Source organism: Podarcis vaucheri (assembly GCF_965113315.1).
Source record: "Podarcis vaucheri genome assembly, chromosome: 13".
NCBI classification, from domain to species: domain Eukaryota; kingdom Metazoa; phylum Chordata; class Lepidosauria; order Squamata; family Lacertidae; genus Podarcis; species Podarcis vaucheri.
This window is the reverse complement of record NC_138751.1, coordinates 7,746,491-7,868,386: the sequence shown is the minus strand read 5'-3', so window position 1 is coordinate 7,868,386 and position 121,896 is coordinate 7,746,491. Positions and strand designations below refer to the sequence as shown.

The 121,896-nt window shown below is 44.7% G+C and overlaps 1 protein-coding gene, 2 long non-coding RNA genes and 1 gene segment (V, D, J or C); 1 reads left to right on the top strand and 3 right to left on the bottom strand.

Annotated features, from left to right (window-relative positions):
* Positions 1-1,692: 1,692 nt before the first annotated feature.
* Positions 1,693-32,532, top strand: LOC309516122. Its single transcript, XR_014212780.1, has 3 exons — positions 1,693-1,792; positions 14,350-14,500; positions 32,428-32,532. It is a non-coding gene; the product is annotated as an uncharacterized lncRNA (long non-coding RNA).
* LOC309516117 (vomeronasal type-2 receptor 26-like) lies at positions 3,120-28,842 on the bottom strand. Of its 4 annotated transcripts, XM_082194596.1 has the most exons (6): positions 27,937-28,842; positions 25,880-26,114; positions 24,517-24,765; positions 5,875-7,295; positions 3,839-4,784; positions 3,120-3,479 (listed from the first exon to the last, which is right to left on the bottom strand). In XM_082194596.1, the coding sequence occupies exons 4-5, from the start codon at positions 5,996-5,998 to the stop codon at positions 3,886-3,888; spliced, it is 1,023 nt and encodes a 340-aa protein (XP_082050722.1). In that variant the 5' UTR covers positions 5,999-7,295; positions 24,517-24,765; positions 25,880-26,114; positions 27,937-28,842; the 3' UTR covers positions 3,120-3,479; positions 3,839-3,885. The 4 variants fall into 4 exon arrangements, with proteins under 4 accessions (XP_082050722.1, XP_082050721.1, XP_082050723.1 ...); XM_082194595.1 differs by having other exon boundaries at positions 3,120-4,784; XM_082194597.1 differs by lacking the exon at positions 27,937-28,842 and having other exon boundaries at positions 3,120-4,784; positions 25,880-26,159.
* LOC309516119 lies at positions 14,394-56,957 on the bottom strand. Of its 4 annotated transcripts, none has more exons than one of them (4): positions 56,818-56,957; positions 44,919-45,137; positions 15,861-16,076; positions 14,394-14,792 (listed from the first exon to the last, which is right to left on the bottom strand). The 4 variants fall into 4 exon arrangements; another variant differs by lacking the exon at positions 56,818-56,957 and adding an exon at positions 47,713-47,880; another variant differs by lacking the exons at positions 14,394-14,792; positions 15,861-16,076; positions 56,818-56,957 and adding exons at positions 40,896-41,340; positions 47,713-47,877.
* Positions 32,327-33,799, bottom strand: LOC309516123. The gene is made up of 2 exons (XR_014212781.1): positions 33,307-33,799; positions 32,327-32,723 (listed from the first exon to the last, which is right to left on the bottom strand). It is a non-coding gene; the product is annotated as an uncharacterized lncRNA (long non-coding RNA).
* Positions 56,958-121,896: the final 64,939 nt, after the last annotated feature.

Below are 121,896 nucleotides of genomic sequence, written 5' to 3'. Positions count from 1 at the left end.
ATACTTTTGTATTACTTCATTTTTCTAATAAATACAGCAGGTGAAAATTAAGTTCCCACTAGGAACTTAACCTGTACGCCCGAACCCTGCACAAAGCAGGACTGAAACACACACATCAGTTCAAGTCCAGGGAATTCAGTCCTGATTTTGTAGGATTTGGCTCACTCCAGATATCCCTAACTTTCCATTTATAAAAGATTTTCAGTAAACAAAGCCATTCCTTAACCTGACCTGTTGTGGTGCTGTTTATTAACATAACCTCTGGCTATGTAATGATTTTTCTGCCTCCTGTAGCCATTGTAATATACTGTGCTAGCTGTTCTGTGATTTGTAAACGAAACTTCATCGCTCCTTTTATTTCTCGTATTGTATTTTATATTATTTTATTTTATTGTGTTAAAATTGTATTTTGTTAATTATCATTGTGCTTTATACGGTATCCTATGGAATTCAAATTGTAATATAATAAAATACAATATAAGAAATAAAAGAAGCCACACACAGAAAAACCACAGTTTAAATTAATAACAATAATAATAATATCCCATGGTCTGTTCATAAACAGTTGCTCCCTTTGGTCTTCAGTTTCCAAGGCAACAAATCGTCTCCCAAACCATTCGTCCCATAAAATAAGGTCTTTGGGGTTGACTTTTTTTAAAAAAAAGAAGAAAAGTAATGGGGGATCATTTGTTCTTCAAATGTTCCGTCATTTTTGTGTGCGTCACGACATCCCCTGTCCCTTCTACATTAAATCTATGGCTCTTTATTTCAGCTGCTCTCTACATTAAATGTATTTTAATGCTGCTTGTGAAGTATTGTTTTGCTCTGCTCTCCTCTCCTCTTGTTGCGACTTCATCGTAATATAATAAAATACTTCCTTTTTGCTTGTTGGGTTGGGACTATGCCTTGCAGCCTCTCTTCCTATTATTTATTATATACCAATTTCCAGGTATTAAAAGCGCTGAGTAAACACTGAGGCCTGCTGTCAGTTGAGTCCTGGAGCTGAGGAACTGCCGCCTGGTGAGGCAGTTGAGGCCTAGGGTGGAACTACGGAGGGAGAGTGGCAGTTGGCCGAAGGTGACAGTTGATGGACATTGCGGAAGCTGAGGGAGACTAGCAGCATAAACTCTGTGGGGGAGACTTAAAGATCAATATCCCTCATTACAGTGGTGCCTCGCAAGACGAAAAGAATCCGTTCTGTGATTCTCTTCGTCTAGCGGTTTTTTTCGTCTTGCGAAGCAAGCCCATTGACGGATTAGCGGATTAGCGCTATTAGCGGCTTTTAGTGGCTTATCTGCTGATAAGCGGCTTAGCGCCTTAGAAAAAGGGGGGGAGGAAAAAAACCTAGCAGGAGCTCGCAAGACATTGTCGTCTTGAAGGATTAGCGGATTAGTGCTATTAGCACTATTAGAGGCTTTTAGAGGCTTTTAGCGGCTTATCTGCTGATCGGATCAGCTGATAAGCAGCTTAGCGCTATTAGCAGCTTATCTGCTGATCGGATCAGCTGATAAGGGGCTTAGCAGCTTAGAAAAGGGGGGGAGGGGAAAAAACCAGCAGGAACTCGCAAGACATTGTCGTCTTGCGAAGCAATCCCATAGGAGATTCGTTTTGCGAAGCACCTCCAAAACGGAAAACTCTTTCGTCTAGCGAGTTTTCCGTCTTGCGAGGCATTCGTCTTGCGGGGCACCACTGTAGTTTGATAGCAGCACCTTCTCAGCACCCAGTATGAAAAGGAGAGCACCCTCTCGAGCAGGGCCGGATTGAGGTTTGATGAGGCCCTCAGCTACTGAAGGTAATAATAATAATAATAATAATAATAATAATAATAATAATAATAATAATAATTTATTATTTGTACCCCGCCCATCTGGCTGGGTTTCCCCAGCCACTCTGGGCGGCTTCCACAGAAACCAAAAAACACTAAAATATCATACATTAAAAGCTTCCCTGAATAGGGCCGCCTTAAGATGTCTTCTGAATGTCAGGTAGTTGTCCATCACCTTGACATCCAATGGGAGGGCGTTCCACAGGGCGGGCGCCACCACCGAAAAGGCCCTCTGCCTGGTTCCCTGTAGCTTCGCTTCTCGCAATGAGGGAACCGCCAGAAGGCCCTCGGCGCTGGACCTCAGGGACCCTTTATACCCTGTTTCCCTGAAAGTAAGACATCCTCCCGAAAATAATGCCTACTTCCAGTTTTGCTTCTCACTGTAATATAAGGCCTCCCCCGAATATAAGGCCTCCCCGATAATAAGGCTACCCCTGAATACAAGGCCCTCGAAGCTACCGTAAGGCATTGTACCGTATACAGGTAATTTCCTTTAATGTGTACCGTATTCTTCTTCATGGAAAAATAAGACATCCCCTGAAAATAAGACCTAGCACATCTTTGGGAGCAAAAATTAATATACGGCACTGTCTTATTTGGGGGGGGAGGGTATGTCCAGCTGTCCTTTGTCAGCAACAAATTGTCACTGGTTTTTGTGTTGAATATATGCTATATGGTAATTTATGGACCTAATAGGTATCTAAAGTCATTTGCACATAACAAATAGGAGCCTACACAACACAAAACAGTATTGCTGTATGTAAGTTTTATTTTGTTTTTTATCTTATATTTTGGAAATGTACATCCAGGGTTGTTGTTTTTTCCTTTAATTTTTTGGGGCGCCTCCAAGAGAGTGGGGCCCTAAGCTATAACTTGTTTAGCTTATACGTAAATCCGGCACTGGCCACACGCATACAGACCTCGGATGCCCCCCAATGGGACAGATAGGATATTTTGATTAATATTTTTATTTATTATGATGATATCTGGGTGTCATAACCTGGGACCCAGGTGAATGTCATGGCCTAGGGCAGATGTCAAACCCTCAGGTCAGCACAGCACAGTACAGCATGCACCTATGCTCACATTATTATTATTATTATTATTATTATTATTATTATTATTATTATTTATACCCCGCCCATCTGGCTGGGTTTCCCCAGCTACTCTGGGCAGCTTGCAGCATATATAAAAACATAGTAAAACATCAAGCATTAAAGCCTCCCTGAAACAGGGCTGTCTTCAGATGTCTTCTAAAAGTTGTGTATTTCGTTATCTCCTTGACATGTGAAGGGAAGGTGTTCCACACGGAGGGCGCCACTACTAAGAAGGTCCTCTGCCTGGTTCCCTGTAACTTCGCTTCTCATGGTACAAACACAATGTATCTCTGTCACTGTCCTATTGGAAATCTTTTGGAAATCTAACCACCTCTCTTGGTTTTAGCTCTTCGTTTAAGAGCTTGCTTTGCATTTAACTGTTAAGCACTAGAGTTGCAATTATTGTTTTATTTGATTTACATACTACCCTTTATCCAAAGATCTCAACCATTGTGCAATAGTCAGCTGCTGAAAATACATAATGTACCTTTTCTGGGATGTTTTTCGAGGCAGGCTCCTCACCTACTCATCAAATCATAGCTAATGCTCTAGTAATCCTTACCAATGTATTAATACAGTGGTGCCTCGCAAGACGAAATTGATCCATTCCTTGAGTCTCTTCGTCTAGCGGTTTTTTCGTCTTGCGAAGCAACCCTATTAGCAGCTTAGCGGATTAGCGCTATTAGCGGTTTAGCGGCTATTAAAGGCTTAGTGGATTAGCGGCTAAAAGGCTATTAGCGGCTTAGCTGCTTAGAAAAAGGGGGGGAAAGCGGGGGGAAATCGGAACACTCGCAAGACGTTTTCGTCTTGCAAAGCAAGCCCATAGGGAAAATCGTCTTGCGAAGCAGCTCAAAAACGGAAAACCCTTTCGTCTAGCGGGTTTTCCGTCTTGCGAGGCATTCGTCATGCGGGGCACCACTGTAGTACATTAATAGTGTAGTAGAAGAAAACAAGGCAGAATCTTTAAAACTTTATCCTAATTAGCTCTCTGCTGTTCTGCTGGGGCCTAAACACAATGATGTAGCATTTAGGGGCAAAGATGCAACCCAGTAACCCAGCACTGGAGGCTAAGATGGAGAAAATCTCCACAGCCACCATGTATTTCCCTCTTGTGCTCAGGTAGGTTGGAACAAAGGATAACCACACGCTGCAAAAGACCAACATGCTGAAGGTAATGAACTTGGCTTCATTAAAACTATCAGGTAACTTGCGGGCTAGGAATGCCACAGTGAAGCTGGAAATGGCCAAGAAGCCCATGAAACCCAAGACACAGTAAAACATGGTGACTGACCCTTCATTACATTGCACAAGAATTTCTCCAGTTACTGTGTGCATGTCTAAATCAGGGAATGGCGGAGAGGTTGCCAACCACAAGGTACAAATACTTGCTTGAATGAGGGAACAGGAAAAAACAACAGAATGTCCCTGTCTTTTCCCCATCCACTTCCTCATGCTGGATCCTGGCTTTGTAGCCATGAAAGCTATCACTACAGTGATGGTTTTGGCCAATACACAAGAAACAGCCATTGAGAAGATGATGCCAAACACTGTTTGTCGGAGAAGACAGGTCACTTTTCCAGGTTTGCCAAGGAAAAACAATGAAGAAAGGAAGCAGAGCAGGAGGGAGATGAGGAGGATATAGGTGAGGCCTCGGTTGTTGGCTTTGACAATGGGTGTATCCCTGTGCTTAATGAAAATTGTTAACACCAAGACTGCATGAATGGAAAGAAAAACAGCAGTGAAGGCTAAAGTGATTCCTAATGGTTCTTTATAAGAAAGAAAGGTTATAACTTTAGGCACACATTCATCTTTGTCCTTACTTGGAAATTGCTCTTCTGGGCACATGAAACAGTCAGCCATATCTAAAAAAGAGTAAATTTATCATTTCAGCATTAATTACCTGTTACCTATGGATTGTTCTCCACTCTACCTCTCATCATAGCTGTCAACGTTTCCCTTTTTTTAAGGGAAATTCACTTATTCCGAATAGGATTCCTCGCAAGAAAAGGGAAAAGTTGGCAGCTATGCCTCTCATATATCAGTTAAGAATGTAGAGATCTCTCTCTACCGTTGGTGGATCTTTCCATAGGATTCCCCCCGATAGGCTGGAAGAAGATTGGAGCAAGATTATCACCCAGCTGTCAGAGCTCTTGTATAGTTCTTGTATAGTTCTTGTTTCAAAAAGTGAATTGACATATATGAAACACTCAAGATTTAGGGATAAAAATTAAGGTACGTCTAAAGGTGAGCTTATATAATTTGCACTTTTCAAAACAATGTACAAGCTGAAATACAGCTTACTCCTTTTCCTTTTTGTCAAGGACTAAAACCAATCCAGTCACCTGTGGATGAGTACAGAAATAACTGGTCGCCTGTTTAGGGACTGAGTAGGAATATTTGGGGTGTTTCGCTGAGGAATCGCCTATTTTAGACTACTCCAAGCACCTCTTGTTTGCTAGGCTTTTGTTTCTTTGGCTTCATTTTTTGTCACAGCTAGATGGCTGTGGGAGTGGGTGCAAGGCAGACTATGCCAAAATAATGAGCACCCCGAAGTACCAGCTTGGTAAAGGGATTCTTCCATATCCACAATTCATCACTGACTGGCATCAAGGTGTTTACAGGAGTGCTCCTTAGGCTTCACCCTTTGAAACACGGGGCAGCAGAGGAGGGGTGTAGTAATCGACTGAGCACACCTCCGAATGAGCTTGCAATGTAAAGCATGGATAGAGTCATATTCGGCTGTGAAGCTTGGAACCAGGATGGTGTCACCCTTAGAAGATATTTGGATATACATTCCCTTCTCTCTTCTGCAAATGCTATGCTCACATTGATTTAGCTAATCACATGATAGTATGCACATTGGAGTAAGTTTTCACTTGTAAATAGCCATCTGGCACAACTCTTTTAAATTACTCTGTGTGGACCAAAACATTGGGGTACTACATGACCTACCCTTCTTGTTGGAAATCTTCCCTTCTGGACATGGAGTACAATCATAGCAGCAGAATTTCTTCCCTTCTTTCCTTTTCTTTTCATTGCCAGGGTGGCAGTAGTCGTTACACAAAGAAATAGGCATTGCCTATCCAGACATTAAAGGAGTTACAAAAGGGAAATGGAGATAGATAGAAAGATAGACAGACAGATACTTCTGATGTTGGTCTTGGCATATGCGCCAGACCTTTTAAGGACCTAAAAGCATCCCTCTTGGGCAAGCAGGGGAATAGCTCTGGTAATACCCATAGTTTAGCCAGCAGATAACTCATAAAGACTGAGTCAAACGAGTATTTGAAGAGAGTGAGTCACCATTAGTAAAGATTCCACATCTACAAACACAAAGAGAATCTTCAGAGAAGATGGCAAAGATGATGGATCAGTGAAAAATCTGGACTGGTAATCAGTAATGGGGATCTATCTCTTGTCAAGAAAGGGAGTACGGGAATCATCATTCTGAAAGGCCAGAGAATACTTTTCAGGTTGCTCAGTTAAAATGAAGCAGCTAGACTGAGCTCAGTCAAAATATAGGAGTGCAATCCAGTTTATCTTGGCTCATAATTAAGTTCCTTTGATTTCAGTACAGCATAATCCCAATTAAATGGTTAAAAGATTGGAACCAAAGCACCAACTCCTCAATGTAGCTACATTATTATGGTTGACTTTATTGCGTTCATAGAATAATTTTTAAAATGTTTACACACTCAGAAATAAGTGTGTCTGTATGTATGTCAAGAACCAGAAAGTATCTTAACACATCTGATAGTTGCTGCGTTGGATTTGAATCTATACATACTACTACCAATCACAGCTATACTAAAATTCTAGCTTTCGTTTCCCACTCTCCAACCTCTTGATACTAATCATTAAGGGAAGCCAAGAGAAAAATAAACAAAGAAGAATTTAAAATGAACCAAGGAATCCCTAATCCAGATAATGGATGTATTATCTCTATAGTTATCTCTGTGACCAGTCATTGTTGTTATGTCAGTCTTTGTCTAAAAACATTAAAGGTGGTATGAGCATTATCTTCCTCATGATTATACTGGCCACAATACTGCCTGGACCTGTCAGCAAGGCAACCCTAGGCTATAATGCCATTGACTGCAGCTCCTTCAGCCCATGTCTTCATCCAGCCACGCCAGAATCCATACCTGGTTGAAACCGCTGTGCCAGACAATTATATCTTCATGAATTATGAATTCTTCACCTTTGGGAACATCTATGTCAATCCTACCAATTTTCACTCTCTGGAAAGAGTTATTTGGAAATATGATCGTGTTCATTATGTCAAAGCCGCCTCGCATTTCCCATTTGTCATTGAAGGAAATGGTTTCCCCAGCTGAGTTGTTAAATGAACTCCCATGAAGAAAGTGATGGAGCTAAGGTATAATAAAGAGGGATATCAATAAATCAGAGAATTCATCTTTTCTGACTACTACCATTTATGTCAGGTAGTGATTTCCACTGCTGTTGGATGACAGTTACCAAGCACTCAACATGGCTAATGGGGATTATGGGAATTCTTCCTGCACTGGATATTCTGACTCCAGTTGGAGGACCCAGGAGAGACTCTCTGGGAAGCAGGAAATGGAAAGGCAACCAACAGGAAGACCTTCCACCACCCTAGGCTGAAGAGTCTGCTGACTTCTCTCTTTTATGGCTGGGTCTGTGTGTGGGTTTTTAGCACCACTGGGCTTGAGAGCTTGAGAGTAGCCCGGAAAGCTGAAGTGGAGTCGCTGTGCAGGAGCAGAAAGATGCCCCATCAGAGCACAGTGCACTTCAACACCTTGCAGTCAGACTACTGGTTGGAGTGTTGAATCATCCTGAGCATTTCTGGAGGAATCCTTTCAACCTTGATGTCACCATTGCCCTGGGAAAAGCTGGGTGGGTCATGGAGGAGTGCCCATCACCACTGGGAGGGCTCAAGAACGGGAGGAAGGATGAGAAGTCCCCGTCGCAAGAAACAGGCAAGCTTTCCAGAGGTGCCTCAACTGGAATGCTTCCCAGCCCTCTGACGCCTTTCAGCAGCCAGATCAGATTTTCAGGATCAAAGCTGTTGGTGGAACAAGGATTGTGATGCTCAAGAGTTTTATCTATCTGCTCTACTTTGAAATCCTGAACGACAAATCCTAAGTAGTTTATAGTGCAATAGGAAAATTCGGAAAGGGGGGGGGACTTCCAGTGGCAGACAATTTTTAAATTTAAAACATGCAAAGACAGTAGCAGTGAGAACAGTAGCAGGACGGGAAATGATGCAGGAGACAATTCCCTTGAGGAATGTGACACAATAAAGCAGGACTGTCATGGCCTTTCTAATAGAGCTGTTCGACACTGAGACTCCCACAGAAGGTGGTGGACTCTCCTTCCTGAAGGTTTTTAAGCAGAGGTTGGATGGCCTCTTTCTCAGTTGAGATTTCTGCATTGCAGGGGGTTGGACTAGATGACCCTTGGGGTTCCTCTCAACTCTATCAGCCTATGAAAGAAATATAAACCTATAAAATGCTCTCAACCAATAAGATGGCCAATTCCATTTCCTCGGTGATTCATGCAGGAGAAAGCTGAATATAGTCTCAGCTCCGAGGTTTCCACAACCTGAGGAATACTTCTGGGTTTGCCGCATGCGCATCCCAAAGTTTACATAACCAGAGGGTTACGTAAAAGGAGGTTTGACAGTACTTTGTTTATTGAAATGAAATAATATTTTGTTGTAGGGACATTACCTGCCAGGGTTGAAGATCTTGAAGTTCAGCGCTGAAACCCTTCTCATTAGTTCTCAGCTTGGATCGAGAAGAGCCCATTATATGCAAAGCATGAGCCACAGCGTAAACACCATTATAAACACTATAGCTGTGACCAGTCATGAGCACTTCAAACTGTGGTGCAGGGAGGCTCTCTAGTCTCTCCTCTCCAGTACATGTTTGGTCAGCATCCATTGCCACATTGGGGTTAGGAAGTACACAGTCAAAGGCTTGCTCCCAAAAGTCCTTCAGAAAACTGTCCTTCTGGGCCCCGTGAAGCCTTATGGTCCCAATAAATTCCCTAAACCCCAAAATCTCTTTGGAGTGAACTGTAAAGGAAATTGCACCTTGGAACATTTGAAGACCCCAGCTCCTTTGAATGCCAGTTAATATGAAATCTATCTGGGTTGTTGTAATCCACACCTTTCTCATTGAGGGAGTCTCCTTGTTTCCAGAGTCTCGTATAAACATAATAGCCCTAAGCCATGCAATAGTCAAAGATTCTCCATATATAATGAATGTAATCACTGTATAATCTGTGTAATGTGCATAAAAAATTGTGGCTATATCAATAAGTTTCTCCAAGTTATCCCAATGGCTTATGCGTGGGATTCTTTGGGTGAATGCTGAACAGATCCCATACTGAGAAAACAATGGATCCAGTGTCTGCAAGAAATGTTCTCCACTGTTATCATCATCTATAAGAATTCCAACCCATGTCCATTTGAAATACTGGAGTAACAGGATAAGCCCCATATACTGCTGGGTTTCATTTGGGACCAGACAATAAAAGGATGGCCCTTGAGTGATACGATTCGCCTGTGGGGTAAATGAGCCATATGTGAGCTGGAAAAAATAATAATGTGCAGATATTGCAGGGCAAAGTTAGGAATGCCTTTATGTTCCTGATTATACAACAATTATATATATAAACAGTTGTTAGGAGCCTAGAGCTAAATTTAGCACATCTGATTGAATGTCCCAAGTATATAAAGCATACAATTTCATCATCATAAAATCATAGAATTGTAGAGTTAGAAGAGACCCACAAGGGTCATCTAGTCCAACCCTTGCAATGCAGGAATCACAACTAAAGCATGCATAACATTTGTGCAGTGGTGCCTCACAAGACGAAAAGAATCCGTTCTGTGATTCTCTTCGTCTAGAGGTTTTTTCATCTTGCGAAGCAAGCCCATTGAAGGATTAGCGCTATTAGCGGCTTTTAGCGGCTTATCTGCTGATCGGATCAGCTGATAAGCGGCTTAGCGGCTTAGAAAAAGGGGGGAGGGGAAAAAACCAGCAGGAACTCGCAAGACATTGTTGTCTTGCGAAGCAAGCCCATAGGAAATTCATTTTGCGAAGCACCTCCAAAACGGAAAACTATTTCGTCTAGCGAGTTTTCAGTCTTGCGAGGCATTCGTCTTGCGGGGCACCACTGTACCAAATGTTCATTAGCAAAATGTTGGCAGGAGAGAAGAGAATTGATTGATTGCATCTCTATCTCCAATGAGATATTTTTTTCTCCAAGCTGCTCAAGGTGGCATTTATGGTTCTCCCTGCATTTAATCCCCACAACCACCCTGTGAGGTAGGCCAATAATAATAATAATAATAATAATAATAATAATTTATTTTTTATACCCCCCCCAATCTGGCTGGGCTTCCCCAGCCACTCTGGGCGGCGTCCAACAGAATATTATAATACAATAGTCTATTAAACATTAAAAGCTTCCCTAAACAGGGCTGCCTTCAGATGTCTTCTAAAAGTCTGATAGTTGTTTTTCTTTTTGACATCTGGTGGGAGGGCATTCCACAGGGCAGGTGCCACTACCAAGAAGGCCCTGTGCCTGGTTCCCTGTAACTTGGCTTCTCGCAGCGAGGGAACCGCCAGAAGGCCCTCAGCACTGGACCTCAGCGTCTGGGCAGAACAATGGGGGTGGAGACACTCCTTCATGTATACTGGCTGAGAGGCAGTGACTGGCCCCCAAGGTCACCCAATGAGATTTTTATGGCCAAGTACAGATTTGAACTTGGGTTTCCTAGGCCCTGTTAGTCTGACACCCCAAACTCTACACAGCACAGTCTCTCACACCATCCTGGGTACAATTTGGATTGTTTCACTGGGGCAACACTCTGTTTAAAATCTTGATTGTCCCATTACCCTTGCCCTCACCACACTCTGAGCCCCCTCCTGTTCCAAGCTCCCCAACACTGCCCTCATCTCTGTTGTTGTTGTTGTTGTTGTTTTATCGGTCGCTTCATTACCAACATAACTCAAATGACTTACATTTTACTGTATAAACAAAAACCAGCACACACAAAAAACCAAAAAAGAAATCTAAAAGACAACTCTATTTTTAAAAGGCAGGCTTAAAACACCACCAGCACTCAAGGAGGCCACAGTTAACTAAGAGCCAAAAAATAAATGTTAAGTAATAAGGGAAGAATAAATAAAATATCATGAAACTGCAAAATCAAGTTCTGCATAAGAAAGAAGCGCCTACATCACTCTCACACACAATCTCATGTGTACAGGGAGAATTCCTACCTGTGGAACCTTATAGGAACCTATAATATCTGCTATAAGATTAGAGGTATCAGAGCCAAGTCCGCCAATGATAGCCATGAGCTTTTTGTGTCGGTCACACTGGTAGTTGGGAACAAATTTATCTGTTTTGAAGAGCACATCCAAAGTGGTACGATAAGTCATCCTTGCATCGTAGTAGCTATCATAGATATGGAATCCAAGTGTGACATTGGGTAGGAACTTCGGATTCTCATTGATTTCGTTCACAGCAAATGCCAAAGCAAGGATGTGCTGGTAGAATTTTGTCACCATTCTGCATATAGAGGTAGAATTTGTTCATCCCTTTGTATAATGAGTATGTTTCCTGCTATCATATCACAATATTGGTAATTTCTAATAGATTCTAAGGGGGGGGGGTTGGCCAAACCTACACACACACACACACACACACACACACACACAAACACAAACACAAAAACACACTTAACATTCTGCCATTTACAGAAAAAATATGTTTGTGATCTGAGCAGCTACAAAAGATGCAGAGCAAACGAAGCAATTTCTTACTCTGGAACATCAAACTGGTTCTGAGAAGGATGCTCACTGAATGAAACTTCATGAGAATGGTAAACTAACTGAGAAGCAATTCCACCAATGAAGAGAGTTCCTGGCTGGAACCACTCATGTGGAACAGGGTGGGGATCATTTCTGGGACACTCCAGAGTATCTACTTTGTACCCCATAGGAAGCAACAAAGGTAGAGCTATCAGAAGCCACAACATCTAATCAGCAAAGCATCCCTCTAGATTGAGAATCTCCTCTGTACAGAAACAGAAAGTACCAGACTTAACAGTCTACATAGGTTGGTGGCTAATTCTGCTAACCCATCTCTTAAGAGAAATACATCAGCTATGTCTTTGACTGAGACACCAATGCATGCCTTAAGTGCTAGCAAGGTTAGCTGATGTAAGGTGGAATAAATGGGGAAATGTATGAAAGGAAAGTGACAGAGCCCTGCCCGCCTTTTCACCTACTCTCAGGTGTACATTGCTTGGAGGCGTATTTATATCAATTTTCAGGTTTACTGGTTGATCATTTTCTGGTAACCTCTGGCAAGTCTTTGGAGCTTTGGGCAGTTGGAACAAATAATAGGGGCTTCCATGATCCTAGGAGGCCAGTGTTTAGTCCTTTACCATTTGAGGGCTGTTCCTCAACCCCACCACAAATGCAAATCTGTTATTTCCTTTTTTGAGATTTGATAATGACTCTCCACTGTTCCTTGCAGCATTATAATAATAAGTGGCAGGTGGCTAAGAGATCCCCATAGGAACTACACTCCAGGAAGGAACAGAAATCAACATGTTCAATGGGGGCATTTTGCAACTACCCTTTTAATATGAATGGCATAAGTTTTCTATCATACTATGTCAGAATAAGAAGAATACAGGACATTCCATTTGCTAATCTAAAAAGTGACAGGTGGCCCATGCCCCATTCACCAGAAATTTGCCCCCAGATGGGATAGATACAGCAGGATATGCTTCATCTAGTGTTATCATTACATATTATCATTACAGAACCCCTGTGATGTACATTAAGCTGAGAGATATTGAGATGTTATTTATCTGTAGATGAAGCATGGAAATCATTGAATCCGGGATAGGCTGAAGAGAAAGATGTAGTATAGGCTGGAGAGCTTTTGATGCTGAGGAAGGGGTGTGCATCATTTTTCACTCTGGGATTTCTCCTCAGGCCTCTGGATGAGCTTCATGGTGTCATTGATTCAGTCAGAGTAGGAAACTATCACCTGGATGAAGGGAAAGAGGGAAACCTTGCTGCTGTCCTTCAATACTTGGGTGTTCACATGCTGGCCCTCAGTGAGGGAATTAGACAGTGGGCCTTCTCTGTAGTGGCGCCCGCCCTGTGGAGCGCCCTCCCATCGGATGTCAAGGAAATAAACAAATATCTGACTTTTCGAAGACATTTGAAGGCATCCCTGTTTAGGGAGGTTTTTAATGTTTGATGTTTTATTGTACTTTTAATTCTGTTGGGAGCTGCCCAGAATGGCTGAGGAAGCCCAGCCTGATGGGTGGGGTATAAATTATTCTTATTCTTATTATTCTTATTAATCCACTGAACAGAAAGTGCACTTTTATTGAGCCCTGTGACCAAGCTGGTGAGCATTGTCTGTGCTTGCTGAAGGCTGGTTTCTTGGCAGTGCAATAGAAATTGGCATGGGGACCATTCGCCTTGTCTTTTTAAGTTTCCGGTGGGGGTTAGTATGAGACAAAAGGAGAGGCAACAGTTATTAGAGTTAGACATACCTGCATTTAGGAAATGGTAGTTTTGGAAGGAAGGACAAGCAGGAGTATCTAGAAAGGGCTTTGATGACATTCTGATGAACACAGGAATTCTTGACAGGGTTATTCTGAAGGCTTTGCCTACCTTCTGTATTTTTCATACATGCTTCACAGCAGCAGCACATTGTCTTTTTGCACTCCTGAAGTGTGTTATTTTTAAATATAAAGCAGCTTAGAAATTATTTTAAAATCATTGAATGAAGAAATGCCTTGGATTAAAACCTCTGCTTTCCATCTCAGTCCTTCAATTCTTGCTTTTGTCTGCCATCCGTTCGTCTCTACAGCCCTGTGATTTGCCTTCTCTCTGACCCTCTTTGCCATGGATATTTTCTTTTCCTTGAATCATGGAATTATTGAGTTGGAAGGGCCCCAAGGGTCATCTAGTCCAACCCCCTGCAAAGCAGGAATCTCAGATAGCTATGTGGCTCCTTAATGTGTGGACTGAACCACCAGGGCAAGGATATGAAAATCTGCCTCCAACAGAACTACACCACCTGTTCATCTAGATCAACTGATGCTGGGTCAACATGATCAACAGCCAGAAGGCACTGGTCAGCAAAAGGAATTGTTGTCACTCCACTCACCTTTCTTTTTATAGGACATGCTCTGCTGAGGGGGGGAAGACACAAAAATCTGTGCTCCGTTAGAGTCTAAACCTTGGTGAGGAAGGATAGGCTAAGAGACCGTGACTAGCCAAAACCTCCCCCAGTGAACCTCATGGTTTTGCGGTAAACACACTTTGCTTCTACAATAATCAAACTTCAACACGATTTTGCAGGGAGTGTAATCCATTCCCCGCTTCTTTCCAGAACCCACCCACCACCTCAATCAAGTGATCACATCAAGAGATATCTGCGGGTTTGCTCACTTTTATTCAGCCTTAGGCTACCTAATTACATGGATATTATTGAATCTGGGATAGGCTGAGGAGGGAAAACTGGGATAGGTTGAGAAAGGGGTGTGCATCACTTTTCACCCTGGGATTTTTCCTCAAGCCTCTGGGTGGGCTCCATGGTGCCTGCTGTGCAGGTAAACATACAGGAGTATGAAGTGCCGTAGTTCCAGTCAGAGTAGGGGACTACCACCTGGCTGAAGGCCAAGAGGGAATCCTTGATGCTGCCCTTCAAGACTCGGGGATTCACATGGCGACCTTCAAGGAGGGCATTCTTCACCCACTGGACAGAAACTTCACTTGCATTGAGCCCAATGACCATGCCGGTGAGGATTGTCTGTGCTCGCTGAAGGCTGCTTTCTTTATGGTTGGCGGGGGAAAGTATGAGAGAAAGGGAGAGGCAACAGCTATTAAGTTTAGACATAATTGATGGACAACATTTATGACACCATTTAGTGCTGATTATTTTCTGCTGGATTCTCTGGCAAACATTTTTAATCTGTAGATAGAGGGTGTAGATCCTTAATGAAAGGTTTAAGGAGCAAAGGGGATTTAACTGAATTTCTTGCGTGTGTGGACCTGAGAAGGAAGATCTGTGGCACATACATGGGGCTTCCTTGAGCTGGATGAGGACACGGTGGGATAGTGGAGATTCCAGGAATATTTACACAGCTCCTTTCCCCAACATATATAAAGAAAGCGCCCAGCACAAAAAGCACCCCAGCCTTCCCAGAGAAGGTATTGGTGTATAGGCTGGGCTTGAAAACCAAGGGTACCTAAAAACTTCCCATATCCAATGATACCGTCTCTGCACAGTTGCTCCTGGAGCAGCTAACTAGGTACGGAGCTCCTTAAATGTGTGGACTTGGCCACCAGGGCAAGGATATATAAATATTCCTCCAATAGAAGGGCACCATCTGTTCATCTAGGTCACCCTATGCTGTGTAAACATTATCAACAGGCAGATGAAGGTTAGAAGGATCCTTGGCTGGAGGTGGGAATGGTTTTTAATGGGGGTGGAAATTATTGTGGGAGACACCTTGACCCCTGCAGGGTACACATTCTTTCCTTTCCTTCTCCCATTGTTACCTTGTGATAAAAACATGCATTTAGTATTGTTCAAGAACGGTGAAAACCTTTCTGCAGAGATAAGAGGAGAATTACTGTTCAGACCTCCACCAGACTGATTGCAGTTTCAACTTGTGTCTTTAGTCAATACTAGCACCGATATCATGGCAACTGGTGGGGAAAGTCTTATCTCAACAGGCCATAATGGAAAGCAGAAATAAATTTCTGAATTAAGGAGGAAGCAGTCTTGAAATGGTCAGTCCCTGAGAGGATCTTAAGCAATCTGGAAACAATCATTCTGCTCCGAAAACCATGATTTCCAAAGGAAAATTAAGTCCCAAATATGTCGAGAGTTTTTACCTTCAGGTTCATTGACTTTTGTTTGGGACCCAGGGATGGATATTCGACAGACGAACTTTACCTGCTCAACGTCTTGTACTGAAAGGCTGAGGTATGCTGTGCTACCAATGCGTGCACTTATGATGCCGGAGGTGTTACCTGATTGGCCACCTGCCTGCCACATCATCATCATGCCTTCGGGGACAGAGCCAGAGGCAGTGCACACCAATATTGCACCTAAGGGAACAAAATAGACAGACAGACAGATGAAATTCCTGGTTTTTTAATGACTTTATATTACTGTTTTTATGGTTTTTCTGATATTGCTTTAAAGTTTTTATGTTCCTTAGTGCACTGTTTAAGATTTCAGCAGCTTAGAAATGATTTTAAAATCTGCAAATGAATAAATGCCATAGGTTAAAACCTCTGCTTTTATCTCAGTCCTTTCAATCTTGCTTTTGTCTGCCATCTGTTCTTCTCTACACCCCTGTGATTTTCCTTCTCTCTGACCCTCTTTCCCATGCATATTCTCTTTCGTGGAATCATAGAATTCTTGAATTGGAAGGGAGCACAATGCTCATCTAGTCCAACCCCCTGTAATGCTTACTTACTTACTTCATCAAAACCTTTCTAGGCATTACATATATAGGGCATCCTAAAACATTTAAAATATATACAAATAAACAGCCACATGAAACATATAATGATGAGGAATTTCATTGAGATTTCTTCCCGCTAAATAGTGCCATTTAGCTCTCCAAGAGATACTATTAACAAAACCTCAGCCCCCCTTGCAGTTAATTCCGGGTTAATGTCAGACAGATAGAATCGGATATTTTCATTGTGCCGTGATGGTAGACTACCCAAAAAGGGGGGGGTAGCATGCGTTTGCGTAGCAGGTTGTAAAATGGACAGTAGAAAAGGATATGTTCTACAGTGTCTGGCACATTCAAAGAACATGCACAATGTCTATCATTTCTGGGGATGTTTAAAAATCTGCCCTTGACAAAAGCTGAAGGAAAAACATTCAGAGGGGCTAAGATAAAGGTCCTGAGTTGGACAGAAATTATTAATTTTGAGATATGTGACTCTGTTATCTTGGGGGAGCAAATTTTATTTACACATGACTTGATGTTGTTCCCCCCCCCCAATGTACCTTAATCTGGTTTGACTATTGCAATAAATATATTGCTCACTCGAATTATACGAGGGTTTCAAGATCTGATTTGAATACCAATAGATCTGATTTTCCTATGTAAGAGTTGGAACTTCTGGATTTATCAGAGTCCGTAAGTAGGTCAGAGAGTAGACTCAAAGGTTGGCAACAAAATGGAAATGCAACCCGTATTTTATAGTACTAGCCCACACCCAATATTCCAGCCTGTGTATACCTTGTTCTGCACACATTGTCTCATACATGATTGAACTTGGGAGCCCCAGGAGACGTCTCAAGACGGATGTGAGGGTGATCCGACTGAGACATCTGTCACCCCATTGATCGCCAGGGAATGTCTCTTCTGTCCCCTGAACCTACAAAGGTCTCAGCACACAGAAACAGCAACTTACAAATCTTAATAATTGGGTATTTTTGGAAAGACTTTGAAATGACTATTCCCCTGTAATGCAGGAATCTCAGCTAAATAATTTCAGCTGCATAGTTTGTGAGAGCCCTGCCTTCTTTGCCCGTACCAGAAGACTGTCTCTGCTGTCCCCTAAACCTACAATGATCTCAGCACACAGAAACAGGCACTTACAAATCTTAATAAAAAGGTATTTGTTTTGGAACCATGGGATCTGTCCCTTTGGAATGACTATCCCGTTTACTGCTGGCAAATAAGCAGAAAAGTTGGAGGAAGAGAATCCAAGGGTTGTTATTGCTCTGTTTCTAAGGGTGGTTCCAGATGCCCAGATTTCAGGTACATGCATGAGAAGGCTGCAAAGAGGAAGGAAAGAGAAGCAGACTCACCTGGAGCAGCCTGGGAGGAAGTCAGTGGCAGGCTGGCCCCGCAAAGGAGTCCCACAAATGGTAAGAAGATCTTGGCCCACATTTTAGGATTCAGTGTGAATGGCATGTGGGCCACCAGGCCTGCTTATATAGCATCCTGGGAGACTTTGGTGAGATATGTTTCCCATCAGTAGCTCCACCCAGAAAATCCAAGAAGAGGCTATTCTGTGAGGTTCTCAGAAAGTCCTTCCAGAAGCTTGAGTGTAATTGAGATAATTTAATTGTTATTATTAAATTTGTATACCACCCTTCATTAGCAGATCACAGGCAGCTCAGAACATTAAAGTACAACATGATATCACAAAAGCCCTTTATTCATGTACAACATCCCTATATGTGCAACTGGCACTATTACCAGTGCTACGTAAGGTACGTTCTGGGCCATATCCGCACCATGCTTTAAGCAACGGATGTATTCAGCATGGCAGGGTTATTCCGAAGGACGTGCCTCCTTTCTTTATTTTTCACACCAGCTTCCCAGCAGCAAGACGTCCCCAAACTTTATCCCAACTCGTTGATCATAATATCTGAAACTACATGAGGATTTCCCAGAATCTACCTGCATTCTGCTTTCTGGTCAGGAAATATTGCTCCTCTCAATGACACATGTTCCCCAAGGAGTAGAGCAGCCCCTGTCTTGTAACATTCACATTCATCAGCAGTGGTAGAAAAACTGCTTTAAAAATGAATCTGTAAGCCTCCTCAGTAACTCTAACGCCTCTGACTTTTATATCCTGGTTACAATCCCTGGAAAGGTTTAAATGTCATGGTTTCTGTTAGTATCTTGGCTCACAGGCAGAGGTACCTGGCCTCCCCCGAGGCAATTGAGCGAGATACTGTGTTTACCTTACGTCTGCAACTACCGGCAGGCTAGGTAAACAAACCCAGCGATTCTTCTCATTAGACGTGAGAAGGAACACTTCTCTGCTTTTCTCTTCTCTCTCCCTCCCTGCATTCTCCCAGGGAGGGGAAATGAGACAGACAGGAGTCCTTTTACATGTTTTATTCCTGTCACTCAGCAGTACATAGAAATGCAACTGCTCCCTTCAGACTCCATCAGAAGAGACTCAACTCCCCTGTACTTCCAGCACAGGTCACATGACACTCTAAGCTAACATCCGGTGCTCAGTACAGAGAATAGGCTCCACCTTTTCCCCAACAGTACATCTGCAAAACACAACATCCTGTTTTGCATTCCAGCCGTCTGGAGCCAGGGACGCGGACTTATAAAAAATATTGGGGGGGCCGGGAAAGCTCGTGAAATGTAAATAAGCTCATGAATATGCAAATAAGCTCATGAATATGCAAATAAAGTGGCGCCGCCCCCTTGTGAGCGAATAGGGGAGAGCGTGCTGCTGCCTATTAATCAGCTCCGGAACAGCTGATATGCGGGAAACCTGGGGCTAGAGGCAGAAGCCCCCGCCCCCGGGGATTCCCCTGTTCTCGCGGGGGACGGCTGGGGCTCTCCAGCTGGCTGGCTGGCTGGGGAGGGAGCAGGTGGGGAGGAGGCGGGGGACGGCGCCCGAGATTATTGGGGGGGCTGAGCCCCCCCAAAAAATTTTTTGAGGGGGCTCAAGCCCCCTCAAGCCCCATGGAGTCGGCGCCTATGTCTGGAGCTGGCTTTTGCCTTGGTGCTTTTTCCTGACAGTTTCTCCCCAGAGAATCATGGAGGCTTGCAGTTTGGCAGGAGTGCTGATTATTATCTGTTAGATTAACTGACATTTTGAATCTCTACAGAAGACCATGGGTCATTGTGCGTGTGGCCCCAAGTAGGAAAATCTGTGGCCCGTTAGGCTTACTTGAGTTGGATGAGGACACAGTCAGATAGCGGAGGTTCTAGAAAAAATTATTGAGGGCAGAAGGTGTTGCTGGCTTTTATGTCTCAGTGGCTGCCCTGGCAGATGGACTGCTGGTGCCCTTTCAGCAGCAAAGCATCCCCTCTCACCCAAGCAGGCCTCTTATCCTGCCAGCTCCTCAGGTGTCAAGGGGAACTCTTGGAAGGCTACCTGACCATGTGCATTCTGACTGCTTGGGGACAGCGACCAAGCGCAAGGATCTGCAACAGCCACCCACTCGGAGGAAGGGGCAAGCGTCCATTTCCCAACATTATATGGAAGAGACCCAGCATCCCAGCCTTTCCAGAGAAGGTATTGGCATGTTCAGGTTGCTGCACAGGCTGGGTTTGAAAACCTAGAATAGGCCAATAAAATGGGGCAAATTGTGTAAATAATATATATAAAGCAGACGTTTGGGGGGGACTTCCTTTCCTCGCTACTATGAGCTGAATAGTCCCTCTTAAATCTCCCTCTGAAAATACAATAAAGACTCACAAGTCTGTCTTTAAAAGTATAACAATAAGTTTACTCACAAGTTGGTCACAGTACACATCCTAGAAGGCAGGCTTTAAGCTTCAGGTTGCAAACATAGAACGTGGCTTACATCCTTTGTGAGGATGGGCCCAAGTGGTTGCGAGAATGAACTGAGAGTTAACTGAGACAAGATGACTGCGTGACTTGCCCTTTTATAGAACCATTCCCATCTGCTGAGTCACTTACAGGGGGAACAGGAAGTTAAACACCCGCCTGACAGTGTCCACTCTAGGAAGCAAAGCATGTTTTAACTGACTGTACTGATGTATTACATCCCACACCATATCCCATAACCTCTGCACAGTTACCTAGGTAGCTCCTTAAATGTGTGGACTTGGCCACCAAGGCAAGGATATAAAAATCTGCCTCCAATAGAAGGGCACCACCTGTTCATCTAAGTCTCCCTAGGCTGGGTAAACATTGCGTGACCAGGTGGCGACCTTCCCAGGGACAACCAGAAAGGAATAATGACTCATGACAAGGTGTTATGGAATGGAAATTTGGCCACAACTTTATTAACCTTTCAAATATAGGAAGACCTTGGCTTAGGCATTGGGCGTGTATCCCTCCCAGCCCCCCAGCCAGGGGAACTAGGGCTCCTCAGTGTAAATGGGATATGGGGGTGCCCCGCAAGACACATGTGGACGCAGGCAGCCCACCCCATATCCCCTCATGCAGGGTAGGTCACTGACAGTCTTTCAGTGTATGGCCAGTGACACCCTCCTGGTGTCAAGCCTCTTCCCAATCTCAGTGTCAAGTTAGCGCCCAGGGAAGATGGTGAGCCAAGGGACTCTTCAAAGGGACGTGGGCTAAATTGCAGCTACGCTACAAAGTGAAAGGTAGCTGCAAGCCCATTGCCTCTTAAAGACCAGCTTAAGGAAGAATCTGTGATGAGTTAATTGCTTCCATAAAGAAAAGGGGGGAAAGTGCATAAAAGGTCTGACTTGAAAATTCATTTTATGCACACCGCCCCCTTTCGCTCTGCAAGCTTCCAAGGTAGCTGCCTGAAGCCTCCAGAGTGCAGCGGGGACTCCCACCACGCTCCGGAGGCTTCAGGTTGCCTTCACTGAAGGCGACTGAAGGCACCTTGTTTTAGAGGGGGAGAACAAGGGAAAAAACTTTATCCCCTGCTCTTTTTGTCCCATCCCCAAATATGGTAGTCATGACCCAACCGGGCACTGTGTTGATACGGAGCTGCCACACATTCTTATCCTCCTAATTTTTTTCAATAAATTCTGCTGGCCTTATTTGCTTCAGTGATTTCCTCCTCCACTTTACCGTTTGCCTGTGGTGGTCTAGTGAGGATATTGTGACTGAATTCTGTGGCATTATGCTTCCCCTATCACTAGCTAATACCAGAGAGGTTTGGAGCACTATGATGTGGAACACTATGACCACATCACGTCATTAAATTATTGGTTGGGCTCAGACCCAGAACACCCTTAAAGAAAGGATAAGAACATAAGAATCATGTTTTGGATCAGCCAGCAGCCCATCTGTTCCTCCATGCTTTTCTTACAGTGGCTAATTAGGTGCCTATGGGGCAGCTTGCAAACACCACCCCTGCCGTTCCCAACACCTAGTACAGCCATACCTTGGATCTCAAACACTAATTTGAGAAAAACTTCTTACATTTCCCAGGGGCAGGATTTTTTTTTAAGTCATCAGCAAGGGTTTTTCAAATTTAATCATGTTACCCTCCCCAACAAAAAACAACAACCACCCTTATTTCACCACCTGTGACCCTTGGGGTGTTGCACACTCATTTTCAACGTAGCCCTGCCAGCATAACCAATGGCCCATCAATGAAAATGGAATATATAGTTCAATAGCACCTGAAAGGCCACCCCTGCCGCTCCTGGTCTCAGAGCTGCCCCCTTCCTGCCCTAAAGAGAGGCGCCTCCTCACACAGCCCCACGGGGGCCTGGGAAGAAGATGTCCCCAGACTTGGAGGCCCAACGGAGACTGGCCAAGGGTGAAAGTGAGGCCAGCATCTTACCCAGGGAGCAGCAATGGCAGCAGTGGGCCCTGCCAGGCCTGCATGGAAGAAAGGCTCTCCTTCAGGACTGGGCACTCAGCTTCCAGGCAGGCATTGCATACAGCAAGCACAATAAATGCCAGCATGGTGCCTTCCTCCTTGTCCACCTTCCCACCTGTCTGTCCATTCCCAACAGCAATGGCTGGCAGACTGGCCGGCTTGGCTCCTCGCCCGCTTGCTTGCTTACTTCAAGGCCGCCTCACCTCCTGGCAACCAGCACCCAATGGCCAGCCCCAGGGGCAGCTTTCGCTTTTATTAGGTTTGCAACAAACAGCTGTGCAAGCCTTTGAGAGTCAGAAATGTGAGAGGACATCATAGGGGGGAGGGAAGGAAAGAGGGGCAGAGGCCAGTGCTGCCCGCGGCACCCCTGACCACAATCCAAGGCACCTCAGGGTGCCACGGCACACTGGTTGAGAACCACTGCCTTAAGCAATGGGTGCCTGTCACCCTCATTAGACCACGAGGGTGTGTGTGTCCTCCCCCATCCACCAAATTGCCCACGTAGAGCAAGCGGAGGCCACCGGTTAAGGAGACCCAGCCAAGGTTGCTTGCCGAGAGCCAGAGAACAAGGAAGCTCTCCACCCTTTTTCTTTTTAACCCAACTTCAGGATTTGCCTGTGTGGCTTAACTTTGTCCTCTCTCTCTTTGCCCCCTCCCACCTGTGGAACGATGAGTTGTGCAACAGTGAGGTATGCTGTGCTACCAGTGCGTGAACTTACCTGATTGGCCACCTGCCAGTCACATCATCATCATGCCTTTGGGGACAGAGTCAGAGAGATGCTGGGGAAGGGGTGTGCATCATTTTTCACTCTGGGATTTCTCCTCAGGCCTCTGGGTGAGCTTCATGGTGTCATTGATTCAGTCGGAGTAGGAAACTATCACCTGGCTGAAGGCCAAGAGGGAAACCCTGCTGCTGTCAATACTCAGGTGTTCAATGAGGGAACTCAACAGAGGGCCTTCTCTGTAGTGGCGCCCGCCCTGTGGAACGCCCTCCCATCAGATGTCAAGGAAATAAACAACTATCTTTGACTTTTTGAAGGCATTTGAAGGCATCCCTGTTTAGGGAGGTTTGTAATGTTTGATGTTTTATTGTACTTTTAATTCTGTTGGGAGCTGCCCAGAATGGCTGAGGAAGGCCAGCCTGATGGGTGGGGTATAAATTATTATTATTATTATTATTATTATTATTATTATTAATCCACTGAACAGAAACGTCACTTGTATTGAGCCCTGTGACCAAGCCGGTGAGCATTGTCTGTGCTTCCTGAAGGCTGGTTTCTTCGCAGTGCAATAGAAATTGGCATGGGGACCATTCGCCTTGTCTTTTTCAGTTTCCGGTGGGGGTTAGTATGAGACAAAGGGAGAGGCAACAGTTATTAAAGTTAGACATACCTGCATTTAGGAAATGGTAGTTTTGGAAGGAAGGACAAGCAGGAGTATCTAGAAAGGGCAATGATGACATTCTGATGAACCCAGGAATTCTTGACAGGGTTATTCTGAAGGGTTTGCCTACCTTCTGTATTTTTCATACATGCTTCACAGCAGCAGCACATTGTCTTTTTGCACTCCTTAAGTGTGTTATTTTTAAATATAAAGCAGTTTAGAAATAATTTTAAAATCATTGAATGAATAAAAGCCTTGGATTAAAACTTCTCCTTTCCATCTCAGTCCTTCACTTCTTGCTTTTGTCTGCCATCCGTTCCGTCTCTACAGCCCTGTGATTTGCCTTCTCTCTGACCCTCTTTGCCATGGATATTTTCTTTTCCTTGAATCGTGGAATTATTGAGTTGGAAGGGCCCCAAGGGTCATCTAGTCCTGCCCCCTTAATGAAAGAATGTAGATCCTTAATGAAAGGTTTAAGGAGCAAAGGAGATTTAACTGAAGTTCTTGTGTGTGTGGACCTGAGTAGGAAGATCTGTGGCACATACATGGGGCTTCCTTGAGCTGGATGAGGACACGGGTGGGATAGTGGATATTCCAGGAATATTTACACAGCTCCTTTCCCCAACATATATAAACAAAGCGCCCAGCACAAAAAGCATCCCAGCCTTCCCAGAGAAGGTATTGGTGTACAGGCTGGGTATGAAAAAGAAGGATAGCGTTTTTTTCATTGCCAGATCTCACTGCCCACATTGGTATACTGAGTTTGTTCTAAGTGGTGCTATGTTGATATTTATTTTCAGTAATCTCTTTCCTGCTCAGGAGGTTGCTGGGAAATTAGGGACACCAGTTGCAGGGTGGAGAGCAGGCCTGCTTCCCGCTTACCTTTCTTCTTGCTGGTCTCTCTTGTTTTCTGTTGAGGCAGGGATGGGAGTTGCACTGTGCAGATAATATTCTCCCCTGCCTCCCAGTCGCTTGCGGAAATGATCACAGAACTGGATGCGTTGAAGGGGTTAATTTCCTCCTCTCTCCATGCAAGAGGCTCAAGGCTTAGATTTCCTGCTGTCTGCCGTGACCAGGTCACTTCCAGTTGTTCCTCTGTGCTCTCTACCACGCAGCTGATGAGAACTGGGGCTTGGGGGGTAGGATGAAAACTATGAGGGAGTCTGGGAATGCAAAAACCCATGTCAAGTCCCAAGTCTCCTCCCACCATTTACCTCCCAGCCTGCTCACAGAATCTTATCCTGCTCTGCTTGCTTCTCTTTCAGCTCTACAGCTAAGTCAGTCCAGGCTCCTCATTTAGCTCACCTGAGAGTTCCTGTCAGTCCCTTTTCTTCCCTTGAACAACTCCAGCACCTTCTACCATTGCTGAATAATCCCAGCACCCCTTTAACTAGTGTGTTTGCCCATTCCCCAGATTCCCCGATGGATCGCTTTCAACACCAGTGTGCCACAGAGAGATTTACAGCTGGTAGCACAAGTAATCAAGCCAAACTGCCTCCAGCAGAAGAAGAGAAATGGGCTAAGATAAAGGTCGTGAGTTGGACAGAAATTATTATTTTTGAGAAATGTGTCCCTGTTATCTTGGGGGAGCAAATTTTATTTACACCTGACTTGATGTTGTTTCCCCCCCCCCCCCAATGTACCTTAATCTGTTTTGACTATTGCAATAAATATATTGCTCACTCGAATTATACAAGGGTTTCAAAATCTGATTTGAATACCAATAGATTTTCCTATGTTTGAGTTGGAACTTCTGGATTTATCAGAGTCCGTAAGTAGGTCAGAGAGTACACTCAAAGGCTGGCAACAAAATGGAAATGCAAGCCGTATTTTATAGTGCTAGCCCACACGCAATATTCCATTGTGTGTATAACTAGTTCTGCACACATTGTCTCATACATGATTAAACTTGGGAACCCCAGGAGACGTCTCAAGACGGATGTGAGGGTAATCCGACTGAGACATCTGTCACCTCATTGATCACCAGGGAATGTCTCTTCTGTTCCCTGAACCTACAAAGGTCTCAGCACACAGAAACAGGCACTTACAAATGTTAATAAAAGGGTATTTTTGGAAAGACTTTGAAATGACTATCCCATTTACTGCTGGCAAATAAGCAGAAACGTTGGAGGAAGAGAATCCAAGGGTTGTTATTGCTCTGTTTCTAAGGGTGGTTCCAGATGCCCAGATTTCAGGTACATGCATGAGAAGTCTGCAAAGAGGAAGGAAAGAGAAGCAAACTCACCTGGAGCAGCCTGGGAGGAAGTCAGTGGCAGGCTGGCCCCGCAAAGGAGTCCCACAAATGGTAAGAAGATCTTGGCCCACATTTTAGGATTCAGTGTGAATGGCATGTGGGCCACCAGGCCTGCTTATATAGCATCCTGGGAGACTTTGGTGAGATATGTTTCCCATCAGTAGCTCCACCCAGACAATCCAAGAAGAGGCTATTCTGTGAGGTTCTCAGAAAGTCCTTCCAGAAGCTTGAGTGTAACTGAGATAATTTAATTGTTATTATTACATTTGTATACCACCCTTCATTAGCAGATATCAGGCAGTTCAGAACATTAAAGTACAACATGACATCACAAAAGCCCTTTATTCATGTACAACATCCCTATATGTGGAACTGGCACTATTACCAGTGCTACGTAAGGTACGTTCTGGGCCATATCCGCACCATGCTTTAAGCAACGGATGTATTCAGCATGGCAGGGTAATTCCAAAGGATGTGCCTCCTTTCTTTATTTTACACACCAGCTTCACAGCAGCAAGACGTCCCCAAACTTTATCCCAACTCGTTGATCATAATATCTGAAACTACACGAGGCTTTCCCAGAATCTACCTGCATTCTGCTTTCAGGTCAGGAAATATTGCTCCTCTCAATGACACATGTTCCCCAAGGAGTAGAGCAGCCCCTGTCTTGTAACATTCGCATTCATCAGCAGTGGTAGAAAAACTGCTTTAAAAATGAATCTGTAAGCCTTCTCAATAACTCCAACTCCTCTCTCTTTTATATCCAGGTTACAATCCCTGGAAAGGTTTAAATGTCATGGTTTCTCCCCAGAGAATCATGGAGGCTTGCAGTTTGGCAGGAGTGCTGATTATTATCTGTTAGATTCACTGACATTTCAAATCTCTACAGAAGACGGGGGGTCATTGTGCGTGTGGCCCCAAGTAGGAAAATCTGTGGCCCGTTAGGCTTACTTGAGCTGGATGAGGACACAGTCAGATAGCGGAGGTTCTAGAAAAAAATTATTGAGGGGAGAAGGTGTTGCGGGCTTTAATGTCTCAGTGGCTGCCCTGGCAGGTGGGCTACCAGTGCCCTTCCAGCAGCAAAGCATCCCCTCTCACCCAAGCAGGCCTCTTAACCTGCCAGCTCCCCAGGTGTCAGGGGGAACTCTTAGATGGCTACCGGACAATCTGCGTTCTGGCTCCTTGGGGACAGTGACCAAGCACGAGGATCTGCAACAACCACCCACTCGGAGGAAGGTGCAAGTGTCCATTTCCCAACATTATATGGAAGACAACCAGCATCCCAGTCTTTCCAGAGAAGGTATTGGCATGTTTAGGCTGCTGCACAGGCTAGGTTTGAAAACCAAGGAGAGCTAAAAACATCTCCCTTGTGGGGATGTTTAGAATACAGTGGTACCTCGGGTTACATACGCTTCAGGTTACAGACTCTGCTAACCCAGAAATATTACCTCAGGTTAAGAACTTTGCTTCAGGATGAGAACAGAAATCGTGCAGCCGCAGCGCAGCAGCAGCAGGATGAGGCCCCATTAGCTAAAGTGGTGCTAATAGTTTCAGGTTAAGTACGGACCTCCAGAACAAATTAAGCACTTAACCCGAGGTACCACTGTAATAGGCAAGGAAATATTTGTTAAGTAGTATCCTTCCTGCACTTATGCTAGTGAGTGATGTAGCAGAGCTAATCCCTTCTATATTCACGGAAGCTAGTTGGTAGATGTTCTGTACTTAGTTGATTAGGATCCAAAATGCGGCAGTCTGATTGGTCCTAGAACAATAGGATCCAGAATGCAGTAGTCTGATTGGTCCACAGGAGCCACCCAACCCAACTCCAGGTGGAAGTGAATCCGCAATCTGATTGGCCTACAGGAGAATCCTAGAATTAGCCAATAACATGGGGCCCATTGTGTAAATAATATATATAAAGCAGACGTTTGGGGGGAACTTCCTTTCCTTGCTACTATGAGCTGAATAGTCCCTCTTAAATCTCCCTCTTAAAATACAATAAAGACTCACAAGTCTGTCTTTAAAAGTATAACAATAAGTTTACTCACAAGTTGTTCACAGTACACATCCTAGAAGGCAGGCTTTAAGCTTCAGGTTGCAAACATAGAACGTGGCTTACATCCTTTGTGAGGCTGGGCCCATGTGCTGCTGGCTGAGAGCCAGCAGACAACAAAATGGTTGCGAGAATGAACTGAGAGTTAACTGAGACAAGATGACTGCGTGACTTGCCCTTTTATAAAATCATGCCCATCTGCTGAGTCACTTACAGGGGGAACAGGAAGTTAAACACCTGCCTGACAGTGTCCACTCTAGGAAGCAAAGCATGTTGTAATTGACTGTACTGATGTATTACATCCCACACCATATCCCATAACCTCTGCACAGTTACCTAGGTAGCTCCTTAAATGTGTGGAATGGGCCACCAAGGCAAGGATATAAAGATCTGCCTCCAATAGACGTGCTCCACCTGTTCATCTAAGTCACCCTAGGCTGGGTAAACATTGCGTGACCAGGTGGCGACCTTCCCAGCCCCCAGGGACAACCAGAAAGGAATAATGACTCATGACAAGGTGTTATGGAATGGAAATTTGGCCACAACTTTATTAACCTTTCAAATATAGGAAGACCTTGGCTTAGGCATTGGGCGTGTTTCCCTCCCAGCCCCCCAGCCAGGGGAACTAGGGCTCCTCAGTGTAAATGGGATATGGGGGTGCCCCGCAAGACACATGTGGACGCAGGCAGCCCACCCCATATCCCCTCATGCAGGGTAGGTCACTGACAGTCTTTCAGTGTATGGCCAGTGACACCCTCCTGATGTCAAGCCTCTTCCCAATCTCAATGTCAAGTTAGCGCCCAGGGAAGATGGTGAGCCAAGGGACTCTTCAAAGGGACGTGGGCTAAATTGCAGCTACGCTACAAAGTGAAAGGTAGCTGCAAGCCCATTGCCTCTTAAAGACCAGCTAAAGGAAGAATCCGTGATGAGTTCATTGCTTCCATAAAGAAAAGGGGGAAAAGTGCATAAAAGGTCTGACTTGAAAATTCATTTTATGCACACCGCCCCCGTCGCTCTGCAAGCTTCCAAGGTAGCTGCTTGAAGCCTCCAGAGCGCAGCGGGGACTCCCGCCACGTTCCGGAGGCTTCGGGTTGCCTTCACTGAAGGCAACTGAACGCACCTTGTTTTAGAGGGGGAGAACAAGAAAAAAAACTTTATCCCCTGCTCTTTCTGTCCCATCCCCAAATATGGTAGTCATGACCCAACCAGGCACTGTGTTGATACGGAACTGCCACACATTCTTATCCTCCTAATTTTTCTCAATAAATTCTGCTGGCCTTATTTGCTTCAGTGATTTTCTCCTCCACTTTACCGTTTGCCTGTGGTGGTCTACTGAGGACATTGTGACTGAACTCTGTCACATTATGCTTCCTCTATCACTAGCTAATACCAGAGAGGTTTGGAGCACTATGATGTGGAGCACTATGACCACATCACGTGAGTAAATTATTGGTTGGGCTCAGACCCAGAACACCCTTAAAGAAAGGATAAGAACATAAGAATGATGTTTTGGATCAGCCAGCAGCCCATCTGTTCCTCCATGCTTTTCTTACAGTGGCTAATTAGGTGCCTATGGGGCAGCTTGCAAACACCACCCCTGCCGTTCCCAACACCTAGTACAGCCATACCTTGGATCTCAAACACTAATTTCAGACAAACTTCTTAAATTTCCCAGGGGCAGGAGTATTTTTTTTTAAGTCATCAACAAGGGTTTTTCAAATTTAATCATGTTACCCTCCCCAACAAAAAACAACAACCACCCTTATTTCACCACCTGTGACCCTTGGGGTGTTGCACACTCATTTCCAACGTAGCCCTGCCAGCATAACCAATGGCCCATCAATGAAAATGGAATATATAGTTCAATAGCACCTGAAAGGCCACCCCTGCCGCTCCTGTTCTCAGAGCTGCCCCCTTCCTGCCCTAAAGAGAGGCACCTCCTCACACAGCCCCACGGGACCTGGGAAGAAGATGTCCCCAGACTTGGAGGCCCAACGGAGACTGGCCAAGGGTGAAAGTGAGGCCAGCATCTTACCCAGGGAGGCAGCAATGGCAGCAGTGGGCCCTGCCAGGCCTGCATGGAAGAAAGGCTCCCCTTCAGGACTGGGCACTCAGCTTCCAGGCAGGCATTGCATACAGCAAGCACAATAAAAGCCAGCATGGTGCCTGATTCCTTGTCCAGCTGCCCACTTGTCGGTCCATTCCGAACAGCAATGGCTGGCAGACTGGCCGGCTTGGCTCCTCGCCCGCTTGCTTGCTTACTTCAAGGCCGCCTCAACTCCTGGCAACCAGCACCCAATGGCCAGTCCCAGAGCCAGCTTTCGCTTGTATTAGGGTTGCAACAAACAGCTGTGCAAGCCTTTGAAAGTCAGAAATGTGAGAGGACATCATAGGGGAGAGGGAAGGAAAGAGGGACAGAGGCCAGTGTTGCCCGTGGCACCCCTGACCACAATCCAAGGCACCTCAGGGTGCCACGGCACACTGGTTGAGAACCACTGCCTTAAGCAATGGGTGCCTGTCACCCTCATTAGACCACGAGGGTGTGTGTGTCCTCCCCCATCCACCAAATAGCCCACATAGAGCAAGCGGAGGCCACCGGTTAGGGAGACCCAGCCAAGGTTGCTTGCCGAGAGCCAGAGAACAAGGAAGCTCTCCACCCTTTTTCTTTTTAACCCAAGTTCAGGATTTGCCTGCATAGCTTAAGTTTGTCCTCTCTCTCTGAGAAACGTCTAGTAGTGCAAGACTGAGGTATGCTGTGCTACCAGTGTGTGAACTTATGATGCCGGAGGTGTTACCTGATTGGCCACCTGCCAGTCACATAATCATCATGCCTTCGGGGACAGAGTTAGAGAGATGCTGGGGAAGGGGTGTGCTTCATTTTTCACTCTGGGATTTCTCCTCAGGCCTCTGGGTGAGCTTCATGGTGTCATTGATTCAGTCGGAGTAGGAAACTATCACCTGGCTGAAGGCCAAGAGGGAAACCCTGCTGCTGTCAATACTCGGGTGTTCACATGCTGACCCTCAATGAGGGAACTCGACGGAGGGCCTTCTCTGTAGTGGCGCCCGCCCTGTGGAACGCCCTCCCATCAGATGTCAAGGAAATAAACAACTATATTTGACTTTTTGAAGGCATTTGAAGGCATCCCTGTTTAGGGAGGTTTTTAATGTTTGATCTTTCATTGTACTTTTAATTCTGTTGGGAGCTGCCCAGAATGGCTGAGGAAGCCCAGCCTGATGGGTGGGGTATAAATTATTATTATTATTATTATTATTATTATTATTATTATTATTATTAATCCACTGAACAGAAACGTCACTTGTATTGAGCCCTGTGACCAAGCCGGTGAGCATTGTCTGTGCTTCCTGAAGGCTGGTTTCTTCGCAGTGCAATAGAAATTGGCATGGGGACCATTCGCCTTGTCTTTTTCAGTTTCCGGTGGGGGTTAGTATGAGACAAAGGGAGAGGCAACAGTTATTAAAGTTAGACATACCTGCATTTAGGAAATGGTAGTTTTGGAAGGAAGGACAAGCAGGAGTATCTAGAAAGGGCAATGATGACATTCTGATGAACCCAGGAATTCTTGACAGGGTTATTCTGAAGGGTTTGCCTACCTTCTGTATTTTTCATACATGCTTCACAGCAGCAGCACATTGTCTTTTTGCACTCCTTAAGTGTGTTATTTTTAAATATAAAGCAGTTTAGAAATAATTTTAAAATCATTGAATGAATAAAAGCCTTGGATTAAAACTTCTCCTTTCCATCTCAGTCCTTCACTTCTTGCTTTTGTCTGCCATCCGTTCCGTCTCTACAGCCCTGTGATTTGCCTTCTCTCTGACCCTCTTTCCCATGGATATTTTCTTTTCCTTGAATCGTGGAATTATTGAGTTGGAAGGGCCCCAAGGGTCATCTAGTCCAACCCCATGCAAAGTAGGAATCTCAGCTAGCTACGTAGCTCCTTAATGTGTGGACTGGACCACCAGTGCAAGGATATGAAAATCTGCCTCCAACAGAACTGCACCACCTGTTCATCTAGGTCAACTGATGCTGGGTCAACATGATCAACAGGCAGAAGACCCTGGTCAGCAAAATGAATTGTTGTCACTCCACTCACCTTTCCTTTTATAGGACATGCTCTGCTGGGGGGGGGGGGAGACACAAAAGTCTGTGCTCGGTTAGAGTCTAAACCCTGGTGAGGAAGGATAGGCTAAGAGAGCGTGACTAGCCAAAAGCTCCCCCAGTGAACTTCATGGTTATGTGCTAAACACACTTTGCTTCTACAATAATCAAACTTCAACACGATTTTGCAGGGAGATTAATACATTCCCCTCTTCTTTCCAGAACCCACCCACCACCTCAATCAAGTGATCACATCATGAAATATCTATGAGTTTGCTCACTTTTATTCAGCCTTAGGCTACATAATTACATGGATATTATTGAATCAGGGATAGGCTGAGGAGGGAAAACTGGGATAGGTTGAGAAAGGGGTGTGCATCACTTTTCACCCTGGGATTTCTCCTCAGGCCTCTGGGTGGGCTCCACGGTGCCTGCTGTGCGGGTAAACATACAGGAGTATGAAGTGCCGTTGTTCCAGTAAGAGTAGGGGACTACCACCTGGCTGAAGGCCAAGAGGGAATCCTTGATGCTGCCCTTCAAGACTCGGGGATTCACATGGTGCCCTTCAAGGAGGGCATTCTTCACCCACTGGACAGAAACTTCACTTGCGTTGAGCCCTATGACCATGCCGGTGAGGATTGTCTGTGCTCGCTGAAGGCTGCTTTCTTTATGGTTGGCAGGGGAAAGTATGAGAGAAAGAGAGAGGCAACAGCTATTAAGTTTAGACATAACTGATGGACAACATGTATGACACCATTTAGTGTTGATTATTTTCTACTGGATTCTCTGACAAACATTTTTAATCTGTAGATAGAGGGTGTAAATCCTTAATGAAAGCTTTAAGGAGCAAAGGGGATTTAACTGAAGTTCTTGTGTGTGTGGACCTGAATACGAAGATCTGTGGCACATACATGGGGCTTCCTTGAGCTGGATGAGGACACGGGTAGGATAGTGGAGATTCCCGGAATATTTACACAGCTCCTTTCCCCAACATATATAAACAAAGCACCCAGCACAAAAAGTATCTCAGCCTTTCCAGAGAAGGTATTGGTGTACAGGCTGGGTATGAAAAAGAAGGATAGCGTTTTTTTCATTGCCAGATCTCACTGCCCACATTGGTATACTGAGTTTGTTCTAAGTGGTGCTATGTTGATATTTATTTTCAGTAATCTCTTTCCTGCTCAGGAGGTTGCTGGGAAATTAGGGACATCAGTTGCAGGGTGGAGAGCAGGCCTGCTTCCCGCTTACCTTTCTTCTTGCTGGTCTCTCTTGTTTTCTGTTGAGGCAGGGATGGGAGTTGCACTGTGCAGATAATATTCTCCCCTGCCTCCCAGTCGCTTGCGGAAATGATCACAGAACTGGATGCGTTGAAGGGGTTAATTTCCTCCTCTCTCCATGCAAGAGGCTCAAGGCTTAGATTTCCTGCTGTCTGCCGTGACCAGGTCACTTCCAGTTGTTCCTCTGTGCTCTCTACCACGCAGCGGATGAGAACTGGGGCTTGGGGGGTAGGATGAAAACTATGAGGGAGTCTGGGAATGCAAAAACCCATGTCAAGTCCCAAGTCTCCTCCCACCATTTACCTCCCAGCCTGCTCACAGAATCTTATCCTGCTCTGCTTGCTTCTCTTTCAGAGTAGCTCTACAACTAAGTCAGTCCAGGCTCCTCATTTAGCTCACCTGAGAGTTCCTGTCAGTCCCTTTTCTTCCCTTGAACAACTCCAGCACCTTCTACCATTGCTGAATAATCCCAGCACCCCTTTAACTAGTGTGTTTGCCCATTCCCCAGATTCCCCGATGGATCGCTTTCAACACCAGTGTGCCACAGAGAGATTTACAGCTGGTAGCACAAGTAATCAAGCCAAACTGCCTCCAGCAGAAGAAGAGAAATGGGCTAAGATAAAGGTCGTGAGTTGGACAGAAATTATTATTTTTGAGAAATGTGTCCCTGTTATCTTGGGGGAGCAAATTTTATTTACACCTGACTTGATGTTGTTTCCCCCCCCCCCCAATGTACCTTAATCTGTTTTGACTATTGCAATAAATATATTGCTCACTCGAATTATACAAGGGTTTCAAAATCTGATTTGAATACCAATAGATTTTCCTATGTTTGAGTTGGAACTTCTGGATTTATCAGAGTCCGTAAGTAGGTCAGAGAGTACACTCAAAGGCTGGCAACAAAATGGAAATGCAAGCCGTATTTTATAGTGCTAGCCCACACGCAATATTCCATTGTGTGTATAACTAGTTCTGCACACATTGTCTCATACATGATTAAACTTGGGAACCCCAGGAGACGTCTCAAGACGGATGTGAGGGTAATCCGACTGAGACATCTGTCACCTCATTGATCACCAGGGAATGTCTCTTCTGTTCCCTGAACCTACAAAGGTCTCAGCACACAGAAACAGGCACTTACAAATGTTAATAAAAGGGTATTTTTGGAAAGACTTTGAAATGACTATCCCATTTACTGCTGGCAAATAAGCAGAAAAGTTGGAGTAAGAGAATCCAAGGGTTGTTATTGTTCTGTTTCTAAGGGTGGTTCCAGATGCCCAGATTTCAGGTACATGCATGAGAAGTCTGCAAAGAGGAAGGAAAGAGAAGCAAACTCACCTGGAGCAGCCTGGGAAGAAGTCAGTGGCAGGCTGGCCCCGCAAAGGAGTCCCACAAATGGTAAGAAGATCTTGGCCCACATTTTAGGATTCAGTGTGAATGGCATGTGGGCCACCAGGCCTGCTTATATAGCATCCTGGGAGACTTTGGTGAGATATGTTTCCCATCAGTAGCTCCACCCAGACAATCCAAGAAGAGGCTATTCTGTGAGGTTCTCAGAAAGTCCTTCCAGAAGCTTGAGTGTAACTGAGATAATTTAATTGTTATTATTACATTTGTATACCACCCTTCATTAGCAGATATCAGGCAGTTCAGAACATTAAAGTACAACATGACATCACAAAAGCCCTTTATTCATGTACAACATCCCTATATGTGGAACTGGCACTATTACCAGTGCTACGTAAGGTACGTTCTGGGCCATATCTGCACCATGCTTTAAGCAACGGATGTATTCAGCATGGCAGGGTAATTCCAAAGGATGTGCCTCCTTTCTTTATTTTACACACCAGCTTCACAGCAGCAAGACGTCCCCAAACTTTATCCCAACTCGTTGATCATAATATCTGAAACTACACGAGGCTTTCCCAGAATCTACCTGCATTCTGCTTTCAGGTCAGGAAATATTGCTCCTCTCAATGACACATGTTCCCCAAGGAGTAGAGCAGCCCCTGTCTTGTAACATTCGCATTCATCAGCAGTGGTAGAAAAACTGCTTTAAAAATGAATCTGTAAGCCTTCTCAATAACTCCAACTCCTCTCTCTTTTATATCCAGGTTACAATCCCTGGAAAGGTTTAAATGTCATGGTTTCTCCCCAGAGAATCATGGAGGCTTGCAGTTTGGCAGGAGTGCTGATTATTATCTGTTAGATTCACTGACATTTCAAATCTCTACAGAAGACGGGGGGTCATTGTGCGTGTGGCCCCAAGTAGGAAAATCTGTGGCCCGTTAGGCTTACTTGAGCTGGATGAGGACACAGTCAGATAGCGGAGGTTCTAGAAAAAAATTATTGAGGGGAGAAGGTGTTGCGGGCTTTAATGTCTCAGTGGCTGCCCTGGCAGGTGGGCTACCAGTGCCCTTTCAGCAGCAAAGCATCCCCTCTCACCCAAGCAGGCCTCTTAACCTGCCAGCTCCCCAGGTGTCAGGGGGAACTCTTAGATGGCTACCTGACCATCTGCGTTCTGGCTGCTTGGGGACAGTGACCAAGCACGAGGATCTGCAACAACCACCCACTCGGAGGAAGGTGCAAGTGTCCATTTCCCAACATTATATGGAAGACAACCAGCATCCCAGTCTTTCCAGAGAAGGTATTGGCATGTTCAGGTTGGTGCACAGGCTGGGTTTGAAAACCAAGGAGAGCTAAAAACATCCCCCTTGTGGGGATGTTTAGAAGACAGTGGTACCTCGGGTTACATACGCTTCAGGTTACAGACTCTGCTAACCCAGAAATATTACCTCAGGTTAAGAACTTTGCTTCAGGATGAGAACAGAAATCGTGCAGCCGCAGCGCAGCAGCAGCAGGATGAGGCCCCATTAGCTAAAGTGGTGCTAATAGTTTCAGGTTAAGTACGGACCTCCAGAACAAATTAAGCACTTAACCCGAGGTACCACTGTAATAGGCAAGGAAATATTTGTTAAGTAGTATCCTTCCTGCACTTATGCTAGTGAGTGATGTAGCAGAGCTAATCCCTTCTATATTCACGGAAGCTAGTTGGTAGATGTTCTGTACTTAGTTGATTAGGATCCAAAATGCGGCAGTCTGATTGGTCCTAGAACAATAGGATCCAGAATGCAGTAGTCTGATTGGTCCACAGGAGCCACCCAACCCAACTCCAGGTGGAAGTGAATCCGCAATCTGATTGGCCTACAGGAGAATCCTAGAATTAGCCAATAACATGGGGCCCATTGTGTAAATAATATATATAAAGCAGACGTTTGGGGGGAACTTCCTTTCCTTGCTACTATGAGCTGAATAGTCCCTCTTAAATCTCCCTCTTAAAATACAATAAAGAGTCACAAGTCTGTCTTTAAAAGTATAACAATAAGTTTACTCACAAGTTGTTCACAGTACACATCCTAGAAGGCAGGCTTTAAGCTTCAGGTTGCAAACATAGAACGTGGCTTACATCCTTTGTGAGGCTGGGCCCATGTGCTGCTGGCTGAGAGCCAGCAGACAACAAAATGGTTGCGAGAATGAACTGAGAGTTAACTGAGACAAGATGACTGCGTGACTTGCCCTTTTATAAAATCATGCCCATCTGCTGAGTCACTTACAGGGGGAACAGGAAGTTAAACACCTGCCTGACAGTGTCCACTCTAGGAAGCAAAGCATGTTTTAACTGACTGTACTGATGTATTACATCCCACACCATATCCCATAACCTCTGCACAGTTACCTAGGTAGCTCCTTAAATGTGTGGACTTGGCCACCAAGGCAAGGATATAAAAATCTGCCTCCAATAGAAGGGCACCACCTGTTCATCTAAGTCTCCCTAGGCTGGGTAAACATTGCGTGACCAGGTGGCGACCTTCCCAGCCCCCAGGGACAACCAGAAAGGAATAATGACTCATGACAAGGTGTTATGGAATGGAAATTTGGCCACAACTTTATTAACCTTTCAAATATAGGAAGACCTTGGCTTAGGCATTGGGCGTGTATCCCTCCCAGCCCCCCAGCCAGGGGAACTAGGGCTCCTCAGTGTAAATGGGATATGGGGGTGCCCCGCAAGACACATGTGGACGCAGGCAGCCCACCCCATATCCCCTCATGCAGGGTAGGTCACTGACAGTCTTTCAGTGTATGGCCAGTGACACCCTCCTGGTGTCAAGCCTCTTCCCAATCTCAGTGTCAAGTTAGCGCCCAGGGAAGATGGTGAGCCAAGGGACTCTTCAAAGGGACGTGGGCTAAATTGCAGCTACGCTACAAAGTGAAAGGTAGCTGCAAGCCCATTGCCTCTTAAAGACCAGCTAAAGGAAGAATCCGTGATGAGTTCATTGCTTCCATAAAGAAAAGGGGGGAAAGTGCATAAAAGGTCTGACTTGAAAATTCATTTTATGCACACCGCCCCCGTCGCTCTGCAAGCTTCCAAGGTAGCTGCTTGAAGCCTCCAGAGCGCAGCGGGGACTCCCGCCACGTTCCGGAGGCTTCGGGTTGCCTTCACTGAAGGCGACTGAAGGCACCTTGTTTTAGAGGGGGAGAACAAGAAAAAAAACTTTATCCCCTGCTCTTTCTGTCCCATCCCCAAATATGGTAGTCATGACCCAACCAGGCACTGTGTTGATACGGAACTGCCACACATTCTTATCCTCCTAATTTTTCTCAATAAATTCTGCTGGCCTTATTTGCTTCAGTGATTTCCTCCTCCACTTTACCGTTTGCCTGTGGTGGTCTACTGAGGACATTGTGACTGAACTCTGTCACATTATGCTTCCTCTATCACTAGCTAATACCAGAGAGGTTTGGAGCACTATGATGTGGAGCACTATGACCACATCTCGTCATTAAATTATTGGTTGGGCTCAGACCCAGAACACCCTTAAAGAAAGGATAAGAACATAAGAATCATGTTTTGGATCAGCCAGCAGCCCATCTGTTCCTCCATGCTTTTCTTACAGTGGCTAATTAGGTGCCTATGGGGCAGCCTGCAAGCACCACCCCTGCCGTTCCCAACACCTAGTACAGTCATACCTTGGATCTCAAACACTAATTTCAGACAAACTTCTTAAATTTCCCAGGGGCAGGATTTTTTTTTTTAAGTCATCAGCAAGGGTTTTTCAAATTTAATCATGTTACCCTCCCCAACAAAAACAACAACCACCCTTATTTCACCACCTGTGACCCTTGGGGTGTTGCACACTCATTTCCAACGTAGCCCTGCCAGCATAACCAATGGCCCATCAATGAAAATGGAATATATAGTTCAACAGCACCTGAAAGGCCACCTCTGCCGCTCCTGGTCTCAGAGCTGCCCCCTTCCTGCCCTAAAGAGAGGTGCCTCCTCACACAGCCCCACTGAGGCCTGGGAAGAAGATGTCCCAAGACTTGCTGGCCCAATGAAGACTAGTCAAGGGTGAAAGTGAGGCCAGCATCTTACCCAGGCAGCAGCAATGGCAGCAGTGGGCCCTGCCGGGCCTGCATGGAAGAAAGGCTCCCCTTCAGGACTGGGCACTCAGCTTCCAGGCAGGCATTGCATACAGCAAGCACAATAAAAGCCAGCATGGTGCCTGATTCCTTGTCCAGCTGCCCACTTGTCGGTCCATTCCGAACAGCAATGGCTGGCAGACTGGCCGGCTTGGCTCCTCGCCTGCTTGCTTGCTTGCTTCAAGGCCGCCTCACCTCCTGGCAACCAGCACCCAATGGCCAGCCCCAGAGCCAGCTTTCGCTTGTATTAGGGTTGCAACAAACATCTGTGCAAGCCTCTGAGAGTCAGAAATGTGAGAGGACATCATAGGGGGGAGGGAAGGAAAGAGGGGCAGGGGTGCCCGCAGCACCCCTGACCACAATTAAAGGCTCCTCAGGGTGCCAGGGCACACTGGTTGAGAACCACTGCCTTAAGCAATGGGTGCGTGAACTTATGATGCCGGAGGTGTTACCTGATTGGCCACCTGCGAGCCACATAATCATCATGCCTTCGGGGACAGAGTCAGAGAGACGCTGGGGAAGGGGTGTGCATCATTTTTCACTCAGGGATTTCTCCTCAGGCCTCTGGGTGAGCTTCATGGTGTCATTGATTCAGTCGGAGTAGGAAACTATCACCTGGCTGAAGGCCAAGAGGGAAACCTTGCTGCTGTCCTTCAATACTTGGGTGTTCACATGCTGACCCTCAGTGAGGGAACTAGACAGAGGGCCTTCTCAGTAGTGGCGCCCGCACTGTGGAGCGCCCTCCCATCACATTCGAAGGAAATAAACAACTATCTGACTTTTAGAAGACATTTGAAGGCATCCCTGTTTAGGGAGGTTTTTAATGTTTGATGTTTTATTGTACTTTTAATTCTGTTGGGAGCTGCCCAGAATGGCTGAGGAAGCCCAGCCTGATGGGTGGGGTATAAATTATTCTTATTATTCTTATTATTCTTATTATTCTTATTATTCTTATTATTCTTATTATTCTTATTATTCTTATTAATCCACTGAACAGAAATTGCACTTGTATTGAGCCCTGTGACCAAGCTGGTGAGCATTGTCTGTGCTTGCTGAAGGCTGGTTTCTTCGCAGTGCAATAGAAATTGGCATGGGGACCATTCGCCTTGTCTTTTTAAGTTTCCGGTGGGGGTTAGTATGAGACAAAAGGAGAGGCAACAGTTATTAGATTTAGACATACCTGATGGACAGGCAGCATTTAGGAAATGGTAGTTTTGGAAGGAAGGACAAGCAGGAGCATCTAGAAAGGGCTATGATGACATTCTGATGAACACAGGAATTCTTCACAGGGTTATTCTGAAGGGTTTGCCTACCTTCTTTATTTTTCATACATGCTTCACAGCAGCAGCACATTGTCTTTTTGCACTCCTGAAGTGTGTTATTTTTAAATATAAAGCAGTTTAGAAATAATTTTAAAATCATTGAATGAATAAAAGCCTTGGATTAAAACTTCTCCTTTCCATCTCAGTCCTTCACTTCTTGCTTTTGTCTGCCATCCGTTCGTCTCTACAGCCCTGTGATTTGCCTTCTCTCTGACCCTCTTTGCCATCGATATTTTCTTTTCCTTGAATCGTGGAATTATTGAGTTGGAAGGGCCCCAAGGGTCATCTAGTCCAACCCCCTGCAAAGTAGGAATCTCAGCTAGCTACGTAGCTCCTTAATGTGTGGACTGGACCACCAGGGCAAGGATATGAAAATCTGCCTCCAACAGAACTGCACCACCTGTTCATCTAGGTCAACTGATGCTGGGTAAACATGATCAACAGGCAGAAGACACTGGTCAGCAAAATGAATTGTTGTCACTCCACTCACCTTTCGTTTTATAGGAAATGCTCTGCTGGGGGGGGGACACAAAATCTGTGCTCGGTTAGAGTCTAAACCCTGGTGAGGAACGATAGGCTAAGAGACAGTGACTAGCCAAAAGCTCCCCCAGTGAACTTCATGGTTATGCGGTAAACACACTTTGCTTCTACAATAATCAAACTTCAACACGATTTTGCAGGGAGAGTAATCCATTCCCCTCTTCTTTCCAGAACCCACCCACCACCTCAATCAAGTGATCACATCATTAGATATCTATGAGTTTGCTCACTTTTATTCAGCCTTAGGCTACCTAATTACATGGATGTTATTGAATCTGGGATAGGCTGAGGAGGGAAAACTGGGATAGGTTGAGAAAGGGGTGTGCCTCACTTTTCACTCTGGGATTTCTCCTCAGGCCTCTGGGTGGGCTCCACGGTGCCTGCTGTGCGGGTAAACATACAGGAGTATGAAGTGCCGTTGTTCCAGTCAGAGTCGGGGACAACCACCTGGCTGAAGGCCAAGAGGGAATCCTTGATGCTGCCCTTCAAGACTCGGGGATTCACATGGCGACCTTCAAGGAGGGCATTCTTCACCCACTGGACAGAAACTTCACTTGCATTGAGCCCTATGACCATGCCGGTGAGGATTGTCTGTGCTCGCTGAAGGCTGCTTTCTTTATGGTTGGCACGATAGAGGTTCTCATGGAGACCGTTCCCTTTGTCTTTTTAAGTTTTGGGGTGGGGAAAGTATGAGAGAAAGGGAGAGGCAACAGCTATTAAGTTTAGACATACTTGATGGATAACATTTATGACACCATTTAGTGCTGATTATTTTCTGCTGGATTCTCTGACAAACATTTTTAATCTGTAGATAGAGGGTGTAGATCCTTAATGAAAGGTTTAAGGAGCAAAGGGGGAGTTAACTGAAGTTCTTGTGTGTGTGGACCTGAGAAGGAAGATCTGTGGCACATACATGGGGCTTTCTTGAGCTGGTTGACGACACGGTGGGACAGTGGAGATTCCAGGAATATTTACACAGCTCCTTTCCCCAACATATTTAAAGAAAGCGCCCAGCACAAAAAGCATCCCAGCCTTCCCAGAGAAGGTATTGGTGTACAGGCTGGGTATGAAAAAGAAGGATAGCGTTTTTTTGCATTGCCAGATCTCACTGCCCACATTGGTATATTGTGTTTGTTCTAAGTGGTGCTATGTTCATATTTATTTTCAGTAATCTCTTTCCTGCTCAGGAGGTTGCTGGGAAATTAGGGGCACCAGTTGCAGCAGCCCATCTGTTCCTCCATGCTTTTCTTACAGTGCTTTTCTTACAGTGGCTAATTAGGTCCTATGGGGCAGCTTGCAAGCACCACCCCTGCCGTTCCCAACACCTAGTACAGCCATACCTTGGATCTCAAACACTAATTTGAGACAAACTTCTTAAATTTCCCAGGGGCAGGATTTTTTTTTTAAGTCATCAGCAAGGGTTTTTCAAATTTAATCATGTTACCCTCCCCAACAAAAAACAACAACCACCCTTATTTCACCACCTGTGACCCTTGGGGTGTTGCACACTCATTTCCAACGTAGCCCTGCCAGCATAACCAATGGCCCATCAATGAAAATGGAATATATAGTTCAACAGCACCTGAAAGGCCACCTCTGCCGCTCCTGGTCTCAGAGCTGCCCCCTTCCTGCCCTAAAGAGAGGCGCCTCCTCACACAGCCCCACGGGACCTGGGAAGAAGATGTCCTCAGACTTGGAGGCCCAACGGAGACTGGCCAAGGGTGAAAGTGAGGCCAGCATCTTACCCTGGCAGCAGTGGGCCCTGCCGGGCCTGCATGGAAGAAAGGCTCCCCTTCAGGACTGGGCACTCAGCTTCCAGGCAGGCATTGCATACAGCAAGCACAATAAAAGCCAGCATGGTGCCTGCCTCCTTGTCCAGCTTCCCACTTGTTGATCCATTCCCAACAGCAATGGCTGGCAGACTGGCCGGCTTGGCTCCTCGCCCGCTTGCTTACTTCAAGGCCGCCTCACCTCCTGACAACCAGCACCCAATGCCCAGCCCCAGAGGCAGCTTTCGCTTGTATTAGGGTTGCAACAAACATCTGTGCAAGCCTCTGAGAGTCAGAAATGTGAGAGGACATCATAGGGGGGAGGGAAGGAAAGAGGGACAGAGGCCAGTGTTGCCCGCGACACCCCTGACCACAATTAAAGGCTCCTCAGGGTGCCACGGCACACTGGTTGAGAACCACTGCCTTAAGCAATGGGTGCCTGTCACCCTCAGTAGACCATGCAGGCGTGTGTGTCCTCCCCCACCCACCAAATCGCCCACGTAGAGCAAGCGGAGGCCACCGGTTAAGGAGACCCAGCCAAGGTTGCTTGCCGAGAGCCAGAGAACAAGGAAGCTCTCCACCCTTTTTCTTTTCAACCCAACTTCAGGATTTGCCTGCGTGGCTTAACTTTGTCCTCTCTCTCTTTGCCCCCACCCACCTGTGAAACGATGAGTTGTGCAACGGTGAGGTATGCTGTGCTACCAGTGCGTGAACTTATGATGCCGGAGGTGTTACCTGATTGGCCACCTGCCAGTCACATAATCATCATGCCTTCGGGGACAGAGTCAGAGAGACGCTGGGGAAGGGGTGTGCTTCATTTTTCACTCTGGGATTTCTCCTCAGGCCTCTGGGTGAGCTTCATGGTGTCATTGATTCAGTCAGAGTAGGAAACTATCACCTGGCTGAAGGCCAAGAGGGAAACCTTGCTGCTGTCCTTCAATACTTGGGTGTTCACATGCTGACCCTCAGTGAGGGAACTCGACGGAGGGCCTTCTCTGTAGTGGCGCCCGCCCTGTGGAACGCCCTCCCATCGGATGTCAAGGAAATAAACAACTATATTTGACTTTTCGAAGGCATTTGAAGGCATCCCTGTTTAGGGAGGTTTTTAATGTTTGATGTTTTATTGTACTTTTAATTCTGTTGGGAGCTGCCCAGAATGGCTGAGGAAGCCCAGCCTGATGGGTGGGGTATAAATTATTCTTATTATTCTTATTATTCTTATTATTCTTATTATTAATCCACTGAACAGAAACTTCACTTTTATTGAGCCCTGTGACCAAGCCGGTGAGCATTGTCTGTGCTTGCCGAAGGCTGGTTTCTTTGCAGTGCAATAGAAATTGGCATGGGGACCATTCGCCTTGTCTTTTTAAGTTTCCGGTGGGGGTTAGTATGAGACAAAGGGAGAGGCAACAGTTATTAGAGTTAGACATACCTGCATTTAGGAAATGTTAGTTTTGGAAGGAAGGAAAAGCAGGAGCATCTAGAAAGGGCTATGATGACATTCTGATGAACACAGGAATTCTTGACAGGGTTATTCTGAAGAGTTTGCCTACCTTCTGTATTTTTCATACATGCTTCACAACAGCAGCACATTGTCTTTTTGCATTCCTGAAGTGTGTTATTTTTAAATATAAAGCAGCTTAGAAATTATTTTAAAATCATTGAAAGAAGAAATGCCTTGGATTAAAACTTCTCCTTTCCATCTCAGTCCTTCACTTCTTGCTTTTGTCTGCCATCCGTTCGTCTCTACAGCCCTGTGATTTGCCTTCTCTCTGACCCTCTTTGCCATGGATACTTTCTTTTCCTTGAATTGTGGAATTATTGAGCTGGAAGGGTCCCAAGGGTCATCTAGTCCAACCCCCTGCAAAGCAGGAATCTCAGCTAGCTATGTAGCTCCTTAATGTGTGGACTGAACCACCAGGGCAAGGATATGAAAATCTGCCTCCAATAGAAGGGCACCATCTGTTCATCTAGGTCACCCTATGCTGTGTAAACATTATCAACAGGCAGATGAAAGTTAGAAGATCCTTGGCTGGATGTGGGAATGGTTTTTAATGGGGGTGGAAATTATTGTGGGAGACACCTTGACCCCTGCAGGGTACACATTCTTTCCTTTCCTTCTCCCATTGTTACCTTGTGATAAAAACATGCATTTAGTATTGTTCAAGAACGGTGAAAACCTTTCTGCAGAGATAAGAGGAGAATTACTGTTCAGACCTCCACCGGACTGACTGCAGTTTCAAGTTGTGTATTTAGTCAATACTAGCACCGATATCATGGCAACTGGTGGGGAAAGTCTTATCTCAACAGGCCATAATGGAAAGCAGAAATAAATTTCTGAATTAAGGAGGAAGCAGTCTTGAAATGGTCAGTCCCTGAGAAGATCGTAAGCAATCTGGAAACAATCATCCCGCTCCCAAACCATGATTTCCAAAGGAAAATTAAGTCCCAAATATGTCGAGAGTTTTTACCTTCAGGTTCATTGACTTTTGTTTGGGACCCAGGGATGGATAGTCGACAGACGAACGTTACCTCCTGCTCAACGTCTTGTACTGAAAGGCTGAGGTATGCTGTGCTACCAATGCGTGCACTTATGATGCCGGAGGTGTTACCTGATTGGCCACCTGCCTGCCACATCATCATCATGCCTTCGGGGACAGAGCCAGAGGCAGTGCACACCAATATTGCACCTAAGGGAACAAAATAGACAGACAGACAGATGAAATTCCTGGTTTTTTAATGACTTTATATTATTGTTTTTATGGTTTTTCTGATATTGCTTTAAAGTTTTTATGTTCCTTAGTGCACTGTTTAAGATTTCAGCAGCTTAGAAATTATTTTAAAATCAGCAAATGAATAAATGCCATAGGTTAAAACCTCTGCTTTTATCTCAGTCCTTTCAATCTTGCTTTTGTCTGCCATCTGTTCTTCTCTACACCCCTATGATTTTCCTTCTCTCTGACCCTCTTTCCCATGCATATTCTCTTTTCATGGAATCATAGAATTCTAGAATTGGAAGGGACCCCAATGCTCATCTAGTCCAACCCCCTGTAATGCTTACTTACTTACTTCATGCAAACCTTTCTAGGCATTACAAATATAGGGCATCCTAAAACATTTAAAATATATACAAATAAACAGCCACGTGAAATATATAATGATGAGGAATTTCATTGAGATTTCTTCCTGCTAAATAGTGCCATTTAGCTCTCCAAGAGATACTATTAACAAAACCTCAGCCCCCCTTGCAGTTAATTCCGGGTTAATGTCAGACAGATAGAATTGGATATTTTCATTGTGCCGTGATGGTAGACTACCCAAAAGGGGGGGGGTAGAATGCGTTTGCGTAGCAGGTTGTAAAATGGACATTAGAAAAGGATATGTTCTACAGTGTCCGGCACATTCAAAGAACATCCACAATATCTATCATTTCTGGGGATGTTTAAAAATCTGCCCTTGACAAAAGCTGAAGGGAAAACATTCAATCGGGCTAAGATAAAGGTCCTGAGTTGGACAGAAATTATTAATTTTGAGATACAGTGGTGCCCCGCAAGATGAAATTAATTCGTTCCGCAAGTTTTGTCGTCTAGCGAATTTTTCGTCTTGCGAATCACGAAATCCCATAGGAATGCATTGAAAATCAATTAATGCGTTCCTATGGTCAAAAAAAGTCCAAACAAAGCCAAATTTGGTACAACAAGAGTTTATTAACTGCTCTTTAAAGTCACACATACTGTAAAGAGCAGTTCAAAAATTGAAGGGAAAATAAATTAACTTTATAAACATGACAGAAAAACATTTAAAAATCAACAAAGTGTACAGTACATTTTCTAAGACTCTGGGGGACCACTCGAAGAAGGCTCCTCTTCCACTCTTTGCTTCTTGCTGAAGAACCCCCTCCTCAACTGTTCCCCCAGCCACCCACCACACAGAAATTCAAATCCAGATTTTTTTTAAAAAAACAGCAGAGTGGCCCAATGGTCACAGAAAATCATAAAAATTCCCAAAACAGCCCCACAAGCTCCCAGATTCCTGCAGAAACCTCTCCAGCTGCTCCCCCAGCCAGCCAGCACTCAGAAATTCAAACTCAGGAAAAAAATTGAAAAAAAACAAACTGGACCAATGGTCACAGAAAATCATAAAAATTCCCAAAACAGCCCCACAAGCTCCCAGATTATCGCAACCCCCCCCCCACAACACCAAGTCCTTGAATCCCAAACACCCCAACCCAAAATCCAAAACCCCCCAAAAAAGTTTTAAAAGTTTAACTTACCAAATGGATGCAAGAGAAGTTCTGGAAAAGTTTTGGAAAAGCTTCAAAAGTGAGCAAAGTCTGAGAAAAGGCTGCAAAACCAGGTGCTAACAGTTGCTCCTCGAAGTCAAGTCGCAACTGCAGCTGTTCAAGCTAAGCACCCTTTGTTTTAACGGTTTTAAGAAAAAGGAAACAAAGTCGTGAGACGTTTTCGTCTTGCGAAGCAAGCCCATAGGGAATTCGTCTTGCGAGGCAACTCGAAAACGGAAAAACCTTTCGTCTAGCGAGTTTTTTGTCTTGCAAGGCATTCGTCTTGCGAGGTACCACTGTATGTGACTCTGTTATCTTGGGGGAGCAAATTTTATTTACACATGACTTGATGTTGTGTCCCCCCCCCCCAATGTACCTTAATCTGTTTTGACTATTTCAATAAATATATTGCTCACTCGAATTATACAAGGGTTTCAAGATCTGATTTGAATACCAATAGATCTGATTTTCCTATGTAAGAGTTGGAACTTCTGGATTTATCAGAGTCCGTAAGTAGGTCAGAGATTAGACTCAAAGGCTGGAAACAAAATGGAAATGCAACCCGTATTTTATAGTGCTAGTCCACACCCAGTATTCCATCTTGTGTATTCCTAGTTCTGCACACATTGTCTCATACATGATTGAACTTGGGAGCCCCAGGAGACGTCTCAAGACGGATGTGAGGGTGATCCGACTGAGACATCTGTCACCCCATTGATCGCCAGGGAATGTCTCTTCTGTCCCCTAAACCTACAAAGGTCTCAGCACACAGAAACAGGCACTTACAAATCTTAATAAAGGGGTATTTTTGGAAAGACTTTGAAATGACTATCCCATTTACTGCTGGCAAATAAGCAGAAAAGTTGGAGGAAGAGAATCCAAGGATTGTTATTGCTCTATTTCTAAGGGTGGTTCCAGATGCCCAGATTTCAGGTATATGCATGAGAAGGCTGCAAAGAGGAGGAAAAGAGAAGCAAACTCACCTGTATCAGCCTGGGAAGAAGTCAGTGGCAGGCTGGCCCCGCAAAGGAGTCCCACAAATGGTAAGAAGATCTTGGCCCACATTTTAGGATTCAGTGTGAATGGCATGTGGGCCACCAGGCCTGCTTATATAGCATCCTGGGAGACTTTGTTTCCCATCAGTAGCTCCTCCCAGACAATCCAAGAAGAGGCTATTCTGTGAGGTTCTCAGAAAGTCCTTCCAGAAACTTGAGTGTAATTGGGATTATTTAATTGTTATTATTAAATTTGTATACCACCATTCATTAGCAGATCACAGGCAGCTCAGAACATTAAAGTACAACATGATATCACAAAAGCCCTTTATTCATGTACAACATCCCTATATGTGGAACTGGCACTATTACCAGGGCTACGTAAGGTACGTTCTGGGCCATATCAGCACCATGTTTTAAGCAACTGATGTATTCAGCATGGCAGGATTATTCCGAAGGACGTGCCTCCTTTCTTTATTTTTCACACCAGCTTCACAGCAGCAAGACGTCCCCAAACTTTATCCCAACTCGTTGATCATAATATCTGAAACTACACGAGGCTTTCCCAGAATCTACCTGCATTCTGCTTTCTGGTCAGGAAATATTTCTCCTCTCAATGACACATGTTCCCCAAGGAGTAGAGGAGCCCCTGTCTTGTAACATTCACATTCATCAGCAGTGGTAGAAAAACTGATTTAAAAATGAATCTGTAAGGCTTCTCAATAACTCCAACTCCTCTCTCTTTTATATCCAGGTTACAATCCCTGGAAAGGTTTAAATGTCATGGTTTCTCCCCAGAGGCTTGCAGTTTGGCAGGAGTGCTGATTATTATCTGTTAGATTCTCTGACATTTCAAATCTCTACAGAAGACCATGGGTCATTGTGCGTGTGGCCCCAAGTAGGAAAATCTGTGGCCCGTTAAGCGTACTTGAGTTGGATGAGGACACAGTCAGATAGCGGAGGTTTGAGAAAAAATTATTGAGGGCAGAAGGTGTTGCTGGCTTTTATGTCTCAGTGGCTGCCCTGGCAGGTGGGCTGCTGGTGCCCTTTCAGCAGCAAAGCATCCCCTCTCACCCAAGCAGGCCTCTTATCCTGCCAGCTCCTCAGGTGTCAAGGGGAACTCTTAGATGGCTACCTGACCATCTGCGTTCTGACTGCTTGGGGACAGCGACCAAGCATGAGGATCTGCAACAGCCACCCACTCAGAGGAAGGGGCAAGCGTCCATTTCCCAACATTATATGGAAGACACCCAGCATCCCAGCCTTTCCAGAGAAGGTATTGGCATGTTTAGGCTGCTGCACAGGCTAGGTTTGAAAACCAAAGAGAGCTAAAAACATCCCCCTTGTGGGGATGTTTAGAATACAGTGGTGCTTCAGGTTACATACGCTTCAGACTCCGCTAAGCCAGAAATATTACCTCAGGTTAAGAACTTTGCTTCAGGATGAGAACAGAAATCATGCAGCCGTGGCGTAGCAGCAGCAGGAGGCCCCATTAGCTAAAGTGGTGCTAATAGTTTCAGGTTAAGTACGGACCTCCAGAACAAATTAAGCACTTAACCCGAGGTACCACTGTAATAGGCAAGGAAATATTTGTTAAGTAGTATCCTTCCTTCACTCACGCTAGTGAATGATGTAGCAGAGCAAATCCCCTCTATATTCGCGCAAGCTAGTTGGTAGATGTTCTGTACTTAGTTGATTAGGATCCAAAATGCAGCAGTCTGATTAGTCCTAGAACAATAGGATCCAGAATGCAGTAGTCTGATTGGTCCACAGGAGACACCCAACCCAGCTCCAGGTGGAAGTGAATCCGCAATCTGATTGGCCTACAGGAGAATCCTAGAATTAGCCAATAACATGGGGCAAATTGTGTAAATAATATATATAAAGCAGACGTTTGGGGGGAACTTCCTTTCCTCGCTACTATGAGCTGAATAGTCCCTCTTAAATCTCCCTCTGAAAATACAATAAAGACTCACAAGCCTGTCTTTAAAAGTATAACAATAAGTTTACTCACAAGTTGTTCACAGTACACATCCTAGAAGGCAGGCTTTAAGCTTCAGGTTGCAAACATAGAACGTGGCTTACATCCTTTGTGAGGCTGGGCCCATGTGCTGCTGGCTGAGAGCCAGCAGACAACCAAATGGTTGCGAGAATGAACTGAGAGTTAACTGAGACAAGATGACTGCGTGACTTGCCCTTTTATAGAACCATTCCCATCAGCTGAGTCACTTACAGGGGGAACAGGAAGTTAAACACCCGCCTGACAGTGTCCACTCTAGGAAGCAAAGCATGTTGTAATTGACTGTACTGCTGTATTACATTCCACAACATATCCCATAACCTCTGCACAGTTACCTAGGTAGCTCCTTAAATGTGTGGAATGGGCCACCAAGGCAAGGATATAAAGATCTGCCTCCAATAGAAGGGCACTACCTGTTCATCTAAGTCTCCCTAGGCTGGGTAAACATTGCGTGACCAGGTGGCGACCTTCCCAGGGAAAACCAGAAAGGAATAATGACTCATGACAATGTGTTATGGAATGGAAATTTGGCCACAACTTTATTAACCTTTCAAATATAGGAAGACCTTGGCTTAGGCATTGGGCGTCAGTTGCGTAGCGTGGGGGGTGCAGGGGGGGCCGGCCGCACCGGGCGCAACATCTGGGGGTTAGGGTTAGGGGGCACAAATCCACGGGTTAGGGGGCACAAATTACTTGCCTTGCCCCGGGTGCTGACAACCCACGCTACGCCACTGTTGGGCGTGTATCCCTCCCAGACCCCCAGCCGGGGGAACTAGGCGCGATAGAGGTTGTCTTTTTGCAATCCTTAAGTGTGTTATTTTTATATATAAAGCAGCTTAGAAATGATTTTAAAATCATTAAATGAAGAAATGCCTTGGATTAAAACCTCTGCTTTCCATCTCAGTCCTTCACTTCTTGCTTTTGTCTGCCATCCGATTGTCTCTACAGCCCTGTGATATTCTTTCTCTCTGACCCTCTTTCCCATGCATATTTTCTTTTCCTTGAATCATGGAAAAGGGTCCCAAGGGTCATCTAGTCCAACCCCCTGCAAAGCAGGAATCTCAGCTAGCTACGTGGCTCCTTAATGTGTGGACTGGACCACCAGGGCAAGGATATGAAAATCTGCCTCCAACAGAACTGCACCACCTGTTCATCTAGATCAACTGATGCTGGGTAAACAAGATCAACAGGCAGAAGACACTGGTCAACAAAATGAATTGTTGTCACTCCACTCATCTTTCCTTTTATAGGACATGTTCTGCTGCGGGGGGGGCGGAAAGACACAAAAATCTGTGCTCGGTTAGAGTCTAAACCCTGGTGAGGAAGGATAGGCTAAGAGACAGTGACTAGCCAAAAGCCCCCCCCCCCCAGTGGACTTCATGGTTATGTGCTAAACACACTTTGCTTCTACAATTAATAATAATAATAATAATAATAATAATAATAATAATAATAATAATAATATATCTTTATTGTCATTGCCCCCTTCGGGGACAACGAAATTACTTGACTGCTCTATAAAAACACTAATTAAACAATACAGTATAATACAGCAAGGGAGATTAGATGACTTTCAAAGTCCGGGCTTCCCATCCAGGGCCGAGATCGCTCTGGAGAAGAAGCTGTTCTTAAGATGGCTCGTTCTTGTCTTCATCGTCCTGTATCTCCGTCCCGACGGCAAGAGCTCAAAGAGACAGTGACCAGGATGCGATGGATCATTTACTATGTCCAGTGCCTTCCTATGGCACCTTGTGCATAAATCTGCTCTAAGGTGGAGAGTGGGCAGCCAACAATGCTCTCTGCTGCCTTAACAACCCTGCACAACCCCATCCTGTCCTGGGTAGTACAGCTTCCGTACCACACACATAAGCCATAAGTGAGCACGCTCTCAATGGCACAGTGATAGAAGGCAAGCAGCAGTTTCTGCGGAAGATGGTTTTTCCTTAGTATTCTCAAAAAGTACAGTCTCTGCCACGCCTTCTTCACAAGCCCCCTTGTGTTGACACTCCAGGACAGATCCTCTTGTAATTCAATGCCCAAAAATCTGAACGTTGTTACCCTCTCCACACAGACCCCATCAATCAAAAGTGGCTGGACGTTGCTCTTCTGTCTCCTGAAGTCCACCACAAGCTCCTTTGTCTTCCTTGTATTTATGAGCAAGTTGTTAGCTCTGCACCACTCTGTCAGCCGCTCCACCTCATCTCTATAATCCGTTTCACCCTCCCTTTCATGGATGAGCCCAATCACGGTTGTGTCATCTGCAAATTTGACAACCCTATTACTAGGGAGAGTAGCGACACAATCGTACGTGTAGAGAATATAAAGGAGCGGACTGAGTACGCATCCCTGTGGTGTTCCTGTGTTAGTCTTAAGCATATTAGAGGTATAAGGGCCCAACCGAACCCTCTGGGGGCGGTCTGACAAAAAGTCCAATATCCGCTCACATAGTGATAACGGAAGCCCCAGATCTTCCAGTTTAGACATCAGACATTGTGGTAGATTGGTATTAAATGCCGAGCTGAAATCTAAAAAAAGCAGTCTGGCATAACCCCCCCCCCCCCCCGCTGCTCCAAATGTGCAAGGACGGCATGGAGGGCAATCGCCACAGCGTCCTCTGTCAATCTTTTCATTTTATAAGCAAATTGGAATGTGTCCAGTCCCTCTGGTAGGCAGGCAATGACATAATTTCGTACCAGCTTTTCAAAGCACTTCATGATTATAGGTGTGAGTGCTACTGGACGAAAATCATTCAGATCTTCCGGGTTATATTTTTTTGCTATTGGAACGATAATAGAGGACTTTAGGCAGGATGGAACAATAGCCTGGGCTAGGGATCGATTTAAAATCCCAGTGAAAACTCCTGCTATTTGATCTGCACAGTCTTTCAATACCCTTCCAGCTACCCCATCCGGCCCTGTGGCCTTCCTTGGGTTGATTCCCTTCAACACCTTCTTCATCTCTTCTTTCATCTCAAACTTCAACACGATTTGGCAGGGAGATTAATCCATTCCCCACTTCTTTCCAGAACCCACCCACCACCTCAATCAAGTGATCACATCAAGAGAGTGAGTTTGCTCACTTTATTCAGCCTTAGGCCAAACATGGATACATGGAAATTATTTAATCTGGGATAGGCTGCAGAGGTTGTGATGCTGAGGATGGGGTTTGCATCACTTTTCACCCTGGGATTTCTCCTCAGGCCTCTGGGTGGGCTCCTCGATGCCTGCTGTGCGGGTAAACATACAGGAGTATGAAGTGCCGTTGTTCCAGTCAGAGTAGGGGACTACCACCTGGCTGAAGGCCAAGAGGGAATCCTTGATGCTGCCCTTCAAGACTCCGGGATTCACATGGTGCCCTTCAAGGAGGGCATTCTTCACCCACTGGACAGAAACTTCACTTGCATTGAGCCCTATGACCATGCCAGTGAGGATTGTCTGTGCTCGCTGAAGGCTGCTTTCTTTATGGTTGGCGCGATAGAGGTTCTCATGGAGACCGTTCCCTTTGTCTTTTTAAGTTTTGGGGTGGGGAAAGTATGAGAGAAAGGGAGAGGCAACAGCTATTAATTTTAGACATAATTGATGGACAACATTTATGACACCATTTAGTGCTGATTATTTTCTGCTGGGTTCTCTGACAAACATTTTTAATCTGTAGATAGAGGGTGTAGATCCTTAATGAAAGCTTTAAGGAGCAAAGGGGATTTAACTGAAGTTCTTGTGTGTGTGGACCTGAGTAGGAAGATCTGTGGCACATACATGGGGCTTCCTTGACCTGGATGAGGACAAGGTGGGATAGTGGAGATTCCAGGAATATTTACACAGCTCCTTTCCCCAACATATTTAAAGAAAGCGCCCAGCACAAAAAGCATCCCAGCCTTCCCAGAGAAGGTATTGGTGTATAGGCTGGGTTTGAAAACCAAGGATAGATAAAAACTTCCCATATCCAATGATACCATCTCTGCACAGTTGCTCCTGGAGCAGCTAACTAGGTACAGAGCTCCTTAAATGTGTGGACTTGGCCACCAGGGCAAGGATATAAAAATCTGCCTCCAATAGAAGGGCACCATCTGTTCATCTAGGTCAACTGATGCTGGGTAAACATGATCAACAGGCAGATGAAGGTTAGAAGGATCCTTGGCTGGAGGTGGGAATGGTTTTTAATGGGGGTGGAAATTATTGTGGGAGACACCTTGGCCCCTGCAGGGTACACATTCTTTCCTTTCCTTCTCCCATTGTTACCTTGTGATAAAAACATGCATTTAGTATTGTTCAAGAACAGTAAAAACCTTTCTGCAGAGATAAGAGAATTACTGTTCAGACCTCCACCGGACTGATTGCAGTTTCAAGTTGTGTCTTTAGTCAGTACAAGCACTGATATCATGGCAACTGGTGGGGAAAGTCTTATCTCAACAGGCCATAATGGAAAGCAGAAATAAATTTCTGAATTAAGGAGGAAGCAGTCTTGAAATGGTCAGTCCCTGAGAGAATCTTAAGCAATCTGGAAACAATCATCCCGCTCCCAAACCATGCATTTCAAAGGAAAACTAAGTCCCAACTGTGTCGAGAGTTGTTACCTTCAGGTTCACTGACTTTTGTTTGGGACCCAGGGAAGAAATATTGACAGACGATGTCGTTCGCCAGTTTAATGGCTACTATTACACGGCTGAGGTATCCATTGCTACCAATGCTTGCACTTATGATGCCGGAGGTGTTACCTGATTGGCCACCTGCCCGCCACGTAGTCAACATGCCCTCGGGGACAGAGCCAGAGGCAGTGCACATCAATATTACACCTAAGAGAACAAAATAGATAGACAGACAGACAGAAAGACAGACAGATGAAATTCCTGGTTTTTTAATGACTTTATATTACTGTTTTATGGGTTGGGTTTATATTGCTTTACAGTTTTTATGTTGCTCAGTGCGCTGTTTAAGATTTAAGCAGCTTAGAAATGATTTAAAAATCAGCAAATGAATAAATGCCATAGGTTAAAACCTCTGCTTTTATCTCAGTCCTTTCAGTCTTGCTTTTGTCTGCCTTCTGTTCTTCTCTACACCCCTGTGATTTTCCTTCTCTCTGACCCTCTTTCCCATGCATATTCTGTTTTCGTGGAATCGTAGAATTCTTGAATTGGAAGGGACTCCAATGCTCATCTAGTCCAACCCCCTGTAATGCTTACTTACTTACTTCATCCAAACCTTTCTAGGCATTACAAATATAGGGCATCATAAACATTTAAAATATATACAAATAAACAGCCATGTAAAATATATAATGATGAGGAATTTCATTATGATTTCTTCCTGCTAAATAGTGCCATTTAGCACTTCAATAGATACTATTCACAAAACCTTAGCCCCCCTTGCAGTTAATTCCGGGTTAAGTTGATATTGTGGTTCGAGGACCCGATCCCCGCGTAGTGGAATGAAAACACGAGGACACGTGATATAAGGTTAATGGGCAAGAAAAGGCCACAACTTTATTGATTACAGCAAATGAAATGGTATTGGCCTAGGCATTGGATTACGTCAGCTGACTCCACCCCCTCAGAGAGGGGTGAGTCTAAAACAGGGGGGTTTATTCACCAGTAGGTGGAGCCTGTTGATGCTAATCCAACTATAAGCTCTCCCCTGATGTCACTGAGGGTCGTGCCATGGCCTCCCGCGACGAAAAGTGAAGTCAGAAGGCTGGTGCCGCAGCAATTTGGGCTGCTAAACACGCCCACTCGCAGGCACCTGGTTGTGTGCCTGCCCGTGGGCGTAGGCCAGCCAGGTGAGTGGGAGGCAGGGGGCTAACGCCCCCCTGCTTGAGGCGGAGTCCGGCTCCCAACCACAACCTCTCCCCTCTCTTGCAGGAGGAGAGTCTTTATCATTGTGCCGTGATGTTAGACTACCCAAAAAAGGGGGGGGGAGTTACATGCGTTTGTGTAGCAGGTTGTAAAATGGACTGTAGAAAAGGATATGTTCTACAGTGTCTGGCACATTCAAAGAACATCCACAATGTCTATCATTTCTGGGGATGTATAAAAATCTGCCCTTGACAAAAGCTGAAGGAAAAACATTCAGTCGGGCTAAGATAAAGGTCCTGCTTTGGACAGAAATTATTAATTTTGAGATATGTGACCCTGTTATCTCGGGGGAGCAAATTTTATTTACACCTGACTTGATGTTGTTTCCCCCCAATGTACCTTAATCTGTTTTGACTATTGCAATAAATATATTGCTCACTCAAATTATACAAGGGTTTCAAGATCTGATTTGAATATCAATAGATCTGATTTTCCTATGTAAGAGTTGGAACCATGTAGATTTATCAGAGTCCGTAAGTAGGTCAGAGAGTGGACTCAAAAGCTGGCAACAAAATGGAAATGCAACCAGTATTTTATAGTGCTAGCCCACACCCAATATTCCACCGTGTGTATACCTCGTTCTGCATACATTGTCTCATACATGATTGAACTTGGGAGCCCCAGGACACGTCTCAAGACAGATGTGAGGGTGATCCGACTGAGACATCTGTCACCCCATTGATCACCAGGGCTGATCTGGCTGACCTGGCTGGCTAGGCAGGTGTCCCTCTGTTTCATGTGCGTCCCTCCCTAAGCTGCACGCTCGGTGGAAGAGGAAGACCATCCCAGGTAGAAGGACTGTACCGTTCTTCGGTCAAGGCTTGATGATAGCTGGGCTCCCTGTATAGATAGAACCTCCCTGATAGCACCTTCCCCTGTAATGCAGGAATCTCAGCTAAATAATTTCAGCTACATAGTTTGTGAGAGCCCTGCCTTCTTTGCCCCTATCAGAAGAATGTCTCTTCTGTCCCCTAAACCTACAAAGGTCTCAGCACACAGAAACAGGCACTTACAAATCTTAATAAAAGGGTATTTGTTTTGGAACCATGGGATCTGTCCCTTTGGAATGACTATCCCGTTTACTGCTGGCAAATAAGCAGAAAAGTTGGAGTAAGAGAATCCAAAGGTTGTTATTGCTCTGTTTCTAAGGGTGGTTCCAGATGCCCAGATTTCAGGTAGATGCATGAGAAGGCTGCAAAGAGGAAGGAAAGAGAAGCAAACTCACCTGTATCAGCCTGGGAAGAAGTCAGTGGCAGGCTGGCCCCACAAAGGAGTCCCACAAATGGTAAGAAGATCTTGGCCCACATTTTAGGATTCAGTGTGAATGGCATGTGGGCCACCAGGCCTGCTTATATAGCATCCTGGGAGACTTTGGTGAGATACGTTTCCCATCAGTAGCTCCTCCCAGACAATCCAACAAGATGCTATTCTGTGAGGTTCTCAGAAAGTCCTTGCAGAAACTTGAGTGTAATTGGGATTTGTGGGAAATCCTAATAGCTAAGGGGAGTTTCGCCTACTGTTATTATTTAATCTGTATACCACCCTTCATTAGCAGATCACAGGCAGTTCAAAACATCAAAGTACAATATGAGAACACAAAATATATAATCTTCTTCCCTGATCTTCTTTAGAGGACAAGATTCAGAATTCGCAAAATGGAGAAGGAAGATTGTGACCTTAGTTCTCTGCTGCCTTTTGATGAGGGAGCACTGATTGGCTAATGTTTGTCTGAGCCCCTTATTCTTGTACAACATCCCTATATGTTGAGCTGGCACTTTTACCAGTGCTATGTAAGGTAAGTTCTGCACTTGCAAGGAATTGGTTCTCTCTGCAGCCGGCCCCACCACTTTCTTGTTTAACGTTCAAGGATTTCGAAAGGAGACTGGTTTCTTTGGGCCTGTCTTCTTACTTAAAACCAGTGCAGCAGAAGACTGAACAGGCTCTCTTCTGCCCTGGCAGGTGGGCAGCCAATGGCCTTTGAGCAGCGAGGCACCCCCTCTCACCTGAGCAGGCCTCTCATTGGCCAATTCAAAGTGCAGGAGCTGGCGGGAACTCCACCTGGGCCATATCAGCACCATGCTTTAAGCAACTGATGTATTCAGCATGGCAGGGTTATTCCGAAGGACGTGCCTCCTTTCTTTATTTTACACACCAGCTTCACAGCAGCAAGACGTCCCCAAACTCATTGATCATATTATCTGAAACTACATGAGGCTTTCCCAGAATCTACCTGCATTCTGCTTTCTGGTCAGGAAATATTGCTCCTCTCAATGACACATGTTCCCCAAGGAGCAGAGGAGCCCCTGTCTTGTAACATTCACATTCATCAGTAGTGGTAGAAAAACTGCTTTAAAAATGAATCTGCAAGCCTCCTAACTCCTCTCTCTTTTATAGCCAGGTTACAATCCCTGGAAAGGTTTAAATGTAATTTTTTTCTCCCCAGAGAATCATGGAGGCTTGCCGTTTGGCAGGAGTGCTGATTACTATCTGTTAGATTCTCTGACATTTCAAATCTCTACAGAAGACCAGGGTGGGGCTCCTCAGTGTAAATGGGACATGGGGGTGCCCCGCAAGACACATGTGGACGCAGGCAGCCCACCCCATATCCCCTCATGCAGGGTAGTTCACTGACAATCTTTCAGTGTATGGCCAATGAGACCCTCATGATGTCAAGCCCCCTTCCCAATCTCAATGTCAAGTAAGCGCCCAGGGAAGATGGGGAGCTAAGGGACTCTTCAAAGGGACGTGGGCTAAATTGCAGCTACTCTGCAAAGTGAAAGGTAGCTGCAAGCTTAAGACCAGCTTAAGGAACAATCCGTGATGGGTTAATTGCTTCCATAAAGCAAAAAACGAAAACAAAACAAAACATGCACAAAAAGTCTGACTTGAAAATTCATTTTATGTGAATAGTAGCATATTCAGCAACATATGCTAATGAGCAAAAACATGGAGTAGCTAGCATGAAACACCCATATCCAAATACTTCCTTCCTCAGTGTATTGCTGTAAAGCTGTCAGGGGCTGGCCAGCGATGGATGCCAGAGACTGGACTGACTCTGACCAGGAAGAAAGACAGTCCCAGACAGAGCAGCCTTTAACAGAGGAGGAAGAGAAGAACTGGGGGCCCCTTCCTTCAAGATTCCCAGTAACAGGGAGAATAGCAGATTCAGTAGTATCACAGTTGGAGGTTGAGGGAAATAGACTGCCCTGATAACTTTGCTAGGTAACCAGGAGGGAGGGAACGTCTGGAAGGCTCTGCCTTTGAGAGCAGCGGTGATGCTGCTCCTTCCTCTCGGATTAGGAGGGAGGAAAGGGTTAAGGAGCAACGGAAGCACAGGGGCAGGATGATGGGGAACTGGCGCATCCTGGCGCATCCTGATGCGGAAGGGCAGGAGATTCAGACTGAGCAACTGATGTCTTGAGAGAAGTGGGCTCGATGCCACTCTCTGTGTTATTGTAAATAAATGGACTATAAGTCTGTCGGAGGCTCATTAATTCTTATCGGAAACTTCCGTGCATGCCTGCAGACCTGACAAAAGCCAAACACACACAAAAATATTGCTGTCTGTTCAATATACGATCTATAAAAAATTTTTAAACCATGAGACCCTGCTCATGTAAATAATCAATTCCATCAATACAATAAAAGTTGTACAGTGGTGCCTCGCAAGACGAACGCCTCGCAAAACGAAAAACTCGCAAGACGAAAGAGTTTTCCGTTTTTGAGTCGTTCCGCAAGACGAATTTCCCTATGGGCTTGCTTCGCAAGAAGAAAGCCCATAGGGAAATCTCCGGGGACCTCTTTTAAAATGCTGGTGGTCGGGAGCAAAGACTTTCACCCACCGCCGGCCTTCAGAAGAGGTCCTGGAACTCTTCTGAAGGCCGGCGGGGGGCAAAAGTCTTTGCTCCCCCCGCCTGCCTTCCCGGGACAGCAGAGACTTCTCCGCTGTCCCGGGTGATCTTAAAATGCTGGCGGGCGGCAGCGAAGCCTTCACTGCCGCCCGCCAGCATTTTAAAATCGCCCCAGGACAGCAGAGGCTTCGCTGCCGCCCGCCAGCATTTTAAAATTGCCCCGGGACAGCGGGGGCTTTTAAAAAGCTGGCGGTCGGTAGCAAAGCCCTCCTGTCCCCGGAGCTTGCGGGGCGGGAGGTGGGGAGAAGGGCTTTTCTTCCCACCGCCAGCCTTCAGAACTGCCTTCTGAAGGCTGGCGGTGGGAAGAAAAGCCCTTGTGTCCCCCCCCCCCCAGCCTTCAGAAGAGGTCGGGGGACAGACTGTCCCCGGACCTGGTCTGAAGGGGGTTTCCATAGGAACGCACTGATTGATTTTCAATGCATTCCTATGGGAAACCGTGCTTCGCAAGACGAAAAACTCGCAAGAAGAAAAAACTTGCAGAACGAATTAATTTCGTCTTGCGAGGCACCACTGTATTGTAAATACTGAACACAGATTACGGCCAAGGGAACCGTTCGAAGATAATGATTCCTTCAGGTCTAAATTCACATCTTTACCTGAGTTCTTATATTTAAAGGTTGTTTAATCAGCTTAACCCCTTTTATGGGCATTTGTATGGTAATATTTAGCTAAGCAGTATTTGGCAACATTTCCAGTCTGAATAGTAACAGCATACCTTTAAGGTGTGCTTCAGGTGTAACCAACAGACTTTGTGTTCTGGTATAACTATGATAGAATAGAATTTCATATTAAGATCAGGGCACCAGAAAATATTTTTTGATGCAACTTATGTTGGAAAGACATGCTATAGGCTAGCTACTCCATCTATCTTTTACTCAATAACATTTGATGCTGAATACACTGCCATTCCCATAAATTAAATTTTCAAATCAGCCTTTCCGTGCACATTTTGTTATTTTGCTTTAGCTTATGCATACAGCCATGTTTTTGTATTTAATTGCTTTCAAGGCAGCCTCAGAAAATTCAGGACAGTTGACGTGTATGTTATTCCTTTCTCACAAATGAATCTAGTCACAAGGCAGCGGAGGTGTAAGGTCAGAGTGTTCCTTCTCTGTTTTGCTAATTCTGCATCTTGTCCTCTAAAGAAGATTAGGATAGTCATTCCCAAGGGAAAGATCCCTTGGTTCCAAAACAAATATTTTTTTATTAATATTTGATACCAATCTAGCAGAGTTAGCATGCAGCAATGAACAGTCCAAGGATCATCCCATTCTTTGCCAGATGCCAAGTCACAATGATCATCAGACACTGGTCACAAGACTTGCATGTGCAAGAAAAGGGTACACGTCTCGCATGTAAAGCAGATTCACCGGCAGTTAAAAAAACTCAACCTGTTCTCCAAGCCCTTCACAAAAAGGAAAGCAATGAGGGGACTAATAAAAATCAAGACACATTGTCTTCCTTTGCATTTTCTGTTATCTTAAATTTGCACTTAAGTCAGTAATAATGTACTGCGCCATTTATTTCCAAAGAGGTCGCCCTGTTTGCAGCATCAACAAAGAGCCTTGGGGTGCTTTAAAACGCAACACATTCCTACGTTTACCCAGAAAAAACACCAATTAATGCATTAATACATGAGCATTTGCTTACTTTTTACACACCGTTGCTGGCTAAAGGAAGCAGAAGAGGAGAGAGAAAGAGAAAACGAACTGTTTGCTCCCCACAGATGAAGAGACACAGTGTCGCACGCCCTTTCCCTACACATCCACCCTCTCTTTCTTTGAGTCTTCTCTTTAAGCCAGAGGTTTTCAACTTTTTTGAGTCCATGGCTCCCTTGACCAACTGCATTCTTTCTTCGGCACCCGTGTGGGGCTCAGAAGCCCATTTATGTCACCCTTGCCTGCAGAGCTGGCAGCTTCTCACCCTTTTCCACACACCCTCCCAGACTTGGTGGCCCAACGGAAACTGGCCAAAGGTGAATGTGAGGCCAGCATCTTACCCAGGGAGCAGCAATGGCAGCAGTGGGCCCTGCCAGGCCTGCATGGAAGAAAGGCTCCCCCTCAGGACTGGGCACTCAGCTTCCAGGCAGGCATTGCATAGCAAGCACAATAAAAGCCAGCATGGTGCCTGCCTCCCTGCCCACCTTCCCCCCTGTCTGTCCATTCCCAACAGCAATGGCTGGCAGACTGGCCGGCTTGGCTCCTCGCCCGCTTGCTTGCTTACTTCAAGGCCGCCTCACCTCCTGGCACCCAATGGGCAGCCCCAGAGGCAGCTTTCGCTTGTATTAGGGTTGCAACAAACAGCTGTGCAAGCCTTTGAGAGTCAGAAAAGTGAGAGGACATCATAGGGGGGAGGGAAGGAAAGAGGGACAGAGGCCAGTGTTGCCCGCGGCACCCCTGACCACAATCCAAGGCACCTCAGGGTGCCACGGCACACTGGTTGAGAACCACTGCCTTAAGCAATGGGTGCCTGTCACCCTGCTTAGACCATGCAGGCGTGTGTGTCCTCCCCCACCCACCAAATTGCCCGTGTAGAGCAAGCGGAGGCCACCAGTTAGGGAGACCCAGCCAAGGTTGCTTGCCGAGAGCCAGAGAACAAGGAAGCTCTCCACCCTTTTTCTTTTCAACCCAACTTCAGGATTTGCCTGCATGGCTTAACTTTGTCCTCTCTCTCTTTGCCCCCTCCCACCTGTCCACTTCTCCCCCCTTAACTCTTTCCTGCCTTTTAAAAAACCATTTCTTACCCCGGAAAGACTAATTAGGCGAACAATTTTTGCCCTTTTGGCTCCTTTCTGATCTTGTCCGCCCCCTTCTGCTATGCAAATTTATACTACACAAACATATATATAGATATATATGTGGTTGCCTCCGATTCTAGTCCTACTCAGAGTAGACTCACTGAAATGCATTTAAAATCCAACCATTAATTTTGGCCACCTGTCAGCCACTCAAACGTCGTAGCTTCAGGGTAAAAGCCAGTGACAGTGCACACCACTATTGCATCTAAGGGAACATAAATATTCAAATAGACAGACAGAAAGACAAATAGATAGTTAGATGTAATTCTTAATTTTTGAATGACTATGTTACTCTTTTTATGGTTTTTCTGATACTGCTTTACAGTACACTGTTTAAGATTTTTTTGAATATAAAGCAGCCTAGAAATGATTTTAAAATCAACAAATGAATAAATGCCACAGGTTATTTGCTTTTGTCCGCCATCTGTTCCTCTCAACACCTCTGTGATTTTCCTTCACTCTGACCCTCTTTCCCATGCATATTTTATTTTCATAGAATCATAGAGATTTAGAGTTGGATCTACAGGCTGCTGAGAGGGCAGTTCAGTCGACATATGTGTACCGCTCGTCAGGCCAGTGAAGGAGGTAGGAGGCAGAATCTTAGCACTGACATTTTTCATTTTATGAAAGAAGTTTGAAAGCAAAATGTGGAAGCTACTTCCTAGGGTTTAAAAGGCAGCATAACAGGACTTGAAAATTGAAATACTGTTGCCAAGCAATGAAATGAAGGAGTACTGAGCACATTCCCTTAAGAAAGGGGAACTCCGAACACAACAGGAAATGAAAGAAAAGCTGGTTGTTGTTGCTGCTATCCTGACTCTGGGCAACGGAAAGTCATGTCCATGTCCTGGGCATCTTTCTTACGGATTTTCCTGCATGTCCATGGCGTGGTTTCGGTAGGCATTATCCAGAAGTACCTGTCTTGTAATAAAGGGGGCTTCATTCAGATGAAGAAAAAATTGTGATATTGCAATGTTCCCTGCCCTGCTTTCCATGTCCCCAACATGTCTCCACTGAGGCAGAATGGAAGACCACTTCTGTGTAGATTCTGCAGCCATCTGGTAACCCCTCGCTCCGTCTGCTTCGCTACAGCCAGCAAGATCCTCCATTTCACTGGCATTTCCCTCCTGCTGAAAAAATTGCAGAAATCCAATCTTCCCATCTTCTCACCCACAAATATGGCAGAATTGTGTTCTGGCTCAAATCAAAAAAATGACACTAATTGGAAACCTGTAAAAATACAAGGGTATGGCCCTGTGTGGGGTATCATAATAGCACCAGTAAGGCAGAAGAAGAAGAAGAAGAAGAAGAAGAAGAAGAAGAAGAAGAAGAAGAAGAAGAAGAAGAAGAAGAAGAAGAAGAAGAAGAATAGTAGTAGTAGTAGTAGTAGTAGTTTGGATTTGATATCCCGCCTTTCACTCCCCTTCAGGAGTCTCAAAGTGGCTAACATTCTCCTTTCCCTTCCTCCCCCACAACAAACACTCTGTGAGGTGAGTGGGGCTGAGAGACTTCACAGAAGTGTGACTGGCCCAAGGTCACCCAGCAGCTACATGTGGAGGAGCGGAGACACGAACCCGGTTTCCCAGATTACGTGACTACTGCTCTTAACCACTACACCACACAAGATCATGAATGAGGAGATATACAACCATAGAAGCCAACTCCAGGGGGCTGTGGGTGCTTGGGCAAACTCAGCCCTCCAGCTGTTTTGGGACTACAGTTTCCATCATCCCTGACCACTGGTCTTGTTAGCTAGGGATGTTGGGAGTTGTAATCCCAAAACATCTGGAGGGCCGGGTATATAAAGTAATGTGAAAACTGGGAATTACAGAGATAGATAGATGGATTATATATAGATATATAAAGATATATAGAGGTGTGTTTTTATGTTCCCTTAGATGCAATATTGTGCACTGCCTCTGACTCTTACCCTGAAAATATGACAGTTGAGTGGCTGGCGGATGGCCAATCAGGTGTTGAATCAGCCCATTCAATGAGCTGGAAAAACCAGATTGGAGTTACGAAGAGTGACTTATGGGAACCCCTTCATTTAAAACAGATCCCTGCAGCCACATGTGGTGCTTCCCAGAGTCTCTGCAGGGCATGGTGCTCGAATGAGAATGTGAAAAGGAAGAAAATGTTCCAATCAGAAATTCAATCAAAGTAAGAACAAAGTGGATGAAATAGCAATGACAAATAACATATTGTTTTGTAAGCAGGTCTGAGACTGTGAAATGGCCGTGTCTCCCAAGCCACAGAAACTTGGAAATGGAGGCAGAACCATCAAAATTCAGACTCCTAACTGCCCGGCTTCAGCTTGTGAGACCTGCAGTTGGGGGTCTCCTGTGAGATGACCAAGTCTGCAGATGACACTAAATTTTTCTAGGTTACTTAAACTAAAAGCGATTACGAACAGTTCCAAAAGGACCTTTGCAAAGTGAGTGAACGAGCAGTATTACAGGCAAAAATGTGGCAGGAGAACGGCCCATCTAGCACATTCCAAAATCCCTGTTGCATAGTCTTCAATGACAACAGAAGAAAAGGAGCCTCTGCATAATATTACATGCACACATATACCACTGACTTCTAAATTCACCTCTCCAAAGTGAGTGAATGAGCAGTAAAATGGCAAATGCAATTCTGTGTAAACAAGAGTAACAAGAGGCATGACTGAGCAAGAAAGCTTAATTTCCCATAGATACTTGTAAGGTATGAACTGGTGGTGACTGACGTAGAATGAGACCCTGAGGTTGTGGTAGATATCTCAGTTAAGATGTCAACCTAGTCTGTGGCAGCTGTAAAAAAGGGGTCTGTGTCCCTTTGGAGAATAGAAAACACAGTGGAGACTGCTGTAGCTTTAAGAAATATCCTTTATTCACCTATTTACACCTTCAGTCTGCATAGTAGGAGTCCAGATCTTACGGCATGGCCATTTCACAAGGCAGCAGCGCAGGCATCCTTTAGCCTGCCTGCCCAAGATGGAGCTCAGCTCCTCTCCTGCTGCTTCTTCCCATCAAACCTTGTTCAAAAACTGCCTTTTCCTGTCTCCTCAAACAACTCTCATCACCTGAAACTGGTCTCTGTACACACCTCAGGGCAAGGGGAAGCAATCTTCTTGCATTGTTAATGGCCCTCCATTGTTCTTTTTATAGCCATAGCTCAGACAGGTTGGTTTGCATAAGCCAGCCCAGGAATTCACTGTCTGGCACAGCTCTGCATCTTGTACTTTATTTTATTTTTTTTCCCCAAAAAAATTATTAATTTTCCATAATTTGTTTAAACAAACAAAGAAAGAAACAAAGAAACATAAATCTCAACTGTATTTAAACCAAACTTAGTAACATTGTTAAGTGACTTCCTCGTATGCCCCTGGTTGAATTTCACTGTACATCATTTTAATGGGTTTCCAAAACCTAAATTCTTAGAAAATTAACTTAATCACTTAACATCTTTCTTTCTTTCCAATTCAGCATTAAACATATTAATTCATCGCATTACATATTTAAATCCTAAGCCTATCTGGTATTTGCAAGCTTTTCCAGTTAAATTAACTTAACATAGTTAACTAAATAGTCTTTAAATTTCATCCATTCTTCCTGGTAATCCTTCTGGTCACGGACTCTTCCAGTCAGGTTGGCTAGCTCCAGAAAGTCCATCATTTTCATCTGCCAATCTTCCACTGTTGGAAATTCTTCTGTTTTCCAATTCTTAGCTAGTAGAATTCGAGCAGCGGTTGTGGCATACAAAAATAATTTAACATCTTTCTTGGGCAATTCCAAACCTATTATTCCAAGAAGAAAGGCCTCTGGTTTCTTAATAAATGTATATTTCAACATATTTTTTTAATTCATTATAAATCTTCTCTCAGAAGTCTTCATATCCCAATTAATCAAAACCCTAGCATTTACTCATTCCTTGGATTTAGTGGGTTTCATTATTGTTCAGTTAAGAGTGTCAGCTAAAGGGACCAACTGCCTCTTCTTGTTTTCTTGCCTCAGACATGCCTCATGTTGTTGTATCTAGTTTCTCTCATTATGACAGTTTTCTTTATCATTAAAGCTTAGTTTACATTCATGTGAGCCACTTATTTTTTTCTCATAGCAAAGGAAACTCTGCTGAGGAAAAGTGTTGAATGTCCTAAACTGTGTGAGGGGTGTAGCAGGAACCCCCCCCCACCCCAATCATTCTGTTTGTACAAACTTCACACACACTCACAATCACACACTACATACGCCACATTTCTGTTATAAATTCATAGAAAATCAACCATACATCGGATTTGCACTGTTCCATTTTTATTTTACTATCAAAGGAGGGTGGCTTGGTTTCTGGTCAGCCATAATCCCTTCACCATACCAGCACATCCACAGGAGCCCTGCCCAGTTCCTATGTCAGCCTTGATAATCCCAGACAGAAGACAATCAAAATGACAAAGAACTTGCATATGGTAGTGGATTCAGCATGGACTGAAACAAAGGACAATAATCAGATCTTCCCTCAGGGGGCAGGAAACTGCAAACTCCCCTTTGTCACCTGGAAGTGACTCATGGGGAGGGGGAAAGGAGGAACCAGCTGGGTGACAGGACACTCAGGTTACCACCACAACTCCTCCCTCAACCCCTCCTTTCTGTAATGTATGCATGATGTCAACCCCTCCTTTCTGTAATGTATGCATGATGTTTCTGGGGGTGGGCTTGACCTAGAGGAGGGGAATTTCAAAAGTTTTTATAAGGTCTTGCACACCATCTTTCTGGGTCTTTCCTCTCTCTTGCAAGTGAAGGGAATACCCTGTTGCAACAGTTCAATAAAGGCCAAGCCTACAGGCTGCTGATTTGCTCCAAGTTATCCTGGTTGGTGTCTTTGTTTTGTCCAAGAGAGCCCTCGGATTTTTCCGTTAACAGGGGATATTCCCAGTGTGCCAGGAGGATTCATTTTGTAAAACACCCCCCACCTCCAAAACAATTGGGTGATGAGCAGTCTGACATCGAGAGGGGAAAAATTATGGCCACATATATAAAAGCTATGAAAGCCCTTGAGCCTGCTGTCCCTGTTCTCACTGTTCCACAGCGGTACATTAATCAAGCAGAGTCTTCTTCATAAGCACAATAAAACTTTACTGAAGAAAATAAACTTGCTCATAAACAGCATAGTCAAAAAGCATACACAGAATGCTCATAAAAGCTAGCTTAGTCTTCAAAGAGGAACAGATCTTGATTACTGATTAACTGTAGTCCTGGAGCCACTCTGTCTGCAACAACACAACATACTGCCTGAGACACACACACACTACCCTGCGGCCCACAGAGATGGCTGGTTACATTTATAGGGGAAATGAGTCATGAGTCACAGTGACACAGCATTTTACTGCTAACAGTTAGGCTTGTGTAGGCCTCGTAGGCCGCACTGCCTAGGCCTTGCCTGCTTCTGCTCTCAGGAACCTTTGTCTCATGACACTCACTTCAAGCAACTATCCTTTATGGAGATTTCGATGAAGAATGAGCTGGTGAAAAAGGATTTGTGAGCAACAATTGAAAAATCTGCACCAGCAGAAGAGGCAGAAAAAGTAAAGTCGGAAATGCAGGACAGAGAGGCGAGGGCAGAAGTTTCAACTTATGTGAGTGACGGTGACTTTGCACCACATAAGAGATTTTAAGACTGCCAAAGAGTTGTGGCAAGGTCCGAAAGAGTTGTATGAGAGAAACACTCTGAATAAGAGACAGTATCTATCAAGAAAGCTTTTTAATATAAAATTTAAAGAAAATGGAGATTTAGAAAAGCATCCAAGTCAAGTGACAGAGCTGAGGGATCATTTAAATACTATAGGCAAGAAATTTGAAGAAGAGGACAAAGTGGTTCTAATTTTGTCAAGTCTGCCTGAAAGTTACAGTTCTTTGATACATGCACTAGAGACTAAATATAAACTTGATATGAAAAATGTTGTATCAAGACTTGAGGAGGAGGCTGCTAGGAGAGCTGAAAAGACAAAAGAATGTGAAGCGCAAGTATTTGCTGTACAAAAGACTGATAAGTATAATTTTAAAAATAAAACTGCTTTACAAAGTGTAGATAAAAGTGACAAAACTAGATGCTTCTCCTGTCGGAAAATAAGACATTCTTCAAGGAATTGTACAAAACAGAGTGGCGCGATTAAAGAAAAGTTCCAGGGTGGCAACAGAAAACAAACTAAAAATGCTTTTGCAGTTCATCAAAACTATCTAGCAGGAAAACTGGTGCCATTACAGCAATTCTTCTAGTTGGTTAATTGATTCAGCAGCTTCAATACACATGTTGCCTCCTTCCATATTTTGGGGGTGAGACCAGAAGCGTTGATTGCGTCGAAGGCTTTGGCCAAGATGCCAGCCCACCATTTTGGGTGTAGTTTGATGGCTTCAGCAGGGATCAGGTCGGGCCCTGGGGCTTTGCCCGATTTCAGCTGGGCTATTAGCTTGGCTATTTTGTCAGGATCGGTGGGAGTTGTGTGATGCTGGTTTTTTTCAGAGAGTTAAATGAAAACTCATCAGAGACACCTACAGCTGTAAATGGCCACAAAGTTTCTGTGTAAAGGAAAAGGAGCAGGTATGCTCAAGTGTGTTGCAGGCAGAAAAATGGTTTGTAATGAAGTGAGAAATGTAGTTTACTTAACAGAATTAACAGACGGTTTTCTGAGTGTGTCAACTCTGACCAAGCGTGGTTTAAATGTAAATTTTAATAGCAACAGATGTGTGATTACCAAAGATGGAGTTTTGTGTGCATAAGGTTTTGGAAATAATGGAGTCTTTGTGCTAGATACAGGTCAAGAAATACGATTAAGAAGAATTCAAGTGCAGCCTGTGTTCAACTGTGGCACAAAAGGCTTGGGCATAGAGATTTCAGGATAATAGCAGACCTGCCAAAGAAAGGTTTGGTGAGAGGAATGGAAATTAAACCTTGTAAAGTTGACCTGAAAAGTGAAATATGTGAATATTGTTTGTTGGGGAAGGGAAGAAGACCTTCTGTCCCCAAGCAAAGCCATAGAAGTTCAGCAGAGCCTTTGCAACTTATTCATACTGATATATGTGGTCCAATTCAAACAATGTCTCATGGGAAATGTAAGTATGTATTGTTTATTGACAATTATTCCAGATACTGCACAACTTATATTTAAAACCAAAAAAAAGAAACTGCAGAGAAAATGGAGATGCAAGTGTTGAAAATCAATTCGGGAGATAGCCACAAGCAATACTTTCAGAGAATGGTGGTGAGTACACATCAAATCTTATCTAGATGAAAATGGTATTAAACATTTGCACACTACCCCATTTACTCCAGACCAAAATGCAATAGCGAAGAGAAAAAATCGCTCTCTGATAGAGATGGTCGGGTATGTTGACGGAGTCTAATTTATCCTTTGAATATTGGGGTGAGGGACTGATGACAGCAATATATTGGCAGAGCAGACTGCCAACAAAAGCTACAAATAAAACAGCATTTGAACTTTGGTTTAGAAGAGTACTGAACATCTGTGACATTAGAGTCTTTGGTTCAAAGGTTTTTGCAAATGTGTCAGCATAGATGTACCAAATTTAGCACCAGGACTGAGTTAGGAATATTTGTCAGCTTTGAGAAGGGTTGCAAAGGTTGCAGAATTCTTAATACATAGACAAGAGAAGTAAAAGTCAGAAGCCTAGTATAATTTAGAGAAGGAGAGAAATCCTTTGCATGTGTTCCTAATAAGAACAAAGAGGAACAGACTGATGCTGATTCAGTAACTGAAGAGGTTCCAGTAAAACTGATCTCAGAAGTTGAAAGAACAGAGAAAACTAGTCCAAGTACAGAGAATTTACCAGCAGAAGGGGGAACAGAGTCAGGACAAGGAACTGTGTGTGATGAAATGGAATAACAATTAGAACCTTTAATTAGATGCTCATCACGAATTAACAAAGGTGTGTCAGCAGAGCGACTATCATACACCACAAGAGCAGTAGCTAATTGTGAACCTGACACATGGAAAGACATCAAGAAACTTCCTGCAGAAGAAGCTGCCAAGTGGATAGAAGCAGCCAAGAAAGAAATTGAAGCATTGAATGAAAACAACACTTGGACACTTACTTAATTGCCAAAGGGCTATAGGGTGCAAATGAGTGTTTGAGAAAAAGTTAGATGAGGATGGAAACGTACAAAGGTATAAAGCAAGGTAGATGATATAATTTTGTATACTGAGAACAAACAAGATTGTACAGAAATTGATGAATGTTTAAATAAGAAAGTTTTGCCATTTTACATGCTAAATTAAAATTGATTAATTCAAATTAGACACAGTGAGAAGGGGATTGTAAGAAAAACTACTATTTGAATAGCAGAGTGCTTGGTATCCAGTGGGCAGGACTTGTGTGTTTTGTTCCAGAATCAGCCCCTGCCTCCCTTCAGTGGGTTCCATTATTGTTCAGTTAAGAGGGACCAACTGCCTCTTCTTGTTTTCTTGCCTCATGTTGTTGTATTTAGTTTCATTTATGACAGTTTTCTTTATTATTAAAGCTTTGTTTAGATGGTCAGATCACTTCCTGGGGGGGGATGAGTGTTCAGACCCCTGGGCTCTCACTTGTGGGGTGTCTCAGGTTCTGTCCTCTCCCCCATACTTTTCAACGTCTACATGCAGCCACTGGGAGAGATCATCAGGGGGTTTGGACTGGGTGTCCATCAATATGTGGATGATACCCAGCTCTACCTCTCTTTCAAATCAGAACCAGTGAAGGTCCTGTGTGAGTGCCTGGAGGCGGTTGGAGGATAGATGACGGCTAACAGATTGAGGTTGGATCCTGACAAGACAGAAGTACTATTTTGGGGGGACAGGAGGCGGGCGGGTGTGGGGGACTCCCTGGTCTTGACTTTGCCCCCTGAAGGACCAGGTGCACAGCCTGGGAGTCATTCTGGACTCACAGCTGTCCATGGAGGCGCAGGTCATTTCTGTGTCCAGGGCAGCTGTTTACCAGCTCCATCTGGTATGCAGGCTGAGATTCTACCTGCCCGCAGACTGTCTCACCAGAGTGCTGCATGCTCTAGTTATCTCTCGCTTGGACTACTGCAATGCGCTCTACGTGGGGCTACCTTTGAAGGTGACCCGGAAACTACAACTAATCCAGAATGTGGCAGCTAGATGGGTGAATGGGAGCAGCCGCCGAGACCACATAACACCGGTCTTGAAAGACCTACACTGGCTCCCGGCACAATTCAAAGTGTTGGTGCTGACCTTTAAAGCCCTAAACAGCCTCGGTCCAGTATACCTGAAAAAGCGTTTCCACCCCCATCGTTCTGCCTGGACACTGAGGTCCAGTGCCGAGGGCCTTCTGGCGGTTCCCTCGCTGCGAGAAGCCAAGTTACAGGGAACAAGGCAGAGGACCTTCTCGGTAGTGGCACCCGCCCTGTGGAATGCCCTCCCACCAGATGTCAAAGAGAACAACAACTACCAGACTTTTAGAAGACATCTGAAGGCAGCCCTGTTTAGCGAAGCTTTTAATGTTTAATAAACTATTGTATTTTAATTTTCTGTTGGAAGCCGCCCAGAGTGGCTGGGGAAGCCCAGCCAGATTGGGGGGGGTATAAATAATATGTTGTTGTTGTTGTTTACGTGAGCCACTTATTTTTTTCTCATTGAAAAAGAAACTCTGCTGAGCAAAGGCATGGAATGTCCTAAACTGCATCCATGAGGGGATATTCCCAGTTTGCCAGGAGGTAGAAAAATGCAGTATGGGGAGGAATTTGGAGAGGGAATATGAAGGGAAGGGCAGAGAGCCACACCACTTCCAGCCTCACAGCAGGGTAGACTCATATTTTGAAAGTGCTCTCTCCCCTCTCCTGTCCTGCCAGGTTCTGCAGCCTCGGAAAACACTCCTGGTCTTCACCTCTGCCATGGGTGACAACTCCAAGAGGCTGAAGAAAATCTAACCAACTTCCAGCCAGTTGTTAATCTCCCTTTCCTGAGCAACGTTGTGGAGCAGGTGGTCGCAGACCTGATCCAGGCACTCTTGGAGGAAACTGTTTTTCTAGATCCATTTCAGTCAGGGTTTAGGTCCGATTTTGGCACAGAAACTGCTTTGGTCGCCCTGTACGATGACCTCTGTCAGGAGAGATAGGGGAAATGTGTGCCTGTTACTCAGGTGGCCTCAGTGGCGCAAAGTGCCTTCCATCAAGCTTCGACTGATGTACCAGCTACGTGCTTAGTGGGACAGGGATAGCCTAACTACTGTTGCCTATGCTCTGGTAACTTCAAGGTTAGATTACTGCAATACATTACATGTAGGGTTGCCTCTGAAGATGGTTCAGAAACTTCAGCTAGAGCAGAATTCAGAGGCCAGGTTGCTCACCAGGGCACGACAATTTGAGCATATTACACCGAACCTGGTATGACGGCACTGGCTACCAATTAGTTTCTGGGCCCAATTCAAACTGTTGGTTTTGACCTATAAAGCCTCAAATTGCTTAGGACCAGGATCTCAAGCACCACCTCTGAAATCATCTTTTGAGGCACTTCTTTGTGGCAACATCAGAACGGGCCTTTTCTGTAGCAGCTTCCTGTTTGAGGGATGCTCTCCCCAGAGAGGTTCGCCTGGCGTCATCATAATACACATTTATGCGCCTGGCAAAAATGTTCCTCTTTAACCAGACATTTGGTTGATTGCAATCCAATGCCCTTCTAAAATGTGTTGGGCGTGGGTAGTTATTAGGTTGTTGTTTTTTTCATGTATTTTATGAGATGGCCACAAGGAGGTCCAGGGCAGAATAGTGATAGAGACCACCACCAGGGTGTGGGCCACCTGCAGGTCCACAGGAAGGTCCAGCAGGGAGTCATGGATCTTGCACTTCATCTGGCAGGTGCTCTTGTAGACGCAGTTCATTCACAGCCCCTGATTCCTACCAACTTGTGTGCGTTGTGACGTCAAGACCATCCCCCCATCTCTCTCTCTCTTTTAAATATTTTTTATTAATTTTCCTAGTTATTACAAATTCTACCAAATTACTTAAATTTAATACAATTTCTTAAAATCAGGTTTCCTGCTCCTGTTGCAAACATATGTCAATCGTTTCCTCCCATATGTGCATCATTTCTTTTTTAGTGTCCAGTTGTCACCTGTCACTCTCCGTTACATCATTCCTGCAGCTGACCACATTTCCTCCTTACAAACAGCGCCTCTGTTGCATTTCACGTGTGTAACCCTTAATGTACATTGTTGTTTCAGACCTGGTGTGCTAGGAGAGTTAATAACTATCTTCCATTGTTCAGTTATTTGCAGTGTTTATCTGGATGGTACAAGGTCACATTCCATTCCTTCCAATATTTACTGACTAGCGTACAAACTGCGACCATAAGTAACTCACAGAGTACATGTCCAGTCTCCGCCATTAAAATTCCGCTCTGGAGTTCTTCCTCGGCACACAAAATCTTTTCTCAAATTCAGCTTCTTGCCAGATCTCTTCGGCAGCCGTTCATTCTTCTTGCTCTGTATTGCTCCATCACACTCCTCGTCTGGTCCAAAAATAATTTGAAATAAAGTCCATTCAACCTTGGCTGTCTCCTTTCAGAGGAGAGAGGGTCAGAATTCACGGAAACCTGACACAGATTGAGGAACCCAGCACAAATCATGCCAGAGACTGAGACACGTCCATGCCAGGGACACACTCCCAGGACACACCCATTCTGCCCTTCAAGTTAGCAGACATAGACTTGAGTGGCACAGCGGGATGCAGTGAACTCCACAGACCCTAATGGGGAACATTGCCAGAATCTTTGCCTCATAAATCCTGGTTTTCCCCTGCCCGAACCTCCTCGCTCCCCGTTGAGGGTGGCAAGGGGTGACCACAATTGACTCGTGATGCAAGCCGGACCCCCCCCCCCCATCTCAATGACTGGTTGGTGCATATGGAAGATGTGGAGCCAAGTGACTTTTACAAGGGACATGGGCAAAATTGCTGCTATGCTAAAAGTGAGAGGTAGCTGCAAGCCAATTGACCCTTTAACATCAGCTTAAATCTGGAAATTTCCAGACATATGAAGAATCTGTGGTGGGTTAATGGCTTCCCTGGCAGTCCCAGAAAATTAAAGGCAGTTGAGGTGTATGTTACTCCTTGAGGTTTACCGTGAAAACCCCTCTCACTAATGAGAATAGTCACAAGGCAGCAGAGAATTAAGGTCACAGTGTTCCTTCACCATTTTGCTAATTCTGCATCTTGTCCTCTAAAGAAGATGATTATATATATTGTGTTCTCATGTTGTACTTTTATGTTCTGAACTGCCTGTGATCTACTGATGAAGGGTGGTATACAAATAATAATAACAATAACAATTAACAAATAATAACAAAAGGAGATCTTCCCCATAGCTATAAGGATTTCCCACAAATCCCAATTACACTCAAGTTTCCGGAAGGACTTTCTGAGAACCTCACAGAATAGCCTCTTCTTGGATTGTCTGGGTGGAGCTACTGATGGGAAACATGTCTCACCAAAGTCTCCCAGGATGCTATATAAGCAGCCCTGGTGGCCCACATGCCATTCACACTGAATCCTAAAATGTGGGCCAAGATCTTCTTACCATATGTGGGACTCCTTTGCGGGGCCAGCCTGCCACTGACTTCTTCCCAGGCTGATACAGGTGAGTTTGCTTCTCATTCCATCCTCTATGCAGCTTTCTCATGCAACTACCTGAAATTTGGGCATCTGGAACCACCCTTAGAAACAGAGCAATAACACCCCTTGGATTCTCTTCCTCCAACTTTTCTGCTTATTTGCCTGCAGTAAACGGGATAGTCATTCCAAAGGTACAGATCCCATGGTTCCAAAACAAATACCCTTTTATTAAGATTTGTAAGTGCCTGTTAGAGGAGACTCTTGAGAGTCCCATGGACTGCAAGCAGATCAAACCTCTCCATTCTTAAGGAAATCAGCCCTGAGTGCTCACTGGAAGGGCAGATCATCAAGCTGAGGCTCCAATACTTTGGCCACCTCATGAGAAGAGAAGGCTCCCTGGAAAAGACACAGATGTTGGGAAAGATGGAGGGGACAAGGGGAAGGGGACGACAGAAGACAAGATGGTTGGACAGTGTTCTCAAAGCTACCAGCATGAATTTGACCAAACTGCGGGAGGCAGTGGAAGACAGGAGTGCCTGGCGTGCTCTGGTTCATGGGGTCACGAAGAGTCGGACACAACCAAACGACTAAACAACAAACGTGCCTGTTTCTGTGTGCTGAGGTCTTTGTAGGTTTAGGGGACAGAAGAGACATTCTTCTGATGGGGCAAAGAAGGCAGGGCAGTAGCTGAAATTATTTAGCTGAGATTCCTGCATTACAGAGGGAGATTCTATCAGGGAGGTTCTATCTATACAGGGAGCGCAGCTTTCATCAAGCGTTGACCGAACAATCCTTCTAACTGGGATGGTTGTATTCTTCCACCGAGCGTGGAGCTTAGAGAGGGACGCACATGAAACTATCATCAACCCTTGTTTGAATAATGTTACAGTCCTATCTGGGATGGTCTTCCTCTTCCACTGAACATGCAGCTTAGGGAGGGACACACATGAAACGGGGACACCTGCCTAGCCAGCCAGATCTCTCAGATGAGCCCTGGCAATCAATGGGGTGACAGATGTCTCAGTCAGATCACCCTCACATCTGTCTTGAGACGTCTCCTGGGGCTCCCAAGTTCAATCATGTATGAGACAATGTGTGCAGAACTAGGTATACACACGGTGGAATATTGGTTGTGGGCTAGCACTATAAAATACGGGTTGCATTTCCATTTTGTTGCGGATTTTTTCATCTTGCGAAGCACGGCTATTAGCAGCTTAGCGGCTACAGGTATAAACTTGTTCCCGCAACTGCAAGCCTCGACCCCTAGGGAGCATCTGGCCATTGCATAAGCCTCGTCTGGCCACTTAAGCAGTCCCTCCTGACGCGCTTACATAACACAAGCCCCGACCGCCGCCATCCCAGCGACCCCGGAAGATAAGATCTTCAGCAAGCACCCTGCACCTCTGATCCCGGGGCGCGCTCAGCCAAAGCGTCCCCAGACACCTGTCCTGCCGCGCCTTTGTGCAGCGCTCTGCACAGCGGAGCGATGAGCCCGGCCGATCGCAGGCAGGGCAAGCGGCGGCGAAGGCGGAGAGAGTGAGGCCCAGAGGGAGGAGTCTCCGGCAACGCCATCGACGGCCCCGCCGCAGCTCCGGGTCCTGGAGCCCTCCGGCTGCGGGCTGCCTTTATTTTGCTGCAGGAGCCTCCTCTGCACCGGGATCCTCACGCGCTCCCTCCGTCTCTCCATGCCTTTTAGGTGAGAGGCGCACTCGGGCTGACTTTAGACGACCCACAGCAGGGCTTCCCTCGGCCGCGCGACCGGAGCCCGCCTTTGCGGTCACTTTGACAGGCGATGGCGCCACCCTCAGCCTCGGTTCAGGGGCACCGGCGGCTGGCAAATGGGTGTCCCCCTTCTTCCCTTGACGGGGATCATCTTCCCCGCTTCCTCGGAGACGGGCAGGCAAAACTTTTCAGGCCCCCCCCCCAGTCTGCCCTCCTCGGGATCTAGCGGTCGCCGCGCGCGCTAAGAGTGCAGACGGGGAAATCCCACCCTGAGCCGGGTGTCGCCACCAGGTCTCCTCCCAGTTCTAAGGCTGAAGCCTAGGAACTTTTCGAAGCGGCGCGGGGCAGCATCACCACCGGCTGTTTTTCCGGACGCTAATAATGTATCGATTGCTATTACTATTACATAGATTCCCCGCTGCCGCATAGATAGATTGCCGGTGAAAGTGGTTTGCGTGTGGCGCGTATCAAACCCTTCGTCTTGCGAAGCAAGCCCATAGGGAAAATAGTCTTGCAAAGCGACACAAAAACCGAAAAACCCTTTCGTCTTGCGCGTTTTTCGTTTTGCGAGGCATTCGTCTTGCGGGGCACCACTGTAATCAAAACAGATTAAGGTACATTGGGGGGGGGGGAGTCAGGTGTAAATAAAATTTGCTCCCCCGAGATAACAGGGTCACATATCTCAAAATTAATAATTTCTGTCCAACTCAGGACCTTTATCTTAGCCCGACTGAATGTTTTTCTTTCAGCTTTTGTCAAGGGCAGATTTTTAAACATCCCCAGAAATGATAGACATTGTGGATGTTCTTTGAATGTGCCAGACACTGTAGAACATATCCTTTTCTACTGTCCATTTTACAACCTGTTATGCAAACGCATGCTACCACCCCCACCCCCCTTTATTGGGTAGTCTAACATCACGGCACAATGAAAATATCTGATTCTATCTGTCTGACATTAACCCAGAATTAACTGCAGGGGGGGCTGAGGTTTTGTTAATAGTATCTCTTGGAGTGCTAAATGGCACTTTTCAGCAGGAAGAAATCCCAATGAAGTTCCTCACCATTATATATTTTACATGGCTGTTTATTTCTATATATTTTAAATGTTTTAGGATGTCCTATATTTGTAATGCCTAGAAAAGTTTTGATGACGTAAGTAAGTAAGCATTACAGGGGGTTGGTCTAGATGAGCACTGGGGTCCCTTCCAATTTTGGAATTCTATGATTCCACAAAAAGAGAATATGCATGGGAAAGAGGGTCAGAGAAAAGAAAAATCACAGGGGTGTAGAGAAGAACAGATGGCAGACAAAAGCAAGACTGGAAGGACTGAGATGAAAAGCAGAGGTTTTAACCTATGGCATTTATTCACAGCGGGTGGCACTGTCGGTAAAACCTCAGCGACTAGGACTTGCCGATCGCATGGTCGGCGGTTTGAATCCCTGCGGGGGGGGTGCGCTCCCATTGCTCGGTCCCAGTGCCTGCCAACCTAGCAGTTCGAAAGCACCCCTGGATGCAAGTAGATAAATAGGGACCGCTTACCAGCGGGAAGGTAAACGGCGTTCCGTGTGCTGCGCTGGCTCGCCAGATGCAGCTTTGTCACGCTGGCCACATGACCCGGAAGTGTCTCCGGACAGTGCTGGCCCCCGGCCTCTTGAGTGAGATGGGCGCACAAACCCGAGAGTCTGTCAAGACTGGCCCGTTCGGGCAGGGGTACCTTTACCTTTACCTTTTACTAGCGGGAAGGTAAACGGTGTTTCCGTGTGCTGCGCTGGCTCGCCAGAGCAGCTTTGTCACGCTGGCCACGTGACCCGGAAGTGTCTTGGGACAGCGCTGGCTCCCGGCCTCTAGAGTGAGATGAGCGCACAACCCTAGAGTCTGTCAAGACTGGCCCGTACCGGCAGGGGTACCTTTACCTTTACCTATTTATTCATTTGCTGATTTTTAAATCATTTCTAAGCTGCTTAAATCTTAAACAGTGCACTAAGCAACATAAAAACTGTAAAGCAGTATCAGAAAAACCATAAAAACAGTCATAAAAAAGTCATTAAAAAACCAGGAATTTCATCTGTCTGTCTGTTTGTCTATCTATTCTGTTTCCTAAGGTGCAATATTGGTGTGCACTCTCTCTGGCTCTGTCCCCGAAGGCATGATGATTATGTGGCAGGCAGGTGGCCAATCAGGTAACACCTCCGGCATCATAAGTGCAAGCATTGGTAGCACATCATACTTCAGCGCTGAAGTACTACCCGTTTCGCAGGTGAACACAAGAACTTTCGCAGATGAATTTCAGCTGAAGTTCGTCTGTCGAGTATCCCTCCCTGGGTCCCAAACAAAAGTCTATGAACCTGAAGGTAAAAACTCTTGGCACAGTTGGGACGTAGTTTTCCTTTGAAAAGCATGGTTTGGGAGCGGGATGATTGTTTCCAGATTGCTTAAGATCCTCTCAGGGACTGACCATTTCAAGACTGCTATCTCCTTAATTCAGAAATTTATTTCTGCTTTCCATTATGGCCTGTTGAGATAACACTTTCCCCACCAGTTGCCATGATATCAGTGCTAGTATTGACTAAAGACACAAATTGAAACTGCAATCAGTCCAGTGGAGGTCTGAACAGTAATTCTCCTCTTATCTCTGCAGAAAGGTTTTCACCATTTCTGAACAATACTAAATGCATGTTTTTATCAGAAGGTAACAATGGGAGAAGGAAAGGAAAGAATGTGTACCCTGCAGGGGCCAAGGTGTCTCCCACAATAATTTCCACCCCCATTAAAAGCCATTCCCACCTCCAGCCAAGGATCCTTCTAACCTTCATCTGCCTGTTGATAATGTTTACCCAGCATAGGGTGACCTAGATGAACAGATGGTGCCCTTCTATTGGAGGCAGATTTATATATCCTTGCCCTGGTGGCCAAGTCCACACATTTAAGGAGCTCTGTACCTAGTTAGCTGCTCCAGGAGCAACTGTGCAGAGATGGTATCATTGGATATGGGAAGTTTTTTATCTATCTTTGGTTTTCAAACCCAGCCTCTACACCAGTACCTTCTCTGGGAAGGCTGGGGTGCTTTTTGTGCTGGGCGCTTTCTTGATATAAGTTGGGGAAAGGAGCTGTGTAAATATTCCTGGAATCTCCACTATCCCACCATGTCCTCATCCAGCTCTAGGAAGCCCCATGTATGTGCCACAGATCTTCCTACTCAGGTCCACACACACAAGAACTTCACTTAAATCCCCTTTGCTCCTTAAATCTTTCATTAAGGATCTACGCCCTCTATCTACAGATTAAAAATGTTTGTCAGAGAATCCAGCAGAAAATAATCAGCACTAAATGGTGTCATAAATGTTGTCCATCAGTTATGTCTAAACTTAATAGCTGTTGCCTCTCTCTTTCTCTCATACTTTCCCCACCTCAAAACTTAAAAAGACAAAGGGAACGGTCTCCATGAGAACCTCTATCGCGCCAACCATAAAGAAAGCAGCCTTCAGTGAGCACAGACAATCCTCACCGGCATGGTCATTGGGCTCAATGCAAGTGAAGTTTCTGTCCAGTGGGTGAAGAATGCCCTCCTTGAAGGTCACCATGTGAATCCCCGAGTCTTGAAGGGCAGCATCAAGGATTCCCTCTTGGCCTTCAGCCAGGTAGTTGTCCCCTACTCTGACTGGAACAACGGCACTTCATACTCCTGTACGTTTACCCGCACAGCAGGCACCGTGGAGCCCACCCAGAGGCCTGAGGAGAAATCCCAGGGTGAAAAGTGATGCACACCCCTTTCTCAACCTATCCCAGTTTTCCCTCCTCAGCCTATCCCATATTCAATAATTTCTATGTACTTACGTAGCCTAAGGCTAAATAAAAGTGTGCAAACTTACAGATATCTCATGATGTGATCACTTGATTGAGGTGGTGGGTGGGTTCTGGAAAGAAGCGGGGAATGGATTAATCTCCCTGCAAAATCATGTTGAAGTTTGATTATTCTAGAAGCAAAGTGTGTTTAGCACATAACCATGAAGTTCACTGTGGGGGGGGGGCCTTTGGTTAATCACTGTCTCTTAGCCTATCCTTCCACACCAGGGTTTAGACTCTCCCCGAGCACAGATTTTTGTGTCTCCTCCCCCTCAGCAGAGCATGTCCTATAAAAAGAAAGGTGAGTGGAGTGACAACAATTCCTTTTGCTGACCAGTGTCTTCTGCCTGTTGATCATGTTTACCCAGCATCAGTTGACTTAGATGAACAGGTGGTGCAGTTCTGTTGGAGGCAGATTTTCATATCCTGGCCCTGGTGGTCCAGTCCACACATTAAGGAGCTATGTAGCTAGCTGAGATTCCTGCTTTGCAGGGGGTTGGACTAGATGACCCTTGAGAGCCTTCCAACTCAATAATTCCACAATTCAAGGAAAAGAAAATATGCATGGGAAAGAGGATTAGAGAGAAGAAAAATCGCAGGGCTGTAGAGACGAACGGATGGCAGACAAAAGCAAGAATTGAAGGACTGAAATGGAAAGGAGAGGTTTGAATCCAAGGCATTTCTTCATTCAATTATTTTAAAATTATTTCTAAACTGCTTTATATTTAAAAATAACACACTTAAGGAGTGCAAAAAGACAATGTGCTGCTGCTGTGAAGCATGTGTGAAAAATACAGAAGGTAGGCAAACCCTTCAGAATAACCCTGTGAAGAATTCCTGTGTTCATCAGAATGTCATCAAAGCCCTTTCTAGATGCTCCTGCTTGTCCTTCTTTCAAGACCCCCCATTTCCTCAATGCACTACGAAGAAACCAGCCTTCGGCAAGCATAGACAATGCTCACTGGCTTGGTCACAGGACTCAATACAAGTGAAGTTTCTGTTCAGTGGATGAAGAAGGAGGAGGAGGAGGAGGAGGAGGAGGAGGAGAATTTATACCCCACCCATCAGGCTGAGCTTCCCCAGCCATTCTGGGCAGCTCCCAACAGAATTAAAAGTACAATAAAACATCAAACAGTAAAAACCTCCTTAAACAGGGATGCCTTCAAATGTCTTCTAAAAGTCACTTCCGGGTTAGCACCTCCAGCAATGGCGGATTTCCTCTGATCAGGAGGAATCTGCTCCGTGGAAATCAGGGTCTGGCCGCCACGGCGAAGGCAGAGACCCACTAAAAACCACAGGCGGGAGAAGCCTGTGGGCGTGGGATTCGGCTGGTACCTTTTGCGCCTCCCCTACTCACGGAGAAACCCGGTTTCGGGGATCCGGAGCGACGTGGGGTGAGTGGAGCGGTGCTTCGAATCGACTGCTTCTTTCACGGAGTGAAGCCGCATTGCTGTTGCCAGAGAGCGCTGACTTTTTCCTGTGGACAGCTGGACTTTAAACAACTACCCGTGAGTAGAATGGAAAATTGGATTTTCAAACGTCTTAATTTGGCATCGAAACGGGGAGGTTTCAAAACAGGAAGTCCGCCTTCCCCTTTTGTAAATAGACTGAAGCAAAAAGGCTGCAAGCTAAAGTCTTGGAAAGCTTTTTATAAAGGATTAAACTTCCATCGGCTAAAATCATCAAACCCCCCTTGGAAGCAGGAGGAGAGGGGGGAATCTTTAGACCGTGTAAGCCTGCTGGTGAGAGTGAAAAAAGTCAAACTACCACCACTCTGAACCTGGAAACGGGCTGCTAGTAAGACTGAAGTTTTGGATATGCTCATTGACTGTGAATCGATCGTTTCTTGACAGTAAGTTAAAGAAGAGAAATACATTGTTTCCACTGTCTCCTGCGTTTAAAAAGGAGTGAAAGTATTTGAAAACTGAAACTAACCTTATTGCTTGAACTGTGCTTAAAATGATTGATACAATAGAAATTGTTTCCCCCTAGAGGAAGCCTTTGAAACTGTTACATGAGCTGAGCTGGAGGAATTTCCAGCTGCAAGATAAGACTGTGAGAATTTGGGATTGACCTTGGACCGTTAAGAATGTTGACAGAAGAAGCCTTAGTGGTTGCGCTATGTAAGATTAATGACTCAATGGAACAGCTCCATAGGAAGACGGATGTGATGATTATAAAAATTGATAACTTGGAACAAAAAGTGACTAACTTGGGACAAAAAGTGAATATTAATACAGAAACTACTCAGGAATCGATACAGGGATCTACTTTGACATGGCAAATTGAAGAGAAGGCTGGGGAGAAAGTTGTTGTGGAATCTAAAGTAGTACAAGTGGAGAGGGAGAGAGCCCCAGCCTTACAGATGCAATTTGATGACTATAAGTTGATGCCTTTTATGACTGAATTTAGAGAAAGTCAGACTTTGAGGATTGGAGCCCCGCTTGGACGGGAGAAGGAAAGTTGGATAGATCCTTTCATGCAGGGATTTATTGACCTTTGGGACCTGGACTTGGGTCAGGAAGAGACTGGAGATGTGGGGACCGCTAGACTTGGAGGAACTTTGAAATATGACTGGAAATATCCTTTGAATCTTAGTTTTAACTATGGAGATTTGGTTGATTTGTCGAGAGGGAATAAAAACATTGCTAGGTGGGAATTTCCCCAAGATCTACTTTTCAACATCAAAAGAAAGAAAATAAGAACAAGATCAGGAGAAGACAAAGTAAACTGCATGTATAAATATGAAGAAGACTTGCAGAAGGGACTTGGAAAAGAGTTAAGAGCCTCGGACAGAAGATCACCAGGTTGATGGACTATATGGAATTGACAGAAAGGACTGGCAGAATTCGAGACCAGGGAGAAGAGACGGTGGAAGAATATTGGAAAAGGTTTAAAATCTATATATGGAAATAATGTAAAATTAATGAGTGTTAGAAAAATGTTGGAAGGAATTTATAGGCTTTAGTAGAAATGTTTTAAGGATTTAAGCATAAATATTAAGTATTAATGGAAAATAAGGTTAAAATATGTTAAGATAATTATATGACAGAAAATAGAGAAAGATGGAAAGGATTTGCTGAAATAATTAATAGAAATGGAATACAAAAAGGGAGGTGAGAGGAGGTCGATGAAACAAGGGAATGAAAGAGAGGATATTGAGATGGTATGGTGTGTGTTTTTTTGAACAGTTTTTGCTTTCGTTTTGTTTAATGTGTTAATGTTGTGTTGTGTATTGTTTATACATTGTACTGTATTGTTTTTTCTTTTGTTCTTCTTTTTATTCTTTTCTCTTTTTTTCTTTTTTCTGTTTGTAAGGTTTAAAAGTAATAAATATTATTTACAAAACAAAACAAAATGTCTTCTAAAAGTCAGATAGTTGTTTATTTCCTTGACATCCGATGGGAGGGCGTTCCACAGGGCGGGCGCCACTACTGAGAAGGCCCTCTGTCGAGTTCCCTCATTGAGGGTCAGCATGTGAACACCCAAGTATTGACAGCAGCAAGGTTTCCCTCATGGCCTTCAGCCAGGTGATAGTTTCCTACTCTGACTGAATCAATGACACCATGAAGCTCATCCAGAGGCCTGAGGAGAAATCCCAGAGTGAAAAATGATGCACCTTCCTCAGCACCGCAAGCTCTCCAGCCTATACTACATCTTTCTCTTCAGCCTATCCCGGATTCAATGATTTCCATGCTTCATCTATAGATAAATAAAATCTCAATACATTACATCACAGGGGTTCTGTAATGATAATATAGAGAGGCATAGTAGTGTGTATGCTAACTTCAGCTCTTTGGAGAAACGGTGGGATACAAATCAACACTAGATGAAGCACATCATACTGTATCTATCCCATCTGGAGGCAGGTTTCTTGTGAATGAGGCATGGGCCACCTGTCACTTTTTAGATTAGCAAATGAAATGTCCTGTATTTTTCTTATTCTGCCATAGTATGATAGAAAGCTTAGGCCATTCAGATATAATATTAAAAAGGTAGTTGCAAAATGCCCCCATTGAACATGTTGATTTCTGTTCCTTCCTGGAGTGCAGTTCCTATGGAGATCTCTTAGCCACCTGCCACTTATTATTATAATGCTGCAAGGAACAGTGGAGAGTCATTATCAGATCTCGAAAAAGGAATTAAGAGATTTGCTTTTGGGGTGGGGTTGAGGAACAGCACTCAAATGGTAAAGGACTAAGCACTGGCCTCCTAGGATCATGGAAGCCCCTATAATTTGTTCCAACTGCCCAAAGCTCCAAAGACTTGCCAGAGGTTACTAGAAAATGATCAACCAGTAAATCTAAAAATTGATATAAATACGCCCCCAAGCAATGTACACCTGAGAGTAGGTGAAAAGGCGTGCAGGGCTCTGTCACTTTCCTTTCATACATTTCCCCTTTTATTCCACCTTACATCAACTAACCTTGCTAGCACTTAAGGCATAATTGGTGTCTCAGTCAAAGACATAGATCTTAAGAGATGTGTTAGCAGAATTAGCCACCCACCTATGTAGACTGTTAAGCCTGGTAGGTTCTGTACAGAGGAGATTCTCAATCTAGAGGGATGCTTTGCTGACTGGATGTTGTGATTTCTGATAGCTCTACCTTTGTTGCTTCCCATGGGGTACAAAGTAGATACTCTGGAGTGTCCCAGAAATGATCCCCACCCTGTTCCACTTGAGTGGTTCCAGCCAGGAGCTCTCTTCATTGGTGGAATTGCTTCTCAGTTAGTTTACCATTCTCATGAAGTTTCATTCAGTGAACATCCTTCTCAGAACCAGTTTGATGTTCCAGAGTAAGAAATTGCTTCGTTTGCTCTGCATCTTTTGTAGCTGCTCAGACCACAAATATATTGTTTCTGTAAATGACAGAATGTTAAGAGAGAAAGTGTGTGTGTGTGTGTGTGTGTGTGTGTGTGTGTGTGTGTGTGTGTATCCGTGTGTGTGTGTAGGTTTGGCAAATACCCCCCCATAGAATCTATTAGAAATTACCAATATTGTGATATGATAGCAGGAAACATACTCATTATTCAAAGGGATGAACAAATTCTACCTCTATATGCAGAATGGTGACAAAATTCTACCAGCACATCCTTGCCTTGGCATTTGCTGTGAACGAAATCAATAAGAATCCGAAGTTCCTACCCAATGTCACACTTGGATTCCATATCTGTGATAGCTACTACGATGCAAGGATGACTTATCGTTCCACTTTGGATGTACTCTTCAAAAAAAAGATAAATTTGTTCCCAACTACCAGTGTGACCGACACAAAAAGGTCATGGCTATCATTGGCGGACTTGGCTCTGATACCTCTAATCAGATTTTCCTACTCAGGGCCACACGCACAATGACGTCAGCTGAAGGCACTTTAACTCCTTAAAGTTACTGAGTATTTACCACCCCACCCTCGGTCTTCTGTAGAGATTTGAAATGTCAGAGAATCTAAGAGATAATAATCAGCACTCCTGCCAAACTGCAAGCCTCCATGATTCTCTGGGGAGAAACTGTTATGTACTGAAGTTCTCACCCTGGGCCAGCAGGGGGATACTGTAGATAGTTATGCAAATGAAGGATCGAAAAGTGACGTTCAGTGATTGGATAGTTTTAGAACGTTGCAACAGTTACAATTGTTCTGTAGCTCTATATAAGCAGGCTGACTGAGCTCCTCAGTTTAGTTCTGTTCCAGCTTACAAAATAAAGAGCTGCTTTGGAGAAATCGCTGTGTCGTCTGCTCTGTCAACCCACAACTTAACAGAAACCATGACATTTAAACCATTGCAGGGATTGTGACCTGGATATAAAAGAGGAGTTAGAGTTATTGAGGAGGGTTACAGATTCATTTTTAAAGCAGTTTTTCTATCACTACTGATGAATGTGAATGTTACAAGACAGGGGCTCCTCTACTCCTTGGAGAACATGTGTCATTGAGAGGAGAAATATTTCCTGACCAGAAAGCAGAATGCAGGTAGATTCTGGGAAAGCCACATGTAGTTTCAGATAATATGATCAACGAGTTGGGATAAAGTTTGGGGACATCTTGCTGCTGGGAAGCTGGTGTGAAAAATAAAGAAAGGAGGCACGTCCTTCGGAATAACCCTGCCATGCTGAATACATCAGTTGCTTAAAGCATGGTGCTGATATGGCCCGGGTGGAGTTCCCACCAGCTCCTGCACTTTGAATTGGCCAATGAGAGGCCTGCTCAGGTGAGAGGGGATGCCTCGCTGCTGAAAGGCCATTGGCTGCCCACCTGCCAGGGCAGAAGAGAGCCTGTTCAGTCTTCTGCTGCACTGGTTTTAAGTAAGAAGACAGGCCCAAAGAAACCAGTCTCCTTTCAAAATCCTTGAACGTTAAACAAGAAAGTGGTGGGGCCGGCTGCACAGAGAACCAATTCCTTGCAAGTGCAGAACATACCTTACGTAGCACTGGTAAAAGTGCCAGTTCCACATACTGTATAGGGATGTTGTACATGAATAAGGGGCTCAGACAAAAATTAGCCAATCAGTGCTCCCTCATCACAAGGCAGCAGAGAATTAAGGTCACAATGTTCCTTCTCCATTTTGCGAATTCTGCATCTTGTCCTCTAAAGAAGATCAGGGAAGAAGAATATATATTTTGCGTTCTCATGTTGTACTTTTATGTTCTGAACTGCCTGTAATCTGCTAATGAAGGGTGGTATAAAATAATAGCAATAGGCGAACTTCCCCATAGCTATTAGGATTTCCCACAAATCCCAATTACACTCAAGTTTCCGGAAGGACTTTCTGAGAACCTCAAAGAATTGCCTCTTCTTGGATTGTCTGGGAGGAGCTACTGATGGGACACGTATCTCACCAAAGTCTCCCAGGATGCTATATAAGCAGGCCTGGTGGCCCACATGCCATTCACACTGAATCCTAAAATGTGGGCCAAGATCTTCTTACCATTTGTGGGACTCCTTTGCGTGGCCAGCCTGCCACTGACTTCTTCCCAGGCTGCTACACGTGAGTCTGCTTCGCTTTCGTTCCTCTATGTAGCCTTCTCATACATGTACCTGAAATCTGGGCATCTGGAACCACCCTTAGAAACAGAGCAGTAACAACCCTTGGATTCTCTTCCTTCAACTTTTCTTCTTATTTGCCAGCAGTAAACAGGATAGTCATTCCAAAGAGACAGATCCCATGGTTCCAAAACAAATACCCTTTTATTAAGATTTGTAAGTGCCTGTTTCTGTGTGCTGAGGTCTTTGTAGGTTTAGGGGACAGAAGAGACATTCTTCTGATAGGGGCAAAGAAGGCAGGGCTCTCACAAACTATGCAGCTGAAATTATTCCTGCATTACAGAGGGAGATTCTATCAGGGAGGTTCTATCTATACAGGGAGTGCAGCTATCATCAAGCCTTGACCGAAGAACGGTACACTCCTTCTGCCTGGGATGGTCTTCCTCTTCCACCGAGCGTGCAGCTTAGGGAGGGACGCACATGAAACAGGGGGACACCTGCCTAGCCAGCCAGGCCAGTCAGATCAGCCCTGGCGATCAATGGGGTGACAGATGTCTCAGTCGGATCACCCTCACATCTGTCTTGAGACGTCTCCTGGGGCTCCCAAGTTCAATCATGTATGAGACAATGTGTGCAGAACAAGGTATACACACGGTGGAATATTGGGTGTGGGCTAGCACTATAAAATACGGGTTGCATTTCCATTTTGTTGCCAGCCTTTGAGTCTATCTCTGACCTATTTACGGACTCTGATAAATCCAGAAGTTCCAACTATTACATAGGAAAATCAGATCTATTGGTATTCAAATCAGATCTTGAAACCCTTGTATAATTTGAGTGAGCATTATATTTATTGCAATAGTCAAAACAGATTAAGGTACATTGGGGGGAAACAACATCAAGCCAGGTGTAAATATAATTTGCTCCCCCTAGATAACAGGGACACATATCTCAAAAATAATAATTTCTGTCCAACTCACGACCTTTATCTTTGCCCGACTGAATGTTTCCCCTTCAGCTTTTGTCAAGGGCAGATTTTTAAACATCCCCAGAAATGATACACATTGTGGATGTTCTTTGAATGTGCCGGGCACTGTAGAACATATCCTTTTCTACTGTCCATTTTACTGTCCATTTTGTGCTACACAAACCCATGCTACCACCCCCCCTCCCCTTTGGGTAGTCTAACATCACGGCACAATGAAAATATCAGATTCTATCTGTCTGACATTAACCCGGAATTAACTGCAAGGGGGGGCTGAGGTTTTGTTAATAGTATCTCTTGGAGTGCTAAATAGCACTATTTAGCAGGGAGAAATCTCAATGACATTTCTCATCATTATATACCGTATTTTACATGGCTGTTTATTTGTATATATTTTAAATGTTTTAGGATGCCCTATATTTGTAATGCCTAGAAAAGTTTTGATGAAGTAAGTAAGTAAGCATTACAGGGGGTTGGACTAGATGAGCATTGGGGTCCCTTCCAATTCTGGAATTCTATGATTCCATGAAAGAGAATATGCATGGGAAAGAGGGTCAGAGAAAAGAAAAATCACAGGGGTGTAGAGAAGAACAGATGGCAGACTAAAGCAAGACTGGAAGGACGGAGATCTAAAGCAGAGGTTTTAACCTATGGCATTTATACATGTGCTGATTTTTAAATCATTTCTTTTTTAAAGATATTTATTAAGGTTTTCACAGTATTACAAAATGAAAAAAGAAAAAAATACAAAATAAAAATAGTTAAAAACAATTCAATCTTTCCATTACTTAACTTTCATTTGCTTGTTTCCCGGACCTCCTCATACCTCCCTTTTTTGTATTCCAGTTCAATTTATTAGTTCAGCAAATCCTTTCCCTCTTTGTTTTATCCTGATCTTTAATCTTAATATATTATAGCATTAAATTTTTTCCTGTTAAAAATCCATTTTTTCATATTCCTTTATACCATTACATCTAAAAACCACTTAACTTCAATCCAACATCATTCTAACATTCATTAATTTTGCAGTATTTCTGTAAATAGTCTTTAAATTTCTTCCAATCTTCTTCCACCGACTCTTCTCCCTGGTCACGGATTCTGCCAGTCATTTCCGCCAGTTCCATATAGTCCATCACCTTCATCTGCCATTCTTCCAGAGTGGGTAGGTCTTGTGTCTTCCAGTACTTTGCAATAAGTATTCTTGCTGCAGTTGTGGCATAGATAAAGAAAGTTCTATCCTTCTTTAACACCGATTGGCCGACTATGCCCAGGAAAAGGCCTCTGGTTTCTTCAAGAAGGTACCGTATTTTTTGCACCATAACACTCACTTTTTTCCTCCTAGAAAGTAAGGGGAAATGTCTGTGCGTGTTATGGAGGAAATGCCTACGGGTGGCATGCCTACGGATTTTCCTCCTCTAAAAACTACGTGCGTGTTATGGTCGGGTGCGTGTTATAGAGCGAAAAATACGGTATATTTAAATAGCCTTTTCATCTCATTATAAATCATCTCCCAGAAAGCCTTAATCCTTGGGCACGTCCACCAAAGGTGAAAGAATGTACCTTCAGTTTCTTTACATTTCCAACATTTATTATTGGGCAGATGATAGATTTTTGCAAGCTTGACTGGGGTCATGTACCACCTGTATCTCATTTTCATAATATTCTCTCTTAAGGCATTACATGCCGTAAACTTCATACCTGTGGTCCATAACTGTTCCCAGTCGGCCATCATTATGTTATGTCCAACATCTTGTGCCCATTTAATCATAGCTGATTTCCTAGTTTCATCCTGTGTATTCCATTTCAACAGCAAGTTATACATCTTTGACAGAATCTTAGTTTTGGGTTCTAACAGTTCTGTTTCTAATTTTGATTTTTCCACCTGGAAGCCAATTTTCTTGTCTAAATTATATGCCTCCATTATTTGATAATAATGAAGCCAGTCTCGCACTTTGTTTTTTAATTTCTCAAAACTCTGCCGTTTCAGTCTACCTCCATCTTGTTCCAAAATTTCCCAATATTTCGGCCATTTGACCTCCATATTGAGCTTTTTCTGAGCTTTCGCTTCCATCGGTGACAGCCACCTTGGAGTTTTGTTTTCCAATAGGTCCTTATATCTTATCCAAACATTGAACAATGCTTTCCTGACAATATGGTTTTTAAATGCTTTATGTGCTTTGACCTTATCATACCACAAATATGCATGCCATCCAAATACATTGTTAAAACCTTCTAAATCCAAAATGTCTGTGTTTTCAAGAAGCAGCCATTCTTTCAACCAGCAAAAAGCTGCTGATTCATAATAAAGTTTAAGGTCTGGCAGGGCAAATCCACCTCTTTCCTTTGCATCTGTTAGTATTTTAAATTTTATTCTAGGTTTCTTGCCCTGCCAGACAAATCTAGAAATATCTCTCTGCCACTTCTTGAAACAGTCCATTTTGTCCACAATTTGCAATGTTTGAAACAAAAACAACATTCTAGGCAATACATTCATTTTTATCACAGCAATACGGCCCAGCAGTGAAAGCTTCAAATTTGACCAAATTTCTAAATCTTTTTTCACTTCAGCCCAGCGTTTTTCATAGTTGTCTTTAAATAAATTCCCATTTTTTTGCTGTCATGTTAATCCCCAGATATTTCACTTTCTTAACCACTGTTAAACCTGCCTCATTCTGAAACCTCTCTCTCTCAATTGGTGTTAAGTTTTTCTCTAGAACCTTGGTTTTTAACTTATTCAGTTTGAACCCTGCAACCTGACCAAATTCTTGAATCAGTTCTAAAACCCTTTTGGTACTAGATTCTGGCTCCTGTAACGTCAATACCAAGTCATCTGCAAATGCTCTCAATTTGTACTGTCTGGCTCCGACTTGTATACCTTTAACCAACTGGTCCCTTCTAATCATATTCAGCAAAACCTCCAGGACCGATATAAAAAGTAATGGGGAGATTGGGCAACCTTGTCGTGTCCCTTTTTCTATCTTAAATTCTTCCGTCACCACATTATTTACAATTAGTTTAGCCTTTTGTTCAGAATATATTGCACTTATACCGTTTTCAAAGCCTTGGCCTACCCCCATACCCTGTAAGTTCTTCTTCATAAAACTCCAAGAAATGTTGTCAACAGCTTTCTCCGCGTCCACAAATATTAAAACTGCCTTAGTATTTATATTCACTTGTAATTTTTCTAAAATGTTAATTATGTTTCTCACATTATCCGATAAATGTCTACCCAGGAGAAAGCCTGCTTGGTCTTTATGTATCTCTTCCACTAACACTCTTTTTAGTTTTTTAGCCAAGATATCTGCAAAAATTTTGTAATCCACATTGAGCAATGATATGGGGCGGTAGTTCTTAAACTGCGTCTTTTCAGTCTCTGTTTTCGGTACAAGTGTAATATACGCTTCTTTCCACGACTCTGGTGCCCTTTTCCCATCCATTATTTCATTACAGACTTCTTTTAAAGGTTGCACTAACCATTCTTTTAAAGAGCTGTAGTATCTAGAAGTCAGTCCATCCAGTCCTGGAGATTTACCTAATTGCATATTCTGAATGGCACCTTCTATCTCCTGTTCAGTTATTTTATAGTTCAACATTAGTTTATTTTCTTGGGAGATTTTTTGTAATCCATTTGTTTTCAAAAATCGGTCTAAGTCAATTTCTTTCTGTGGCCCTTGTGTATATAGTTGTTTGAAGTACCTCTGGAAACAATTTCTAATCTCAGCTGGGTTCTGTATATTCCTTCCTTCCACTTCTAGATTAGTAACTGTATTTAATTTTTGTCTTTTTTACATTTGCCAAGCCAGCAATTTCCCACATTTATTAGCCGACTCGAATGTCTTTTGTCTCATTTGTTTAATTTTCCATTCTATCTCCTGATCCATCATTTTCATGTATTGTACTTGATGTAACTTTATTTCTCTCAAAATCTCTTGCGACTTTGGTTTTGCTCTCAATTTCTTTTCACTTTTCTTTATTTTCTCCAAAATTTTATCCTTCTTCTCATTTTGGATTCTCTTCTTCAATGCATTCTGTTGTATCAAGAACCCTCTCATAACTGCTTTACTTGCGTCCCAGATTACTCTTTTTTCCACATTGGTGTTCATATTTATCTCGAAATAATCTCTCAAGGTTTTTTGGGCCTTCTTAAACACTTCTTCATCTCTAAATAAGGTGTCATTCATCCTCCATCTGAAGGAACCAGTTGGTATTAATTTCATCTCCATCTTTACAGAATTATGGTCGGAGCAGGTTTTTGGGCAGATTTTCACTTTTCTTATCTTTGGTGCCATTCCTCTAGTTACCCATATTTGGTCGATTCTAGTCCATGTCATCTTGGCTTCAGAAAGTTCCCTCTCTTCCCAAGGGATTCTTTGTTCTCCAAATGTCGACTAAGTCCAAGTTGTCTGTCATCTCAAAAAAAGTTTTCAGTAGTCTACCATCCTTGGCGATTACCTGTCTTTGTGCCTTGTCCATGTGTGTAGATACCACTCCATTCATGTCTCCCATCAAAATCACATTATAATCCAAATAGTCCATCAAGGTCTCATGCAACTTTTTAAAAAAGTCAGATTTCCCCTCATTTGGTGCATAAACTCCTACTACCAAAAATTTCTCTCCTTGTGTTTGAATTTCAATTGCCACAAATCTTCCTTGGTCATCTTTGAAGATAAATTTTGGTAATAGTCTCTCCTTTGCATAAATCACTACCCCTCTTTTTTTAACCTTGTCCAATGAAATAAACTCCTGACCCAGTCTTTTATTAGTCAGTAGTTTCCTGTGTAGCCTTGTAAACAAATCAAGTCCAATTGTTCCTTTTTTAATAAATGAAACACAGATCTCCTTTTCTGAGGGGAGTTCAAACCATTACAATTCCAGCTTAATAGTTGCAGAGCCATGATGTAGTTACTTTGCTTCTCCTCCAACTGCGCCCAGTGCCTGTTCCTGATCTGTCGGTGGTATCCCCTTCTTCAGGCGGTCTTTTAGTTCAGGAGGTAAACCTGGTATGTCTAAAGTTTCACTTACTAGTGCTCTTAACTCTTCTGCAGCTTCCTTCTGCAGGTCTTCTCCGTTGTCTCTCCAAAATTTATCTTTGTCGTCCTCTGATCTTATTTTTATCTTCTTCCCTTTGTAACTAAAGGATAGGCCTTGGGGGAATTCCCACTAAAGATGATTCCGTTACTTCTCAACAGGGCAACCAAATCTCTATAATTGGACCTAAGGTCCAAAAGATGTTTCGGAATGTTCTTAAATATCTCCATTTTTGACTGGTGTATTTCCAAAGTATTCTGGAAGTGCAGACTCAAGATTTTGTCTCTCTCCTCTTTTGTTCGGAGGGTGATCAAACAGTCTCTCACCCTGTTCTTCCTCCCTCCTCTTTCAAGCCTGAAGGCACTCACTATCTTGAAACTATCCTTCTCCAAATCTGGGTTCCAAAAGTCTGCAAATTCCTTCGTAAGAAAGTCAATCAAGTTATCTTTCTCAAATTCGAATACGGCCCTGATCCTTAAATTCGTTTGTTTCTCCTTCAACTCAGTCATAGACAATACTGCTGATTAAATCTTAAACGGTGCACTAAGCAACATAAAAACTGTAAAGCAATATCAGAAAAACCATAAAAACAGTAATATGAAGTTATTAAAATACCAGGAATTTAAACTGTCTGTCTGTCTATTTTGTTCCCTTAGGTGAAATATTCGTGTGCACTGTCGCTGGCTCTGTCCCCGAAGGCATGATGATTACGTGGGAGGAAGGTGGCCAGTCAGGTAACACCTCCAGAATCATAAGTGCAAGCATTGGTAGCACAGCATACCTCAGCGCTGAAGTACTACCCGTTTCGCAGGTGAACACAAGAATTGAATTGGTTCTGACATTCGTCTGTCGACTATCCCTCCCTGAGTCCCAAATTAAAGTCAATGAACCTGAAGGTAAAAGCTCTCAACACAGTTGGGACGTAGTTTTCCTTTGAAAAGCATGGTTTGGGAGCGGGATGATTGATTCCAGATTGCTTAAGATCCTCTCAGGGACTGACCATTTCAAGACTGCTTCCTCCTTAATTCAGAAATTTATTTCTGCTTTCCATTATGGCCTGTTGAGATAAGACTTTCCCCACCAGTTGCCATGATATCAGTGCTAGTATTGGCTAAAGACACAACTTGAAACTGCAGTCAGTCCGGTGGAAGTCTGAACAGTAATTCTCCTCTTATATCTGCAGAAAGGTTTTCACCATTTTTGAACAATACTAAATGCATGTTTTTATGAGAAAGTAACAATGGGAGAAGGAAAGGAAAGAATGTGTACCCTGCAAGGGCCAAGGTGTCTCCCACAATAATTTCCATCCCCATTAAAAACCATTCCCACCTCCAGCCAAGTATCCTTCTAACCTTCATCTGCCTGTTGATCATGTTTACCCAGCATCAGTTGACCTAGATGAACAGATGGTGCCCTTCTATTGGAGGCAGATTTTTATATCCTTCCCCTGGTGGCCAGGTCCACACATTTAAGGAGCTCCGTACCTAGTTAGCTGCTCCAGGAGCAACTGTGCAGAGATGGTATCATTGGATATGGGAAGTTTTTAGCTATCCTTGGTTTTCAAACCCAGCCTATACACCAATACCTTCTCTGGGAAGGCTGGGATGCTTTTTGTGATGGACACTTTCTTTATATATGTTGGGGAAAGGAGCTGTGTAAATATTCCTGGAATCTCCACTGTCCCACCGTGTCCTCATCCAGCTCAAGGAAGCCCCATGTATGTGCCACAGCTCTTCCTACTCAGGTCCACACACACAAGAACTTCAGTTAAATCCCCTTTGCTCCTTAAAGCTTTCATTAAGGATTCACACCCTCTATCTAAAGATTAAAAATGTTTGTCAGAGAACCCAGCAGAAAATAATCAGCACTAAATGGTGTCATAAATGTTGTCCATCAATTATGTCTAAAATTAATAGCTGTTGCCTCTCCTTTTCTCTCATACTTTCCCCACCACAAAACTTAAAAAGACAAAGGGAACGGTCTCCATGAGAACCTCTATCGCGCCAACCATATAGAAAGCAGCCTTCAGCAAGCACAGACAATCCTCACCGCCATGGTCATAGGGCTCAATGCAAGTGAAGTTTCTGTTCAGTGGGTGAAGAATGCCCTCCTTGAAGGTCGCCATGTGAATCCCCAAGCCTTGAAGGGCAGCATCAAGGACTCCCTCTTGGCCTTCAGCCAGGTGGTTGTCCCCTACTCTGACTGGAACAACGGCACTTCATATTCCTGTACGTTTACCCGCACAGCAGGCACCGTGGAGCCCACCCAGAGGCCTGAGGAGAAATCCCAGGGTGAAAAGTGATGCACACCCCATCCTCAGCATCACAACCTCTTCAGCCTATCCCAGATTCAATAATATCCATTTAATTAGGTAGCCTAAGGCTGAATAAAAGTGAGCAAACTCACAGATATCTCTTGATGTGATCACTTGATTGAGGTGGTGGGTGGGTTCTGGAAAGAAGCGGGGAACGGATTAATCTCCCTGCAAAATCGTGTTGAAGTTTGATTATTGTAGAAGCAAAGTGTGTTTAGCACATAACCATGAAGTTCACTGGGGGGGCTTTTGGCTAGTCACGCTCTCTTAGCCTATCCTTCCTCACCAGGGTTTACACTCCCCCCAAGCACAGACTTTTGTGTCCCCCCCCCCAGCAGAGCATGTCCTATAAAAGGAAAGGTGAGTGGAGTGACGACAATTCGTTTTGCTGACCAGTGTCTTCTGCCTGTTGATCATGTTTACCCAGCATCAGTTGACCTAGATGAACAGGTGGTGCAGTTCTGTCGGAGGCAGATTTTCATATCCTTGCCCTGGTGGTCCAGTCCACACATTAAGGAGCTACGTAGCTAGCTGAGATTCCTGCTTTGCAGGGGGTTAGACTAGATGTCGCTTGGGACCCTTTTCCATGATTCAAGAAAAAGAAAATATGCACGGGAAAGAGGGTCAGAGAGAAGGGAAATCACTGGGGTGTAGAGACGAACAGATAGCAGACAAAAGCAAAAATTGAAGGACTGAGATGGAAAGCAGAGGTTTGAATCCAAGGCATTTCTTCATTCAGTGATTTTAAAATCATTTCTAAGCTGCTTTATATTTAAAAATTACACACTTAAGGAGTGCAAAAAGACAATGTGCTGCTGCTGTGAAGCAAGTCTGAAAAATACAGAAAGTAGGCAAACCCTTCAGAATAACCCTGTCAAGAATTCCTGTGTTCATCAGAATGTCATCATAGTCCTTCCTAGATGATCCTGCGTGTCCTACCTTCAAGACCACTATTTCCTAAATGCTGCCTGTCCATCAGGTATGTCTAAATCTAATAACTGTTGCCTCTCCGGAAACCCCCACCGGAAACTTAAAAAGACAAGGCAAATGGTCCCCATGCCAATTTCTATTGCACTGCGAAGAAACCAGCCTTCGGCAAGCACAGACTGTAGATTGATTAATTGCCCAGATAAGCCTGGCGTCCAGCCCGCTTCCAAAGCTGCGCCAGGTCTTTGCATCACAGCCTGCATTCCGATGCTCTGAGCAAACAGCAGAGTCTCACACAGAGGTACTAATAACTAGAAGCAGCTTTATTTACAGCTTACATCAGAAGCTAGCCATTATCTATCACAGCACAGAGCATCTTGAGACACGTCTACTCCACATGAAAATGAAAGCAGAATAGAAGAAAGGACTGAGACTCTTGGAAGTGACGCAGAGTCTCTCCCCACCCCACAGTAGGCAGAACGCACACTCTGAGCTGTTTAACCCTGTAAGCTCAGGTTCTCCTCACACAGACAATGCTCACTGGCTTGGTCATAGGGGTCAATGCAAGCGAAGTTTCTGTTCAGAGAATTATTAATAATCATCATCATCATCATCATAATTTATACCCCACCCATCAGGCTGGGCTTCCCCAGCCATTCTGGGCAGCTCCCAACAACATCAAACATCAAACATCAAACATTAAAAGCCTCCTTAAACAGGGATGCCTTCAAATGTCTTATAAAAGTCAGATAGTTGTTTATTTCCTTGACATCTGATGGGAGGGCGTTCCACAGGGCGGGCGCCACTACTGAGAAGGCTCTCTGTCTATATCCCTCACTGAGGGTCAGCATGTGAACACCCGAGTATTGAAGGATAGCAGCACGGTTTCCCTCTTGGCCTTCAGCCAGGTGATAGTTTCCTACTCCGACTGAATCAATGACACCATGAAGCTCACCCATAGGCCTGAGGAGAAATCCCAAACAAGAAAGTGGTGGTGCCGACTACAGAGAGAACCAATTCCTTGCAAGTGCAGAACGTACCTTATGTAGCACTGGTAAAAGTGCCAGTTCCACATACTGTATAGGGATGTTGTACAAGAATAAGGGGCTCAGACAAACATTAGCCAATCAGTGCTCCCTTATCAAAAGGCAGCAGAGAACTAAGGTCACAATGTTCCTTCTCCATTTTGCGAATTCTGCATCTTATCCTCTAAAGAAGATAAGGGAAAAAGACATATATATTTTGTTTTCTCATGTTGTACATTTATGTTCTGAACTGCCTGTGATCTGCTAATGAAGGGTGGTATACAAATTAAATAATAACAATAGGCGAACTTCCCCATAGCTATTAGGATTTCCCATAAATCCTAATTACACTCAAGTTTCTGGAAGGACTTTCTGAGAACCTCACAGAATAGCCTCTTCTTGGATTGTCTGGGAGGAGCTACTGATGGGAAACATGTCTCACCAAAGTCTCCCAGGATGCTATATAAGCAGGCCTGGTGGCCCACATGCCATTCACACTGAATCCTAAAATGTGGGCCAAGATCTTCTTACCATTTGTGGGACTCCTTTGCGGGGCCAGCCTGCCACTGACTTCTTCCCAGGCTGATACACGTGAGTCTGCTTCTCTTTCCTTCCTCTTTGCAGCCTTCTCATGCATGTACCTGAAATCTGGGCATCTGGAACCACCTTTAGAAAAAGAGCAATAACAACCCTTGGATTCTCTTCCTCCAACTTTTCTGCTTATTTGCCAGCAGTAAACGGGATAGTCATTCCAAAGGGACGGATTCCATGGTTCTAAAACAAAAACCCCTTTATTAACATTTGTAAGTGCCTGATTATGTGCGCTGAGATCTTTGTAGGTTTAGGGGACAGAAGAGACATTCTTCTGATAGGGGCAAAGAAGGCAGGGCTCTCACAAACTGTGTAGCTGAAATTATTTAGCTGAGATTCCTGCATTACAAAGGGAGATTCTATCAGTACACTCCTTCTACCTGGGATGGTCTTCCTCTTCCACCGAGCGTGCAGCTTAGGGAGGGACGCACATGAAACAGGGGGACACCTGCCTAGCCAGCCAGGTCAGCCAGATCAGCCCTGGCGATCAATGAGGTGACAGATCTCTTTGTTAATACTATCTCTTGGAGTGCTAAATGGCACTATTTAGCAGGAAGAAATCCCAATGAAATTCCTCATCATTATATATTTTACATGGCTGTTTATTTGTATATATTTTTAATGTTTTAGGATGCCCTATATTTGTAATGCCTAGAAAAGTTTGAATGAAGTAAGTAAGCATTACAGGGGGTTGGACTAGATGAGCACTGGGGTCGCTTCCAATTCTAGAATTCTATGATTCCACGAAAAGAGGGTCAGAGAGAAGGGAAAATCACAGGGGTGTAGAGAAGAACAGATGGCAGACAAAAGCAAGACTGGAAGGACTGAGATAAAAAGCAGAGGTTTTAACCTACAGCATTTATTCATTTGCTGATTTTAAAATCATTTCTAAGCTGCTTAAATCTTAAACAGTGCACTAAGCAACATAGAAACTGTAAAGCAATATCAGAAAAACCATAAAAACAGTAATATAAAGTCATTAATAAACCAGCAATTTCATCTGTCTGTCTGTCTGTCTGTCTATCTGTCTATCTATTTTGTTCCCTTAGGTGCAATATTGGTTTGGCTCTGTCCCCGAAGGCATGATGATTATGTGACTGGCAGGTGGCCAATCAGGTAAAGCCATTTCCGAGCCTAGGGAGGAGAGGGTGTTGCAGGCTGGCCCCTCCCACAAGCGCGGGGCTGAAGTTTAGCCCCGGGAGAGCCAGGGAATCCCCAGGGGCGTGCCTCTCTGCCTTCCCCCTGTCCGCCAATCGGCGGGCCGGGGAGGCGTGGCCTGGGCTATTTAAGGCCAGGCACGCCCCGGGATCTCCCTCTTCACTCCTCGGCAGCAGAGAAGTTTTGAGAAGTTTTTTCAGCCGATCGCTCCGAGGATCTCCCTTTTGTCTACCTCGTGCAGCGTCTGGGAAGATATTCTGAGCACTCCCTCGGATACCATCAAGAGAGGCCCCCTTGCGATTGTTGGAGCATCGCAAGCACAAAAAGAGCTGAAATCCATAAGGGGTTTTCCCGGGGGGGCTTATTCTCGTAGGTCTCGCAGCCACGCTCTCACTACTCGACGTTGGGAGGAGGCGAAGGAAGAGAGCGCTGCCGCACAGGGCGCGAGCCGCGCGCTCCGGCTAGCTTCCCCTTCGTGCTTGTTTTTTCATCACCGCAGTCGGAGTGCCTGCCGCGGCTTACCGCCGCACAGCTGGTTGCCTCCTGCGCCGCGTTCCTCCAGTGTTTTTCGCTCCGGCAAGCTTCCCCGTCGGTCTTCATTGCCTTAGTCGGAGCGCCTGCCGCTGCTTGCCGCCGCACAGCTGGTCGACTCCCGCGCCTTCCTCCTGAGTCTTTCCCCGTCGCCCCTCGGAGCAGGTTGTATTGGTTCTTTGCATTTGGCTTTGTATTTGGTTATAGCGTTAGTTTGGGGGTGTTGTTCGAGCTTGCTGGTGGGAGCCTGCGTTCTACACGCTACAACCCCCCCATCCCCCTTTTTGGTGCCGCCTTGCTCCCTTATATTCAGCTATCGGTCTTTGTTACCCTGACCCGCTGCCAGCTTCCCGCAGCGTGGACGCAAAGCTTCTCCCTGTTGCCTCTTTGCTCCGTCCCCCTGCTTCTGTCTCTATTTCTCGCTGCGCATTTAGCAAAGTCGCTCTACAGCGCGCCCTTGGCAGGGGTCTATTGTTATGCAAATGGATGGGGGGGAAGGACACGCCATCACCTTCCCCCGAGAAAAGGGTAGTCCGGTAGAGGACTCCGGGGGCGTTTGCCTTGTCCGAGACCTAGTAAGGTGAGGGCCGCCGGCACGCCCACGAGCGGTGACACCCGTGGGGGTCCTAGCTGGCGTACTTCAGCAGGACACCCACGGTTTGTGTTCAACCCTTCCCGGTTCCCATGCCGGGTAGTGATAGGAGCCAATGCCTAAGGCCAATACCTTCAATTCTGTAATCAATAAAGTTGTGGCCATTTACGCCCATTAACCTTAACTAACGTGTCCTGTGTCTTCATTTCATTGGGGGAGGGAACTTGCCACGCAACACCTCCGGCATCATAAGTGCACGCACTGGTAGCACAGCATACCTCAGCCTTGCACTACTAGACATTTCACAGGTGGGAGGGGGCAAAGAGAGAGAGGACAAAGTTAAGCCACGCAGGCAAATCCTGAAGTTGGGTGGAAAAGAAATAAGGTGGAGAGCTTCCTTCTTCCCTGGCTCTCGGCAAGCAACCTTGGCTGGGTCTCCCTAACCGGTGGCCTCCGCTTGCTCTACATGGGCAATTTGGTGGATGGGGGAGGACACACACGCCCGCGTGGTCTAATGAGGGTGACAGGCACCCATTGCTTAAGGCAGTGGTTCTCAACCAGTGTGCCGTGGCACCCTGAGGTGCCTTGGATTGTGGTCAGGGGTGCCGCGGGCAACACTGGCCTCTGTCCCTCTTTCCTCCCCCCCCATGATGTCCTCTCACATTTCTGACTCTCAAAGGCTTGCACAGATGTTTGTTGCAAACCTAATACAAGCGAAAGCTGGCTCTGGGGCTGGCCATTGGGTGCTGGTTGCCAGGAGGTGAGGCGGCCTTGAAGTAAGCATGCAAGCGGGCGAGGAGCCAAGCCGGCCAGTCTGCCAGCCATTGCTGTTGGGAAAGGACAGACAGGTGGGAAGGTGGGCAGGGAGGCAGGCACCATGCTGGCTTTTATTGTGTTTGCTGTATGCAATGCCTGCCTGGAAGCTGAGTGCCCAGTCCTGAAGGAGAGCCTTTCTTCCATGCAAGCCTGGCAGGGCCCACTGATGCCATTGCTGCTCCCTGGGTAAGATGCTGGCCTCACTTTCACCTTTGGCCAGTTTCTGTTGGGCCTCCAAGTCTGGAGAATCTTCTTCCCAGGCCCCTGTGGGGATGTTTGAGGAGGCACCTCTCTTTAGGGCAGGAAGGGGGCAGCTCTGAGACCAGGAGCGGCAACAGCGGCTACCCAGAGTTCTCCCAAGGAGAGGAGATAGGAGAGGAGGCTGAGGGAACCCTCCACCAGGGAGGGTGTGTGGGAAAGGCTGAGAAGCTGCCAGCTCTGCAGGCAAGGGTGACATAAATGGGCTTCTGAGCCCCACAGGGGTGCCACAGAAAGAATGTAATTGGTCAAGGGAGCCATGGACTCAAAAAAGTTGAAAACCTCTGGCTTAAAGAGAAGGCTCAAAGAAGGAGAGGGTGGATATGTAGGGAAACCGCATGAGACACAGTGTCTCTTCATCAGACAGTTCGTTTTCTCTTTCTCTCTCCTCTTCTGCTTCCTTTAGCCAGCAACGGTGTGTTGCATTTTTAAATGTGTTGCGTTTTTAAAGCATCCTGAGGCTCTTTGTTGATGCTGCAAATAGGGCGACTTCTCTGGAAATAAACGGCGTAGTACAATATTACTGACTTAAGTGCAAATTGAAGATACCAGAAAATGCAAAGGAAGACAATGTGCCTTGACTTTTATTAGTCCCCTCATTTCTTTCCTTTTTGTGAAGGGCTTGGAGAACAGGTTGAGGTATTTAATTGCCGGTGAACCTGCTGTACGTGCGAGACGTGTATCCTTTTATTGCACACGCAAGTCTTGTGACCAGTGTCTGACAATCATTGTGACTTGGCATCTGGCAAAGAATGAGATGATCCTTGCAGAATTAGCAAAACAGAGAAGGAAGACTCTGACCTTACACTTCCGCTGCCTTGTGACTAGACTCATTAGTGAGAAAGGAATAACATACACGTCAACTGTCCTGAAGTTTCTGAGACTGCCTTGAAACCAATTAAATACAAAAAACATGGCGTGTATGTATAAGCAAAAGCAAAATAACAAAATGTACATGGAAAGGCTGATTTGAAAATTTAATTTATGGGAATGGCAGTGTATTCAGCATCAAATATTATTGATCAAAAGATAGATGGAGTAGCTAGCCTATAGCACGTCTTTCCAACATAAGTTGTATCAAAAATATTCCAAAAACTACTATTGCCACAATTAGATCACTTGAAATGATAAATAATTGTTGCTCACCACTCTTATTATCAAACGAGCCTCACTGAAAAAATATTTCATAGAATCATAGAATCATAGAATCATAGAATCATAGAATCATAGAGTTGGAAGAGACCACAAGGGCCATCGAGTCCAACCCCCTGCCAAGCAGGAAACACCATCAGAGCACTCCTGACATATGGTTGTCAAGCCTCTGCTTAAAGACCTCCAAAGTAGGAGACTCCACCACACTCCTTGGCAGCAAATTCCACTGTCGAACAGCTCTCACTGTCAGGAAGTTCTTCCTAATGTTTAGGTGGAATCTTCTTTCTTGTAGTTTGGATCCATTGCTCCGTGTCCGCTTCTCTGGAGCAGCAGAAAACAACCTTTCTCCCTCCTCCATGTGACATCCTTTTATATATTTGAACATGGCTATCATATCACCCCTTAACCTCCTCTTCTCCAGGCTAAACATGCCCAGCTCCCTTAGCCGTTCCTCATAAGGCATCGTTTCCAGGCCTTTGACCATTTTGGTTGCCCTCCTCTGGACACGTTCCAGTTTGTCAGTGTCCTTCTTGAATTGTGGTGCCCAGAACTGGACACAGTACTCCAGGTGTGGTCTGACCAGAGCAGAATACAGTGGCACTATTACTTCCCTTGATCTAGATGCTATACTCCTATTGATGCAGCCCAGAATTGCATTGGCTTTTTTAGCTGCCGCGTCACACTGTTGGCTCATGTCAAGTTTGTGGTCAACCAAGACTCCTAGATCCTTTTCACATGTACTGCTCTCAAGCCAGGTGTCACCCATCTTGTATTTGTGCCTCTCATTTTTGTTGCCCAAGTGCAATACTTTACATTTCTCCCTGTTAAAATTCATCTTGTTTATTTTTGCCCAGTTCTCTAATCTGTCAAGGTCGTTTTGAAGTGTGATCCTGTCCTCTGGGGTGTTAGCCACCCCTCCCAGTTTGGTGTCATCTGCAAATTTGATCAGGATGCCCTTGAGTCCATCATCCAAGTCATTGATAAAGATGTTGAATAAGACCGGGCCCAAGACAGAACCCTGTGGCACCCCACTAGTCACTCTTCTCCAGGATGAAGAAGAACCATTGATGAGCACCCTTTGGGTTCGGTCAGTCAGCCAGTTACAAATCCACTGAGTGGTAGCATAGTCAAGACCGCATTTTACCAGCTTCTTTACAAGAATATCATGGGGCACCTTGTCAAATGCCTTGCTGAAATCAAGGTAGGCTACATCCACTGCGTTCCCTTCATCTACCAGGCTTGTAATTCTGTCAAAAAATGAGATCAGGTTAGTCTGACATGACTTATTTTTCAGAAATCCATGCTGACTATTGGTGATCACAGCATTCCTTTCTAGGTGCTCACAGACTGTTTGCTTAATGATCTGCTCCAGAATCTTCCCTGCTATTGATGTCAGACTGACTGGGCGGTAATTATTTGGGTCCTCTCTTTTCCCCTTTTTGAAAATAGGGACAACATTTGCCCTCCTCCAGTCTGCCGGGACTTCGCCTGTTCTCCAGGAATTCTCAAAGATGACTGCCAGTGGTTCTGAGATCACATCTGCCAGTTCTTTTAATACTCTTGGATGCAGTTCATCTGGCCCTGGAGACTTGAATACATCTAAACTAGCCAAATATTCTTGTACTATCTCCTTAGTTATTCTGGGCTGTGTTTCCTTTGCTGAATCATTTGCTCCAAATTCTTCAGGTCGGGCATTGTTTTCTTTATCGGAGAAGACTGAGGCAAAGAAGGCATTGAGTAGTTCAGCCCTTTCTGTGTCCCCTGTTTGCATTTCACCATCTTCTCCTCTGAGTGACCCCATTGTTTCTTTGTTCTTCCTTTTGCTACGAACATACCCATAAAAGCCTTTTTTGTTGCTTTTAACCTCTCTAGCAAGCCTGAGTTCATTCTGTGCTTTAGCTTTTCTGACTTTGTGTCTACACGTGCTGGCTATTTGTTTGAATTCCTCTTTGGTGGTTTCCCCCCTTTTCCATTTTTTGTACACATCCTTTTTTAATCTTAATTCAGTTAAAAGTTCTTTAGATAGCCACCCTGGCTTCTTTAGGCACCTTCCATGTTTCCGTCTCATTGGTATTGCCTGACGTTGTGCTTTTAGTATCTCCCTCTTAACAAACTCCCAGCCATCATGAACTCCCTTTCCTTTTAGTATTGTTGTCCATGGGATCTCACCCAGCACTTCCCTAAGTTTTATGAAGTCGGCTTTCTTAAAGTCAAGAAATTGAGTCCTAGTATGCTTGGCTGCTCCTTTCCGCTGTATAGTAAACTTCAGAAGAGCATGATCACTCGCGCCTAATGATCCTTCCACTTCTACCCCACTAACCAGGTCATCAACATTGGTTAGGACCAGATCTAAAATGGCTGTTCCTCTTGTTGCTTCTCCCACTTTCTAGACAATGAAGTTGTCTGCAAGGCCAGTGAGGAATCTGTTTGACCTTATGCTCTTGGCTGAGTTTGACGTCCAACAAATATCCGGGTAATTGAAGTCCCCCATTACTACTATCTCCCTTCCTTTTGCATGCTTGGCCATCTGTTCCAGGAAGGCATCATCTATGTCCTCCGTTTGGCTTGGGGATCTATACTAAACTCCCACAATGAGGTCTCTGTTATTCTTCTCTCCCTTAATTTTGACCCAAATGCTCTCACTTTGGCTTTGAGGATCTAAATCTTGGATCTCTTCACAGGTATACACATCCCTGACATATAACGCCACTCCTCCTCCTTTCTTGTCTGGTCTGTTTCTCTGAAATAGATTGTATCCCCCCATTATTACATTCCAATCGTGGGACTTATCCCACCAGGTTTCAGTGATGCCTATTATGTCATATTTAGTTTGCTGTACCAAGAGCTCAAGCTCATCTTGTTTATTTCCCATGCTTTGCGCATTAGTGTACAGACATTGAAGTCCATTAATCATTCCCCCGTGTCTCTTATTTAGGATTTTTTCCTCCCACCACTAGGTCCGCGTGCTGTTTGCTCCATTTGGTCTATGACATTTGGATGATCATCTTCATTAATTGATAGACTCCTACCTTCAGGAGCACTGTCTCCCTTCCCCACATTAGTCAGTTTAAAGCCCTCCTGATGAGGTTTCTGAGATTTTTGGCAAAAACATTTCTCCCAACCGTTGTGAGGTGCAGCCCATCACTTGCCAGAAGTCCATCTTCAAGAAACTGCAGTCCGTGATCTAAGAATCCAAACCGTTCCTGTTTACACCATTTGCGAAGCCAGCTGTTCACTTCCACTATTTTCCCCTCTCTCCCTGGGCCACGTCGTTCAACTGGGAGGACAGATGAGATGACAATTTGTGCATTTAGTTGCTTCAATTTCCTGCCGAGAGCCTCGTAGTCTCTTTTGATCTTCTGGAGGCTATTGCTTGCAGTGTCATTGGTTCCCACATGAACCAAGAGGAAGGGGTATTTGTCAGTGGGTTTTATGATTCCTTGCAGTCGTTCAGTTACATCTTGGATCTTAGCCCCGGGGAGACAGCACACTTCCCGAGACATCTTGTCAGGCCCACAGATCACTGCTTCTGTTCCCCTCAGTAGGGAATCCCCTATCACCACTACACGCCTCCTCTTGGGTTTGGTCGGGGTTCTTCCGTGAGCTGTCCGTTCCAAGGTCGCCTGCACATTCCCTGAGGACTGACTTTGCTGCTCGTCTTCATATACCTGATCAACTGTAATGAGGGAGAGATCCTCAAATGGAGTCTGCTCTTCGTCTTCCATGCTAGGGGAGAGGACCTCAAAGCGATTGTGTATTTCTAAGCAATCAGAGTGAACCCTGGGCCTCCTACTTCTTTGAGTCACGTTTCTCCATATATCTGGCTCCTGTGTTGGTGAACTAGACTCCTTCTCAGGGGAGTCCCCTGTCTCCTCCTTGGTGGAGACGGTGTGCTCTGTTGCTTCCAAGAAGAGCTCCAGCTCTCTAATTCTTTGGAGCGTAGCTACACGTTCCTCCAGTTGCTGGACTTTGTCTTTTAAGAGGGCAATCAACATGCAATTGCTGCAGGTAAAGCTGCCTGCAACCTTTGGCAAGATGGCAAACATTGCGCAGGAATCGCAGGCGACTGCAGCTGCTCCCTCCCCTTCCATCTTGAGATCGTGTCGTTGGGGTTGGCTACAGAGGTCCTCCATCATAAAAAGCTTGAAGACAGGACAAATAACTTCCCCCACACAAAAAAACACCTAGATCTCCCCCAAGAAACGTTTGAGACTAGCTCCCCTAAATCTAAAAGATGGATCTAACTGCGCGCGCCGCTAATCAGCCACAAAGAAACACACAGACACAAGAAAACCCTTTTTGCTCCTTCTTCAACTGATGCCCTGCAAACTCTGATCTTAATATGAAATTCTATTGTATCATAGTTATACCAGAACACAAAGTCTGTTGGTTACACCTGAAGCACACCTTAAAGGTATGCTGTTACCATTCAAACTGGAAATGTTGCCAAATACTGCTTAGCTAAATATTACCATACAAATGCCCATAAAAGGGGTTAAGCTGATTAAACAACCTTTAAATATAAGAACTCAGGTCAAGATGTGAATTTAGACCTGAAGGAATCATTGTCTTTGAACAGTACCTTTATATATAAGGTTCCCTTGGCCGTAATCTATGTTCAATATTTACAATACAACTTTTATTTTATTGATGGAATTGATTATTTATTTGAGCAGGGTCTCATGGTTTTAAAAATGTTTATAGATCATATATTTAACAGACAGCAATTTTTTTGTGTGTTTGGCTTTTGTCAGGTCTGAAGGCATGCACGGAAGTTTCTGATAAGAATTAATGAGCCTCCGGGGGGTTTATAGTCCATTTATTTACAATAACACAGAGAGCGGCATCGAGCCCACTTCTCTCAAGACATCAGTTGCTCAGTCTGAATCTCCTGCCCTTCCGCAGCAGGATGCGCCAGGATGCACCAGTTCCCCATCATCCTGCCCCTGTGCTTCCGTTGCTCCTTAACCCTTTCCTCCCTCTTAATCCAAGAGGAAGGAGCAGCATCACCGCTGCTCTCAAAGGCAGAGCCTTCCAGACGTTCCCTCCCTCCTGGTTACCTAGCAAAGTTATCAGGGCTGTCTATTTCCCTCAACCTCCAACTGTGATACTACTGAATCTGCTATTCTCCCTGTTACTGGGAATCTTGAAGGAAGGGGCCCCCACTTCTTCTCTTCCTCCTTTGTTAAAGACTGCTCTGTCTGGGACTGTCTTTCTTCCTGGTCAGAGTCAGACCAGACTCTGGCATGCAACGCTGGCCAGCCCCTGACAGCTTTACAGCAATACACTGATGAAGGAAGTATTTGGAAACGGGTGTTTCATGCTAGCTACTCCATGTTTTTGCTCATTAGCATTTGTTGCTGAATACACTACTATTCACATAAAATTAATTTTCAAGTCAGGCTTTTTGTGCACTTCCCCCCCTTTTCTTTATGGAAGCAATTAACCCATCACAGATTCTTCCTTAAGCTGGTCTTAAAGAGGCAATGGGCTTGCAGCTACCTTTCACTTTGTAGCATAGCTGCAATTCAGCCAATGTTCCTTTGAAGAGTTCCTTGGCCCCCCCATCTTCCCTGGGCGCTAACTTGACATTGAGATTGGGAAGGGGCTTGACATCATGAGGGTGTCACAGGCCATACACTGAAAGATGGTCAGTGACCTACCCTGCATGAGGGGATATGGGGTGGGCTGCCTGCGTCCACATGTGTCTTGCGGGGCACCCCCATATCCCATTTACACTGAGGAGCCCTAGTTCTCCTGGCTGGGGGGCTAGGAGGGATACATGCCCAATGCCTAAGCCAAGGTCTTCCTATATTTGAAAGCTTAATAAAGTTGTGGCCAAATTTCCATTCCATAACACGTTGTCATGAGTCATTATTCCTTTCTGGTTTTCCCTGGGAAGGTTGCCACCTGGTCATGCAATGTTTACCCAGCCTAGGGAGACTTAGATGAACAGGTGGTGCCCTTCTATTGGAGGCAGATCTTTATATCCTTGCCTTGGTGGCCCATTCCACACATTTAAGGAGCTACCTAGGTAACTGTGCAGAGGTTATGGGATATGGTGTGGGATGTAATACATCAGTACAGTCAATTACAACATGCTTTGCTTCCTAGAGTGGACACTGTCAGGTGGGTGTTTAACTTCCTGTTCCCCCTGTAAGTGACTCAGCAGATGGGCATGGTTCTATAAAAGGGCAAGTCACGCAGTCATCTTGTCGCAGCTAACTCTCAGTTCATTCTTGCAACCATTTTGTTGTCTGCTGGCTCTCAGCCAGCAGCACATGGGCCCAGCCTCACAAAGGATGTAAGCCACGTTCTATGTTTGCAACCTGAAGCTTAAAGCCTGCCTTCTAGGATGTGTACTGTGAACAACTTGTGAGTAAACTTATTGTTATACTTTTAAAGGCAGACTTGTGAGTCTTTATTGTATTTTAAGAGGGAGAAAAGGGGACACCAGGAATAATCCATCTAGGCAAGTCAGATTGGATTAGTCATCTTGTAGAGATTCAAGATTATGAATGAAATTATGGAGAATTTCATTCTGGATTATGGAGAAAGCTAGAGAGTTCCAGAAAGACATCTACTTCTGCTTCATTGACTATGCAAAAGCCTTTGACTGTGTTGACCACAGCAAACTATGGCAAGTTCTTAAAGAAATGGGAGTGCCTGATCACCTCATCTGTCTCCTGCGAAATCTCTATGTGGGACAAGAAGCTACAGTTAGAACTGGATATGGAACAACTGATTGGTTCCAAATTGGGAAAGGAGTACGGCAAGGCTGTATATTGTCTCCCTGCTTATTTAACTTATATGCAGAATTCATCATGCGAAAGGCTGGGCTGGATGAATCCCAAGCCGGAATTAAGATTGCCGGAAGAAATATCAACAACCTCAGATATGCAGATGACACAACCTTGATGGCAGAAAGTGAAGAGGAATTAAAGAACCTTTTAATGAGGGTGAAAGAGGAGAGCGCAAAATATGGTCTGAAGCTCAACATCAAAAAAACGAAGATCATGGCCACTGGGCCCATCACCTCCTGGCAAATAGATGGGGAAGAAATGGAGGCAGTGAGAGATTTTACTTTCTTTGGCTCCATGATCAGTGCAGATGGTGACAGCAGTCACGAAATTAAAAGACGCCTGCTCCTTGGGAGAAAGGCGATGGCAAACCTAGACAACATCTTAAAAAGCAGAGACATCACCTTGCCTACAAAGGTCCGTATAGTAAAAGCCATGGTTTTCCCAGTAGTGATGTATGGAAGTGAGAGCTGGACCATAAAGAAGGCTGATCGCCGAAGAATTGATGCTTTTGAATTATGGTGCTGGAGGAGACTCTTGAGAGTCCCATGGACTGCAAGAAGATCAAACCTCTCCATTCTGTAGGAAATCAGCCCTGAGCGCTCACTGGAAGGACAGATCGTGAAGCTGAGGCTCCAGTACTTTGGCCACCTCATGAGAAGAGAAGACTCCCTGGAAAAGACCCTGATGCTGGGAAAGATGGAGGGCAGAAGGAGAAGGGGACGACAGAAAATGAGATGGTTGGATGGTGTTCTTGAAGCTACTAGCATGTGTTTGATCAAACTGCGGGAGGCAGTGGAGGACAGAAGTGCCTGGCGTGCTCTGGTCCATGGGGTCACGAAGAGTCGGACACGACTAAACGACTAAACAACAACAACAAGAGATTCAAACAAATCTACTGAAATATACTCAGAGTCGAGTGTGGATTTCATGCTCTTTATTCAGCTCATAGTAGCTAGGAATGGAAGTTCCCTCAAAGGTCTTCTTCATATACATTCTTTACACAATGGGGCCCACATGATTGGTTAATTCCGGGATTCTCCTGTAGGCCAATCAGGTTGCGGATTCACTTCCACCTGGAGATGGATTGGGTGGCTCCTGCGGACCAATCAGACTGCTGCATTCTGGAGCCTATTGTTCTAGGACCAATCAGACTGCTGCATTTTGGATCCTATTCAACTCAGTACATAGCATCTACCAACTAGCTTCCGTGAATATAGAGGGGATTTGCTCTGCTACATCACTCACTACTTAACAAATATTTCCTTGCCTATTACAGTGGTACCTCGGGTTAAGTACTTAATTCGTTTGGAGGTTCGTACTTAACATGAAGCACCACTTTAGCTAATGGGGTCTCCTGCTGCTGCTGCTGCGCCGCCGCTGCACGATTTCTGTTCTCATACTGAAGCAAAGTTCTTAACCTGAGGTAATATTTCTGGGTTAGCGGAGTCTGTAACCTGAAGCGTATGCAACCCGAGGTACCACTGTATCCTAAACATCCCCACAAAGGATGAGAGAGGAGAGAGAACTAGACTCCCTAGAAATCATCAAAACAATGATCAACATTCTATACGCTAAACAACGTTTCTATGAATGTGGAGGGGGAAACTCCAGATTACTAGCAAATAGATGTAGGAAAAAAGCACTCAAAACAAGAATACACTGCATCACCAAAACAGATAGCAACATAACATTCTCCCCCAAAGAAATAACCTCAGAATTTGTAGAATTCTACTCCAACCTATACACCTCCCATAACCCACCAGAGCAGGAAATCAGAAAATTTCTAGCAAGACTGACCATGCCTACCCTAACTGATGAGGAACAGGAATTCATGGACAGCCCTATCACCCCAGAGGAAATAGATGCGGTCCTCAAAAACCTGACACCACACAAAGCCCCAGGCCCAGACAGCTTCACAGCAGAATTCTATAGGAAATTCAAAGAACCTTTGATGCCCTACATGACCCGCCTGTTCAACGACATCATAAAAGGGGGGCCCATCCCTAAAACCTGGACCCACTCCAAAATAGTCTCCATCCCAAAACCACTAAAAGACAGCCTCAAAGTAGAATCACACAACCCAATCTCATTAATAAACCAAGACTACAAGATATTCACATCAATCTTTGCCAACCGCCTAAAAATCTTCCTACACAAGTTAATAGCCCCAGACCAGACTGGCTTTGTCCCTGGCCGCAATATAACAGACCCCATCAGGAAACTACTGAACCTGATCGAACACAGCAAGGCAAGTAAACTCCCAATGACAATTATGTCCCTAGACATCCTCAAAGCCTTTGATTGCTTAGAGTGGAAATACATATTAGCAGTACTAACTAACGTGAAATTTGGCCCCAACTTCCTACGTATCCTCAAACAAATATACTCCCAAGCCTCAGCAAAATGCAGAACTAACAATATGGATTCTAATACTATAGCTATCCAAAGAGGCATGAAACAAGGATGCCCGCTGTCTCCCTTCTTATTTATCCTGCCTCTGAAACCCTTAGCAATCCACATCCGAGCAGCCACAGACATCAAGGGAGTGGAAATAAAAGGCAGAACCTATAAATTAGGGCTCTTTGCAGACGACCTAATGGTCACAACACCAGACCCCATAAGCACAGCAACCTCCCTAATCAGAGAACTCAACACATTTGCAATGGTGTCGGGCCTACAGGTAAATTTTACAAAGTCAGAAGCTATGTGCTTCAACACCCCTCCGCACACCCAAAAAGAACTCACGAAGGAACTTAGCCGATGAGGAGGTTAAGGCGGTAACGACACACTGGGCCAGAGATTTCGGTCGTAACATCTACCTAGAAGAGTGGGATAAACTCTGGAAACAACATATTAAATTTACGGCCTGTGTGACACTTAAAGAGAATTTAATGAAAATGTTTTACCGCTGGTACCTGACCCCGGTTAAACTAGCTAAAATGTATGGATCCTGTAACAAATGTTGGAAATGCAAGGAGAGGGAGGGGACATTCTACCATATGTGGTGGGAATGCCGAAAGGTCACAGAGTTTTGGGAGAATGTATATAATGAACTGAAGAAAATGTTAAGATATACCTTTGTTAAAAGACCTGAAGCGTTTCTGCTAGGTTTGGTAGAAAAGGAGATAAAGAAGAAAGACTACAAATTGTTCCAATATGCAACAACGGCAGCAAGGGTCTTAATAGCTAAGAACTGGAAACAAGAGAGCTTACCGACAACGGAGGAATGGAGATCCAAACTATTAGATTATGTGGAGATGGACAGGATGACAGGTAAAATTAGATATACAAAAGATCAGAGGTTTGTTAAAAATTGGGAAAGCTTTACGAAATATCTGGAAAGCTTAAGTGATGAACAAATAACACTAGTAGGTTTCAGAGGTGCTCTGTAAGAGGTAAAGGGTAATGCCAAAAGAAAACGGATGAATGAGAATGACTTATGACATTACAAACATGGAAACGCGGATATATTGTTTACTGTCATTATGGACGATTCGTGGAACGACTGAAGGAAGTCTTTTTTCTTTCTTTTGGTGAATGATATGAGTTTGATACAGCTTATTTTGTGTTTTGACTTTTGTAAACCAATAAAAATTATGCATGGAAAAAAAAAGAACTCACGAAGGGCACCAAAATAAAACTTTGCCACACCAAGTTCAGATACCTAGGGGTACAAATAACCAGAAACCTCAATAAATTGTACCTCCACAACTACAAGCCCCTGGGGCGACAAATTAACAAAGACCTAAAGAGATGGAACAACATGAATTTCACTCTCTCAGACAAAATAGCCATGATCAAAATGATCACCCTCCCAAAACTAACCTACCTATTCCAAACCCTCCCAATCTGGATCCCCCCCAACCCAACTCCACAGTTGGCAGAGAAAACTACACTCTTTTATCTTCTCACATAAAAAACAGAAATAGGCAAACTACCCCCAATCCCATCCCCACCAATCCCCCTGGCGTACCACCCATTATTCCACCATGCAGCACAAAACCTCCAGATAAAAACCTGGCAAACCAAAGGTTTACATCACCTAATAGACTTTTATAAAAATAACAAACCTTTTTCAACACAAGAAATACAAGACAAACTAGAAGACACCCAAATGCCCTGGTTAGCACAACAACAACTACACACCCTCTTAAACAACCCAGCGGTAAAATCAGCAGCAACTAGGGCCCTGACATCTTTCGAAAACCTTCTCCTAACAACAAAGGGAAATGGTAAAGGGATGGTATCCGTGGTATACAAAATACTACTCCAAAATCCCACAAACCCCCTAGACACAATAAAAAAACAATGGGAGAATGACATAGGCTATGAGATTAACCCCACTCAATGGACCAAAATGTGGTCTAAACCCCCCTTTAAATCCATATCAATGAAAAGAAAAGAACTCACTCTGAAACTCACCTACAGGTGGTACCTAACACCAAGAAAACTAGTGCTAATACACTGAGGAACCTCACCAAAATGCTGGAAATGGTGCGCCTCCACAGGCACATACCTCCACATGTGATGGGAGTGCCCCCAAATCCAACTATTCTGGACAACAGCCATACAAGAAATATGTAAAATAACTAAGCAACTATTAGACACCACCCCAGAATTGGCCCTACTAATCATCTTCCAAGATAACAATGCCCATTTACACCACAAAGAACTCATAACCCACCTACTTTCAGCAGCCAGAAACACCATAACCAGACACTGGAGAGACCTGTCAGGAGTAAGCGTGGACCAATGCTACCAAATAGTATGGGAAACAGCCTTACTAGAAAAATTAACCAATAAACTGAAACTGACACGGGGACAAACAGAAGAAGACGCCTTCATCCCGGTATGCCTCCCCTTTATCACATACACAGCCCAACAAGACAATGACAATAACAATAACCCACCAACGGCATAAAAATCAATATGGCTAACCTGATCTAAAACACCCACCCACCCCACTCACACACCAAAACAAAGATCACTACAGCCAATCACAAACAAACAACCACACCATAGGCCAACCCCAACCTCTGTCACCACCAAAGAAACACAAATGAACAGCAGAGAACCAGCAAAAGTAACACTGACACGCAACCCTACATACATTAAGCAAAATAGAAACATCGCCACCCGACCCCACCCCCACCCCCACCCATCTCCACCCCTTTTCCCCCCACTAATGTCTCAACAAATGAATTTTTTAAAAAAAATGTTACATGGAAAAAATACGAGAGACATTACACATACTTCTGTAAAACAAGAAAATCTTTAATAATAATAAAAAGAAGTTGCACACCAAAAAAAATAATAATAAAGAAGATCAGGGAAGATTATATATTTTGTGTTCTCATATTGTACTTTTCTGTTCTGAACTGTCTGTGATCTGCTAATGAAGGGTGGTATACAAATTAAATAATAACAAAAATCCCAATTACACTCAAATTCCTGGAAGGACTTCCTGAGAACCTCACAGAATAGCCTCTTCTTGGATTGTCTGGGTGGAGCTACTGATGGGAAACGCATCTCACCAAAGTCTCCCAGGATGCTATATAAGCAGGCCTGGTGGCCCACATGCCATTCACACTGAATCCTAAAATGTGGGCCAAGATCTTCTTACCATTTGTGGGACTCCTTTGCGGGGCCAGCCTGCCACTGACTTCTTCCCAGGGTGATACACGTGAGTCTGCTTCTCTTTCGTTCCTCTTTGTAGCCTTCTCATGCATGTACCTGAAATCTGAGCATCTGGAACCACCCTTAGAAACAGAACAATAACAACCCTTGGATTCTCTTCCTCCAACTTTTCTGTTTATTTGCCAGCAGTAAACAGGATAGGCATTCCAAAGGGACAGATCCCATGGTTCCAAAACAAATACCCTTTTATTAACATTTGTAAGTGCCTGTTTCTGTGTGCTGAGACCTTTGTAGGTTTAGGGAACAGCAGAGACATTCTTCTGATAGGGGCAAAGAAGGCAGGGCTCTCACAAACTATGTAGCTGAAATTATTTAGCTGAGATTCCTGCATTACAGAGGGAGGTTCTATCACGGAGGTTCTATCTATACAGGGAACGCAGCTATCATTAAGCCTTGATTGAAGAACCGGTACAGTCCGATCTGGGATGGTCTTCCTCTTCCACCGAGCATGCAGCTTAGGGAGGGACGCACATGAAACAGGGGGACACCTGCCTAGCCAGCCAGGTCAGCCAGGTCAGCCCTGGCGATCAATGGGGTGACAGATGTCTCAGTCGGATCACCCTCACATCCGTCTTGAGACGTCTCCTGGGGCTCCCAAGTTCAATGATGTATGAGACAATGTGTGCAGAACTAGGTATACACACGATGGAATATTGGGTGTGGGCTAGCACTATAAAATACGGGTTGCATTTCCATTTTGTTGCCAACCTTTGAGTCTATTCTCTGACCTACTTACGGACTCTGATAAATCCAGACGTTCCAACTCTTACATAAGAAAATCAGATCTTTTGGTATTCAAATCAGATATTGAAACCCTTGTATAATTCGAGTGAGCAATATATTTATTGCAATAGTCAAAACAGATTAAGGTACATTGGGGGGGGACAACATCAAGTCAGGTGTAAATAAAATTTGTTCCCCCGAAATAACAGGGTCACATATCTCAAAAATAATAATTTCTGTCCAACTCAGGACCTTTATCTTAGCCCGACTGAATGTTTTTCCTTCAGCTTTTGTCAAGGGCAGATTTTTAAACATCCCCAGAAATGATAGACATTGTGGATGTTCTTTGAATGTGCCAGACACTATAGAACATATCCTTTTCTACTGTGCATTTTATAACCTGCTAGGCAAACGCATGCCACCTCTCCTTTTTGGGTAGTCTAACATCACGGCACAATGAAAGTACCCGATTAACCCGGAATTAACTGCAAGGGGGGGTGAGGTTTTGTTAATAGTATCTCTTGGAGTGCTAAATGGCACTATTCAGCAGGAAGAAATCCCAATGAAATTCCTCATCATTATATATTTTACATGGCTGTTTATTTGTATATATTTTAAATGTTTTAGGATGTTTTAGGATGCCCTATATTTGTAATGCCTAGAAAAGTTTTGATGACGTAAGGAAGTGAGCATTACAGGGGGTTAGACTATATGAGCATTGGGGTCCCTTCCCATTCTAGAATTCTATGATTCCATGAAAAGAGAATATGCATGGGAAAGAGGGTCAGAGAGAAGGAAAATCACAGGAGTGTAGAGAAGAACAGATGGCAGACAAAAGCAAGACTGGAAGGACGGAGATGAAAAGTAGAGGTTTCTAAGCTGCTTAAATCTTAAACAGTGCACTAAGCAACATAAAAACTGTAAAGCAATATCAGAAAAACCATAAAAACAGTAATATAAAGTCATTAAAAAACCAGGAATTTCATCTGTCTGTCTGTCTGTCTGTCTGTCTATCTATTCTGTTCCCTTAGGTGAAATATTCGTGTGCACTCTCTCTGCCTCTGTCCCCGAAGGCATGATGATTACGTGGGAGGAAGGTGGCCAATCTGGTAAAACCTCCAGAATCATAAGTGCAAGCATTGGTAGCACAGCATCAATCAGAGTTGAACTACAATTCCTTTTTTCGTGGAGGTACACCTGTCATATTTCCCTCCCTGATTCCCAAACTGAAGTCAATGAACCTGAAGGTAAAAGCTCTCAACAAAGTTGGGACGTAGTTTTCCTTTGAAAAGCATGGTTTGGGAGCGGGATGATTGTTTCCAGATTGCTTAAGATCCTCTCAGGGACTGACCATTTCAAGACTGCTTCCTCCTTAATTCAGAAATTTATTTCTGCTTTCCATTATGGCCTGTTGAGATAAGACTTTCCCCACCAGTTGCCATGATATCAGTGCTAGTATTGGCTAAAGACACAACTTGAAACTGCAGTCAGTCCGGTGGAAGTCTGAACAGTAATTCTCCTCTTATATCTGCAGAAAGGTTTTCACCATTTTTGAAAAATACTAAATGCATGTTTTTATCAGAAAGTAACAATGGGAGAAGGAAAGGAAAGAATGTGTACCCTGCAAGGGCCAAGGTGTCTCCCACAATAATTTCCACACCCATTAAAAACCATTCCCACCTCCAGCCAAGTATCCTTCTAACCTTCATCTGCCCGTTGATCATGTTTACCCAGCATAGGGTGACCTAGATGAACAGATGGTGCCCTTCTATTGGAGGCAGATTTTTATATCCTTCCCCTGGTGGCCAGGTCCACACATTTAAGGAGCTCTGTACCTAGTTAGCTGCTCCAAGAGCAACTGTGCAGAGATGGTATCATTGGATATGGGAAGTTTTTAGCTATCCTTGGTTTTCAAACCCAGCCTATACAGCAATACCTTCTCTGGGAAGGCTGGGGTGCTTTTTGTGCTGGACGCTTTCTTTATATATGTTGGGGGAAGGAGCTGTGTAAATATTCCTGGAATCTCCACTATCCCACCGTGTCCTCATCCAGCTCAAGGAAGCCCCATGTATGTGCCACAGATCTTCCTACTCAGGTCCACACACACAAGAACTTCAGTTAAATCCCCTTTGCTCCTTAAAGCTTTCATTAAGGATTTACACCCTCTATCTACAGATTAAAAATGTTTGTCAGAGAATCCAACAGAAAATAATCAGCACTAAATGGTGTCATAAATGTTGTCCATCAGTTATGTCTAAAATTAATAGCTTTTGCCTCTCCCTTTCTCTCATATTTTCCCCACCCCAAAACATAAAAAGACAAAGGGAACGGTCTCCATGAGAACCTCTATCGTGCCAACCATAAAGAAAGCAGCCTTCAGCGAGCACAGACAATCCTCACCGGCATGGTCATAGGGCTCAATGCAAGTGAAGTTTCTGTCCAGTGGGTGAAGAATGCCCTCCTTGAAGGTCGCCATGTGAATCCCCGAGTCTTGAAGGGCAGCATCAAGGACTCCCTCTTGGCCTTCAGCCAGGTGGTTGTCCCCTACTCTGAATGGAACAACGGCACTTCATACTCCTGTACGTTTACCCGCACAGCAGGCACCGTGGAGCCCACCCCGAGGCCTGAGGAGAAATCCCAGGGTGAAAAATGATGCACGCCCCATCCTCAGCATCACCACCTCTTCAGCCTATCCTGGATTAAATAATTTCCATGTATCCATGTTTGGCCTAAGGCTGAATAAAAGTGAGCAAACTCACTCTCTTGATGTGATCACTTGATTGAGGTGGTGGGTGGGTTCTGGAAAGAAGTGGGGAATGGACTAATCTCCCTGCCAAATCTTGTTGAAATTTGATTATTGTAGAAGCAAGGTATGTTTAGCACATAACCATGAAGTTCACGGGGGGGGGGCTTTTGGCTAGTCACTGTCTCTTAGCCTATCCTTCCTCACCAGGGTTTAGACTCTAACCAAGCACAGATTTTTGTGTCTCTCCTGCCCAGCAGAGCATGTCCTATAAGAGGAAAGGTCTCATCCCCACTGGAAACTTTAAAAGACAAGGCGAATGGTCCCCATGCTCATTTCTATTGCACTGCGAAGAAACCAGCCTTCAGCAAGCATAGACAATGCTCACTGGCTTGGTCACAGGGCTCAATACAAGTGATGTTTCTGTTCAGTGGATTAATAATATTAATAATAATAATAATTTATACCCCACCCATTAGGCTGGGCTTCCCCAGCCATTCTGGGCAGCTCCCAACAGAATTAAAAGTACAACAAAACATCAAACATTAAAAACCTCCTTTAAAAAGGGATGCCTTCAAATGTCTTCTAAAAGTCAGATAGTTGTTTATTTCCTTGACATCTGATGGGAGGGCGTTCCACAGGGTGGGTGCCACTACTGAGAAGGCCCTCTGTCTAGTTCCCTCATTGAGGGTCAGCATGTGAAAACCCGAGTATTGAAGGACAGCAGCAAGGTTTCCCTCTTGGCCTTCAGCCAGGTGATACTTTCCTACTCTGTCTGAATCAATGAAACCATGAAGCTCACCCAGAGGCCTGAGGAGAAATTCCAGGGAGAAAAATGATGCACACCCCTTCCTCAGCATCGCAAGCTCTCCAGCCTATACTACATCTTTCTCTTCAGCCTATCCCGGATTCAATGATTTCCATGCTTCATCTACAGATAAATAAAATCTCAATATCTCTCAGTTTAATGTACATCTCAGGGGTTCTGTAATGATAATATAGAGAGGCGTAGTAGTGTGTATGCTAACTTCAGCTCTTTGGAGAAACAGTGGGATACAAATCAACACTAGATGAAGCATATTCTGCTGTATCTATCCCATCTGGGGGCAAATTTCTGGTGAATGGGGCATGGGCCACCTGTCACTTTTTAGATTAGCAAACGGAATGTCCTGTTTTCTTCTTATTCTGCCATAGTATGATAGAAAGCTTTGTCCATTCATATATAATATTAAAACGATAGTTGCAAAATGCCGCCATTGAACATGTTGATTTCTGTTCCTTCCTGGAGTGTAGTTCCTATGGGGATCTCTTAGCCACCTGCTACTTATTATTATAATGCTGCAAGGAACAGTGGAGAGTCATTATCAAATCTCAAAAAAGGAATTAACAGATTTGCTTTTGGGGTGAGGTTGAGGAACAGCACTCAAATGGTAAAGGACTAAGCACTCCTAGGATCATGGAAGCCCCTATAATTTGTTCCAACTGCCCAAAGCTCCAAAGACTTGCCAGAGGTTACTAGAAAATGATCAATCAGTAAACCTGAAAATTGATATAAATACGCCCCCAAGCAATGTACACCTGAGAGTAGGTGAAAAGGCGGTCAGGGCTCTGTCACTTTCCTTTCATACGTTTCCCCTTTTATTCCACCTTACATCAGCTAACCTTGCTAGCACTTAAGGCATGCATTGGTGTCTCAGTCAAAGACATAGCTGATGTATTTCTCTTAAGAGATGGTGTCAGCGCTGCCTCAGGTCCTAGCTCACAGAGGACCAACGCCAGTTGCTCTATATAAACAAAAGTCTTTATTGTGGTTCATTGTTGGTTTGACATCCGTGGCGCTCAGCGCTACGTCTGAGTCCTTAGACCGGCGAAGCTCCGTCTGACTCCTCCCCGCTCATACACCAGTTCAAGAGCCGAGCTTTGCTCCACCTATCCCTCTCCTCCTTTTGCTCCTTTCTCCTCCGGGTCCTCCTGCCCTCTGGGGTTACCTCCTTCCTACTCTCTTCAGAGGCGGATTCTTCTGACTCCGCCCCACCCTTCCGGCGGGCTTTAGGACCTGGCTCCCAATCCGGGTTTTCTGCTGTCCCGCGCGCCTCCACATTTGAACTTGGCGCGCGCGCCCAGCCGCCTACTTTCCTCCTAACGGCTACACTGCTCCCCCCACTGCTTTCTCCTTCAGGGAGGCTGGCCGGACCTGCTCTTCCCTCCGCCCCTCCACTCTCTGACGGAGGCGTAGTCAGTCCAGCCTCACTCTCTCCTTCTGCAGGAGGCTCTTGTTTTAACCCTTGGGGTTCTTCTCTCTCGCTACGCTCTGGTGGGGAAGCTACCCCTGATTTCCAGCTGCTGCTTGGAGACTCCCCACTGGCCCCCCTTGCCCTGCCTTTGGGGGCCCCTTTCTGGGAATCCTCTGATTCGCTGGAGAGACTCATGGAATCTCTCTGATCACTGGCATACCCTCCTGAACTCCCCTCAGATTGTTCCCCTTCGCTCTCTATCTCCTCCTTCCCCTGTGGCTCAGTGCCTGAGCCCATGACAGATGGGTTAGCAGAATTAGCCACCAACCTATGTAGACTGTTAAGTCTGGTAGTTTCTGTTTCTGTACAGAGGAGATTCTCAATCTAGAGGGAGCTGGGAAAACACTTCCAGAGAATCCAGGCGAGCTGGGAAAACACTTCCAGAGAACATCCACTGCAGGGAGCAGGTCTAAGTGCTGTGGACTCACAACTTAGAGCTGTCAGCACCAAACTCAGTTCCAAAAGTCAGCGGAACACAGCAGAGTATGAACCACACGAACAACAGCTCTGAAGTATAACTTCTTTTATTATCTACAGCTACTGCATAAACTAACTAAAGACTAATTGGAGACACTGGACTGCATGAGTGTTACAGCTGCTTGAGCAGTCACCTTATTTATGTACAGATAACACTCAGACTCCCACGGGCTGGAGCGGAAGAAGCAATGAACAAAATCCGCCCCCTCCTTTCTGAAACATTGTCAGCAGATGCTTTCAATGGGAGGGGTGAAATATCCTCACCTGTGATCTGCTAATGAAGGGTGGCATACAAATGAAATAATAACAATAGGCAAACTTCCCCATAGCTATT

What these genes read in the sequence shown, in the direction of transcription:
- LOC309516117 (XM_082194595.1), bottom strand. Translation starts at nt 5,998, where the DNA reads ATGCCTATTTCTTTGTGTAACGACTACTGCCACCCTGGCAATGAAAAG. An exon ending in GAAGATTTCCAACAAGAAGG is followed by an intron (nt 4,785 to 5,874) that starts GTAGGTCATGTA and finishes ACTCTTTTTTAG; the next exon opens with ATATGGCTGACTGTTTCATG.